This window comes from Epinephelus moara, chromosome 24 (assembly GCF_006386435.1).
Source record: "Epinephelus moara isolate mb chromosome 24, YSFRI_EMoa_1.0, whole genome shotgun sequence".
In the NCBI taxonomy this organism is placed as follows: domain Eukaryota; kingdom Metazoa; phylum Chordata; class Actinopteri; order Perciformes; family Serranidae; genus Epinephelus; species Epinephelus moara.
In genome coordinates this window covers 17,880,501-17,986,447 of record NC_065529.1, presented here as the reverse complement: position 1 = coordinate 17,986,447, position 105,947 = coordinate 17,880,501, and the positions used below count along the sequence as shown (strand labels likewise).

Below are 105,947 nucleotides of genomic sequence, written 5' to 3'. Positions count from 1 at the left end.
GTCAATAATCCTTGGATCAGTGCATTTTCCTGTTTTTTTGGGGGACAGTGTCTTTTCAGTTTTTTGGAAAATCTACCTTCTCCATTCCTTACTTATATAGTGATAATAATATGTCTTTAGATTTCTCACTAAGTTGATTTGTCATAACATAAAAACAAATTGTTCTTTGCAGGGTGGAGACATCTTCAATCTACCTGGTGATTTCAAACAGTAAAACACTGAATAAAGCAGTTTTACATTTAAAAAAAAAAAAAAAATCTGTGTTTTACAGACACTGTTTGGTTAAACACGAAAGGGGCTGCTAACTTAAGTGGCTGATGCAAAAATGCAATCAAGGGCCATGTTTAGTTTGTCCGTTCTGGCCTACTGTAGAAACATGGAGGTACAACATGATGGACTCTGGAGGAGGACCCGCTCCCTATGTCGATATAAACAGCCCATTCTAAGGTATAACAGAAACATGATCATTCTTATTTTCAGGTGATTTTACAATAAAGAAAACATATTTATTATATTCCATGTCTGCCAATATCTCTCTCTAAATTCAACACACTGGACCTTTAACACCTGTTTGTGCCAACACCTCAGCTTCATCTGTTACAGCTGTAAAGTCCCCAATAACTGGATAGCCACATTTCCCTCTGATCCCATTCTTCTTATCATTCCCCTTAACTTGTCTATTTCTGTCTCTTTTCCCACTGAATTATAACATTTCATCCAAATGTGTACAATTTGAACTGTTTTCCTTACATTAGCCTGCATTCTGTATATTCAATAAAATTTTGGAAATTATGTAATCTTCTTTTTATCACTTTAAGGACTTTATTTTACATCCTTTCTGCTTTTCACACTCCTGTGTTCATGGTAACATTTCTTTTTTATGCCTTCCTTTCTTTCTTAAATTCTTAAAATTGCTTCCCAAATAAAATCATGTAATTCTACATTTTGATTAACTTTTTGCATCTCCTAAACACTAATTTCCCCAATTTTCTCCAAATCCATTCTATATGATTCTTCTGTATCATAGTCTTCTAAACTTGATCCTGTTTTGCTGCTTTAGTTAGAATAGGATAGTGGTCACTTCCTGGTCATATATATATGTATACATATATATATATATATATATATATATTACAATTTCCTGCTAATACTTCTGACACTGAAGTAAGATTAATTGCAAATTCCTATTATTATTTCTTGTGTCATTTCCATCATTTAAACATACTAAATTTTTCACATCAGTTCTTCAATCACTGCCCCAGTTGCCCTGTAATGTATGATTAAAATCTCCACAGCAAATAACCTTCCCCAATGAGCAAGTTCATCTCATATTTATAATAAAAGTCTTGTACAAAGACTGTGAAACTGTACTATTTGATACTGCAATTTTTAGCCCATACTTCAATTTTATACACTCCAGATCTGTCTTTTTCCCAAACCATGATGTATTCCAAGTATTATATATCCTCCCCCACTGCCCTCTACATGTTGCACTGGGCTGATCTCCACAGTTACATTTACCCTGCACATTATGCTCACACTCTCTACCTTTATAATCTCCTCCACCCTTGCTACATGTTGGATTTCCCAGAGATCAGATGTCCATATCTCCATATTTGGTGGACTGAGGTCTGACTGGAAAGCCCATAGGCTACATCCGAGCTTTGCTTTTTTTTCTAGTCGCACAAAATTCTTAACATAACGAGTTTTTTGTTTTTTCTTCAGCCGTAAGGTTATTGCTCCTTACTGCCTTTAAAAACGGTGCAAGTCGATGGATACAAACTTTAAGCATGGTTTGTCCAGGCTTTGTAGGTTTCATTTAGTTTCCAGGTTTGTCACAAGCGCTGTGGAACATTTTGGTCCTGCAGGAAAATTACTGGTATATTCCCCCTACTGACGTCACGTCAGTTTCATTTTACCGTAAAATTATGATGACCTTTTTCCTTGATGTGTAAAACAACCTGCAGTGTCACTCGATCGAATCCTTCGACAATGGAGCCACCTTATATGACTTCTGATTTACATTTAATCCCTACTAAATCCACTTAAGCTGTTTGTCTTGTTAGAAATTGTCCTCATCTCTGATTGCAGCGCCTGCCAAATTCACGGTAATTACGGTAGTAACCGGAAATGCCGTAAGAATCGCAGCTGATATAAGGACGTGGTTGTTCCGGTGAAAAGTGGATTTGCTGCTGGAAGACAGGCGGTCATAGAGTAGATTTTATCATGTTTTAATCAACTAATGTATATATTTTTGATGACTAGGTGATTTAATGGAACAATACAATGAGACCTAGGTGTTTTTCTTGTGAAAACTCGGCACTGTAACGCCTCCTGCTGCTGCCTAGCTCTCTATCGACTGAAGAAACAATGCAGGCCTAGCTAGCATCTAACGTTAGCTAGCGGAAGCTAATCGGATAACGCTTGTCCAGCGGACTGCAGTGGGATTTAAACCTTGGACGAAGCCGTTTTTCGACGCTGTAATAACGTCCAATCCGGTATGTCACAGCTGATTTATCGTCCAGTGTTGCTTTTCACGCAGTATGTGTCGTTTACGTTAACTTTATGGTTGTCAGATAAAGCACTAATCCTTAAACGCCATATTTTCATGAAGTTAACGCGTTAGCATATTAGCATGAGCGAGTTAAGTAACGTTGCCTTGTTGATTCGGACCTGAAATCTGGCTTTGTCACGGGATAAAAGTGTCGATGGCCAATAAAATTACGACCAAACGTGCAATTAATATAATTTTGTGTATTTATGTAAACAGTAGCGATAACAGCTTGACTCCCACTGAGGTGCAGGTGTCTTCAGTCACCCTGACAGCTCCTATTTGTTAGGTACACAGATCATTAGCGTTGTCGGTTGCATCAAAACCTATATTGACTTTGTTTTCTCCTAACTGGGAAGTTAAACAGCTTATCCGGGAATCGGACCCAACAGATACTGGTCCACCAGCTTGTCACTGCAGTTAAACGCTGCCTGAGCCGACCTGTCAGTGTATGTAATTTCCAGAGTTGAGTCATCATGGCATATACGTTTGTTTATGGTGGTTGTTTTCTGTGGCTTGCATGATTGACTTTGAACTATCTATTTTCCACTGAAACAAGAGGGGTCACCCAAAATGCAAACTGGCTTTATTAGAAGCAAAGACTATCAATATGAAAACAGCATGATCTTGTGAGAAAGTGCCAGTGCATAACTCACGTGGAAGTCAATGTGCTTCCATGTAATCCCCTCACGTTTGCATTTATAAATAAAAAAGTACACGTGATCCACTTCAGGAAATACTGTTTTGTCCCAGGACACATCTGTATAACATTGTTTTGTCTGCAGCAACTTTTCCTAACTCTGTCTTTCAGTTTCTTACAATAATGTGCAGTCTGGGTCCAGCCCTTCTGATAATACCTTACAGTTTCTTAAAAAGTGTTGACAGAATACAGACTGCACACTTGTGGCATTCACAATATGTTGTAAGAGTATATCTCAGTCTTGTTTTCATTGATGTCAAGGTTATTGGAATTTACACACAGTTGCCAGTTTATTAGGGACACCTAACTAAACCTGTTGCAGTCAACAACACTGTAAACCTTAGAGATGTACCGATACCACTTTTTCCTTCCCGATACCGATTCTGATCCCTGAACCTTAGGTATCTGCCAATACCGAGTACCAATCCGATACCAGCGTGTAAAATAAAAATGGATGAGATATAAATTGTTGTATGTCTCAACTCCTAAAACTTTATGTAAAATATTAAAAAGTAAATACATAATAGTAGAATGAATGCCATAAAACTTTTTTTAATTATTATTATCCAGTGTTGACATCAAGACACAGTTTAAAGTGCAGCCACACAATTTGGTAAAAAAGACATTTTAAAGGCTACAGTAGAATGCTTTTTAAACTCTGCTCCGTTTCCGTTTCGTTTGCCTGTAGCGTGCGTAATGACGTGAGGCATTACTTGGTATTGGATTGGTCATAGGCTGTACTCACCGATACCCGATACCGCATTTTAGGCAGTATCGGAGGCATTTCCGATACTGGTATCGGTACAACTCTAGTAAACCTTACCGAATGAAAGTTATAAATGTTCCTGCAGCTAACTATTTTCATGATCAATCAATCTGATGATTATCTGTTGGTTTAATTTGTTAATTATTAGTTTAGTTTTTTGAAATGTCAAGAAGTGGTGCCCATCACAGTTTCTCAGAGCCAAGGTGACATCTTGAAATTACTTATTTTGTCCAACCAACAGCCCAGAATCCAAATTATATTAATTTCACTATCAAATATGACAAGGAACAGTACAAAAAATCTCAAGTTTGAACTGAAATCAAAGAACGTTTAGTGTTTTCCCTTTAAAAATGACTGAAACAATTAACTAATAATCAATACTTTATTATTGGTTGATGGCGGCGCGCATAGTCCCAGCGACCTGGAGCTCTCCCTTTTATATTTTAAAAATATAGATATGAATGTGTGTGTATGTGACTGTGACAGTGATGTGATGAGTGAGTGTGTAACATTTATATGGTGCTATATGGATTTCTCCAACAAGGTTTGACAATAAAGGATCTATATCTATACAGTTGCTGATCCAATCAGTGGAGTAATCAATCAGTTAAAACGTTTATTCATAATTTTAAGAATTTATTAAAATAATTTAGGGTCTCTGTTTTGTATCTCTTTCTAATTCTCATTCATCTCTTTTCAGCTATGAGCTCTCAGCTACAGGTCTTCTCTCCTCCTTCCATCTCCTCCAGTGCCTTTTGCCGGGTTAAGAAGGTGAAGGTGGAGAGCAATGTCTGGGATGTGTCCACCACTGAAGCTTACAGCTCCATAGCAGGCCAGTCGGCATACACCTTTACCCCAGCCATGGCTGTGCCGCCCTTTGCCCCATCTCTGGTCTTCCCCCCTGCAGCACCCGGCTCCAGAGGTCAAGTGGTTGTGCGGGCAGCTGATAGCACTGGTAGTCTTCCCCGTGGATCCAGCCGGCGTGTAACAGAGCAGGCGACATCTTCCTCTTATGCTCATACTGAGACATCCTCTGAAACAAGGGGGCACAGGCACGGGCAGAAGAGAAAGATTGAGGAATCCAATGAAGGCAGTGGGAGTGGATGTGGCAGTGTCCAAATACTGGAGGAGCTCTCAGCCCCTGCAGCAACTTACTCCACCCGTACGGGTGGTGGTGGAGGAGGTACAGGCCAGTCTATACCCCACTCAGCTCCAACCACAAAGAGCAGCAGCTCCAACGGGGAAGGGGATTATCAGTTGGTGCAACACGAGATCCTCTGCTCCGTGTCCTGCAGCTATGAAGTGCTGGAGTTTTTAGGAAGAGGCACGTTTGGACAAGTAGCCAAGTGCTGGAAGAGGGGCACCAATGAGATTGTGGCCATCAAGATCCTGAAAAACCATCCTTCGTATGCTCGTCAGGGCCAGATTGAGGTAATCAAACATTATTTTGTCAATTAAACATTTGGGTATCCTGCTTTGATAACAGTTACATGCACAGTATTTGCTGGTTTCATTTGACAACACTGGCACAGAGCTTCTCGCTGCATTAATACTGCAATGTGGCTGTATGTAAAATTTATGTAGACCCTGCCAATTTACTGGTCAACCTCGAAAAATGGTTAACAAAATCAGTGCTTCCAAAGCCATGCAATGATCCAACAAGCACTGCTTAAGAAGTCTAAGCAGCTCAACATCACATCTTTATTAGCACTGCATCTCCTTCTGTCAGAGGCTCCCTTAGTGCTGGAAATGATCAGTTACACTATTAAACTATGGTCATTGTATTGTTTATCTGGGTTCAACTTGCTTCACAGATGTTATTATTAGAGGTCAACCAATATAAATAAAATAATAATACTAATAATATGTGATGAGTGAACCTGAAGAAGCCACAGGCGAAACGCGTTGTTCGCTCTCAATAAATTCACAGTAAAGTCTATTCAGTGTGCGGTCGTCTATTTTTGATATGTTACTTAAGATGTTCCTGCTATCGACCAGCACCTGATCCCCTATATCGGCTGTGCAGAGGGAGTTTTCTTTACTAAAATAATAATACTATTTTAATAAGTAATAATAGGAAAAGGCTAACAGCTGATTAGGTCTAGACTAGGCCAAAACTTGATATGGCTTTACCATGTATGAATACTAAGAGAGCTTTGCATTTGAAACAGGGGCTTTTATGTGTAACAGATACATGAGGAGGTGGCATTCAGCTTAATGGGATAACTTCATCATTCAGTCAGTCTTCACTCAGTTGCCGACTTTTGCATTTATAGGGCTGGCCCAGCTGTTGCAGTCCAGCAGAAAAAAAATATCATGTAAATATATCTTAACATGAAGAACAACACACTTAAGTAAATTAAAAAATAAAATTGGAATGCAACTGATGTGAAGTGACTCCCTGCCTGTGGTACGCTTAAGGGGCACCATTATCAATCATATTGGAGCAAACTGGTTAAATGAAACCTGCAGCCACTGGCCTAAACACAAGAGCATTATTCTGCAATTCCTTGCACTTTCATTTTCATTTTACATATGAAACAAGACTTAACAACTCTTTGACAGGTTACATGGTGTTATTTGTTTCTCTTTGATAGGTGGGTATCCTGAACCGGCTGAGTGCAGAGAACGCAGATGAGTACAACTTTGTGCGTTCATACGAATGCTTCCAACACAAAGGTCACACGTGCCTGGTGTTTGAGATGCTGGAGCAGAACCTCTATGACTTTCTCAAGCACAGCAAGTTCAGCCCACTCCCCCTACGGCACATCAGGCCCATCCTACAGCAGGTTGGAAAATGTTGTGGCAGACATTCATAGAACCTTTTTAAATCAATTGTATTATTACTTTTATTTTGTTATTGCTGCTATAAACCTTTAGTATTGCAGCTGGATGAATATTTGTGCATTTGCATCTTTAGGTGGCTACGGCGTTGATGAAACTGAAAAGTCTGGGTCTGATTCATGCCGACCTGAAGCCAGAGAACATCATGCTGGTCGACCCCCTTAGGCAGCCCTACAGGGTGAAGGTCATTGATTTTGGCTCAGCAAGTCATGTGTCCAAAGCTGTCTGCTCAACCTATCTACAGTCTCGCTACTACAGGTCAGTGACAAGAAATACAGCTGCGTTCTTTAAACTCAGTACACCTTTTCTTTTAATTGTATGAGGATGAGTGGTGACAAATGAGTCATGATACTATGACACAACTTTGTAGCTCAGTTCTGTTTCATTTATACTATTTCTGTGACCTTCTCTTTACTGTCCAGGGCTCCCGAGATCATTTTGGGTTTGCCATTCTGTGAGGCCATTGACATGTGGTCTCTAGGCTGTGTGATCGCTGAGCTGTTTCTGGGTTGGCCTCTCTATCCTGGAGCCTCTGAGTATGACCAGGTTAGTACTAATGGCAGTGTTTCCCAGGCTTTTTCTGGGAATGGAAAAAATGTGCAAGTGCCTGAGAGAGGCTAACCTATGAGATAAAACAGAAGCCACAAGTTGTTAGTTGATAGCATGTCGTGAAGCACTGTAGGTGCTCTGCAGAATCTTAAATTCAGAGCAGCTGGTTTTGTTATTAGCCAAGAGATACCAAGTGCAGCAGAAGAACAAGCACAACTACAAATTGTAAGGGTATTGCAACTAGACAGATTTCATATCCCCGGAACTTACTGTTTTGTCTCTGATTCTTAAACTTAAATGTTTGTTTTTCTGTCTCCAGATCCGTTACATTTCTCAGACGCAAGGCCTGCCTGCGGAGTACTTGCTAAGCGCCGGCACTAAGACCAGTCGCTTCTTCAATCGAGGACCTGACTCTAGCTATCCGCTCTGGAGGCTTAAGGTTAATATTTATTCTTATTAATCCTGCCGAATATTAGGGGTGGGAATCTTTACTCACGATTTGATTCAGGTACGATTTATAGGGCCATGATGCGATTATAAAACAATTATTGATGCATCTTTTTTATTTTTATACACAGTTTATTTTTTCTCACTGTGGGACTACTTGCTAGTTTCTCTGCTCTCTGTGTTTCTCTGCGTGGCTCCACTCCGTCCGCACACACACATGGTCAGAGCAGAGCACAGGGAGAGAGGAGAAATGGGTGAAGTGTATGTTAAGGCCTAGACGCACCAAACTGACATCAAAGAACTAGCTGCCACAAAAGCAGAATGTTCTGCCGCCTCACGTCACCCATGTCTCAGCCATAAAGTTGCACTTGAAAACATCACAAAGACTACAACCGATGGCCAGACAGCACATAACGTTTTGCGTCTGCGTAAGAGGAAATAACCCATCCATACCAGCAGATGACAGTATATCAGTCTGTATTTGTCATTCATTTCAACTGGACACTAGTTAGCCAGTTAGCACAGTAACAACGCAATCCAATGTTGAAAGAACAAAGCATATTTTATAAAGCGCCAGTAAACAATAACACGCTGTTTGTTTACTTTCCTCACTTCCATTTCTCTTCTTTTGCACTGAGCTGAACTGCCAATCAGAGTGATTTCATTCACTAACAGGCTCCTCCTTATCTGACGTAGATTTAACACTCTGAACCAGCTGCAAAAAAACAAAACGAGGGCCGATGGTGTGTGACACACCACAAAGACTAGGGCGACAGGCGCTCACCAGCAGCCTGACATTGACCAACGACTGACCAGTCAGCTTGGGGTGTCAGGGCCTTTACTTGAATTAACAACAACTCGTTAACGTTACATGCAATAATGTGGCCCTTATATTTTAATAATATAACATTAGTAATCATTCGAAAGAACTAATGGAACGTAAAGATGACGCAGTGTCGCACATGTTTACAGGCAATGTGTACATTACATCATAATGTCAAGAACTGGGTTTAAAATTTTGGATTATTTAATTTTCTGCACAGAGTATTGCAGTGCATTTAAGAACTGATTTTTTTCCCCAACCCCTTCTGGCAATCTGTACATTAAGTAGGCTGTAAGGGATTATTAGGAATATCAGAAAGTGGCAAACTATGTTGAAATATAAAGAAGTCTTGATGCTCCCTCTGATGTTTGTTTTGAATTGTACTTATGTCATTTAATGTTTATGAGAAATAGTTTTGGCACACAATGATAAACAGAAATGGTTTTTATTTTCCAGACACCAGCAGAGCACGAGCTGGAGATGGGTATCAAGTCTAAGGAGGCCAGGAAGTATATCTTCAACTGTCTGGATGACATGATGCAGGTACATGGCTTTCTTACATAACACCTAATTGAGTTTCTGTGCTTCACAAAAAGTTTTTTCTCTACACACAAACACCATACACATAACCCCTCATATTTTTTGTTTGACCCATTTGGGTGTTTTTTTGCATTCCAGGTCAACCTGTCTTCTCATTTGGAGGGGACAGACATGCTGGCAGAGAAGGCTGATAGGCGAGAGTTTATAGACCTGTTGAAGCGGATGCTCCGTCTTGACGCAGACAAAAGGATCACACCTACAAAAACTCTGGGTCACCCCTTTGTCACAATGAGCCACCTCATGGATTATCCGCACAGCTCACAGTAAGTGTGTGATGTGAAGATGTTCTTTGCAGCATGTACATGTTGGTTTAAGCGAGACTTAATTTAAATGTAATTGCTAAAACACTATGTCTGTGTCCTCTGCAGTGTGAAGTCCTGCTTCCAGAACATGGAGATCTGTAAGCGTCGGAGTTCCTACGATAGTGGCAAATCCCTGTACTCTACCAATGCAGTCCCCAGTGCTGCAGCGGGCAACCTCACTGTTACCTTCAGTAGCCAACTCAACCAGCATAACCAGGTATGACCCATATCTTCACCACTAATTCTTACACATATGTAGGGACCTGTTGCTCTTCTAGTGTAAATCAATGGTGTTTTTAATTTCTCCAACAGGTGCCTTCTGCGGGGGGAGCGGTGCCTTTGCTGAACTACCAGCCAGCTCTGTACCAGCAGGCGACTATCAACATTCCCGGGCTGGCTCAACAGAGCGTCCCGATTCCAACGCGTCCTGCTGGGCTGTGTAGCCAGACAGAACCCTTCCAGCAGACTCTCATCGTCTGCCCACCCTCCACTATTCAAGGTAAAGGATAAAGTTGCCATCACACTGAAAAACAACACAAGAGGCTGCAGCATTGTGGAAGGCTTATCAAATGCCAAGAAACTTCACTTTGGTTTATTCCCATTTGATCACCAAGAAGGGTGTTCAGTGTGTCCTCCACTTTGATTGGTGCTGGGCTGTTTTTGCCAACATGTTGATTATTGTTAATTACTACATCACTTCAGTTGAGGGCATGCCAGTGCAGATAGCCATCAAAAACCTGAATAAGATGCTTCGTATCTTTAAGGGATACCTGTTGTACATGTAAAGTACTATATTAGATTTTTTTTTTATCAGGATTTAGGTGTTAATTATTGATGTGCTCGTGTGGAATTGTTTTTCAGGGCTACAGCCATCCAGTAAGAGTTCCAGTTTCCCCGTGAGGATGGAGAACTCTGTACCCATAGTACCTCAAAACCAGTCTGCGCAGTCGTTGCAGATCCAGCCAAGTATGCTCACACAGGTAAGAGTTTGTAAGGTGTGTGTTTTGTTAAATTACAGATGTCTGTGTGGGGCTAATCTTTTTGAAAATGATTTTATAAAATCAAGTTGTGATGTGATTTTTACTGTGGTCTTTTGAGAAGGGACACAGTGCTTGTATTATTTCTTGCACACTTTCTGGCTGAGAGAAAGAGATACAGGCAGATTGAAAAAAGTGTATATACTTACCTGTTGAGTAATTTTTCACTTTAATTCCGTTTACTTTTCTGGTTCAATGCAGTGAATAGAACTGCACTTAAGACTGGAGCCTCTGCTAACCATGAGAAGCAGAGTGACCTCATCTAAATGGGTCCACAGTGGTTAGAACATGCACCAAGTAAACCTGCATGATTTGCACATTTGCTGTAGCATAAAGGGTTAATTTCCATGTGGGAAGGGGTTTGTAGATTTGCAACATTAAACACTTAAATGAAGTTGGAAAGTTAATTCACCTGATGTGACTTTCATTTCAGCGGTTCCATACAGATTTTCTTGACGCAGAGCACATGAGCACATAAGCACATGTTTTTGTCATCTGTTATTCAGAAAGCTAAACTGAGGGTTACAGAAAAAAATCTGGCAGCATCCATGAATGATATCATGTCATTAGCGCCAAGCTGAGAGCAATGGTGCCCAGTTTTGCTCAATCATGGACACACTGAGTGCATCCAAAAAGGCCCCCCTCTCTTCCTGCTGCCAGCAGAGCGAGCCAGAATTTAGCAGAGAGCAGGTTGAGACGTATTCTTCAATAAAAAGGTTTGCTTTCAGTGGAGATGTTGTCCATTTAAATGCATTTGTACCACTGACTCTTGTTTTGTGGTTTGTGTTGCTGCTGATTCTCGCCTTGGATTTGCTTCCAGGACTGATTGGACTGCCACTCAGGGCCAGGCCTCTCTTATTCCCAATCTCCTATCTGGGATGGAGGCCAGATGTTTAATGTGGGAGACTCATCTGACTCAAAAAGCTACTTAATTGCCATTTGCTAAAAGTAGGAATAATTGCTGCACACTGCAGAGGTCAGGTGTCCAGATGGCCAGTGGTACCAGTGTTCATCTCTTCAGACTCAGCCTTGAAGGACGTTACTTTTCACCGTGCCCTAACGCTACCCTCCCCTATCCTCCCTCCCTCCTCCAGGGTTCCTGCACACCCCTGATGGTGGCCACCCTGCACCCATCCTCAGCAGGCATAGCCCCCCAGTATTCTCTGCCCCTCGGGCTGGGCACCGGGGTGGGTCGGCCCACCCTCCTGGAGCACACAGCCACAGTGCTGGTAAAGCAACAAGGACATCCCTGAAGAGATACATGCACATGCACCCTCCACTAACAATGCCATCTCTCTCCTGCCCCACTCCGCCTTTTCCTTTTCATTTGTATGCAATTTTCCCTCTCCCTCTGTGCCACACGCTGTGTGGGGCTAGTCTGTATTTATACATCATATCCCTTCATTTTGCCTTTTCACACACAGACGTGTCATGGTTGTCAGAATCATGGTTGCCCGGTGCATATTTTTGTAGGAAAATCAAACCATTTTTTGGACTGGAATCACCATTATTCGTCTTGGTATTATTATTATTATTATTTTAATTCCAATCAGAATTGACAAAATATACAATCTCTTTCCACTCCAAAGGACACCCCCTCCCCACACCGTTCACACACTCTTTCATTCCCTCCCCCACACTCTTTCCCCATAGGTGTGCTGAGGGCATGGAGCGCATGTGTTGCTGAGTTGGTCTGCGCTTTGCTTGCAGCTTCTCTTGTCCTGTCCTTCCTTGGTTTCAGCAAAGGAGGTTGCAGCTACAAAGCCCACTAAAAATCCCTACTCAACAGCCCGACTCTCTGACACACATCTTTTGTTTCAGCCCCAGAACATGTGGCATGCCTTTACCCCAGACAGCTTATCAGCAGACTGTTTGGCATCAGTGAACTAAACTAATCTCTTTCTTCAGTATTTCTTCTTTAACAGGCACCATGGTCCTGTGTATAATTGTCTTTATACCTGATCTGACTGTTTACAGTGCTTCATTGTTTGTGCTTTGCATGATATCATCTCGTGCATTTGTTGCAGGGCAATGCTATAATAAGAGAATGGCTTGGGAAAGGTTGCTCGCTTATCTATCTTTGTGCTTTTGCCTGTGGAACAGATTGGCCAATTGGTTTGCCTCTTTGTCCTCATTCTTTGGATTTATTTCTCAGCATGGCTCAGTTTGTCTGGCCCATTCCAGCAATCATACCAATTGTGTTGACTCATTAATATCTCATCCTTGATATTACATGTATGGAACTGAGTGTCTGTTGTTTTTCTCAGCAGGCCTGGCCCACTGGCACCCAGCAGATCCTCATACCGTCATCATGGCAGCAGGTCCCAGGTGTGGCTATCCATAGCTCTGCCCACCAGTCAAACGTAACTGAATCACCCATGGAAACGCTTCACTCAGATGCTTCCACGCAGCAGGGACACAGCTGGAGGTGGGTCAACCAACGATCATCAAGCCTGAACGGTCTGATTAGTGTTTCACAAATGTCAACTAGTGTGTTATATTTTACATTTATTCGAGAGAATTCTGTCATAGTTTTTATCTATCTCTCTGCTCCGGAGATTGCCGTGGCAGAAGGCATTATGTTTTCCGGTTGTCTGTCCATTCTGTTCTTGTGAACGCAGTATCTAAAGAATGCTTTGAGGGAATTTTTTTTTTTTTTTTTTTCAAATTTGGCAAATCGTCCACTTTGACACATGGATGAACTGATTACATTTTGATGGTCAAAAGTCAAGGTCACTGTTACCTCATCTGTCTTATTTTCTTGAACATGTTAGCTCAAGAAGGCCTTGAGGGAATTTTATTTATTTTTTTCAAATTTGGCACAAACGTCCACTTGGATTCAAGAATGAACTAATTAGCTCCACTGATTGTATAGATGTTCTGTGCTGCCCAGGGGAAGATGTGCGTGAATCATTCATGTTTTTATAGACATGGATGTAAACTATAACTGCAACTTGACTGGTCATGGAGGCATACAAACCACAGGGTGGTAATTTTAGTTTCGAAATGTCTCAAGACACAAATTTGATTTTAAAAAAAAATATATATATATATATACATTTCCAACACATTGTCAGAAAAGCTAAGCATTCTTTGAGGATAGGTTTCATGTTCACATTTTACCATTGTTGTCCACCACTAACTCGGTTAATCTTCAACCCTCTTAGGGGCTCAACCCAAGCCAGGACCCAGCAGGAGAGGAAGAAAGTGAAAGCCAGACGTGGAGAAAACAGAAACAGGTTTGTTGCGCCGTGCAGTTTTTGTCTCTGATTCATGATTAGATTATTGAGTTGTCATCCTCAGGGTTTAAGCTGTCACTTATGTAATGCTTATCACTCAGAAATATAAAATGGAAACTCCCCCTGCCAATGGTACTCTTTCGTAACTGGGTAAAGCTTCCCACAACTACCAGGTTGTGCAATGGTTGACACGCTTCCTTTGTGCTGTAAATGGAGCCTTCATTTTCCAAGGAGATCGTACCCAGTGGTAAACAGAATCGCATAGTGAAAGCAAAGCTTACAGGAAACCAATTAATGCCAACGGTGTCATTATTCTGTAGCTGTTACATTGTGCAATGCACATTTACTTCATAATTACCAGCTCAGTGGCCTAGTGGTAGAGTGTCCGCCCTGAGACTGGGAGGTTGTGGGTTTGATCCCCGGCCGGGTCATACCAAAGACTATTTAAAAAAACAAAAAAAAAACAAATGGGACCCATTGCCTCCCACTCAGCATCAGGGGTTGGAATTGGGGGGTTAGATCACCACATGATTCCCGAGCGCGGCATCCCTCAGGGGATGGGTCAAATGGGGAGAACAAATTTCACACACTCAGGTGTGTGACAATCAGTGGAACTTTAATCTTTAATCTTTAATGACAAGTTAAAGCAAATAATATGTTCATTTTCACTTTAAGTATTTATTAGTTAACCGTTAAAACAACTCAGTATTTTATGCAGATAATACAGATTTTTGTGGTTGACTGTAGAGTTATATTTTATCCGGAGGATAGTTCTTCTTCGTGCATTGCAACTTTTTGAGTTTTTTTCCTGTTCAGTAGATTTAAATGATACAAGACTTCTGCGCATGACTTCAGATTCTGTTTTTTGTCTGTTATCACAGCAGAAATTATGTTTGCTTGTTTTCTGGGTGAGAAGGCTCAACATTTTCTATTGTTTCTCTGTTTAGGGGTATATCTGCTGCGTCACTGCTCAGCAGCAGCGGTGTGACCCCACCTAACGCCACATTGTCGCAGCCAATCGTCATCTCTGACACACCCAGCCCAGCGGTCAGCATCATCACTATTCACAGTGACACTGACACAGAGGACGAGCGCAAATTCCATCCTGCCAGGTGAGGACAAAATACTCCCATGTTTGCTTAGCGTCTCATTTGCATCCTATGTCTTTTATTTTAGATGCAACAGTGCTAGTCCATTATTTGTAGCTCAGAAACTATCCTACATCCTGGTACTGTCCTACACTACCATGACGATTTTCTACTATGGGATTGATGGAAAAACAGGGCTTGTTTGACTCAGTAGATCAGACCAAGGCTTTATTCATTTAGATTGAATTACTCTGATCTACTTTTCTTATTTTCTTGTGAAATAACACTGTTTCTCTGTTTATGTAGCGTCGGCTTGAGCCAGCGCACTAATGTTATCAGCTGTGTGACGGTGCACGACTCAGACTCCTCTACAGCCAGCCCCCTGACTCCTCTGCCCCGCACACTTAACCCAACTAGCACCATGTCATCACGCCATGCCAAGTCTCTGGCAGTGGTAGCACCTTCAGTCAAAACCCAGGGCTCTGAGAGAGGAGCAGTTTCACGTGGACGCCTGGAAACTGGTGAGAGTCACTCATCTACTGTTTGTCTGTGTGTTATCAGAAAATAATTTTATCTCAGTCGTGAAAGCAATATGATTCAATAACACTTACTACCTTTTTAATTCACAGTGAACTACATGAAGCCTAAGAGATCATCCAACCGGCAGCCCTGCAGCTCAGGGGAGAGCATGGAGCGTCACGGACTGGTGCCAAGCCAGTCACACCCTTTAAACCTCAGCCAGGTGAGACTTCTTTTGTGCAGATGGATTGACAAGCTTTGAGGTTGCCATAATCACTTTTATGTTTAATAACCATTAAATTGACGTGACAGGTTGACAAAGAATTGTATTCATATGCCAGACAGGAGGTAGACAGAAGGTGATTATGGGAAAGGGTGTATATTCTTCAGTATCTTAATCAAAGTGACAAACACTGCTGCTGAGGTGAGTCACGTACCAACTGTGGTTCACAGTTACAGGATTCCTATGGTCATAACATTTCTTGAGAATGTATGAAATTAGAAAGAACATTTTTCAGGCCTGGAAATGGTTTTGAATTTACAAATTGTTTTGGCTATATTTAAAATAGGTTCATAAAAATCCTAATTTTAATACTAATTTAAAATCTAGTGTGTGACCATTGAAACGTCACTAGTATCGCATGATACACATAGACCAGACCAGTGTCATGACATCGCCAGATCAATCAAATACAGGTATCATGATCCGAACACCTACATGTAAAGATGCTCAGATGAGCAATATTCGGCCAGCATGTTGGGTCATTTATTGACTTGGACGGGGGATGCCTGAAGGGGCGTGATGGCATTAACCTTAATTTATCAAGGTATCACAAACACTCGGGTTCAGGCAAGGTCACACAACAATCATTAGACATGTCCATAAAATAAAATGTTTAACAAGAAATAAATACATACAAACTGTCAAAATTGTAATCCAAACACATGTTAAATTGCATTGACATCTACAGGATCTCTAGTTTCTGTCCCCCTAAAAGGGGCATGGTCTTAACGTTTTGCTGAGGACCCATATGCGCGGGTCTGGTTTATGGGCGGATGCAGCTCGTTGACAGTGGGACTGTCTAACAAGCGAGCAAAGTCAGCAGTTAGAAAAGCAGGCAGGCAGAAAAACCTACAAATACCAGAATGCACAGCGCCACACTGGACCAATAAATGCGCCTGCTGGTAGATGACGTAATACAAACTCACCCATTTGACACAGTGGCGGCTGGCTGGTAAGAAAACATCTTGTATTACAGTTAAATGGTGAGGTAAAGTACCTGTCTGAAAATGTTCAGTTTCTTTTTATCTAGGCACTGGTTAGATGGAGTGAAGTTTACCACAGGTCATTTACAAGTACTACCCACACTGTTTTGCTACACCGCTGGTTGAAAATGGGTAAAGTATCCCTTTAAATAAAGTAATGTAACTGGGGTGAAATATTATGAAAAAGGTTTGAAAACATCATTGTAAAGAACGTGTGAACTCTGAAGTTAGATCAGCTGTGAAAGGTTAGGCAGTCAGCAAGTTAAAGTGAAGCACTTGGTGTTGCAGCAGGGGTAAACATCTGTATCCAAACTGCAGGTTCATCGGTCAAAAAACAGCTTTTTTGCTGTTTGACAAGAGGAACAGACTGAAACATTAATGTCAACAGACGCACACAGAGGAACAACGTCATACTTTGCAAAAGACATCTCCCAAAGAATGATGTCAGTCATTTTATGTTTACACCTGTAGGACACTGAACCAGGACTTTTTATTTCCCTTTTAAAACACAAACATTTTTGGCATGGATTCTTAAAATGTGCTCACAAAAGAGTTCCAAAGTTTCTGAGTTGAAAAACAGACTTGTGTTCTTTGAGTCAAAGAGTTAAAGTGCTCTCTGCTGGACAAACAGTGTAATGGCAATACTGAAAAAAACAAAGTTTTGTTACATATCTGCCAGTATGTGTGCCAATACCAGTATATCTCTATCTGATGAGATAATACTGGCTTATAAGCTCGCAAAAAAACAATTATATAAATATCTATTTGTAACTATATCTCTATATAACATATTGCCATCCAGTTTATGGTCACTAAACTGAGATTTGAGACCAACTCAGCAACAAACCCACAAAGTCTTATTTTGAATTTCAGTGTAGATGCCAAATTTTCCTCAGACACCATATACTGTAAAAAGAGGCTTTGAATGTAGAAGATTGCTCAGCCCTCTTCTTGATGCCTCTCTTCAGTCGCTCACTGAGTGTTGTTTCTTTTTAGGTTCAGCCGGTGGTGTCTTCATCTCAGGAGCGCTCCCACAGTGACTCATCGTTGCGTCGCCAGCCAACCTTCCCTCCGGCCGTCTCCTCTCACTACAACTTCCCCGAGGTGTCCGCCCTGGCCCCAGCCTCGGCCCCTGGCCCCAGCCTGTACGCCTACCCGGCCTCCACCGCCCTCTCCTCAGCTTCTCAGGCCATGGAGCAGCTGCTAGGCCGTGGTCACGCCAGCCACGGACACTCCCCCTCCGCCTATGCAGCAACGTACACCTCATCCTCCTCCTCCAGGAGAGACTCGGCCAGTCGTAAGGACTCTGTCAGTAGTCTGCTGCATGGCCTCCCCGCTGCCTACCAGCATCAGTTCGCCACTGGTTCTCCCTACGTTAGTGTGACGCCCCGGGCTGAGGCTTACACTGCCTACCAGCTGAGCCCCAGGCGCCTCACACAGTACCCATACCTATAGGGAGTCACTCACACACACACACACACACACACTTTGAACAAAGAAAAAAAATCTACTTCCCCACATACTATCACAAAGGGACATTTAAACTGTATCTCTAATAGAATAACTGTTGGTCACTTATTTGTTTGCTGCTTCTGATTCAAGGCGGCGTTTCACCTCTGACACATTTACATGCTCTTTTGGGTCGTTTTAGTGTTTTTGAAATGTTCTTTGATATTATTTGATATCATATCGATTTGTTTTCCCTTAACTATATTGTTTATAGCCCGTATTTTATCCCCATCTTATCCAGATGTATAATTAAGGCATTGTGGTAAATGTATTTTACTCCTGTTATTCACGAGGTTTCTGTGTGAAGAAAGATTATCCTCCTGTCACAAGCTGCGACGACACTTTAGGCGAGCTTTTAGACGCCTGACTCACGAGGCTATTGAAGAGCTGGCTGACAAAGAGTTACGAGTCATTAGTTTCTCATGAGCCTTGTTATAAAGTTTTCACACTAATCCACCGAGGCCCTGTATTTTTAGCTAACATAATAATGACTGTACCTTACCCATGTCTGTTTACTCACAATTATGTCTTTTACTATGTTTTAAATTATGTTTTGTCTGAGCGAGCGAGGAAGAGGAAGGCCCATGAAGATGTGGAATAAGAGAAAAGATGTGATGAAAACTGTGATGGATACATGTTAATTTAAGTGCACATGTGATAGTCTGTTAATGTAGTGACCGTGTTTAGGCAGGATTTATCATGTCCTTATGCAATAGAAACTTTTTTTTTTTTTTTTGAGAACTGCATCATCTGAGTGCTGAATGTATTTATGAAGTACAGAGGAGCGGAAACACCATCCTAAAGAATGACGTGAAAAGCTTTTGTTTAAAGTAACAAAAAAAAGAGATATTATCCTTCTTCCCTACTTTACTCTTTTTAAAATGTTAAAAAATCCAGTTTCACATGGACCGAAAAATAATCTATATCTGTGAATCCTGATTGTGTAGGACCTGCTCGTTATTAAAACAGATTTATGGCCAGTTTTTACTGTTTTATATACTGTAGAAGAAAAACAGGTCCTGTTTTATCCCCGTGACACTTTGGAAATGCTCGCCACGAAGTTGTAACAAACTACCCACACTGCTGTACAATAACAAGGGCTGGGTATCATCTAAAAAATTTCGATACCAGTATCCATAAAGTGATACCAATACTAATCAAGTACTTCATTTGATACGTTTTTTCTACATCTACTCTGATACATGTGAATGGATGAGCATTCAGTTTAACACTTAAATTCCTATCAAACTTTCTGGCGGCATCTCGGCACGCTGAACTGTCAACTGACAAGTACACCTCTTTCGACTTCACCACACCCCAGACTGTAGGGGTTTTAGCTGCTGTGGTAGTGGGCCAATCACGTCACATGAAGTCAAAGACTGCCATGATTAGCTGCGAGCAAAATCACACAAAGAGTCTGTATTTGTGACCCGAGCACAAAAAGGATCAAATGCAGGTATCCTTTGGCAGCAGAGGTTTCGCTACTATTTGATACTGGGTTATTTTGGGTGATACCTTTTAGAGGTATCAAGTACTGTTACCCAGCCATAACAATGACTGATGAAAATAGGAGGATGGCTGTAACCATCCCCCCCCCCGAAAATGTGCAAAAGTGGCCACTTCGGCTTCAGTCTTGTCTTTGTTGGAATCCATTGTTTTCACATATGGATGAATTACCACAGTGTGGACACGTCAGTCACACTGTTGGCATTGAACACAGCTGATCTGTTCCTGCCACCGTCTTTTAGTTAAAGGAGGTGAATCTCGGGATGGTTTCTGTGGGTACTGGAAGCTTTTTAGTAAATCCTTCCCTGTTGTGTTTGCATCGGTTTTGTGTTGTAATGTCTGAATATTTAACTGTATTTCATCTTAACATAGTATAGTTAAGAGGCTATTTGGTAGAACTAATTCAGGGAAAAAAAAAAAGGTTTCAGCTCAAATAACCCACTGTCACTGTTTTCAATAAAAAATAACTACAAATCCAGAATGGTGTTTCATTATGCCTCACTTCCTGTCTGCCAACATTATTAATGAACGCACTCTGTCATTATGCTGAACTGATCAATAGTGCTGTATGATGTTTGAATCGTGTCACTCTTCCTGTCCAGCGGCTGACATGAGCGCAAACAATAAAGTTAGATAACAGGCTTGTCAGGGCTTTAACAGGGTAGATAAACTTCACCAGCAGCATAGTTTGCCTCTGCATGCAAAACAAATCTTTCCAGGGAACTGAGCATGGGAGGGGTTGCCTTTATGATTCATAATTACTTCAACTTTAATAACCATATTCCCACATAAACCTTCATCTGCACAAATCCACATCTAAACCACTGACCTTTATACTCACCTGCAATGATAAATAAGAAAAATATGATTTGTCCAAAAATCAGTCTAAAATTTGTAATATAGTATAAATAAGATAAAGCGTGTTAGTTTGAACATGTTTTCAGCAGATGTTTCCTTGTGATGTTTACATTAAATTAAGTTGTAAAATCTTGAATTGATTTATTATACTGCAGGGAAAGCATTGATGCATTTGTGAAAAACCTTCAATGCTAGGAAAATCAAACAGAGACACTCATATGGTAAATGGGAGAAAACAACAAAAAAAAAAGTCTTATTTGTGAGTGTCAAACATATTGACATATAGTACTATATTTAACATTTATCATTCAATTTTTAATGATTATATTAAGCCAACTATAGGAACATAAAAATACAGAAAGTCAATTAACCCTGTAAAACCCACTGTTGCAAATTTACAACATCACTTTTAACAATTCTAAAAAAAGGCCTGCAAATGTTTTTTTTTCTCAAGACCACATTTACATAGTTAATGGGTCCTATTGTTTGTCCTCACAATGCTATTGGATAGAAGAAGTGTTTATAGGTCTGGTCATCTGGCCATGAACTCACTCTACCTGCAAACTTCCCGTTGAGCTCATCTCCTTTTTTTGCATGACTGGATTTGTCAGGATTAAAGTAAGTAAAATTCCTTAAATATTTTTTTTTTGTTTATTACAATGTCTAGAACATGTACATATTTAGTTATTTTGGAAAACATTCATCAAATTTGATTTATAGCTTGTTATGTCTATGTTGTAATTCTACAACGTTGGGTCAGTGTGGTAGTCAAAATAGCCTGTGCTCCTTACACATTACATAAGGTCACTGCACTTCTCACATGGTCACAAATTGAAAAAAAAAGTAGTAGAAATTTAAAGTATTAGATGATTCATTGTAACGAAGCTCTAAATGTGCTTTTCTGTTAAATTTTTACTTAGTTTAGCTTAGACCATAATTAAACACATGAATAAATTGTATGGGGTATTTGAAACTCCAACATCTATAGCAGTATTTGAAACTCCCTGTATCTTTGTAGTTTTTTGTTTGTTTTTTAACTTCTAAATGATCCTGAGCTATTTTTCTCAGTGTTGCCCAAGCAGCAGTTTGTAGCATTAGGAGATAGAAAAACAGGTTCTGAATGTTCTGGATTTGTTGGGGGGATGCCTGTTGCATTGTTCAGGGACAGGTGCGAATGGTCTTGAATGTGAACCTGTAAGTGCTCTGGGGGGATGCATGTGTTCCTTTAGTGATTCAGTAACATCTAAAGAACTGCTTTGCCCATCGCTACACCAAAGTGTAACAACATCAGCTGGTTCAAACTAACTGATGAACAGAGGCTAATACAAAAGTGGTAAAGTGAGCTCAGCAGTGTGACATCATGTGGTATATAATATATATTTAAACAAGAGTTTAAACTGGAGAAGGATCTGTGGCATGAAAACAAAAAAGGCTGTTTGTAACTTTAGAGTAAATAACACCAGAAGTCCTGAAGTCAGTGAAGATGTGACGGGCTGGACAGAAACCAGAGGATCTGTAACCTCTGTGATGGTGATGACGATGATGATGATGGTGTGGGACATGAGTTTCATATTCAGTTTGAATGTCAGAATGAAGCTTAATGACTTCCAGAGAAAGGTATTAGCCAAAGTATTATTTGAACCGTCCATCTAAAGTCATCTGTTAACTGGGTGTTTTGTCTAAAGAACGTTCTTCCTCTGTTTGAGTAACATTGGTTGTACTTTGGCCACGCCGTGTGCCATCCTTCTGTTATTGTATGTAATGTGATATGGTCTTGAAAATGAAAATAAGAAACTGAATGTATTTGCCATCATCCAAAGGTTTTTATCACCTTAATTGGGATCAGTGGACCAACAGTATCTCTTTAGCCCATGAATTTAACGATCCAATGCCTGTTGCATTGTTCAGGGACAGGTGCGAATGGTCTTGAATGTGAACCTGTAAGTGCTCTGGGGGGATGCATGTGTTCCTTTTAGTATGATAAGCAGAGAGCATAATAGGCCAGCCAGACAGTATTGTTTGAATGTAGTAAACCACATTGAAAGTGACGGAGGAAAAAGTTTTGTAAATATATTTTTTTCCAATATTTTTATTTATAAATGCTTATTCATAAAACTATGATTGTTGTGTGATTATTACTCATGATATATACTGTTATGGGGCTAAGTAAGCAATCAACCCTGCAAATGAATACTTAAATGTTCTGTATATCTGTTCAGACAAAGTGAGTACAAACACAGAAGTTCTGCTCCCAACTATGCCCAACGTTGCAAATTTACAACATTTCCCTAAAATGTAAAAAATTTGAAAACTCTTTGATTTCTACATCAGAGGCCTCCTAAAACAATATCTGAGAGGTCAAAAAAAATTTGCTTATTTTTTTCTATATCTGGGTCTTACAGGGTTAATAGCAGCTTTAATGGGGTAAGGAAATCATGCAAATTGTGTACTACATTGACTACACACATACGCACAATAGTTTTGTTTAAAAAATTGTAGTGCAATTATTAATTAGAATAATTTTAAAAAGTAGTGTATTGTTTGAGAAAACATGAAAATGTCCTTGTATGACACTATATATTAATATATAATATATAAGGTTTTGTGAAATTCACTCATTACTGTTTATCATGTTTTATTTGACGTATTTTTACAAAATATGATTTATTACTTGTTAAAACAATAACGATAATAATGGCTTGATTTTTTTATAGCACCTTTCAAGGGATCCAAAAGACCATCAAGGCGGAACAAATAAATAACACACATACACACACACACACACACATGTACAAATGTAAAAGACATCTCTTTTTCCCTCTCAAGTTCTCATCAACACGCTGCAGAAATACTGATTTAAATTACCTTTTTGTTCGGCTGCACCGTCTACAACTACAACTACAACTACAACTTAAAGCAGTTTAAACAGCAGACGTTGTCTTGCATTGATGTTGTTGTGTTCTTTTACGAACCTGATAATATAAATGTAAAGGTTTATATTCATAATTTCTCTCTGACACAGCTGGAGTGAATGAAGAGATAAAAAGTACTTCAACCAAGTGACAGAAACACTGGACACCACTGAGATACTTTTGAACAAATTTATTGAAATGCTGCCCATCTTTGGTTACTGACACATTTATTCTTCATGTCCCAAACAGTGGCACTTTCCTCACAAAGAATGCTTGTGAACTAACTTAACATGGAAATTAGTCAAATAACATTCAGTTACAGTTTTATTTATGTTAACAAATAAATCTGAGTAACTTGTGGTGAAGAATTTAGGAGGACTTTAAGGATAAGAATCCTTCATGTCAGTGATACATGCTGATGTTCTTTCAAACGCAGGTGGGCAAAGTGACACAAACTAGTGAACAAATATATACATATATAAATAATTTGAGGATAATTTACAATACATTATATAATATACAACAAAACACAACATTCCCTATTACCACTGAATTGTGCGCTTTAAATAAGAATGAGCTCCTCACAGTTAAACACACTTAAGCAGAGTATTAAATTCAGCTTTGGGAAACAAATGAGGATTGACTGAATATTGATATTTCACAGTTAGTCGTAAAAAAACCCAAACTAATTTACAAAAAAAAAAATCAGTTTGTCAACTTCAAGTCAGTGCAGTCCATTTTAAATCCAATTCTAAGCTCAGCACAAAAAGAACAAAGCCTTCGCTCCTCACAACACACAGGCAGTGTCTGTCCGTAACAAGAGTGCTCCTGCAAAGTGCACGGAATCCTGTGCTGTGAACGCACCGCCACATTTACCAGGTCTGTCAGGTCACACATGGATGAGAAATTCATATGTCGCTGCCATTTCTTCTGCTGTTCAACTGTCAGCAGCCGTTCATGTCTCATTCATGCAGCGGCACACAGCTAAACATTTTTTGCAGCGCTGACATGAAACCGGTGTGTCTTGAAGTGCGTCTACAGAGAGAGAAGGAGGTGTTCAGATATCAGGCTTGCATGAAATGACATTGCAGCCACAAGTTGCTGTTATAGGAGTGTAATCTATTAGAATAAACTGAGAATGCACTTACAGTGTTGGCTTGATGAGTTGGGTCTTTGTGTTGTTTAAATCCTCCACCTTTTCTTGCTCCATCTCTTGCTGCTCCTTCGTAATCTGGTCCCAGATCTCCGTGTTGACCCACAGGGCTGCAGGCAGGGCCAGGCTGGCTCGGGTGCAGGTGATCCAGCGGCACAGAGGGCAGGAGACGCTGCGGATCACCCCCTCCTGCTTGGACATTTTCTCCAGGCAGGGGGCACAGAAGGTGTGGTTGCAGTGGAGGACCCGAGGGACCCAGTGGCCGCGGGAGAACTCGTGGCAGCACACGACACATTCAAGCTCTTCATTTATGAACATGCTGGCTGACGGTGTGGAGGACGTGGCAGAGACTGGAAGCAGAGTGTGTATCTTCAAACCACCTGCAGCACATGACAAAGAGAAATCAGTAAAAATGGACTTCACATCAAATATTCAGCATCAGAAACACAAAAATACTCAAAACTTAGTCCAATACAAAAGCATCTGGCAGCCCTGTAAGAACAACACTTACTTTCAGGATTGGTGAGGTCAACTTCTTTACTACTGGAGGTAAAGAGTCTGTTGAGCTGACTGGGGTTTGCTGTGACTGTTTGCTTGGCTCAGGTGCTTTTAAAGCAGTCCCTGCAGACGTGACTGATCTTGTCATGTGCAGATTCCAATCCTTCCAAAGAAGCGCTTGAAGGATAATAGCCTTCTGTGGAATTCCGACTAACATGCGTGCGTATAACTTAACTCCCGTTTGCTTTCTTATCAAAAAGACTATGACCTTTGTAGGAACTCTTGATTTGATTAGAATGACATTTTTATTTGAGGAGAATAAAACTTTGATCACATTATATGACACCTTGCTAAATGTTTATGAACATTTCAAAGTATGGTTTGTCAAAGACGCAGACTGGAGGAAGGTTTTCTAAAATGCCCTGCCATGCAGGGTAATTTATTTGCATTTACTATGAAAACATACAATGTCACACAAGATTAACTGAAGCATGGAAATTTGGGCATTTGCTGTATAATCACACAAACGCACTCCCATCATCATCATCATCATCATCATCATCATCATGTTTGTCTTTTTTTTTTTTTTTTTTAAAGATGGTACCAAGAAAAGAGCAATAGAAAGGCAAATATTCTGCTTCCAGACCATTTTTCTGTTGAAACATTAGATACACAGTAGAGCCATCTTTACTAAATGCAATGCACAACAGTAAATTATCAGCAATTGTGTGAGCCTGGGCCATGGCCTGTCTGTGTGTGTACGTGTGTGTGTTTGCCTGCACTGCCCCGCTTAGCAGACACTAAAAATTTCCTTGGCAGACAAGCCGAGGCCGTTTCTATAAATAAAGAGAACAAAAACACAAAGAAAAATATCAAAAAGAAAAAAATAATATACAGAAATAAAACGTTGGTTCTCTTCATGTGTCTCTTTACTTGGACCTATATAGAGTGGTGCTATACTGGTCAGCTAAGCCAATTTCAAAAAGGTACTGGTCTCTATTTACGTCTGTGCAGACACTGGGTTCACTGCTTGGCTCATGGGTTGACAGGAGAGAACGTCTGGACTCACATCAGACTCTGACCACAGATCAGTGGCTCTTTCACAGACTGACACGCCGAGTTTGATGCTTTTTATCTATACATAAAGAGAAATGCAGATATAAATACACTTGTCAATACTGTTGTAGGAAGGCTTCTTTCTGCACTACTTGCTCATCACATGTAAGCTTTGGTGCAGGAAATAGACCCTACTGATAAGATACACAAGTACTTACAAGGGTGATGCTCTACTTGCTGCGTACTGTTTTGGGACTTTTTTCGTTCTTTGCTTACATGTAGTTTGGCAGTTGTATCTCTGTCACTGACTGCTAACAAGCCTACCGACCTTTCACAGATCATAAATCTTCCCGTTGGTCAACATGAACCGTGAGGCAGTTCCGCTGAAGTTCCATCTGTGCTTAAAGTGTGCGGACATATTCTTGGCACATATAAAACCTCAACATTTATCAGCGAGCCAGTCATTGACAGGGGTAGTTGAGGACAGGGATATTGTTACACAGTGGCGCTGAGATCTTTACGTGATGCGTGTAAAATATCCAGATATACAGCTGTTGTGTAATGAAATTGAAGGTAGAGAAACCGGTTCTTGAACTGCACTTGCATGTCACTGAAATCTGATACCTTGACGCTACTCCAAGGAAAGGATGGAAACTGGCTCCAGTGCCACAACTGCCTGCAATGCAAATCAAGGTTAAATTAGTTTGGAAATGCCACACAACTGGTCTTTGTGGCACTCCTTTCCTCTAGAGTTTGGAAACATTTGGCGATGCGACAGCTTCATGTCACATGCTGAAGAGTCTGTATGATCTGATGTATAATCAGGAAACACCGCAGCAGAAACACTTGTTGTAGAGGTGACGGGCAGGTGGGCACCTGCTCTGAGAATTTCCTACTTAACTGAATAAGCTCCTACCTGTGATTGTTTACCTTGCAGGACAACAACGGTGCGTTTCAGCATCTGTCTGTTGTGACCTGCCTCCAAACTGTGTCCTCAGTTCTGCACTCTTCCACAACCCATGAGCCAAGTTTGTTTCTAACTGCTGACATAAACCACAGAGCACAGAGTGGATCACAACCGTTTTAATAAGCCCCTCCAATCCCCCGGCCCAACTGCCACTCCCGTCCACTCCCCCACCTCCTACTCCTCCTCTCAATCCTTCCTGGGTGGGTTGGCTTTGAGTTTCTGTCTTCCAAAGTCCATGGTGGTGGTGGTGGTGGTGGTTGTGGTGGTCGTGGAGGGGTTTAACCCAGGACTGAACATCCCTCCCCCACGTAGTGTGTTTGTAGAATGTCGAGTCCACTAGCTGGCTCACCTGCAGGGGGGAGCGCCGCCCTACAACACCGACTCCTCTCACTCCTGGGCTATGCTCCTCAGCACGTACTTGACTGTGTAGGCAAACGCCGCAAAGCCTACGATCACAAACAGGTTGGCTAAAGCCCCACCTAGAAGTCCATGGTTGCGATTGGCCTGCTGCAGGCCAGGGGCGGGGTTGGCGCCCCCGAGGGGGACAGGACCGCCATTGAGGGCGGGGAGACCGTAGTGGGCGTGTTGAGGGTCACCGTCAGGAACCACGTCGGGTAAGGGGAGGGGCTGAGTGCGAGCGCTTAACTCCTCCTGGGCCTTCTGTTTCTGCTTCATTTCCTGGTGGTAGAAATGGGAGAATATTAGGCCGACAAAAAAGAAAGACAAGAGAAAACAACAAGACGTTCACCTCGTACGTACATCGACTACATCAGGAAACAGCTCACAGAACACTTTATCCTTGAGGTTGAAGGCCAGGCTTTGGGCTGACAGCTGTCTTTTCTGGAAAAAAAAAAAAAGTACATCAAACATTTAAGACACGACAGGCGATTCATCACTATATGCTGCATTTATGGTCATTTGTTTGCACTCACTGTGTAGTCAGAGGTCTCAATGCTGCCGAGGGTGGGACCTTTCTCCACCATGAAGCTTAGGAGACCTGTGAGGATGGTGGAGACGGACCACGCAGGGTTCCATGTGTCTGGATGGAAGTCTGTGATGGACAAACATAATCTGTGGAGGACACAGGGAAAGTTACAAAAAGAGAGCAAAGCGGCCGACAAGTTCTAAAACAAGAAACCAAAGTAGCTTTCTCTTTAAATCCTGAGTTGTCATTCACATCAACAATAATAAAACTACAATCTTACCTTGTATTACACTTAAATCTTCCATTTGGTGTTATCATATAGATACTTGGTGGTTTAAAAGGAAATTCCCGAGGAAATATGAGTTTTCCGTGATAATATCCCCCTAAGAATGACGAAAATAACAGAAAACACAGCTCAATCACTCACACATCTCGTCACTGACAAACCACAGAGATCAGCATGATGGAACTTGTCAAAGAATATCCCAATTAACAGGGGCTACTTGAAGAGCATGTGTCGCTTAACTGTCTGTGGGTTTTACCTTCATATGGAGTTTTCTCAGGACCTCTGACTACATAGTGCCTAGAGAAGACAGGAAATATTTCTGTTACTGACAGCTACATTTTCAACAACAATTTGAACAAAAATAACAGTACGTTTGGTTAAAGTTCCATCCTCTAGACCAGCATGTGCTAGCAATGGCCTAAAATTCAACTCTACAGACTGTTTCACTTCAGTGTCTCTTCTTTCAATTCTTTTCTACTCTTCCATTAAACATAAAAAGGAGCCTCCTGGTTGTCTGGTTAACATATGATATAGCTGCAACATTACAAGAACAATGATATATACTTTTAGGGCACAAGTAATCTGTCTGCAGTCTATCTGTAATGCATGGACAATGGATGAAAAATAGTTTTCTGTGCTACAAAGTTGAAACAGAAACAGTCGCAGAGGTGTAATTATATGCAGTTCACAGGCTATTGTCATTGATTTTATTCTCGTGGCATCACTGGCCAAATTCAAGACCGATGTAAATTCTCTGGCAACTTATCTTATATCAGCCATTAAAGTATTGTCATCTCTTTTTAGGATTGTTTTGTCTGTTTTATTGGCTTTGTTTGATTTCCTAGCAATGACTGATTTGCTTCCTTATTTCTAAAATCTGATCACGATATGAGCGCATGAATCACAAAACCTACATCCTTATTACAAAGAGAGAAAACACCCGAACATGACTAAGCCCTCCTTCCAAAGATATTATGGGATAAAATGTGACTAATAGGGAGGGAAAATGGATTAAGGTCCAAAAGTAAGATGCCTATGATGTTATATTTTTTCCAGATATCAAAAATAGACATGACGTCACATTTTGCCTTGAGTTCAAAGCCATGACTTAGGTGTGCTGCCATACCTTGAACACTCTGGGTATGTCACACCTTTTGAAAGCAGGAAACCAGGTAGAAAGTCAAGTGATGAATGGTCACAGGGACACATAATGACTCTGATTGATTAACACGCGTGACTGAAGATTATGTCAGATTCTTAGAAAATAAATTCTTACTGAAGGCTTTCCCCTGAATGAGGAAATCTTCAAATATGTTCATCACCTAACTAAATATATTATTAATAATATTAATATATTATCACTATATTTGGTGGATACGCCTCTGGTGGTATCTGGTTATGTAGGTTTGGGATACAAAGTCCAGGTTTTTCAGATACCTTCTTTAAGATATGTGCAGCTATGAAAATGTTCCATTAAAAAAACTAATGCCAGATTAAACACTAATGCCAACAGAGACAACGCCCTAGTTACTCTGAAAGTTTGGATGACAACACAGCTTCACAGTTATTTTGAAACGTGATTAGATGAAACCAAAACCTGTGGTAACTTGTGTAAAGTAAACTTTAAAAAAAAAGAGCTTAAACTTAATGTCGCACAAACGCAAAAGCTCGCAAGACCCTGATCACTGTAGTTCCTCTTATGACCAAAAAACAAATGAAAGGGTAAAGTACAGTGTTTGATGCATTGAAAATGTTTTTTGGTCGACTTACATTTTATTTTTTATGAGAATCTAACCTGTTTTTATCATTTTAAATATTCAAATATTATTATATAGACAATTTCTCTGTTAAAAAAGAGCCCTAGTGACTCAGTGATTAAGTATCAGACCTAGTGATTGTTTTATCTCTACTGATAACATAAAACAGTCCAAATTGGTGCACTGAAATGCAACTTATTGGCTTGGTGATGGTGATTTCTTAGTGAGGGCCTTTCCGGGATGGAGATCTTACCATTCTAGGATGTTGGAGGGGAGAGGTTCTGCACAGATGTAAGGCACAGGGTCTTTCTTTATCCTGAGGTAATCCTGCTTAAGTCGCTGAGTGGCTGTGGTTGGAGCTCTCTTATTCCCGTTGTTGTTCATCTGAGGATTTAAAGGATATGCAGAAGGGAGATAACCAAAATTGATCTTGACTGGATGTCTTGACATGTACTGTTGATACACAGAGGCACCAGTATCTGGCTATATCCTTCATAGAGCTGTAACTTCACTGTAACTTTTGCTCTGTTGTATTCCACTTTGACTGTATCTTACAGTTTCTTTCATTGTTTTAAAATCCCATTTAAATATGCCTTTCCAACATTGCCTTGTGTTTCTTTTTGCTTTGTAATTATTTCTTTTTAAATCTCGTGTAAACTTTGAATTGCCTTGGTGAATGGTGGTATACATACAAACTTGCCAGGCTTCCTCCAGTAAAAAGTACAATATTTCATTAAAAAAATAGTGGTGTGAACGTATTAAAGCTGAAAACAGAAATACTGTAAGTACTAGTATTTTGACACCATACTGTTACATGTATGGGCAGCATGACTTTGATTTAAATGGACTTTAAAGTGCCTTTCCACCTCAGCCCACTGACCTCAAGATAACTTCTGTATCAGCCAGCTGCACCACTGCCTGCTGCCCCACTGTCATGTGGCTCACGGCTGACAATATAACGCTACTGAGCTGTACATGAACTGTAACAGTGTTGAAATGATGTCAGCGTCACTTCCTAATAAAACAGGCTACTTAGCGTTAACGCAATTTATGTTAGCTCAGGCTAATCCGCTGCCTGACAAGCTAGGCTACTGTTAAATCTGTAGCTAGCCGAGCAGATCGATACGTTAGCTCGATATCTCACACTTAATACTAAACCACCGCCTGTTAACACAAAGCAGAGACCACCTTGAAACTGCACAATGATATATTGTGTGACTGCCGGCTTTTATTAACCACACATATCACTATTGTCCGCCCAGCCAGGCTAACTTGATGAAGCTAGCAGGTACAGCTGGTGAGAAGCCCTGCCTCTGTGTACTGTTAACGTTAGCTAACTTAGGCCGAAGCTATGTTTAGCTACCTAGCGTTAGCAACGGCTAACACGAACTGTTATGTTACTAACGAGAGCGGACCCCCACATCTCTCGTATTTACAAACCAGAGGGCGTGTAGGACAGACATACCTCTCCAGAGACTCCACTGAAAACAGGTCTTCGTGGCTGGACACGAAATAAGGCTGTTGTTTCTGTTGTCAAACCCCAAACCGATAAGACGATGACACCAACGTAGCTTTAGCTTTCGCCAGCAGGAGGAAATGACGCTTCCTGTTTCCTTCTTCATTTGTGTTACAGCGGTTGGAAAAATGACACAGAGAGCGCGTTACTGTCACCAGCTGACCTGGAATATTATGCCTAAATATAATCTTTCAGAAAGTACAGTAATATTTAATAAATACTGTTACCCTAGGACACAACTATTTATCATCGTAATACCCATACTTAAATTTGTAGTGTATTATATTAATCACTAAGATTATCACTAAGCTTTTTGCTATAGCCAAAGTTTTTTTTTTTATGAAAACAGATTGAAATGCACAAAAACATTTTATTTTATTTCACTTTTTATTTTATTTCTGCCACCGGTTTCAACACAGTTTAAAAGACATTTCATCAGGCATTTGCAGTTGACAAAATAAAATTATACAAAACACTAAGGAGGCACTTGGTTTTGTTCTAAAGTTTTAAACACATTTGCCATTTCCTGGGTCCAGACTTTTGAATTCAGCCACTCTACTGAGTTGAGTTGACTAATGAATATGGAAACAGTTTAACAAGTTGACAATTATGTCTGATATCACGCAACATTTACCTTAACAGGCAGGGATGATCTAACAAATGTAGTGTTACATTATAGCAAATGTAGGATCCTGTGCAAAGGAACTGTTTAAACTACATTTTGATATGACCAAGGTCTAACATCTTGACCTCGACTAAACATATTTACAATTGAGGACCTGATATAAAATAGCTTTGACTAGAGCCTACAGGTTTTGACAATTTGCTCACACCTGCAGCACTCACTCCTCAAAATCAAAATGTCTTTTTGAATGCCATGTAGCTGCCTCCCCCTTGACTCCAAAAGAGTGATCAGAGCGGGTGATCAGTTGTCACTGTGGCTTCTTGCAGCGGCTGAACTGTACGCTCCTCCTCCTCAACTTCTCGGGCTGGAGAGACGCGAGGATAGAAAATTCGCGAAAGACATCAACACTGGAGATGTCACCTGCAACAGGGGATACTAAAGTCAAGGAGAGGGTTTGTCCCACTGTGTGGCCCCGTGGAGACTGCAGTGACCAATCTGCTGGTTTTTGCTTACCTTTAACATATAGTGAGTAACATACAAGGCATTTTTAATGACATGACAGACATAAAGGCAATAAGTCAGCAAATACTGCAATCTCCAATAACCCACATTTTCACCATTGACGAAGAAAGAGCAAAAGAATCTCCACATGAAAGAGCAAAGCCCCCAAAGCATGGAGTGAAGTTCACCAGTCTACCTCAGTGGTACATTAACACCTATTCCTTTAGGTACTATGAGTGACTCATTCGTCTGTACAGCATCTTTTGTTTATATGAGTAAATGCTTTGTAGACACTCAAGCTGTATTTTCTGCACATTTTTAAAAGATTACCCTTCTAACCGTGTGTCTCGGTTAGTAGAAAATCAGGAACTTACAGGGAAAGCGCGGTGAGCATCCTGTCCATTTTTCCTCTCTCTCAAGTCACTACCAAGTGACATCTGGGTTCATGTGCTTAATACACTTATACTATACAATACTTACCCACTCTCTGTGACCTACTATACATTCGATGTTTGAATGTTGTGGGAGAATAAACTAAATTCTGCAAATTATTTTCAGGAAGTTACAATATGTGACTGTAATATTTCACAATAAATTACATTATCATCACCTCACAGGCTTTTACTGTGATATTAAACCAAATTCAGAATACTGAGAAATCCATCCAGGTAAATATAGTAATTTTACAGAAGCATACTGCTAAATCACAATAATATATTTAGTTTAACTGTGAGATTACAGTTAAATATAATGATTTTACAGGAGCATACTGCTAAATCACAGTAATCAAATGTACATAAACTGTGAAGTTAAAGTAATTTGCAGCAATGTACTGTTAAATCACAGTAACGTAATGGGCTTTAACTGTGAGGTTACAGTTAAATATAGTGATTTTACAGGAGCATACTGCTAAATCACAGTAATATCAGGCATAATTACTGTGAGATCACAATATACAGCTGTCATTTCACAACAATTTACTGTAAAAATGACAGCAATTTACCATGAAAGTAATGCAACTAGTAGGCAGTATGGTAATTTACTGTAAATGTACAGTGAAATATTTTACAGTGTACATATTTCCAAATGTACGTGAATGCTGCATTATAGCCGGGTCTCAAGACACAATACTCCTCTGCAGAAGATTTCTGAATGGCTCCCCAGGAGACAAAAAAAGATCCCCAACATCAAGACAGCTCCAAATATTTCCCCAGAGAGTGTGCGTGCAACAGAAACCCACAGCCACCAGAGCAGAGAGAATCACAGTTATCACACTAGTCCCCTATGAGACGGCCCAGGATGCTTCACTCACTCTATCCCGAACATCCTTGGGTTTAACTCTCCTGCTGCCCGTGGTAACCCCTGTGGTAACAGAAGCAATGATATGTCAGTCAGTGTTTATTTCTTCATGTGGACATGTGCTGTTTGCCTGAAGTGTGAATGAAAGAATTAGACGTTTGTGGCATGTGAGAACATTTTGTAACTTGTGAGATCACATGAATGTTTTAAATGCTGGAGACACTGAATTATTCAAGGCATGGTGTTGCGGCTGCAGGCTAGAAAACTGAGACACTGTTTGAAACACATAAGGCCCTAAACACAAAGGTGATCCTTAAATAGCGTGTTGACATTGACCTGGCAGGCTGAAGATGTACAAGTGTACACCTCCTTTGAATTTGTTATCCTGAAGGAAACTATAGTATTGCATTGAATAAGCCAAGTGCTACCCAAAAGTTTGTTATAGACCAAAAGACACACCAGACCAGATTGTAAAAAATAGCACTCTCCCAACATCTGACAATGTTTCCACATAAAAATATGTCTTCAAATTAAAATATTATCATTAGATCTTTGAAAGCAACAATGTTACGCAGACATTTTCAAATACATTGCTGCAATGTTGAGAGAGTGCTATGCATAAGAGATGAGACAGGAAACAGAAATGAGGGCAACAAGCAGGAAGCAGGGTTAGTTCATCAAGAGTTTCTCAGTTTTATTGTATGTATTTTGTTTTCTTTTTTTTCCCCTCAGTGCTTCTAAAGACAAGGAAGAAAGTATTCCAAAGATATCCAAATGTCAGTGAACAGAAGAACGCCTCCGAGTAGCGCAGAGCTGTGGTACAGTTCTGCCTGACAGGTTGTTGTTTTTTTGTTGGAAGAGAATAAAAAGACAAACATAAACCAGATCAGACAGTCAGGATCCGTGATTGAATGCTGAGAGGCAGGAAGTTGACGTCGAGTTAAAATACACAAGTGTACTATTTACAGCATGTTTGCTTCGAACAGCACCTTTAACCACTCCTATGTCAATACACACAATGGACACAACATTTAATACTTCCGCTATAGAGCGAGGGCCCTTAACAATTTGGTCACAGTAGCTTCACATCACCCTCTAGACTGGTTCTACTTGCAGTACATTGAACTATTGCAGAATATCACCTGCCATATCAAAATCTCTCGGCTCTGTCACATTTCTGTAACCTCTTTTCAACATGTGAGTACACCAACAGTGTTTCTACCACTCTGTCACTTCACAAAGCATGGTAAGACTATGCTGTATCTACTCTGAACAGTTTCAGTTTAAAAAACAAACAAAAACAACGTGATATCATACAACAATGTCAGACACCTTCCCTTTAAAAAGTCTTTGGCAGAGGAAAATAAACCACGACATTAAAAAAAAAAAATTAAAACCACCTTTTGTAACCTTTTGTGGAAACAAACAAACAAGACAGGAATGAGGAAGTCACCACAGATTTGGTCTGTGGATGGAAGAATGGCACAGAGGTGCAACAAAGTAAGAAATTTCTGACACCAGAGGGTCATGGTGGTACATGCTTATTCCACAGGACTGCACTGCACGACGTGATCAAACCATTGGAAAATATTTTATCATGCTCAGAATGCAAACGATGTTGAACTTCCCAAAAATAAATTCTGGCAAAGCATGCAGAGATGACTGCAAGCATTGACCAGCAACGGAAGCCAGATATACAAGTCCTTTGACCCCACAAGTGTGTAAACTGTCATAAAGAAATGTGCGCCTTTATCTCACCACAGATATGTAATATGGATGAGTATTTACAACAAAGTGGAGGTGTCATGAGTCACCTTTGTTCTGTAGAAGGAAGTGAACTGAGGAGTTTTTTAAAGGGGTAGTTCACCTCCAAAATCAAATATACAGTACATATATAGTGCTATTTATCAGTCTAGATTGTTTTGGTGTGAGTTGCAGGGTAGAGATGTCTGCCTTCTCTCAAAGATAATGGAACTAGGTTGCACTCAGCTTGTGGTGCTCAAAGTGCAAAAAAATAATAAATAAATAAATAAAAATGAAAAAATACAAAAAAAGGAAAAACTCAACAGCAATGTCTCTTTCCAGAAAACATGGCCTGATTACTGAAGATAATCCACAGACCTTGTTGTGAGCAGTTTCATGTTGGAACTATTTTCTCTCTACCAAACTACACCCGCCAACCATATCACAGTGCAGAAGGAAGTGTGCATCTACACATGGACGAGAGGCTCTTGCTCAAGGGTCAAGATGTAAACATTAACGACATTCTCCTCGGCCGAGCTGTAGCACTAGCTAGCTCAGGTGAGCTAGCAGTAGATGCACGCTTTCTTCTGGGAGGTAATACAAATGTGGATGTAGTTCAGTAGAAAGAAAATAGTTCCTGTATGAAACTACACACAACAAGGTCTGTGGATCATCTTGAGTAAACCAGTAAGGATTTCTGGAAAGAGACATTGCTGTTGAGTTTTTTAGAAATATATATTTTTTACTCCTTTAAGCACCGCAAGCTGAGTTCCATCTAGTTCTATTATATTCAAGAGAAGGCAGACATTTCTACAACTGATATCTCAAACACTCAGTAACTCACACCAAAACAATCTAGATGAATAAACAGCACTACAGGTAAGAGGAAAAATATGTATTTTTGATTTTGGGGTGGATTGTCCCTTGAAGTGTGAGATGTAAATCCAGTTTTATACACCCCCCACTTCTTGCTGCTCTGGTTTGTCGACACATCTCCCTCTCAACCTCACATATTAAACAACAAATGACTGCAATGAATGGTGCATTGTAACTTGAATTTTCATAGATAAGCTAGTGAAATCTCTTTCAGTGGTGTTTGAATACCAATGATCATAGCAATGTAAGGCGGTTCCAAAGGGAAAATGAAAGCACAATGTCTTTTATGAGTTCCAAAGACTTCCTGTCATAAATTCCAAGTAATGCTTTCAGATTAAAATGACAATCATCAACGGGAATGCAGACATAAACTGCATCCAAGAATGCATTGCACTGGTCCTCTGGGGAGATAAACATCAATAAAAATGACAGAGATTAATCAGACAATAGATAGATAGACAATAATGTGACGAGACAAGGACAATGTAAAAACTAACTGAATGAAAAATGTAAAAAATTATAATACTGTAGATGGGAAAAGTGCACAGTTTCTTTTTTTTTCCTTTACATAATGTATCATAATATCATATTATTTAACTCTGTCTCTCAGTATTCTTAGACACATGCATTCATTTACTCTCCTGTCCACTCACTCACTCACTCACTCACTCACTCACTCACTCACTCACTCACTCACTCATCATGTCACAAAGTATCTTACAAAGCAGGCAAGGGTCTCTTCTCCACAAGCCCTTCAGTATTTTTGTCACAGTTTTACATTAAATGTCCCTTCCTGACCCCTCTGTATACACAGTAAACTACCCTGCCCACCTCTACTGTAGCTTGTCAGTTACTCTTTTTCTTTAAGTAATGGAACAAATACCTTTTTATTCACCTCATGCCACAGCACATAGTTTAAAGATTACCCATATAACTTCTAAATACGCATATTTACATCTCCGATAAAGAAGAGATGGGTAAGTTGGATGTCACACAGATGGTCTGGATAGATATAAAGTGTAGGGGGGTTAATGCAGCGAGAGTCTTCAGAGGTAAGAGCTGTTAGGCAACAGTAAACCCACACCCTCACTCAAGAGGTTATACCATGTTATGATAAGTTAGGGGATAACCCTGTTAGTGAAACACCAAAAAGCAGATGTCGTTTACTGTGTGTGACATGTAGCTAGCATAGCGTGGGTGGTGCCGCGGAACAGCGAGCAGAAACATAGTGGTGATGCAGAAAAATGGAGGTGGTGACTGTATTGTCAGTAGAGTTAAAAAGGTCCATCAGGGGTCTCCCTATGACACAACGCACCCCGATATTGCGCAAGTGGTACGCTCCTCTCTCCTCAGACACCCCCAAGAAGTTGCTCGTAAACCTAGATCTCTGTAAGTAACCGACTTGAGATCAGTGTCTAGGGGCAACTTCGTCCGCACAATTATTTTAGGTTCCCATTCAGGAGGAATATACAGTATATATAGTTTATATATATAGAGAGAGAGAGCACGAGCTTTGCTCCTGGATACAGAAGTGACCACTAGCACTCGTCTATGGTGAGGCAGATGAATTCCTGGATGCACTTCCTATACTGTTGGTCAGTGGGGCTGCTGCTGGGGTATTGACCTGGTTGACCCAAGGGAGCCTCCGCCTCTCGCATCTCCTCGTTCATCCGCGCTAGACGCAATCTGGAGGAGAGTAGAAAAGGACAGGAGCAGAGGGAGACGAGGGATAGAGGAAGAGGGGACACACATGGATGTAGAAATTAGAAATGGGATAATAAGAGGATGAAAGGTAGGTGAGAAAAGAATAGGATGTAAAAAAAATTGAGATGTTGACGACAGAAATGTGAGGTGGTAAGGAGCGGCGAGGGAGATGAACCAGAGTGGACAGAGGAGGAGGAGCGGAGGGAGGAAGAAAGGGAAAGAGAGAGTAAAGACAACAATGAGAGATACAGTTCAGACAATTTACCATCTGCAGGTAAAGTTAAAGGTAAAATTAGTAAGTCGTCTTTGAGCAAAGATTATTTTGTTTATCATTTTTAGTGCATTCAAAGCACTCTAATGCTTTCCTGTGTTATTGCTAATCTCTATAAATAGATATCTGCACATGTATGTAGACTCTGTAGGCAACGGGATACTTGTTTCGAATTGCAAGTGTTCTGGTTTCCACCTGTAGTGCGAGTATTGGCAAATCATGCTCGGACAGGCTTTGGTTGCTTGCAGGTAAACGGTCCGGGAAGAGAGCAGAAGTGGAACGCGTTGGGTGAAATGCAATCTTGGAACGTGATTTAGCTTTTTATTTGCTTTTTTCTGATTCATCTTTGTTTATGTGCAGATATCTGGTTATAGAGACCAGCTCAAATGTTGTTTGGACCAATTCTTGCGTCTAAAGTCGGTAACTGAGCTGTAAACAATGGCCGGTGCATGGGTTTAATCCTACAAAGACACTTGGCCCAAATTTACTACATTAAATTAAACAGATTGCAAAATATTTAGTTGAGTTACAGGGCGGCTTGTTACTTGTTGAAGGAAAGGATCACTTTTGCTTAGTCAAGGAGTTACTTCAACGTTCTATTCGCAATCGTAAATGTTTACCAATGTAAAAATGTTTATGAGGAACTTGCTCATAAGGGCTTAAAAAGTTTGTTTGGTTTAGGATGAATTAGGATCACTCACAGGGTGACGATGTCAGCGTTGGCAGCCTGAACAGCGATGCTTAGGGGGTCGTGACCCTGTTCATCCACCTCCGTCTGCGATGCTCCTCTCTTCAGGAACAGACACACCTGACTGTAGAAAACAAGATGCAGACACAGAGAGAGTAGGTTATTAAAAGAGATGCTGAAAACTATGCCAGATGATGAGAGGTGACATATGCAAATATTGTTTGATGGGAGCGTGAACATGTGTGAATTCAACAGCAGGAAAATCAGGACAGCAGACAAACTGACAGGTGTGGACAGATGCCTAGAAATGCAAATCACTAATTAATTAATGCAATTATGAATCAATCTTTTTCATAACTTGTTTGTCTTTCTACTCCATGCTTTTGTCTCCACTTGCAGATATGGTTTCATGGGTAATTTGAGCTGTCTCAAACATGTTTTGAAATCATTGCTCATGGTGCTGTGTGAGTCAGTCTGTCAGCGAGCCAAGACTACACGAAAGTAAGTAGGTCATTCAGCAAAAGCCGCACTAAGAACTTTTGTGTTTTTTTTAACAATGCTGTGTTGAGTAGATTTTCATTGCTAAAGTTTTATTCTATGCTTCTTTATGAAACCAAGGAAGACATAGGATTACCTGTGAAAAATTTGGCTCAGACAGTGAATGTTACCTCAAACACTTGAGTGATTTCACTGCATTTTCATTTTCATTACATTCTGAACTGTGAACCAGGAGTCACAAAAAGGCAGAAGTGGAAGCAGACAACTCACAACAACTTCCTCCCACTTTGCAGGCGTTCCTTACCCAGTGTGTCCCAGGTAGGTGGCGTGGTGCAGCGGGCCTCTTCCTCTCATGTCCCTCTGGTTCACATCGGCTCCGTTCTGTAGCAGGAACTCACATGCTATTAGAGAACCCTGGCAGAGACAGACAGAGAGAGACCGTTTTTTATATTGGTTTATTTGCTCTGAGAAGTCCTATTGTTGATATTTTAATATTTTTGAAGCCAGTTTTTTTAGTACCTCTTGGTTTGTTTGGGATTTAAACAATTTAGTTTTCTCCTCCTCAAGAGGAGGGAGAGTCATACAACACATACTGTAGCAGCAGAAAATAATGTTCAGGGAGGAGACTCCTCCCTTGTTTTTATTGTTAACGGCACTGGGTGTTTATGGCTGTGTTTACGCTTACATAACATCCTTGTCTGACTTCCTCAGCAAATTAAATGTTCTTAATCTTTAACCTGGACACTCGCGATAATTATCCATTAAAAATAAAAATGGCAATAAAGTCATATAAAAGATTCAGTAATTCCCTCTAACCCATTTATGCGGTTACACCCTCACTTCAAGCTAAATCTAAATGATCTGACAGGCTTAACAGTCTCTCACCCCCATCACAGCGTGAATGAGTGGTGTCTTCCCCTCCTCCTCCTCACTTGCAGCGTGTACGTCTGCACCATGCGCCAGCGCTTCTGCCATCAGTGGCAGGTTGTGTAGACGGGAGGATCGGTGGAGGAGTGCCCCTGGGTGGAGTTCCCTCGGGTCTTCGGGGTCTGAGGGTACTTCCTGTTCAATCTCCACCTCACCACTGGAAGACTCCTCTGACTCCTCCTCTGAAGTTGTGAAAGGTAACAGGACGATAGCAATGATGGGAAGAAAGAGGAATGATGTAAACAGGAATGTGGTTTAATTTGGGGGATGATACCAGTGTTCTTTATGTTAACTGCACAGCTCCTGTGCTTACAAGATTCCTGTCAGTACACAAGACCAATTTTATACAATATCAAAAACAAATTGCTAATTCTTGACAATTCATAACAACAAACATTAAACCTTATTTCAAGATTCTTACATTATTACATTCTTACATACAATTTCAACGTAACAGCGTGAGTAATTGACATACAAATCATCATCTGGGGGTATATTCCCTTGAGCCAACTTTTTTTTAGGTGTGACAGCACCTAAATTTTTTTTTTTAAAGTTTTTGAATAAAAACAAAATAAATGACACATACAAACACAAGTAAATGTAGCTAAATGTAATCACATCACTCCTACACTGCACAGTGATTGGAGGATAAGGGAACTTTGCAATTCTGCTGTGTAACTGACATCGGTATTCTTTAACACAAAAACAGGTAATGCAACATGATGATATTCTTGCATCACCACACATACCTTCTTCTGTGACGCTGTCCACCACTGAGCCAAAAACTAGAATGTCTGTGCTGCCATCAGTACTTCCTCCCAGGCCGCTGTCACTGCTAAGACCTGCCGGGCCAAGCATCGCCAAGCCATGGACACGTTAATCATTACACAGCACATACTTTAATTACTCACACACACACATCACCATCACTGGTAGGATTTCACACTTAGTCGAAAACATGTCAGAAATTTGTGAGATGTTTTTGTCACAGCAAGAAAGTCTTACCCGCATCTTACTTTAAATCTACAATAACCTTGCAAGTGTATCGTGCCTGTTTGTACTGAGTGTGTAGTGGACTTACTGCGGGGACCAGAGCCAGTGTCGAAGTATGAAAACAGTGAATCCAGCTCGTCTGGACAGAACAGGGAGTCCCGGCGAAACTTTGCTGCGGCTGCTGCCAAAGACAAAACATCACAAGATTTCAGTCTGGCCCTTAGAGTGTTAAGTAGACTTTCTACATACACATATCTCTGGGCTATTCAGGCTATATCGTACTGCTACAGAGAAGTTAATTCTCCGCACTGACCTGCTGAGAGGTTTGCAGGTGAAGCGCTGCCCGGCTCGTAGCGATGGTATTTCCTGCGGGCTTTGTTGGGGGCCCGAACAGAGCTGTTGTGTCGCTGACACTTTTTCACCGTCCAGGGCCGGGACTTCCTTTCCCCCTCCACCAAAGCCTCACTCCCACTCATCTTCTTCAGGAAGCGTTTCTCTACATACTTAGACTTGATCCAAGCCTCTTTCTCCTGTCTGGAAGTATATGATCACAAACTGACAAGTTATAAATAATTGGAGACACGACATATACACATAGTTGGGTGTAGCTTGGATTGAGTAAGGTATAGACACTATACAGATAAAACTTAAAGCTAATTGACTTCAGAGTGGCCAAAAGTTTCAAACATTTAAAGGTACACTGTCAGTTTTCAGCCAGCTTTGTGTCTCCGCAGTGTGGGAACTCCCTGCCAGTGCCATGAGCAGAAATTCGTTGCATGATTTGTCATTGTGCTTTAACTATGCTACCTAATGTGCCAGCCAGTGGATTTTGGCTGGAAAATGAGGAATTCCCAGTGCTGCTGGCACAGTGGTTGCCTTTACACTGTTTATCTGCACACATTTCCCACATCGCTGAGACACAGACCTAGTTAAAAATCAGCAAAGCATCCCTTAAATGTATAACAGGATTTATTCCCTTGCTAAATGCTCCTCCTGGAGTAAAAGACTGACCTTGAACTGGACGGTCCAGGTTTTTTCGCTCCCTGCTCCTCGCAGGCTCCCTCATAAATATGATTGATCACAGTGTTCCCCAACTCACACATCAGCTAACATGAGAGAAGAAAGAACGAGAACAGAGATGGAAGACAGGGGCAGACAGGGAAACTTTTTTTAAAAGAGTAGTTAAAATTGTTTAAGCAATGCACTAGAGGAATAATAAATGTAATTCTGGTGGGAAATAAAAGCACAGCACAGAGAGATGAAGCTGTAGGCAAATGTGTCAGGGAGACGCACCTTGAGTAATTCTGGCTCCCATGAGTCTAACGTCAGTGAGCGCACTTTAGAGCAATGGACGCCTAAACTCCTGAAAGAAGCAAGAAGAAAAAGAGAGTCTATAAAGAAAGTGAAGTGTAAGGAGAGTCTATATCTGCATTTTTACTTTTGCCCCGTTTAACACAACTGCCTGAGGAGGCAAACTTTTTCTATGTCTCTACACTTCAACACTCTGAAAGTCTCAAGAGTGAAGCTAAAAACAGCCTTTCTCTAATTACTTAATCATCCACAGTGGTTTTAGTTTGATCAGTCTCACACACCCATGTTTTAAATTCATCTAGCAGCTGTATCTTGTCTATTTACAATAGATGACTTGATGTAATGATAGGTCTAACTGTGTTTGACATACACCAGCATACCAGAGGAGCCACTGAGAATAAGATGTGATGCTTTACTCATGTGAGTTATATTAAAAAAACAAGTACAAAAACAGGACAAATGTCACGAAGGCATACCGTGACAAGTGCGGATGTGCTGAGCTGGCTTATTTGCTGCAACACTCTTGCTATAGATCAATCTAAACTGACAACCAGTTCTGCTGTTGTGTTATTCTTTAAGCTTCCAAATGAACTCTCTCGTACTGTTAAGGGCAGTTTACCTGTGGATCCCCGAGCACTCGATGCAGAGCAGCACCCCAAGGTTAATGGAGGCCCAGCAGGGAGCCGCTTGGCCGCAGTCACAGCACAGCTCGTTCCCTGGCAGGCTCTGTACCCTCTGGAGGAGGCTTTCCCCACCTCCCCGAACTCCCTTATCGGCCCTCTCCCCCCTCTCTCTGGGCTCGCTGGCAGAGTCGATGCTGCTGGTGGAGGGCGAGGCTGTCCGGTCCAAACGCTGCAGAGACAGGTGGACAGGTCTGAGATTATGAGGTGACCCTGGGCCGATTAGTAATAAAAAGAAAATAACACTTGTGTGCTATTATGCGCTGTATGTGTATGCGTGTGTGCACGCATACCTCAATGTAATAATTGTCGGCGATGTCTTTGTAAGCGGAGGCGATGCTTGCCTGGACCGCCTGGATCCAAGCCTGCCGCAGCTTCTCAGACTCGGCCTGCAGCATACAGCTCCTACAGGTTTGTAGAGGTCAGTTATATCATACCTGCCCACAACTGTCTAATGCCATTAGTCAATAATTCAACAACTAATTAGCACAGTGAGAATCTAAAAGACCACAAAACAGGAAAGCTTTTTTAGAGGGGTTTAGTTTGGATAAAACTTTATTCCATCAGGACACACACACTTACTTAGTGGGTGAAACCACCTCGAAGCAGAACCTCCTCTCATTATCTTCACACGGTTTGACAGAACACAGCCTCAGGTCCTCCACCACAACTGTTAAAGAGTCCTGTCATCGGCAGAGAGGAATGTCACAGCAATTCTATCCGATTTACGCTTCAAGCTACAGAAGCCTGGCTTCATCATAACTGGCATTAAAAACGAGTCAGTGCACGTGCCAATTCTTCTCTGCTAATATGCAAATTACTAAGAATTATACCAATAAATTTAAACTGTCTGACACTGCTTTGCATAGACAAGCTTCGGTGATGAAACGTGTATGTCAAATCGTACCTTGAGTTTCTTTTGGTAGACCAGCTGGCTGTTCTGTATAGAAAACCACCGCCTAGAGGAGGGGAGAAGGTACGAGGTTAGACAGTTTCTGTGAGACAGAGACAAGATCGTTAAAACGTATGCATGCTGGAATAGGTCCTGCAAAGAAAGAACACTGTAGTGATCAATAAATATATTGAATATTGTCTGACTCTAAGGCAAAGGCTAATATAGAGCTGCGCCCTAATAGGTGACCAAACATCAGTCGACCAGAAAGGTCATTAGTCGGCAAGATTTCACTGGTTGCTTAGTGGCAGAAAAAACCCCCCAAACAAACGTGAAACTCTATTAGGAGCTGCGCTTTGTCATAATAAATCACAGTTAATAACATGTCGGGCAGGAAATCCAGAGTGTGAGATCATCTTGAGAAGGTGAAGGACGAACCCAAGGTGATATGTAAACTCATCTTCATTTGTCAACTACAAACATGACGAATCATCTCAAACATGTTAGTGGCTACATGTCCATTAGCCACTTAGCACAATCATTACTGCTTTGCAGACAGCGTCATTAACAGGCGGCTCGCTCAGTGTGTGACGTGCACTTGTAGATAAAATATAGGCCTATATTAATGAAGGTTCATTAGTACGGTTTTGTATTTCTCTGTAATGTAGCACAGTGTCAACAATGTTACTGATACTATTCTTTCTCACACCTTGAACTCAAACCATTGTGTTGCCCCGCCCAAAATATATAATTCAATAATTTAATTGATATCGTAAACATGGGTATGACTAGTCAACTAATGGCCCTAAATGACGACTACTAGTCAACTAGGAAAATTCTTAGTCGGGGGCAGCCCTAGGCATTCTTCATTCGTCCAAACCACTTTTTAAGGTAGAAAGTCATCCAACACAAAAATCAGGGAGTACAAAGTTTAAAAATTAATTAAGGTTCCTGTCATTTGGGCCCTGCGACTTTGGTGAAAAATATTAAAATGCTGTTTTTTCTAAATCAACAGGCCAACCTTTTCCTTACAATACATGCCATTTTACATTACCCTCTTTTAACAGTTTTGTATGAGTATTGATTATCTCATTAACTTTAATCAGATTGTCTCTTAAATTTTAAGTTGACTCTCTCTTATCCCTTCTCTTTTACCTGTTCCAGGTCTTGAACGCGTTGCTGGCCCTCTTGAAGAGGTAGCCCTCCATGACCACACCATTGGGTGCATCCACATTGAATTCCAGCTTGGGGTCATCATATGAAAAGTCCTGTTGGCAGAAACACACGGGCACAAAATCAGTCTCAGTCTGGCTTCCTCCATTCTGCATTATTTAATTAATGAACTGCCGAAAACCAGTGTCTTAAGAAGGCCAAGATTTCATGATTTAGTTGATCCTGCTCTGCAAAAACACCACTAGTGTCATCATCAACAACAACGGACACCGTCGTTTCAACTCAAACGAAAGCCAGTTTAATTATGGCTCACTTTTTTGTCTTAAAACATTTCTAACATGCTCATATGTACATTGAAGAGTTAGTGATGGCCATGATCATCCTTCCTGTCCAGACTAGCTGCAAAGAGTTTCCTCTCCTAAAATATTCCAACATAAGTAATGGAGGGCAGAATCCACCATCCTTGTTCTGTGTTAAAATGCATGTTAAAGTTAATCTGAAGCTAATACAAGGCTGAAGGCACTGCATAAATACTAGGTCAGGTGACAGTGTTGAGCAACAAGTGTAAAAGTTCACCTAATCACAACAAGAGGAAACAGAGATAGTGCCTTATCAGCACCACATACAGTAGCTGTGTTGACACACTGCTACTGTCGAACAGTTCCTTTGTTATGTACCTTGTCTATAAATGTCTACCCTCTACACCGTCTGTTCATTACTACTTAAATGTCAAATTGGTACCCATCAGCTAAGAGATTCTCTAATTTCTAATCTGTTTTGTCTACACAGAGTTGGATTTCTCTGGAAAGCCAAATGCCACCTGCTCAGCGAGGTGAAAAACACAAGGACACAGATTTAAATGAGAGCTGAGGCTGAGGTTAGGTTTCACTATTGTTAAGGAGGCCTTTGGTTTGGGGCAAGGTAACACTGGGCATATGACAAGCTGTGCACATAGGCAGACTACACACACACACACACACACACACTAACTCAGTGCTCTCTTCTCTTGAAAAGATCATTGAATAATTCCGTGTGTTCTTCTTTAGAAAACCCCACTGACTGTATAATTGCACACTGCTGTCGTCATGTACTTTCGGTGCCCTTTTGAGTTTGTTAAAAACATCAAAGCCTCTTTTTTGATTATCCCAGATGACACAAAAATAAAAAAAAAGCACTTTTTCTCATTCAGTATTGCTCGAAAGGAAAATTGATCATCTTCGCTGCTTTGTATTGATGAATGTGAGTGGCTCAGAGTCACATAGAGAGCGACAACATGTGACAGTGGTGGACCAGAATATAACTGCTCTATGTATTATACCCAAAATCTGGTGTAATTTTCCCAGGTTTATGGGGAAACATTCAGAAATACATGGTGTGACACAAACAGTCTGTCTCCCTGCCAGCAGCTGAGGCACTCAGAGCTCAGAGGTGTTTCATCCAAAGGAACAACCTGGTTTGACACACTCACAAACACACGCGCACACGCACTAGATTCAAAAGGGGCATGTGCACGTACACACAAAGATACAAACATGCATTCAAGCATCACAGCTTGCTCACACACACTGAAATAGACCACTAGATGGAAAATTCATTTTGTCAACTTTGAGACAAAATAACAGAAAGAAGATTTTGTCTTTGTCAAATTTCATCTAAAGTAAGAAAGAAGTGATGTTCCTCACCAGTGTATAGTCCAACCTGCCAAATATCTTCATCTTAACCACACTGACATCCAACAGCATCTCTAACTCAGTAACAACAGATTGAAGACAATAAATAAATAAATAAATAAATAATGCAAGATGGCTGTCAGAGAGAAAACAGCATCTCTAAAATATCCCACAGGTTAAGAAACACACGCGCATCCCACGCGAGTCCAGATAAGAGACTGTCCGCCAACAGCAGCGCGCTCGTGCCGTTCCTTTACTCAACGCCACCTGCCGACTGCCCCTCGGCCGCATGGACTCTGGCGCGAGCGCTTATTAGCATACAGCTGTCACGGCGTCCTCGTGCCCCGCTGACCCCGTCGCGGCTGCCGGAGATCAAACATTTCATCCTCTACAGCGGGGGCCCGCGTAATGCGCCTCCTCCTCGCCCCACACCGCGATTTAAGGGCTCCCCTCGAGCTGTTCTGGAGCCCCGGGTTTCACCCACAGTTTCTGAGGAGTCAGCTTTCCATCTGTCTGCGGCTCTCTACACTGTTCCTGCTTAATCGAGCTGACATTATTGCTCCCCAAACACCAGCCCGGAGCCCCCGCTTCCCACCTTAAATCAGCCGGGACTATAGGATCGCAGCACACAAGTGTCCGGCGGCACAGGAGGCTGCATAACGGCCTGTAGGCCTGTATCCCAACCTGGGACACAAACATGTATTCATACTGCACAACTGATAATTCTTAAAGATCTCAAAATACCTGTGAGACTGTGTCAGAAATGTTTATTCAATTAGGCCTGTATGGACATTTTTAGGTATCGCTGTAGCTATGTATGTTAAGATGTGTATGTTCGTTTGTCCACTGGGTGAACATCATACTAAACACAGCTGTGAAATCATGCAATGCATTTAGAATTTTTTCCTATACGTTTTCCCACTTTGTTTACTGGTTTTCACATTTAAGAAAACATAGGCTATATACAAAAGTACAGGAAAATATTTTTTTCACCCCCTAGGGACAACCAGACAGATGGAATCTAGTATGAGATAATTATGTGCCCCCATAATAAATAAACAGTAATAGACACAGTGTGTGTGTGTGGATGTGCACACCCGCCTGCCATTTAGAGTAAAATTCTATAGAATATTTTGAAAATGAACAGTAAGCAATGCAATTTGACCGTACCTTAGGGAGAGGATTGTCCTCACACTGACAACCAAAAATGGCTGTAAGAGGATTTGGATCAATTGTTCCTCTGTGTATTTTGGAAAGGTCTTAAAAATGGAGAGCGTATGAGCTAGTGTTGCAGGTGAACTACATATATTACAGGAATCATCAACTGAGAGGTACATCTTTGAGATTCTTTAGACAGATGAAGTCTGTGTACCACCTTGAATTGAACTGATTGGGAGTACATTCTTCAGAATATATCTGACCACTCATTTGACAGTACATGAGGGGAAGACCAAGGGAGATGACATGCACCAAATTGAACTGGGGATATTGTGATGGTATGTTTGGATGTCTAGACCATAGGAATGTGCCTACAGCTGCCATGTTTTAACACAAATGTATTCACAGCCCTTATTCAATACTATAAAACACTCATACACATATGTATACATGCATGCTATAACTGGTTTGGTTGGATCACTTGAACTGACACAAAGTGATAAACTGCATCATAACGTCTAAACACTTTGGTTTATAAAATATTTACTCTCCCTCTCACTGCAGTTTTCAACAACACTTGCATAGTTTTGTGGATGTTTTTGTCCCTCTCTCTCTGTTTACCTCCCTCTGACTTAAAAAGTTGTACAGCCAAATGCTGTAACAATGGAGGAGGAGAGAACTGAGGCGACAATCCCCCTGGGAGCCACAATGAAGTCCTGCACACATAAAAGAGTGCTGTGAAAGAATGGAGAGAGGAGAAAGGGGGGAGCATGTGAGATATAAAGAGGGGGAGGTGGCAGTCGAGGCAGATTTACCAAAAACAGTGAAAGTAAAGGCGTGAGGTAAAGAGCAACACAAAAAGGAGAGGGAGAGAAGTGAAAGGACAGAGATGGGATGATTAAAATAACTCCTCACGTCTGCAAAGATCAGCTTCACGTTCAGGAGAATGTCATGGATGTCCTCATGTTTCAGTTTTTCTAATCTATATCTTTAGTGTTTACATATCACATCCCTCGTCATCTCTCTGTTATCCATCATCCTCCCCTGAAAAACAACTTTGCCCTAAGTGACATCCAACTACATTCATAATGAAGCTGGATCTTATTCTCGTCTGAGTATGACTACTGCAGTTACTTAATGGTCTATTAATAAAGGATGTGTACCATCTATAATTCACAAACGCTGCTGTCTCCTGGCTTTGCTTCCTGCACCACCGCATTTGCATACTACAGGGGCAGCTTTAAAAAAAGAAGGGGAGAAAATCTGAAGTGGATCATGGCAACGTTTTCTCCTTGATCGTTTGATGCTGCCTGCTTTTTCCCTTCTCTTTCTTTCCTCAGGCTTTTTAGTGATTTTTTTTTTTTACGGATGCAATTACAATGTAAGAATATCTTTCTGTCTGACTTTCTAATGCATCATCACTGATTGGCTCAAATAATCGTCCAGCCTAGATCTGTGGGCCTGGTTTCACATCATCACCATGCTGATGACTCAGCATTTCCACAGAGAGTCATCAGCATGGTGTTTAGTCAGTGGAATTTGTAATATTAAAAGATGAAGATGATGTTCGACCTCCATTCTGAATTGTGACAACCATTTGCAAAATGCATAAAAAGAGGCAATGGAAGGAGCTAAAGTGAGAGTTTTTGTGTCATCAACTAAAAACACTTTAAAACAAAGTTCATTTAAGTAACAAACAACGTGGCTATTAATCAGAGGCTTCAATCTGCTCATGTAATTTCCAAAAATCCCAAATCTTACACTGAATAGAGATAACTAACTTTAATTTCTTTACATCAAGGACAGTTATAATTCAGAAGTCACTACAGAGATACCCTCTGCCATCTTATTCTCTTTCATCCCTGTTTGGATCTAAAGCTGATCTCTTCCTTTGTTTCATCGTTCTTCTCTCTTTATCTGTCCTCGACTCTTTGTCTTTCATTCAACCAACTACTGCGTGCCATAAAGCCATCTGTTGACTTTGGCTGGAGCTGGCAGTGCACGCAGAGGGAAGTGGGTTGAGGTTGGCATCGTGCACACCATCAGAGCCAGCTGTGATCAGATCATATTACTGCTGCCTCTGCATGCTCATTTCATTAGATTCAAAGAACATTTCTATTCATGTACTGACTGAAACAAGGGTTTGGATTTGACCACACCAAATATAACTTAATATGTGGGGCATTATCTTTCATTTTAAATATCTAATTTCTAATATAATAAGCACCATTTACTTTAAGAAATGCACAGAAAATGTGAAGTGCTACAGTAAAATCTCCACACAAAGCATAACGGTCAGCCTGTAATGGAGGTATCTTGTTTTCCCCAAGTTTCTCCAGGTACTCCGGCTTCCTCCCACAGTCCAAAGACATGCAGGTTAACTGGTGACTCTAAATTGGCCGTAGCTGTGAATGTGAGTGTGAATGGTTGTATGTCTCTGTGTGTCAGTCCTGTGATAGTCTGGCGACCTGTCCAGGGTGTACCCTCCCTCTCGCCCATTGTCAGCTGGGATAGGCTGCATCCCAAACGTGACCCCTAACAGGATAAGTGGTTATGGAAAATGAATGAGTGAATGAGTGCCTAGTTTGGCTTCGTTCCACAAGCAGTGATTGACGTGATTGACAGCCGTATGAGGAACTCTTTGGCTCTGACTGGTTGTTTTCAGTGCACCATGGTCTGATTCTTGCCAATGCCATTAGAAGCAGCAGGAAGAGGAAGAGGGACATGATTTTTTTTACAGACTATCTGTCTTATGTACTTCTTTGAAAATATAGTGACGGCTTTAGCAAATATGCCATTATTTTCAAAGAAGTTAGCAACTGCATCTGTAAGGTGTTCATCAGTGAGTGATTGTCACAGTCAGATGTGACTATTTATTTATTTTGCAAATTATATTTTGATCATTAACATGTGTAAGATATTTTCACTTAAATGCAAATGTGCATTTATTCATTTATTGTATATACATTATTATTATTTGCTGACTAAGTTTTTTATTTGTGTTGATTTCTTATTAGCTCTTGGAGGGAGAACTTGTCCAGGGCACTGAATGTCCTACGTCCTGCCCTGCCTGGATTATTCCTGACTGTATAGTTGCAATTGTACTGCAAAACAGACACACTGCATGCCGGAGTGTGATATATTGATTAGTTGATCAGCATTAAATGAGATCAGGAGGAAAGAACAGAAGGGGATTTAAAAGTCTAGACAGAAAGTAGAGGAGATAAAAATGTCATCCATCACAAGAACTACTGCAACTTAAAATACGATTAAGAAAATCTACAATCGATTCAGTTTCAGAGAGAACAAAACAGATAGTAATGGAAAATATTGCTTGAGCACACGTCACAGCTAGGAAACTATTTTTAAGCTTCTACTTTGACAATTCTATCTTCTTCACAGGCTTGCTGACATGTTGACAAATCCTCGGGGTTAATTCTTCAGATGAAGCAAATTGGAACAGCACAAACTAGCAGCAGGATATTTGGGAGAGCTGTACTCTTCAAAGAGAAGCAGAAGAGAGGGAGGGGGAGAAGCTATGTTTGTGTTTGTATGTGCATTTCTGAGAAACAAAGGAATGTGTGTGTTTGCCTTCATGGACGTGTGCATGTAAAGGATGGAGAAAAACAGAAAAATGAAGGAGGAAGCTGAGAGATCTAGACCAAGAGAACAAAGACATCAAACGAGAGACAAAAATACGCTTGCAGGGTTTGTACCATGAAAGTCCCTCAGATGGATATCGTAGGCAGGGTGGGAAAAAGTGGCAATGTCAGGGGAGCCGAGGTCATGACGTGATGAAACACACGAGTTTCAGTGAGGTCAACAGACACACACGAGGTTACTCAATGGAAAACAAACCCAAACAAAAGCATCTGACCAACGTGCACAAACATGTTGATAGTGCCTCGTGAACACACAACCCGCGGATACACACGGAAATACAGTGGAAGCATATAGATACACAACAGCACAAAGCAGCATTCACGGACAATGTTTTGATGCTTCCAGGCAACATACCACCCCTGCACACACACACATTCATGCTATAACAGAGGAAGGGATTGCTTCATATACACACACACACACACACACACACACACACACACACAAACACACACTGTCTGTACTACAGCTTCAAACGGCCTCTTGATACCTGCATGTCATGACCATAAAACTGCTCTTAATACAACAGTCACTCAATTCGTTCTACACTGCTAAAGAATCAACCCTGCTGCGTGTTTGCAGATATTGTGATCTCGGTAAACAACCGAGCTCAGATACTAATTTCATGGACAACATCTGAAAATCCAATCCTCTTAAAAGAAACCCAACATTACTGCCAACACAGGCCAGGTAAACAACCCAGGCCAGATGTTCCAAAACACAGTCAGCCATAAGGGGGGAAAAGCAGGCTTCTTTCTGGGGTCCATCTGCTTGGGGTGGAGGTTTAAAACAAAAATATACATTATATTTATTGTTATGCTTAATGTAGCCTGTTTCATGTAGAAAACCAGCAACTGCTAGAAAAAAACAAAAAAAAACTGCAGGCACCTGAACACAGGACCAGAGAAATGTGCATGTGTTTATATGAATAAAACAGAATTGGGGAGGGCCCATTTACTCAACCTTTTCAGGGGCCCAGCCATTTCTGCAGGCATCACTGCTCCTGGAATGTTACACAATGCAACACTCACATTTTCAAACCTTTTAAACCTGACAGTATTTTCATATCTGAATGTTTTGCATTGCAGTGCAGAGCATGTAATGTGCAGGTCATGGACAAGCTGTTTTCATGTTGTGTTCATTAGTATGTGTCTGTACATGCAGTAGTATGAGTTCACTTGTGGTAGTTCCACTGGCATAAAGTAATTACCACGGGCTCAAGTGCACACTATTGTGTTGCAACGAAGTGCATGCTAGTTACTAATTATAAGGCGTACACACCGCTGCCAACTCTTAATAAAAAAAAGACAAAGGAATCTAATTTAGGGAGCTTTGCTACGTTTGCCTCCTGTTCGTCTCTCTCTCGTCCTTTCTTACTGCTGCTTTTATGTTTAACAGGCATGACTGTACGCTGGAGTTGCAGATGTGCTCAGCTTGTCAGTCCTGACAGATTTTGCATCTAAACTAGCTACTGGATTGTATCATCTTGTAACATACTCAAATAGAAACTACCATCATCAACATACATCTTACCCACCAATCGCAATACCTGTATATGACAAAAATTTCAAAGAATATAAGAAATGATTCATTTAATTGAATTGTTTTTTTATAGTTTTATAGTTCTTTTACATAAAATCATGACAGAGATGGGTATGCACTTTTTAGGGCATGTAGCCTATAGCAAATGGCACCATTTTAAATTTAATGTGAGTTCTTCTTTGAACACAGGTTCACAGGTGTAGTTCTGAGGTGGCAGTCTGAATCATTTGCAAGTGTCCCAACTCCACCCCACGGGCCCCTGTGCAATCACTCTGCCTGCACTGTCTTACATTTACGCCCCAAGGTAGCTCCCTCTTTGCACAGTAAGTGGTAAGTGGAGTTATATGAAAGTAAGCGTGCAGAGAATGTTGTTTACCAGGAGAAGCACACAGGTTTTTAACCGTTATGTGTAGTGTGGCACTGTGCCATTTCTGTGGCAACATGCACATTTTTATTGCATGCAAGTGTGTGCAGATTGCCGTCTAAATTGTGTATGGGCCTGATGGTGCACAAATAAAGTCACTCGAGTATGACTAACATTATATGGAGGTTTGGAGCTGTGAGTTATTCCTCCGACATGCTACACAAAGGCGACATGTTAATAGGGCAGTTAACAGTGTAGCAGCCCCTCAGTGTCAAGTCAAGTCACCACATTAGGGTTCCGAAAAATATGAACTCACCTGCATCAGTGTCTGGAGGAAGAACGTGGTCAGGCAGGAGGCAGGTGAGGTGAGATAAAGAGAGATAAAAGGTGTTAATGCAAGATCACCACTGCTTGAATTCCCTACATGAAGCCAAATATGTTAGACTGTTGTGTGTAATCCAGACGGTCTTTGTACATAAGTAGTGATTAGCTATTAGTTCAGAGTCCTCTCCTAAAACACACAGGAAGTAGTTCTTCTTCATCCTGTTAGAGACAGAGCCATTTTTAGCTAGACATGAGGCATGTTCACCTTGTTGTGTAAGTATAAAATAATAAAATTAAAGTCAGTAAGTATCACTCAGTGAGGAGGAAGTGTTGCAGTAAGGCCACTAGGTCAGGCACAGAGCTGCGTACTGTGTCTGGCAGGATGCCTCCATTTGGCAACTAAATCAATCAGAGGGAAGGGCCAAGTTCGGCAGAAAAACAGCCATGTTTTTGGCATCTCTTCAGGTAACAGATGGAAGAATTTTTGTGCATCTGTGCATGACTGACTGTTGAGCAGGGTGAGGGTTTGAAAGGATTGTTTTCATTCAGCCGAGGGAGCCATAAAATAAATATATCAAACTTGTCTTTGTGGGAGCTGCTTTCCAACTTGAAACTCTTAATTTGAAAGAAGAAAAAAAGCTACATTCACTCATGAACTTGTTCTAATTAAAGCTTTTTTGTGCCTCTGTGGTAAAAAAAAAAGAAAGAAAAAGGAATAGACAGCAGCTCAAGTCACGCAACCGACAGAGTAAAAATAATTCAACACTTCCACGGAAAGCTTTTTGTCCCAAACATTCAAGGCATCTGATGCTAACACAAGATATGTGTTTGTTGTGACAAGAACCATTTTAGATTCCAGACTGACAGAGATAAATACGTTTATAACTCCATCTTTTTTGTTGAGCTTCTTCTACTGAATCAGGAGGAAGCCATCACACTAAGTGAGGGTGAAAAATGTTGATATGACTTTTGTGAGAAAAATCCAGTTCAGCAACCTCTTTGGAAGCATAACATCACTGTGACACCTAGTCTTATAATACTACAAACATTACATTTTATAAAAACAACAAACTGATATTCAGTGACTATAAAAGCACAACCTGTGATTCAAGGCAAGGTCAGCAGAGTTTATACCTGTAAGCATTAATCATGTCCAGTATCGAGAGACTACATTAACCTGGTTTTGAAAAGAATAAATGCAGAAGAACAAAAACTTGCTGTAGCTCAACAAATTCTTGTCGACGGGTTTTGCAAATTAATGAATGCTTGCTCTAGTTTTTTGTAATGCATTCATCAAAACTACAAAAATGCACAAAGTTTTAAAGGGACAGTTCACCCAAAAATCAAAAATACATATTTTTCCTCTTACCTGTAGTGCTATCTATCAGTCTAGATAGTTTTGGTGTGAGTTGAGTTTATAGTGAATGTTAGAGATATCGGCCATAGACATGTCTGCCTTCTCTCCAATATAATGGAACTAGATGCACTTTGCTTGTGGTGCTCAAAGAGCCAAAAAAGCACACTTGAAAAACTCAACAGCATGCTACACGCTTCCTTCTGCACTGTAATACGGGTGATGGGTGTAGTCCGGTACAAAGAAATTAGTTCCTATATAAAACTGTTCACAACAAGGTATGTGGATTATTTTGACTCACTGGGAGAGAAAAGTTGCTGTTGAGTTTTTCATGTATTCAAGCCCAGTGCAATCGAGTTTCATTATAGTCGAGAGAAGGCAGATACGTCTATGGCCGATATCTCCAACCCTCAGCAGCTCACACAAAAACAATCTAGATTGATTTATAGCACTACAGGTCAGAGGAAAATATGTATTTTTGATTTTGGGGGTGAACTGTCCCTTTAAGGCAGTGTGTGCAAGAAGTTGAAAGTTGTGCTGTTGTCTCACTCTCTGCTGGATGAGGGCGTGTTTGTGCTCCAGCTCTCTCTTCTCCATTGCGGAGTCGATGACCAGCTGATCCAGCTGCATGGAACATGTAACAGCAGAATCAGTAAGAGAGTCCATGAAACACACAGACATACATTCTGACACATTAAAACTGTTAATCAACCTCGTCACCATGACATTGTCTTCAGTGTTACCTTGTAATTTTTATATTGCAGTCTTAAAATAACAAATGTATTTACTGTATTTCTGTACATTCAAGGCCTAAATGTTTCTAAATGACTAGATAGATGGGGACAGTCCTAAGATATAGACATTTTTATTTTTCTGCGACTAAACAAACCTCTATAAACAACCAAAACCTAAAATATAAATGCAACATCAAGTCACAGTTTCTGCTGTGAGACATCATACGCATTTAATAAAACAAAAATCTAACACTCCACTACCACAGACAAGACCTGAACAGTTAAATCGACAATGAAAACCAGACCGTGCTGATCAATGTTAATAAGGGGATGCAAATACAGACACAAAAGTAATGTAACAGTGCACATGTATTTTCACCCTGTGTGAGATTTCAATTCATTAGTTTCATTTTACCTGTGCAGCCAGCTTTTTCATGTAGGGGTCAATCTCATCCAAGATGTTAAAACCTTGCTGGAACAGAGTGTACTGGGCGCGCATGAAGGACAGCATCTGCAGGAGACACACAGACACAATGATGGCTGTAATGTAGCTGTGTTACTAATGCTTCTCACATCACAGGGACTCCACATGTACATGTTTAACACACATATTCAAAACATAAATAATAATGCCAGTCAGAAATTTAGAGCTGATATATTTGGGCTACTCACTGCATCCAGGATTTCAAACTTCTTCTTGGCCTGAAGCACATTAATCTGAAACAGAAGCAAAATATAGAACATAAGCTGTCTAAATTTAGTTATTTTTCAAAACCATAGTTGCAAGTGTCTCCTTTTTTATGCAACAAAGAGTACTGAGAGTGTGTGTCTAAATGGGATAAGCAGCTGTTGAGTGCCAGTGCCACCTACTGGACAACACTGGTAATACAGTCTGGAGTTCGCGTGTGTGTGTGTAAGTGTGTGTACGTGTGTTTTACCTGTAGTACATAGTCCAGTGCCAAGTGCCTGAAGGCTTTGCGGCTGAGGATGAGAGCCTGTGTGGCCTCTTCAGCCTCATGCACCTTGTTCCTGGGTGCCTGGGCGTTTTTCACCTGGGCCAGTTCCATGTCCTCACGCACCCGGTCAAACTGCTTCTTAGTGTCCTTGAATTTACGGACATCCCTGAGGGAGGTGCAGTAAAAGAGAGACAGAAAGTCTATGTCTGTGCCATATCAAAAGAGCAGATGGGTGTGTTTGCAGGAAATTCATGATTCATGTTATTACAGGCCAGAACTGTCATTTAATGCCTAAGATGTTCATTGTCATCACTGCAATGGTCTTTACTCATTATGTCTAAATCCAAACATGTTTTACATCTTTCTTCATAACAGAAGCTATATTGTGATAACACACTTACTCTTTAATGAAGGTGTGAAGCTGCTGCTTGATGGACCTCTGAGCCTGGTCAAACAATATCTGTGCATAGAGTAGATAACACAGGTGTGGAACATGAGCATTTAATATTGTAGGATGAGCTCCAGTCAGTGCACCACAGTTAGAGAATTGGCTGAAGAAGTGTGATGTCTGGATTTACTCTGCAGACCTGTAGGTGCTTACATCCCACCACAAGATGGCAACATGAGCCCTCTCACTTCATCACTGTACCAGAATATGCCACAGGCAGAGGAGGGGGAAGGAAACACAGATGAGGACATACACACATGTGCACTCACTCAGCTGCTGCCTCGACAGATTTTTAGCCTTAAAGGATCCCAGATTACGCTTCCTGTTAACTGTGGGATTTCCACCACTTCTTCTCTTCCTACTTCTTCTTTCCCTCATCTCACGCTCCTTCAGCTCTCCTCCCCTTCCTCTCCTATGTTTTTCCCGCTATTTCTTGTGCATGGTGAGCAAAGATGAGGATTTCTCTTCCATTTCTATATTTGTGACCACACTCCAAATACAGTGAACAAAGAATGGCTGCCCATCCATCGTTGTTAAGGAAATATGTATGTCTCGCGAGAATACTTGAGTCAACGCTTCAATGCCCACGCAACACACACACACACACACACACACACACACAAATGCACCAGTGCCCTTGGATTAGACTGTGATTGTTTCATACCCACATACACAAACTGTATGTATACAATCACTGTAGCCTGTGGATTAAACTTTCTATAGCAATCTCTAGTTAATAAACATACACACTGAGGATTACAGGCTTAGTGTGTGTGTGTGTGTGTGTGTGTGTGTGTGTGTGTGTGTCAATCCATATGATGTTCTGCAGAGCCTGGTAACTTTACAGGCTGGTGCTCTTGTCTCTTGCTTTACTCATTTTCACCGGTGTACACTCTACTTAATGTGGGAGTATGTAACTCACCTGCTGCTCCTCTTTAAATGTTTCGTTTTAGAAGGCTGCCACACTCCTTTTCTAAAATTCCTATCTATTCTTTGCCGTGCAATATGTTATCAATATAAGGAGGCCAAAGTTATAATATAGTTCACATTTAACAGTTCACAACTCATGCAACCCCACGGTTATATCAGCAAAGATCCATTTCTTCTATCCTCTATTACTCATGTCAACACCTGACAAAAATATGCCCTCTGATTGGTAAAGGTTTGTACCCTTGGATGTTTCCCCTAAAGAACCATGGCACAAATCAAAAAGTAAAGTAAGATAAATAAAGACACTGTTCAATTTGTACACTTCAACTAATGAATAACAATTAAATGCTAAGATAGCATAACGTAGATTCTTTTAGTTAGTTGATTAAAGGTTCTGTATGTGACATTCAGAGCATTAATATAGCAGCAAAACACTATTTGCAATGTAAAGATATAGTGGAGTAATGGCATCTTAAGCAGAGAATGAAATCATGCTCCCTCAGTGTGTGTTGTAATCCAAGCTTCTCTGTGGTTTTGTTTTGATGAGAATGTCCAGCCGCATGTGTATGTTAATGCATGTGTGTATCCTACTGGCTAGCTCATCGCTGCAGCTTTGCACTGCCCTGCCCCTGTTACCGCTGCTATCAGGATGGTGTCCCCCTAGCGCCCACGCTCCGGTTTCCCCCTGGTTAACATCGTTTGTCGTTGTTTACTGCTGTTTATGGTGTTAGCATTTTTTGCTGCTAACTTCTAGCTCAGCCCCCTTCATGTTGAGAAATGTATACAGATTATTCATACACTCTGAATTTTGCACAGAGCCCCTTAAACTGAACATTCATTCATTCATTACCTATGTAAAATTCAACATAAAAAAAAGAATCAATTTTCCAATCATAATAAAAACTATATAAATATTTACTTGGGTTTAAATGAAGCAGCAATTTCCATAAAGTGTTACCCTTTTATGTATTTGTAAGTATGTTAAAAACACCTGTTTCATCACCCATCACATTTATTAAAGATGGCCAACAGCAATGGACACTCCCTGCTCTTTAACAAATTCCCAGTTGGTTTCACTATAACGATGCTAAATGTGTCTAAATAATGAAGACAGTGTGTGCAGTGTAAAATGAAAGTTTGGTACTTTCCAGGGTGGTACAACCTATCTGCCAGTGCCAAAGAAAAGAATTAAATCCAAGAAAAAACATTTAAATCAATTCCATCAGATTGATTTTGGATCCACATTTAAACTCATCCAAATGTTCCACCCAAACCTGCTCTGGATTATGGTGCCCTGGGTGTGACCCAACCCAAACTACAGCATGTCTACACTCCATTTCCCAGCACTCTTTTCCCCAAACATCTCAGCTGCTGCTGTAGAAGTCCCATCAGCCATCTCTCCTGTATCTATTCTGCACAAGAACTGCAGAGATGCAAACTGGTGTGTTCATTTTGCAAGAAAAATTCCACCACAGGAGAGAAATTTGCCCTGAATTTAACTGAGCACATTACAATATCACACTAATCCACTGTGATATCATTTTGAGTCTGTTGAATTTAAGGGTAGGAATTATGTATGTTTAAAAGAACACACATTTTCTTATTGTGTGATTTACTAGGAGATTCATTTTCTTGTTTGAATGGCTCCTTTTGTGTCTGACAAGAGCAGAGAAGGTGCAGAAACAGGCATCAGTGGGTGGTCGATCAAAGACAGATTTCCTTTCGCTGTGTCTTTCCCTCCCCTCCCTCCATCCATTCATTCATACTGTCTGCCAGACGAGCTATTAGTGTAATTCCTGGGTGTTATAGAGGAGGAGTGGGACGCCTGTGGTGAAGGGTAAGTGAGTGGGGGGATGGATGGAGAGGTGGTAGGGGTGGATGAACAGAGAAAAAGAAACAGGTGGTGGAAAAAAACAACACAGAAAGTAGCTTATCAGCATGGCCAAAAGCTGTTTAATGGTAGTGGGAGTTAAACAGGCTTGACTTAGGTGGAGTGAAACAGAGTCAGTGAAGTGTGGGGGCATTAATGTAAAATATAGAAAAAAAAAGAACAGGGTGCCAGGTGTGCATGTGGCTTTTAAGGCCCTGTCACACCAAGGTGACGGTTTGCCGTTGGTCAATGTTGGGCTTTTGGGGAGTGTCTGTTGCCCTAGTCAATGTGGTGTGTCCCGCACCGCTGGCCCTCGTTTGCCTCCGGAAGCTTTGTTTTGGCCGATTTAGCATGCTCAGAGCCGGCAGAGCCTGTCAGTGAATGAAATCACTCACTCACTCTGGCAGTTCAGAAGTGAGGAAAGTAGCTAAAGTCAAGAGGGAGTGAGACCAAAACAAACTTGTTACATAAGGTAAGATTATTTTTCTTTAGCCATTGAGCTCCTTAGCAGAAACATTTTGTGATGGATTGTTTTATTGCTCACTGGTGCACGATAAATATGCTCTGTTCTTTCAACATTAGATTGTGTTGTTAATATGCTAACTGGCTAACTAGTGGTCTTCTGGTTTCCCTTTTTCAATCACAAATGCTAGTTGGCTGTAGTCGTTGCGGTGTGTTCATGTGCAACTTTTTGGCCGACACACTGGCAACGATGCAACAGTCATCTTTCGTTGCCACTAGTTTTCTAAAGTTGGTTTGGTGTATCTGGGCCTTTAAAAGGAATGGGAGATGAAACTCTGAATGTTTTAATTTATATTATGCCTGAAATACACCTATGATTAATAAAGGGAGTGAAAACAACCCCTTTGCCCCTTGGGTCTAACTTTGCGTGCAGATTATGAGCTGTTTAACTAGCCAAAGTGCATTAGATATGCACTAAATGCACTTGTGCTATGCACTTTAGATTATGCGCTATAAATCGTTTAAATAGGGCCTTTAGAGTGTGACAGGCAGTATGACAAAATATTGTTGCATATTAATGTATTTAGATAATGTAGCAGAAGCAGCAGGCAGTGCAATTATAAAAGCAACAAGGGGAAGGTTAGAGTCTCTGACAAGGTCAAAGCACAATACAGAGGTGAAAACGGGAAGATTTGCTGATAAGCGTCCTTAAATAAACCCACAGCACAACAGCCTGTAGAAGTCACAGTCAAGCAGAAAAATGGAACACAGCAACTTTTTATAATCAGCGAAAACAACCAAAAAAAAAAACAGATTCCAACCAGCGTTAATATAAGAGGGTTAAAAAACCTGATTATCTAAGTCATGCTGTATATGAAGGATATAGGTCTTCTAAGTCTTCATGTCAAACATAGAAAATTTTAACTCAAAACTTCAACTGAAATTTGTGAGGAGACCAAAATGAAGTCTTGCCACTAAAAATGGTTCATGAAAAATGTGTATGAAAGGGAAAACTTGATTGTTGTGTACTGCAGCTGCCTCTTTTTCTAATCTTTTCTCCTCATTCCTGTCTCCACGTCTTTCCTCCCACAGCTTTCTCTTTTCTCCAGCTCACTTCCCTCTCTCCCTCATGTCCTGTGTCAGTGTTACAAATCCCAGTTTTACCTTTCTCTCTGCCCATTTTGTTCACACACATACAATCATGCACAGACATGGACAGGCAAATACCACTATACAGCGTGACAAAAAGACACCTTAGCATCTCGCTGTAAATGTTTATGACTTTCAACTATTTAACATGCCATAATTGCTCTCTTTAACTATAGAACTGCCTTCATTCCTCACAAACCTGTCGGGGATTCCCAGAAAAGGACATTTCTTAATCACACTTAGTCATGAGGAGAGAGTCATTTGAATAAAACCTGTATATGTGTGTGTGTGTATGAGTGTGAATGTTTGTGCCTTAAAGCTGCTGTACACATCTGGTGAAGCATGTGGTTTGAATCAGAAACACGCATGTGGACTGGCCTGTGTGAACAGATTCACCGTCACAGAGTGAGGTCACAGTTAAATTCAGTGTAAGTGTGTGTGTGTGTGTGTATGTGTTGTGCAACACTGGACCCAAGAGGGACTGGATGTCTGAAAGAAGTTAACGTGCCGAGAGGACCTAAGCGTGTCGGAACAACACTCTACTTCAACCTCTCGCCTGTGGCTAAAACTAGTGTGTGTGTGTGTGTGTGTGTGTGTGTGTGTGTGTCCTACCATGTGGTAGTTGACGATCTCCTGGAGGCTTTCTCCACACTTTTCAAGGCATTCCTGAAATGTTGACGACACATGCACACGTAATGTAAGCACACAGGTTTCCATATGAACATAAACTTCTTTTTCACAACAAAAATAATATTAAATCCCTAAAAACACTCTAAACTATCGACAAAACATGATCCAGACCTGTTTTTTGTATAAAATAAGCCTAACATTGAATGGTTATTGACTGTAAAACAATTATGTCTGTACTGCTTCACCCAAAGCTACCAGGGCGACACCCGTACCAACAGGAAATCGAGTCCAAATGTTTTCCTCGAAGAAAACCATAAAGAAGGTTTCAGATGTCTCCGCTTCAAGCCATGTAAACTATCAGCATAAACATCTCCTGTCTGCATGTGGTCACATCTGTCATGTTTAAAACAGCTGGATGACTCTATGTCTGGACAATACTGTTTATATTGCTCTACTGTTATTATTCATGTGGGGAATCACAGGAATGCACTCATAAAGATAGATGAGTGGTCGATTGTTGAGACTCTGAGTCTCACACATTCCTCAGTGAATTTACAGATTTTAAGGTCAGTTTTAAGGACAGAGTGACCTCCGCTCACCGATATCGTCTCCTCTTTCTTGCACTGCTGTGACAGGTCCTTGATGCCATTGACAAAGAGCTTGTTGGCGCTGACGTAGGCCCTGCCAGCCTCGATCATGCCACTGCACAGCTTCACCAGCTAGTGGGGAGGGAGAAACATAAAAATGCTCACTTTCAATACAAAACATAACCAGTCTATTTAAAGAGTCACATGTTTTACACAGTGTGATGCTAAGGTATTAATAGTTACAGTGATGACGTGAATCAAAAGAACTGTTGGTCACATGCAGAATCCAGGAGGATGCTCAAATTTAGAATAATCCTCACGTCTGAATCAAGGCCAGTGCAGCCATTACTGAAGCTGGTGTGTCTGCTATCCAAATGAGAATTTAGTATTTGCTAAGCATTATGATAGAAGTGCAAATTCAAAATAAGCAAATGAATAAGATGACCAGGGGCACATGGCCTTGAAATCTCTGTATCTCCCATCATTATGACAGCAGACCTAAAACTCTGACAACAGCTGTGTCTGCAATTATTCCCTCCCTTTACTCACTTACAACTCCCTCCATAGTAAACTCTGAAAAGTGAGCAGGAAATTGAGATTTCCAACACTTCAATAAATCATTCAACAGAAATAAAGCAATAAACCTTGAAATCACTGTTTAATATGCCAGAATGCCTCATCTGCAGGAAAAAGCTTGCAGATTCACTGCTGCTGCAAATCTACAACTAAGAAAGGTAAATGAAAAAACACAAGCAATGCATGACGTCATGTGATGTCATTTCTGTGCATGTTCTTTGTCCCTGAAAAGCTTGTATGTAAGTTAATTTTACTTTAAAACAAAGCTAAAGAAATAAATTTAATAATTTAGCAAACTTCAAGGTTTATTAATTGTTTATTTTAAGATCAATATCATCTGCAAATCTGCACACAGACTGCACATGACCTGATGATAAACAAATGATGGTAAAAAGTTAAAGAACTATCTCACTGCTGGAAAAACGGTCTTTTCATTTAACTGGCCTATTTATGCAGTAGAAGACACACATCCTTTTGAAACTGGTGTTATATGACCATAGAAAACAGAGGAAAAAGGCTGTTATATCTGCTTTTGCTAAAGAGGTAGAAGACCTACAACTACCAGAATGCACTGCACTGCACCAGGCCAATAAACACTCCTGCTGGTGGGTGACATAATGCGAGCTTGGCTGTTTTTCCACAGGAAACAACATAGCGGCCAGCTGGTAACAAACAATCTCTAATTACAGTGACATGGTAGGCTTAAATATCTTCCTTAAAACATTTGAGACAGGAAATAGGCAATGCAGTATAATTTTTTCTTAGTTTGAAAGAGCAAGAGGGAGGGGTGGGTCTTGATCTGCTTCTATACTCTTGGTTGCCATGGTGGCAGGCATACAAAAATGAGGAAGTACATCTGTAGCTTGAGGAGCAGCCCTAGAGCGAGCTCAAATACGCTGAAATTGATTTGCATCGTCCATTGGATTTAAGCTTAGAGATGAGCAAGGTGGTCTTTGGTGCTGGTAAGATCAAGGGAAGTTTACCACAGTTCATTTACACTTACTTACTTCCCACATTGTTATGATACAAAGCTAGTTGAAAATTGACAAAGTATCCCTTTAATGGATCATCAAACTTATTACAACTCATCCTGAGGGGAACATTAATGTCTGGGACAAATTTTACCATCCAATAGTTTTTGATACATTTAAGTCTCATTCAAATTCAGTGTGATTTGTCACATGGGAGCCATGAATGTCTGCACAAAATTTAGGATAAAACTTTGACTACTGGTGGCGCTAGAAGAAAAGTCAGAGGATCATCAAAGTCAGTAGGATTATTCATCTGGGCACCATGAATATACATATATATAAATTTCATGACAATCCATGTAATAATTGTTTACAAATTTCATGTGAAACCACAAATGTCAACCTCATGCTGGCACTAGAGGAAATGGAAAGTATCAAAGTCAGTGGTGCCCTCTGGGGACCATGAATGTCAGTATGAACTTCACAAAGGAATCCATCTAACAGTTGAGATATTTTAGTCTGGACTAAAGTGGTGGATGACCGACCAACAGACGGACATTGGTCTCCCTATAACCATGTCGTTTGCATGACAAAAAAATCAAATATAAAGAATAAAGCAGAAATAAAAATGGTTTGGGCTGATGTCTAGCGTCACCGCAGCCATTTGAGAGCAAAAACCTAATTGTAAACATATTAATATATAATAACATATTACCAGGTGCAGACAGTTCACAGCGATGGTATGTACTCTTTTAAACACCACATGAACTGGCAACCGCTGCACTTTCCCACTTTACGGGTTATATGATAAGCTGCAGAGTGGTACACTGTCATTACCACTGCACTGATGCAGCTGTGTGTACAACAGGATCAGAACATGTGTGCGTTGGTGAGGGGTTATTCAGAAGAGAGCGCAGCAGTAAACCTTTAATTATCTCATTTGGTGCAGGAGTTCCCAAGGTTGTCGCTATGTGAGTGTGGTTTTCTGGGTAGCTGACAGGCCAGAGATGAGAACCTAGAGAGTGAGGCCTGATAACTGCACAATCTACAACGGTATGACTGAAAAATAAATGTTGAAATGTATATGTGAGCATTGCTGAACTGAGCTGCAAGCTTAAAATGTATGATTTGCAAAACACACACTGTATAGATGTAGGTATCTGATGTGCATCACACAGTATACGTTCACATGTACATCAGTGGCACTGTTATGAATCCAAAAGACTAGGCAGCATGATTTCTGCCCTGCTGTTGCTCCCAGGCTGGTCTGACAACATATCTGTCAACAAATTGGCCGATACGGGGCAGTCTGATCTCATCATGTGCTGTACAGAGCCCTCAGGGTCTGAGCATGGCCATTAGAGGCCCAGTATATGTGTCAGGATTTGTTGATAAATGGGCTGGAAGAACCACAGGGGTCCACTCGAAGTCAAACTGACACATCTGGTACCACATGACAGACATTGCCCTGTTAATTGACCGAAACAGTTACAGTGTAATGCAAAGGTCCCGCTGGTCAATGAGGTGTGGGATGGGCATTTCAAATTTTGGGGCAAATTATTAAATAGTCTACAGCAGTGATAGTTGATAGATAGTGTACGCTAACAAGGACTGAAAGCACTACAATGAGCAGCATTGTAATGCTGGTCAGAACGGTTAACATCACTGCAGGCAGGTTCAGCTGTCATCAATCACATGAAGGTTCTCCTCTAAGAGCCTTCAGTGCTGCCAGAGCGTCCTCAGGCAGCCTCAGAGCAACCTAACAGAGCAGCGTGAGGACCCCTGCTGAACAGAACAAATCACCATGATGGAAACCCCCTCCTCCGACCCTGGTCATCTTTTACTGGTGTTCAAATGGAGCTCAAAGTTCATTGCAGGGTCCTGACCTGTTGGAGGCAGGAATAATCTCTGGATGTGTGTGCGTGCTTTTATGCGTGACGGGGTGGGGGCATGGACATTTGTTTGAAATGTCAAAGTGTCGCCTGTTGGTTCGCTAATTTAAGAGATAGGGGTTGCAACAATGTGGACCTATTAATAAACCCGAGATGGACCGCAGTAACAACAAAAAGTCACAATCATCTAAATAACCAATTTGTCACTTTACAAAAGAGACGAATCTGTTTTTACAATCTACCGGCTGCACAAGATGGACCTTAAGTACGTTTGTAAGTGACCTTTATCTGAACATATTATTGATGCGAAGGTAGAAATTGTTTCGATCATGACGAGAGTCCACAGGAGAAAGAAAAAACCTACAAAACAAACCAAATCAAAGGGAGATAGAAGAAGAAAGAAGATGCGGTCACCACTTAACTACATTTACACTATCTCATCCTCTAAACGCTCTCTGAGCTGCAGCTCTATTAGTTTATCTAAGAGGCATTATCTCAACCCATAGACTCCCTGGAGACAGTTAGCCATCAATTCTTGCTATTCTTACATACTTGAAGCCATTGACGTAATAACATTTGACAATGATGCAAGTAAGAAATTCATTCCCATTGTACAGCTTGCCATTAACTAATTATACTATCATTTTTGATTGTGTTTTTTTAATGTGAGTGCAGCTAATCCATATCACGTCTTTCACCTTTTACCAACCACTCTAACAGACTGCTATGAGAAGTTACATGACTGTGAACATCAATACCACTGAGTAAGACACCCTTTTGAGAAAATAATCCAGCTACAATGCACCGCAGAGGACTAGAACCTTGAAAATATCTTTCCTCAACAGCGGTGGGCGGTAAATAAGCTTAAATAGCTTAATTTCATATCTCACAAACAGCATTTATGATGAGCTGCTGTTAAATTGCTTGTAGCATTTTCTCTGGTTAAAAAGGACAAACAAAGACATTACATTCTCAGATAACAGAGGCCTGCTCTGCTTTCATACTACAGAATATAAACCTGTCCCTGTGACATTAATCAGTGTTTGCTCAGTGCGCTCATCGTGCACCAGCTCCAACCCGTGTGTGTGTGTGTGTGTGTGTGTGTGTGTGTGTGTGTAAATGTGTGTTATTTGGCAGCGCATGAGCCTATTAAATGTAATAACTCAAGTCTGCAGTGTTTCCTGGTTTAAATAGCCTTGACATTTAGATAAGAGAGCGGGAGAAATTACAGAGAGCATAACAGACAGACAGACAGACAGACAGACAGACACACACACACACACACACACACAGACAAAGGGCTCTACGATCAGTTTGTCTAAAGAAAATACTGTTTATAGACATCAACATCCGACATCTGGTCTCATTTTTCATTCGCTGTGAATCAAACCCAGAACATCCTCTTTAAGTGTTCTGACAATGTGCAATATGTTTTTGTTTTAACCACAATTTAACACCAGCTTAAAGCAACATACACATGCAGTGTATATCGCTCAAATCTGACATCGTAATGAGCAGCATAGTCTATAGATATAACATAAATTTGTGTTGTTTATACCTTGTCGAGCTTTGCTTCAATCTCCACCACGTCTGTCTCCACATCATCAATGCCAGCCCTGCAGAGAGAACACAAAGCCACACGATTAATCAGATCTGCTCCTCAGTTATGCCAGAGTTTGTGCAAACCAGACAGAGTGCCGTTTCTGCGAAGAGGAACCACACGTTAAGCTGAAAACCATTACAGTCACAGTCAGGACAAGATTCAAACTCTTGTTTGGGAGAGACTCTTGGATTAGTGGTACGCCACAATGTCACAGTGCCTAGTAACAAATAACCATCTCTGTGACATCTTAAAAAAGCTGACAAACGATGCAAAGGGAACAAAAGGGAGTCAGAGATGAAAGCACAGTTGAAAGAGGAAAGTAAAAGTACCAAACTGACAGTGTGAAAGTATATTGTGTTCAAACAACTACCAGGCTGTCTAAGCATTTACAGTATCTGTATTTTACCCCCACTGAAAATCAAGCAGCAATCAGTCACCACACATCACAGACTCACAGACTCAAACATTAATCCTAATGACTAGATCGACAAAGGCATCACTCTGGAAGATTAGTGGCCACGGCCTGAGCTGCAAAATCAATGAATGACATCATGCAGAGACAGAGAACACTCCTTAAGTATCCATAAGGTGAGCTGTTAAAAGAGGCAGCTGCAACACTAAAGGTTTTATACACTGGGTACCAGCAACTTTACATTGAATAAACAACATGAACAATTGTGCAATAAAGCACTCCAAATTTAAGTATTAATTTATTTGTGTTTCTTTTTCTCTGATCAACAGAAAATATAAAGATAATTAAATTAAATGGGACTGGAAGGCCCTGAGCAGGCTGTGTGTGTGTGTGTGTGTGTGTGTGTGTGTGTGTGTGTATAAGGTGGTTTGGGTTGGCAAAAGCCTTGACCATCCTTCCCCTAGGGGTCTTCTTCCATTAGCATGCAAGACACACACGCACAGACACAGACACACAGACACAGAGAGACACACACACACACACAAACAATATTCCACATCATTCATACATGAATGCTATTATTCAATGTTTAAAGTCAGCTCTGCAGTGTAGTGTCAGCTATTCAGCAAGCAGCATTCACACTAGGGTTGTAAATCACTGGTTTCATCACGATACGATATCATATCAATTCTTTGGACAATGATACAATATTTACCAAGCATGTTTACATTGCATAAATTAGCCTAGCGGCTAGCAGACTTAACTCCATTTATATCTTAACAAATTACGTGTATCATTTACTCTCCTTTGGTTTAAGTCACTGCATTTCCCGACAGAGCAGCAGGTTTGAATTTCAGCCTGCATCCACATTTATTCAGCCTAACACTGTTGAAACAGAACAGCTAATGTTGCTGTAGTGAGATGTTAGCAGAATGAAATGCCTGTCCAGGCAGGTAATGTTACATCGTGTTTTATCTTATAACGGCATTGGTTATGTTCAGCATTATTTCCACACTGCTGATTTATTCCCAAGTAAATAAAGTTATCCTCGTCATCTTTCTCTTGGCTCCTTGCCATCTGCCTGCCGCTGTTTGATGGTGAGGCAGACTTTCAAAATAGAAGCGTATCCTAAAGATGACGTTATGGATCAATGTTTTCACTTTGCATCGATGATATTTGATTGTTGATCATTGATTCGATGTAACGAACCAGATTGATGGATCGTTACACCTTTAATTCACCCCCACAGTTTCTTAAGACATGACAAATCCTTTGCAAATGTGGACCAATTCTACAAAAACATCTTGACATGGTTTTTCTAATGGAATAATTCCACAATCATAAAAGTGTTGTTTTTTTTGTTAATAAAAACAAGATTTCACTTGATAAATATCTACCACAGTCTTACGTACAGACCGCATTTGCATATTGTACACAATTTCTTTCTCTCTCTCTCTCTCTCACACACACACACACACACCTGACAGGGTCAGTTGTTATGGCGACTCTACACTTGCACCACAGAGGCTGCAATTAACCTACTCTGTCAAATTGTACTTCTGATTCTTCTGCAACATGTACCTATACACACCAAAAAAGCACATAAAGCTGAAACAGAATGCTGTCGAAGAAAATCAAACAGGATAAAGAGGTGTAGGGCTGCCACTTTTTTGTAGGCCAACCTGGAAGTTTACATCAACACAAAGCCAACAGGATTTTTCCAGTGAATTTTGGAATATTGCAGAAAATAAGCTCTGTGGCAAACAAATGTTTTGACACTTACAGGTTTTGTTCAGTGAGCTAATCTTCAGAGATGAATTTTGAAATGTAAATGCAATCGCTAGAAGTAAAAACTTAACGTTAGGCTACAAACAATCTACACTACAGTTGCATGACATTAACACTGCCACCACAACGAGGCTGTAAAGCTGTGTTCATTGTGATGACGTTCTTTTGTCTCTTTAGTCACTTGTTAGCAACTGCCTTTTTCTAAGACACCTAAAGGCTTAAAGATTCATTAGTGGCATATTTACTGATGTATTATATGTCGCAGAACAAAACATGAAGGTCTCTCAAGCTTGAGTGAACCACAGACCTTATTTCAGACATCTATCCAAAAACCCAATGACTTTGAGATGAGTGCTAAAATGCTAACTCATTTCCTGGTTTTAGGAGTCTTCCTGAAGCGCTCTATAAACAAATAAATATGAACTTATTTTTCTATTCATCTCCAGTCCTCAGAATCAGCTGGAGCTTATTGGAGACAATCTAGCCAAGGATCAGCGTCACGCCCTGCATGTGCTAGAACACGTCTACCGTGACCTCGAAACCCTGGGAGGTGATGATCTCATCACACAATCTCAACCCCACCCTCATCTTTAACTCTTTAACTCTATGAAAACACACTGACAGCTGATGTTACACATCATAGCACAGATGCTGTGCAGAGTTGGAGGAAAAACATGTAAACAATTAAGCAACCTGCTCAGCTAGTTTATTTAAGAAGGTCAGGACTCGGCCTGTTTCTGCTTCAGAGAAAAAGGCCACATCTGAGGGGGGGCGGAGATGTCAGTCTGCAGCTTTAGCACCTGCTCCGGAGAACAACATTCCAAGAATTCCTTTCTGCTCCTGTGCTTTTTTTGCAATGTGTGGAGATCTTCAGCTTATTCTTGACTTGTGTTTGTCCTGCACTTGTCTTCATCTTTTCTCATCCAGAACGCACACTGTTTATACAGACTGCACTACTCTCTACCACAACATGACACTGACACAGCAGGCGGGCATGTGTGTGGTCTGCACAGAAGGCTGATTTATATTGTTTCAAAGAGGAAAAAGAAAGAGCTGGAAATCACAGTTGAGAGACCCTTCATTAAGCCGTCTGAGTCATTTGTTGCACTTGAGTATTGTTGTTGGGGCACGCAGTGTAATCCATCAAACTGGCTTAGACGTAGTTTTTGCTCTTTAGCTGCATGTCAATTAGAAAATACAACACTGCACATCCAAGCTCCACTCCCAACAGCATCATGTTCCCCATTAAGTCACAGTGAAACCAAACACACTCAATGTCAAACAGCTGTTCAATCTAGAGGATAAGCTCATTACAAGCGTGTCGTGTCTCAGGCGGCATACGCTGCCAATAAACAGTGACTGACATTTGATGATGAGGATACACAGAGTGACATTCAATACAGAAGCAGCTGATGCACTATTGATCCAAGTTTTTAAATTCAGCAAAGGATTCAGAAAATGACTGGTGCTTTGCATTGCAGGTTGGATGCATGCAGTGTTTTTCCCAGCATGTTTGTGCATGTAAATGCATTGGGATTTATGAGCTTTGAAAATCAATACACTGAGAATGCTATCAGCTCTGGCAAGGTTAAATACCAAAGAAACAGCACTACAGGAGCAGATTAGTTTGTTTTAAAGAGTGTGTAAGGTTAAGTGCACAATTGTATTTGCTCTCACGTGGCAGAGATCTGATCTTTTCAGAGTAGTGTGGATACAGAAGTCTGATTTTTTTCCAACCAAGTCTGGGCCACATTGATATTTGGCCCTAAATCCGATAACTGATCACCAGCCACACGACCACTCGCAGAAAGGTCATATTAAAATTGTTTTTTCCATACATCCATGTTTTTTCTGCGTCATACTTCACTATACAGGTGCAGATCGCTCAACATACAGTGTCAGAGTAGTCCAGTGAAACTACAGAAGGCCGCCACCAGCCAATACAGCCTGACTGCTAGACTTTTTCTGATGGGGCAGCTTGCCTCCATGCCGTGACTGTGTTGTTATGAGTAATATTGAACTGTAGGTCTGGACATCATAAGGTTTGGAGGAACTGTCAACTACCAGCAACAGCTGCTAATAAAGCTAGTGACCTGTAAGCCCATTTTTATGACAGCCTGTTGACCTGTGACCATTTTTCTGCAAAATGCTACACACTCTCCCAAACAGAGGCACATGGCTAATTGTTATGCAGGATAATACCATGGCGATCATTCGGGAGATGAAGCTTGTGCTGCTGTCACAAATGTGACATTTTTTGGTGTTGTTCCGATGCATTTTGGGTGACGTTATTGGTTGCATGTGAGACGTTTCAGGGCAGAGATCCATTCATACTGATGTCAGATATGGGTCACTTCAGGTCCAGGCAGAAAGATCAGTTCTGGTCGGAGTAGAGCATTAAGCCCTTTACTGTGAACATAGCCTAAGATTGGCAATGCATGTTTGTCCTTATTTGTCCCTTTCAATACCCCCTACAGTGCTAAGTATCTCAGCTATTAATGTGTTCCCATAACTAAGTGCACCAGAGAGTTATGAGATTAAAGTGAAATGGAGTAAAATTGACTCCCAAGGAGGATTATGGGTAATGCTGCAAGACATGAAGGCTGCATGAAGGAGATACTGTATATGTGTGTGTTTTAAAATCTGGTCTCAATGACACTAGCTTCCTGTGTATGTTCAGTGTGTGTGTTTAAGCGCTGGAGGAAAAGCCCAAAGCCTCTCCACTGACGATGATGATGAGGAGGATGATGCAGCCCTGTCAGGAGGAGGGAGGGGGATGGGCTCATACTCGCTGCCAGTGATAGCATACTGTACATGGTCTGACATCACTAGTAAGACATCACTGGTAAGGGCGGGGGAGGGGATCCTCACGTGCACAAGCTCCACGTGCACTCCCATCAGCCCCAACAACCATCCACCCAAGTGCACAGAGTCTATTCTTGTCCCCCACGCCGTGTGTACTCTAGCATGAAGCTTGCGTGGCTATCCTCTCGCATCTCTTCACACGAGAGCGAAACGCACACAAACACTGCACGGCAAGGCCGCCAGCCCAGAGACATATCTGAGCCCCCCATGTCTTCCAGACTCGATGTGTCACATGGCATCACATCCACATCAGCATCACTTCAAAGACCAGGGGGACAGCGGCAGAGAGAACAACAAGTCCTCTGAAACCAGACAAGCCCCGGACCCCAATGGCTAAAATACTCACATGCAACCAGACATTAACAAAGATATTCACTGGAAATGACATGATACATGTCTGTTAGACATAATGTGCCTTGAGTAAAACAAACATGTGACTATGTAGAGTGAGATACAAGATGTTTAACAAGGGGACAGGAGCCACTGTGAGCACACTGGGAATTCAGAGCTGAAAGTGAAAATGCAAAGTGTACGTGCGCATGTGTGCTTTGGATAAATCTTAATTTACCATCAACCTCCTCTGTGGTGCTTCCTAATCTGCGCCACTGACCTAAAACGCATGTGTGTGTATTTGTGTGACAGATGTGCATTTTGTGTATTTTACTAATATCATAAGGACAGTTTATTGTATCCTCAGCAGTTTCTCATGTGATTCCTGCAACTTTTATTCTACATTATTTGCGGGCTGACTCAGCAAATCAGATTGTGATAGGCGATGACCTCATTTTCTCCTGACATCAGGTGGATGAAAAGCAAATCCACTCATCTAATGTGTAGTCTACACACACATACACACACACACACACACACACACACACACACACACACACTCAATAGTGAATAAACAAATGAATGAAATGTAGGATATGACAGACTGAGCATACACACAAACCCACAGACAGACAACAGAAATAAACAAATGAATCAGATGCACAAGATGACAGGCCACACACACACAAAACACACACAAACACACATACACACTGACCCAGAAACCTACTAAATACATGGCTTTCATCAGAAGACTCTACTCGGCCACTATGACCCAAAACTACATTAAAACACTTAATCTGCCAAGTTCAGTTCCACTCACATGAACAGGTACTTTTACTTTGTGCTAAACAAAGAGGATAAATAAGTCATGGTGCTCTTTGGCTGCTGTGTGAACAATTGTTTGCCGACAGCTGGAACATTTATCTAAAACAACTTTTTCATGCCTCGAAGAAGATGAACGGCAGTGAGAAGAAGACCGTGAATAAAGTTACTTTAGAGCATCTTCATGCATGTTTTAATTAGCGTCTTAAATGCACGCATGCATGCCTAATGGTGCCCGGCCCCTCATGGGCCTATGAGACACTGTTATCCTCGGCATCAGTGAGGATAGACATGTCAGGCATGGCACATAGTAATGGTGGCTGAAGATATATGCAAATTTTTCAACCGTCTGATGTGAAGGCGTGTTGTAGCAGTAAGCAATGAGCAGCTTTCTGGAAATATTGGGTGCTCGCATGATTTTAACATCATTGTTATAAAATGTCTTTAAATGGTCAGACATTTAACCCAGTGGATAAACCAAAAATGAATATTTCTGTTTGGTTATTTAAACCCATTAAAAGTTTTTTAATAGGTTTTCCAGAAAACCTATTACATGATATATCACAATAAAAGTATATTTACCATGATAGAGATTTTTATCTATATCACCCCGCAAAAATTACAAAAAGGAGTTTCCAAATCAGTTAGATTGCTCCTTTAATTTACTTTTCAATACTAAAATTTAGCACATTTTTTTTAACCCGTATCATCTACCCCATAGCATGTAGCACCATAAGACATTAAAACCTAATAGCCATGTGTAATTAATCCAGGTTCCACAATTTAAACCCAATGGTGGCTGAAAATAATTGTCTCCTTGACACACAAATGGTCGATTCCTGTTCAGTCTAATTTCTGGTAAAATGTTGAAACTTTGAAGAAAACACAAGTTCTGTTCATGAAGTATCTTTATAGTCCTTTGTGCTTTGTAGCTTAGATATTTGGGCTCACTCGTGACTTACTGTAGTGTTTGTATTGTCAGAAGACAGTAAAAACAGGGGAGGGTCTTTGTTGTTGTTATTAAGCTGCCTGTACTGTAAGTACACACAGAAATTCAAAGTGTCTCATTTATAATGTATACACGCTTTCATCATACTCCACCCACAACTTCAGACTGCACACACAGACATGCACACGCACATCAAAATATCCCCTTCCCAGAATTCCAAGTAGCGAGCTCCATGGCAACCATTCATTGACCCCAATCACCATGGCAACAGGCATCAGCATTACTCACGCTTTTTTTACTGACCAATTTCCTCTTTGTCTGTCTGATGTGTCTGTCCCTGTACATCTCCCTTACAATCTCAGCGGCTCCCTCTTTTTTCCAAAAACGCAAATTTCCCAGTTTTCTTACAATGCTTCTTTCCCTGAGAGAGAAAATCAGTCAAATCACAACAACCTGCTGATACTATCTTTATCAAGGACGGGCCCGTGCGTTACAGTGGAGAGCAAGTGTCTGTGGTGTGGCTTGTGGCGCATCTGCAGTGCCCGCCGCCACAGGCAAAGTGCCCTTGAGTAGCATACTGATGCCTAAAGCTACTAAGGCTCTGTGCTCGGTCCTGCTCGCTGCGAAAAATCAATCTTAACATGTCAGTCTTTCTCTTATTCGGGCCAGACATCTTTGTCAAAGTAAACAATTGTTATTATTTTTTAATGAAGTGACTTTCTTTGATTGTAATGATGTGATCTGCATTATTCTCCCATGTTTCTACATACCATCACTCGTTGCAAGAACAAAGGTCAAATTACAGTGAAAACATAAAATCAGCTGAATGTGTTTGCCGATTGCTGAATTGCAGATTTTAAGATAAAACCACTGATCGCATGCCTTGTTGTCTTTGTCTGACTGTGAGCAGGCGCAGGTGGTTTTGGGGTGGGGACAGTAACGGCAGCCCATCCTTCATCTCTTTGTTCTTACATCCTAAACCACACTCACCCAGTCCCTATATTAACAAACCAATTTTGGTAATCTGGAGCAAATGTTCGCAGATTTTGCATCTATTTATTGCATTGTGAAAGGGTTCTCTGTAGTGGAATACCAGTCCTAGTCATCATGCTGTCAAATCGTCTCGATGCTTTGCTCTAATTTTTGTCCATGACAGCCTTCTCCCCCCAGAAATCATCTATTCCCCCTGCTCTCTTTGTTTCATTTGTGCACGCCTCCGTCTGTCCATCTGACAATCTCTCTGTCTGCCTGCTGTCTGTCTGTCTGCCTCCTTCATTAGCTGCTGGCATGAGGCTGAGGACTCTGTGTTTGATACAAAAGGACAAACAGAAAGAGAATTACAAATGCAAAGGTGAAAATATTAATCCAAAAAGCTCCATTTTCGTGGCAGGCAGTATTCAAACATTTGAAGCAGATGTCTATTTGACAAAATGCAACTCTATTCACGTCTCAATACCACCATCAGCACATGCACGTGCACAGACTCTATCAAAAGAGCCCTCAGTAAATGATCCTCTTACAAAAAACACACACACTTGCCTAAACAGACTGCCTTTTCACACCAATAACAGGCCAAGCCAAACACTAGTATCTTATGTGTGACCAACAAAGACGCCTTCACTGCTTCCCCTTAACCCCCCCTCCCAACACACAACAAACATCACACTCATTCCCTGAAAAAACATTTGACTGCGCCGATGGCTGATGAGACAAAGAGACCAAACATGATGCTGAAAAAAAAAGGCGACCATTACTTGTGTCCTCGAACTGCAGTATAATGGTATTAAACAAAACTGGGCCACAGTTATGTGCTGAGTCAGCGCATTCAGGCATATTTGGTTGAACTATTGCTTTAGGGTAAAATTATACTTAAAGAAATAGTTCCACATTTTAGGGAATACGCTCATTTGTTTTCTTGTTGAGGGTCAGAAGAAAAGATTGATACAAGTCTCTGTCTGTATGGTAAATACAATCCAGCAGCCAGTTAGCTTAGCTTAGCATTGAAACTTGGAGCTAGGGGAAACAGCTGGTCTGGCTCCGTCTACAGGTAACAAAATCCACCAACCAACACCTGTGAAGCTCACTAATTACCCAGGAGACCAGAGGAGACTCATAAAACCACAAAGTGTTGTTTTTATTATTGGTTTTTAAACCAACAAGATGCAATGTCTTAATTAGTGAGCTTTACAGTTGTTGGTTGAGGTGTTACTTTTGCACAGTGCCAAGCTTTACCCCTTGTTCCCAGTCTTTATACTATACTGTAAGCTAAACTTAAAAAAAAAAACTCTGAGTATTGTGTCCAGCACCCAAAGAGACTGCTGGGCAACAACAATAAAAAAACCTGTGCAAAAATAGGCTGCACACGCACCAACCTCAAAAAACACAAAAGATCTTAATCATGCATTGCCATATTCTATATCAAAAGATATAATGCCATTATAAATAGTTGATATGCCTTTTTGTTTCTCACAAAACAGGATATTCCCTAAAAAGATGCGTGTTCTATCTGTGTTGCAACAAAACATTGTACATACAATATGTAAGGTAAAGTAATTGCAATTATTTTGGCCAAAATAATCATGACATAAAATGTTAATACCATCCCATGCCTAAGGGCTGCAATGAACAATTACAAGTGATTAATCTGCCGGCTACATTTTTCAATTAACAGATTATCATAATTTCCTAGAGCCCAAGGTGATATATTCAAATTGCTTGTTTTGTACGAACAACAGTCAAAAAACTCAATAAGATATTTCATTTAAGACTGAAAAAAGTCACATTTAAGAGTCATAACCAGCATGTTTTTGGTTGATAAATGACTTAAACAATTCATTAATTGACAAAAATGCTTGGTTATGTCTGTGGTGATTGACCCATTGTTTCAGAACTAGTTCACAGAAAGGACATCCCATGGTTCATTTCAAGTTAAACTACAGTAAGCTTCAGGTGTAAGCAGGGACTACAGTGTATTATTGCTGCCCTGGGCTTTAGTGTAAGTTACTCTAACAAGAAAGGTGATTATTTTGAATTCTAAAGAGGACAGGGCAGTCCATACTGGTGGATTCTTGCTTCAGTCTGTGGGGCATCTGCAGGGATATCTGATTGAGTTACAGTTTTATAGTATGCAGGATCTCATGAGCAGCAGAGGATAATGGACAATGGTGGCTGCACATTTGTCTGTGCTGTATCTATATAATTGAACAAAGCACTACCACAAACACACCATAAGTCAGTTTCTGCTTCCCAGCAGCTGTCAGACCACCTGCTTGCTGGCCTCACTAAAGCAGACCATTAGCCTAAATGTGATCTGTCTTTGTTGTCATTACTCATGAGCAGAATTTTTGTACACCACTCTCTATAAACACAATGCATTTATAAATATTTCTGGTCAAGCGGTCTGGGATGTGGGAACATCATTATTTCATTCCAGAGTACATTCCATCAACAGGCCAACAGGAAGTGTGCTGGAAGCTTCGGAGTGCGAAGTGGACAGAAATTATTTCTCTCTAATGTATTGTAACCGCAACTCAAGCCAGGTGGAATTGCTTTCTCCTGGAAAATACAACATATTTCTCTCCTCGCTTGCCAAGGGAGAAAGGCTGAGAGTAAAACAGGGAAAAACTCAGCGACCGTTTTCCACAGGAAGCCACTCTGCTGACTTGGAGAAATGCAGCTTGAGTTACATCATCATCAAGTGACCATGTCTGTGCTGTTGCCAGAAAGTCTTGAACCTGTGTGAGTGAAAGAGGCTCATAAAATTAAAAATCCACCAAACTCTAAAGTTACACATATTCACATATATATATGTAGGCATGCACAAACACACACACACAGCTGTCTCCCTCCATCCTGCTGATCCTATGTTCACTCATGCTGTGAATTTAAGTGGCACTAAACTTTGGCACATTTTCAGCTTAAATCATTCTGATTACCATAACAAAAAAATCCCTCCTAATGTTTTTCATAGTGGAGTGTGTTGGGCTCATTTCCACTGCATCCTCACAGTAGGAGGCACTCACAGCACTGAGCTCCAATATTATGGCTCTGTTTGGTGGTCAGTTAAAAGTGATCTAGATTTGGCCATTATTTACTTCTTTAACCACGAGATGAAATGGAAAATGCCTTCTTAACTTATTTAGATCAGACATTTTCTGCAGCTATTTGACAATATATGCCAAAAAAACAACCCAAAAAATCAACTTCTTCATGTTCTTGTTTCAAAATCCAATCATGTTTTCTTCCTGTAAAACAAAATAGGACATGTGCTTACATAAGCTAGTACCAACCAGTTTCAGCCAATAATATTACCTTAACCCATCAATCAATCCGCAACTTTTAGCCGCACAGAGCTAAAGTCGCAGTAAGTTCACCTGCTTGCAACAGAATGTTAAATAGGTACACCTTTGTTTCTCCAAAGCACCCTGGCTACGGGCCGCAAGCTAAAATTTATTCACTTTGAGGAAAGATATCTGTGACAGCTCCAGATTATGTGCAAGACATTTTAGATTGAACTGCTTCAGCAATTATGTTGTGCTTTGTTTCTCTCTTCCTGACAGATATTACTATCCTGTTGGCATTACACTGTCGGGGCCTTACTGTTAAGACACATTCACTTTTCAACAATCAAACGTTTCTTTTCATCTCCAAAACCACAAAGTGCTCCAGGAATGAGTCCTAAAACCTGGGGATGAGTTAATGTTGTAGCACTCACGCCTCTTTTGTCTTGAAGTCAATGGGTTTTTTGAAATGGATTTTTGTTTCGATGCCTAAAAGAAGGTTTTGGGCTAGCACAAGCTTAAGACACTTTCACATTTGGCTATACGACAGGAAATACGTCTGTAAATACCCCACTTGTGAATTTAGGAGCTTCCATGTGTCTTAAAAAAAAAAGCAGTGATGAACAAGAGGCTAAATAAGACTACAGAATGTCGTCACACACGTCACACAGAGCTTATTTCTGCAATTTTCTACAATCCAGTGGAAAAATTTGTCCCGTTTGAAGAGAGGACCACAATAGGTCCACCTCTCTCCCCTCTATCTTCCTGATCTAACAGTATTGGAGGTGCTACTGGAACCACTGGATGGCCCCAGCTCTGAGCCAACAGTCTTCTGTAGCTATGACTGCCCATTTTTCAGAAGTCCATTCAAATGTGAAGGATTTGATTAAATCCCTCTTGTAACTGTACAGCGATCAAATATTCTGTTTCACTGCAAAATATGTCACAGTACAGAAGCTAAAGATGCGACTTGATGGCCTCAAACCTCTGGTACTTTATCCAGGTAAGCTATACGCAGAGGTGTAGTGGTTGGTATATGCAGGTATACGGCGGTGTACCCATCATTTTTTCTGGCTGTTTACAGTATACCCACCTATTTGCCAAAAATCCATTGGAATATGTAGGAAAATATACTCACTTTCTCCTCAGAACATCTACCCACGAGTACACCCACCTCATCCAGTGCCACTACATCACCAGTTATACAGAAGCACACTTTTTGAACAGCATGTGCATCCTAACAAGTTTTAAATTTGACAAAAGCCAACTCTGGTCCACACAGTGGTATGCCCTTTGTCCCAGGGGAGGAGAGCTGTGGCCTGGGTGGAGTTGGGAGTTTTGGTGTTGAACCATTTAGGGCTCCAGGGGCACGTTTGATCATGCTACACTCACACTCTGAGGAATGCGCACTCACAGACTCACTCCCCCACATTGTGTAAATGACGGGCCTCATCTTCTCAAATTAGGGGGTTAAAGAAATAGTTGGAAGATGAAGGGACTGACAGACAGTCCATCTGCAAATCTGATCAAGCACAGGAATGTCAAAATCACTTGATGCAACATGACAGCAACACTCCCTGTGAATTAAGACTGTCTTTTTTTTATTTGAGAAGAGAGACTGAAACGGCACAGAAGAGCTCCTACGACAGACTGGAAGCAGCAGGAAGCCAAAAAGGACGGCATGAAAAAAGGGAGTGCGAGCTCATCCCATACTCCAACCTCTTTAACCTCCGTTGACCTCCCGGTGGGGTGTAAGCAGCAGACGACACACACACAGATGCAGCTTGCATGAGAAACGCAGGGGAGGAAGAAGACCCCCTATGGTGTGTAAGCACTTTGTTCCCAGGACTCTTTTGCTTCCGTCCTCTTTGCATCCGTCCAACTAACAGCCAACTGATTGTGCGGGATGACAGACGCGCAGTAGAGTGTAGAGAAGGAAGATTATCTTCTCTAGAGTCCAGAGGACGTGTGGGACAGACAGCAAGGACTTGTTTAGGATCTTAGGTCTTGTGTTAACACCAGAGCTAAACATTTAGATTACATCTGTGTATTAGTCGGGGAAGGAATGAATGTATATGTCTCAGCTAGACGGTTTTCCTCAGACAGACACAAGAGGCTATATGTAGTGGATACAGTAGCTGCCCATTGGCTATTGTACACACAGAAAAAAAGAAAAAATTGAGCTGGGCTCTACAAAGGATCAGTATCAGTGTACAGTTGCACAGTATGTCTTTTGATTGTTGTTGAGCCATGAATTGAAGCTACTGTGCCTTTTTGAATTTGTATCCAGCTGCCTCTTCACATCGAGGAATCAGTTCCCCCATTTATGAAGGGACAATGTTCAATCTCGTTATTACCTTTCTGTTGCTTAAATGTAATAGTACTTCCTGAAAGCTCTGTTTTACAGTGTAACACACACTTGATGTTGTCACCATACACGGATGACTCTACATTGCAAGAACACAAGAGATGATATGATGCTGCAATGCCAATGACTAACCCAGCTATCACAACCCCCACACGCCTGCAGCTGAGAGCCAGCAAGAGAAACTAAATCAGAATGAAAGAGCAAGTTATCCTTCAGGATATTTCAGCCCTTTCCCTCCATCAAAACAGGCTTTTAAGGACACAGTAGTATATAAAGATAGCAGCGTCAGGTATTCTTCACTGGAAACAACAGTAGTCAGCTGCAAACTTGGCCAGCGATGATACAAATAAGCAAGAATTTGGACTCAAGCCACCTTGGCAGAGCACCTGTCAAAACTTGTGTTACCAAATATACAGGAAATAGAAAGTCTACCTCATACTCCAGTCAAAAGAAAATCCAATTCACCACCATAGCTACCTGACTGGCTTTTAAAATACTGATACATGACTAAGAGAACATGATACAGATATTATCCGACTGATACAGACTGGTTTACAGGTAAAGTTCATCTGCATTCCTCCGGATTTTCTGAGGACAAGGAGACACTGTTCCTAATAACGCAGAGCAGAGCATTACTTCTTTCTTAAAGAATGTCTGGCACAGATAAGGCCTGCCTTTTGTTTCAGCCCTGAAACACACGCACACACTTATACATAAGCCAATGCAAACATATACACTGGTGGTGGGAATAAAAATCATTGCGATTCTCTTATGAAAGATTATGTCTCGATGCAGATACGTCAGTAATTGTAAATTTAAAACCCAATTCTCCACGTTAATTAAATAATTAATCACGGATCATTACAAATAAGCTATGTTTTAAAGTAGCAAGTAGTCACACAGTGAGAAAAAATACATCATATATAGTAGAGCAAATTTTGACACATCAAGATGCATCGATAATAGTTTTATTATGTAATTTTAGCCCTCTAAATTGGTACAGGATCGTGAAGTGCCTTGAGATTCCCATCCCTGATATATATATTGAGTAAACACCGTTTAACAAATGCCCGGCTTAGACACATACAAATACACAAACAGGGACACCTGGCTGAATGTCAGAGTGAAAAAAACCTGATCCCATGTGGTGACAGCAGGACATCTGATATGTCCACACAGAGGTCTGTTTAACTTTAATGTTGTTTGGAAGTTGTTAACAAAATGCTGTCTTGTACACCTGGCAATAAATCAATATTGAAGTTCATCATCCCTGTATATAATTATCAAAATAGTAGTAGTGTCTAAATATTGCATTTCATATTTCTTATGTCTAAATGAAAGATGAGTTGTTTCTTCTATTTCTGTTTGTGCCATTTTGACTGAATTTGAGTGTAGACAGAAAATGTTGGAGAAAAGCAGAACAAGATGTGACGTACTGTACATCTGGACACTCACAAGTTAGTTATCTTAAAGGTAGGATCTGGAGGATTTTCAAAAAAACAAAATATATATAACATATACATATACAAATGAAATCCTGCTTAATCATCACCTATGGGCTTCTACTCATGTGTGGTGGTGACTCTGTTTGCAGAGCTCCTGCCCTTTAACTGTATTTTGATGTTTCTGTGAGCTTGGACCGCTTCTGGGCGGAGATTTCCCCAGCCAATGAGAGAGCGCAGGTGCCGTGCCCGAGCGTGCACCAGCGCAAGCCTTGCCTGAACCTCTTCTGTGAAGCCTTCTTCCGTACCTCCGGGCTCCGTACACCCGGGAGAGTTGAGCCTGATAGGAGGGGCCAAATTTGAATGTGTGTTTACAAACAGCAACTGGAAAATCCTCCAGACCCTACCTTTAATTCTCACAAGCTAAAATATTGAATGACTTGTTTCAAATTTGGGGATTTTTTCAAGTGCAACACTAAAATATGTTGGATTAATTGGGGTGAACACTAGTTAAACCTCTCCTATGGGATTTTAAAGGTTCTGTATACCACATGATAATAGTGGAGTAATGGCGTCCTGAGCAGAAAATGAAGTCACGCTGCCTTTCTGTGTGTTGCGATGAGAGCTTCTGTTCTTTGCTGTGGTTAACGGTCCACCGCATGTGCATGTTAGTGCATGTGTATCCCATGTGTGGCTGGCTAATCGCTGCTGCACTGCACTGTGCTCATACAGCGGTTATCGCTGATGTTTGGATGGCTACATTGTGGAAGCTAAAGTACCTAGCCTTCGCTTCCCCCTCAGGTAATGTTATTTCTGTCAGCACTGTTGCCATTGTTAGCACTGTTCATCCTGTTAGCAGCGTTGCCTGCTAGCACCTGGCTCAGCATCCTCCATGTTTAGAGCCATGTGCAGACAACCTGAATCGGTCTGTGAATCATAGATGAGCTCTGAATGTCATATAGAGATTAATTAAGTCGGCCTACCGCTTGATGTTTCTGTGATGTCACAACAATGCCAGTATTATTTGAATCTATATATTGCCTACTATTTTTGTCTTGATCCTACTTGGAAGTGACATTTGTGAGAGTACAATAAATGTACTGTAATTAGCACATACACAGGATGAAATTGCTGTATATTTGATGTTATGACTGCTTGATTTAATTACATTTCCAAATGTTTGGATCAATGGCACTGTAAATTGCAGTTTTTCTCTTTGAAGACACAACTATCAACCAAACATCCTCCAAGCTTGAGTTTTATGTTTGTCACTCTGAGTAGGTCACAGCTTAGTATGGAAACAGTATGTGTTAATATTTGATTATGTCCCTCTCACCACACTAACCTACAGTAACAGAGCTAAAGATATATGTTCTAAGTTAAGGCATCTATTTATGGCTCTGTGTGTGATGTGAGAGAGAAGAGATGTGCTTTGAACCAGCTGTGTACCAGAAGAAAGAAGTGAGCTTTGCACAACAGCCTTCTTCCCTCCTGTTATCTTTGGCAGCAATGACCGAACATCAGCAGAATAAGCCTCCTGCTGACACCACAGTCAGATCTGCCAAAGAGGAAACAACCACCTATTTACACTTTCATCCATCTAAGAATGGCGCATCAGGGCCAGAAACCAGGGAAGAGGCGCATTCTGGCTGTCTGGTTGGCATTAAGCAATCATCTGATCATGTACATCTCACTCACGCAATGCGATCAGGTCTCGGCCAAAAAGCAACCTGAGGTCTGGTTTTAGTTTTCTGGGTTTAACTGTGGTTCATTGATATAATGCACTCACATATACAGGACTTCTTGTGATATTTATTCTCCTGTAGAGCCTGGTTACTCAATGTAATGTAAGGCTTTATGCATGTGAGTGTCCAACAAATGGTAGAAAGCACCATTTACCCCTGCTAACATTTTCTTCCTTAATTAATTCAAAGTGACATCACTTAAAATTGGAGGGGTGCACTGGGAGCCACGCATTTTCAGGTTTTCCCTGGTGAGACATTTTTATGAACATGTGGGTGAGACAAAGGAAGTCAACAGGATAATTAATATTCACTGTGGCTCAGCAGCTTTCTCCCACAGCTTAAAGGTCCCACAGGTGTAAATGTGTTTATCTATATGTGTGTTATCACTCTTAACAGACTGGCGACCTTTCACCCAATGCATGCTGGGATAGACGCCAGCCTCCTGTAACTACTGTATTTAATGCAATGCTGGTGTTTAGAAAACGCATTAATGGATACTTTATTCATGGCAAAGGTGAGCTCATATTAAAGGTTGATGTAATCAGTTTAATTGTATAAAATTGGAATTTGACCAGCTGGAGCTGCTCCAGGCATGTAAACGTACGCCGCTGTTTGGCTGCAATGATGTCTAATTATAAAAGTCAACTTTCAGCCTTGCCATTTGAATACTACAGCTTGAATACCTTTCAGAAAACACAGATGACCTTAGATCCAAAGTCTTCAGGGAGTCCTAGTTTTATCACAGGTGACACTTCCGAATGTCAATATACCAAGAGTACCACACAATACCTAAATTACTGTGAACACACACACACACACACACACACACACACACACATACAAAGTGATCCACTGATTTTGTCAGCAACATAAAAATTGACCATAATCTTAAAATCATAAACAACATGTCAGCACATTTTTATAAGTCACACAGACCCCAATATTCACACATATTCATACACACACACGGCCCCTTATTTTGAGTGTATGTGTGTGATGTAAGAACGGAAATGGAATCCGCTGAACAGGCCACGTAGACAATCTGTGACACACTCACAGACCAGATGAATTTACTTAGGGATAACATTTAAACATCTAATGAACACTGGGGCTGTACAGCTAATTCCATCGCCTCTTGTATCTGAGATTGCCCAGTGTCTGTTGGCCCAATTTGGCAATTCACTCACTCCAAAGTACTGCCTGTATCCCCGAATGTTGTATTAAAGATAACCTATGCAGGATTTATCTAAATAACGCCGACAGACTCATACAAAAGTAATCCCTCTCAGTCATCTCTTATAACCCACTAGAAGTGTGCGGCGGTGAATTTATCTGCAGAGACTGCCCTCTGCCTGTATTTTCTTCTTATTTTGCTGTGTTTGGGATGTTCCTGGACACAGTGTGCAGGTGAGGTCTGGACTTTATAAAAAGGTAGCATCCAGGTGCCAGACCATAGCCAGCATGCATCCAAGTGGAAGCTCTGAAAACTGCAGACACAGCGCTATGTCAAAACTCGTTACAAAATGAGAGTGAATCTGGGGTTGGCTTTCAGTTTTGCCTGCAAACTGACAATTCCTGCATAGTATACCTTTAAAGATTTACTTAACAGTTGGGGACAATGGCCATATTTTAATTTCTGACACTGAACTTGACACACTTTCTCAGTTAGATTCCCATGATGGCTATCAAGCATTCACATGTTACAACATGTTATAATTGTATTTACATATTAACTAATGATTACTTGGACATGTGGCACTGCTGTGACAAGAGAACAGAGAGGCTGGATGGAAAGTGGAGGGAAGGCTCAGGGGTTGTGTAAGAATGAAGAGACAGGTTTACATTAACACAAGGGGTGGTCTTACGCAAGACCCCTGCACACTGAGACAGCTAGAGAAACAAAGCATGCAGGACAGAGAGCCAACGTCTGGAGCATCTATGCAGTTACAGTCACAGTGCATGTGTGTATGTATGAGTGTGTACACTGCACACATCGTACTGTGTGTCATGGGGGGAGGGTGTTGTTTTTTTTAAGGAACAAGTATTTTCATGTTCCTTTTTTTAAACAGTACTATGTTTTCCTTGAGTGTATTTTGAGACAATAATTTACTTTTTATTTCAATACATTTTCCACTTATACCTTCTATAGTGTGCTGTAAATGTGGGCATTAAGTGTGAGGGTCAGAGCGCACAAGGAACCCTGCAGATTCCAAGTTGCCAGCTGCCTGGAAGAAAACCAAACAAAAGCACCACCTGTCTTTTGACCATGATGCAATGATGACAGAGCAAAACCCAGAACAAAAAGCAGCTTCCAGCAACAATCCCTCATCACATCTAGCCACACTTTTTATACTACAATCATCTTTAGAGGGATTTCCTTCAAAGAGCTACAAAAATGTTAATGACTGGAAAACTAATAGATCAACAAACTTCATATATTGGTGTGCACTCCATAACAAATTCTAGGTTTCATTAGAATTTAACTGTATTGAATTACTCGGATGTGAATTGAGCAAGCTCTATAGTTCCCCTATAATCAGTACCATATTACACAATCCTCTCCAGGAGCCTTCCTTTGCATTCACGCTTACATGTCAGTTCTCTTCTAGGAAACTGAAGAGTTAGCCAAAGAGGCATTATTGTTAAAAAAAGACATTTGAAATGCATTTAAAACCTACACACACACACACACACACACACACACACACACACACAAAAGTTCATGGAGGACAGTGCTGTTTACTTCATGGACCTGAAGTTGGCTGACTCGAGTTTGGCTTCACAAAAGTCAGTACAATGAACACTGACAGTTGCTACAGTGCCTTCACTGCAACTATATGATGCAAACCCTTTCAAAACTGTGTAAAAAATATGTGTGAAAATGGAGCTTTGCAGCTATGTTTTATTATCCAAAGTACAGCCCAAGTTGTAGTCACCATGAAACCTTTAGTCATGCTTCTTTCATATACAGTCGAGCCTTAATCTCCCTTCTCTCTGGCCAAAATCTCTCTTACAGAACCTCCCTGTTCAGCTAGCTACATCTGTCTACTCTATAGTGACATATGCACACACACACACAGACACACACACACACACACACACACACACACACGCACACCCACAGTAGACACACTGTAATTCCCACCATGATTCTACACCCACACGCTATGGTATATTGAGCATGGTCATCCTTCCTTCCTGCTGCAGGACATATTGTCCATTATCGACCAGTGACTTCGCTTCAGCTGTTCTGATTTTTTTTCCACTTGTATGCAATGGGCAATCCATCCAACAAATGGAAGGAGGCACTCCCCATGCGAAAGAGTGCATGTGTGCGTGTGTGTTTGACTTTGTGGGGGCGGGAATGATGGATCCAAGAAAGTGCGGGACTGCTGACACGGCAGATGGGAATGTTTTCATTTGGTTGCAAGGAATTCCACAGAGATCTGAGGCGAGGATGCGGGCTGAATAATGTAACAACAGGGAATGTGAAGGGAGTCCATCAGTTTTTTAAGAGAAAGATCAGTGTTCCTGTCTCTCCTTGTGTCTCTATAGGAGATTGGCCCGTCAATCAAAGTTGTGGTTTCAGATCTGCAGGGGTGTTTGGATTCAGTGGGGATCAGGGCTGGTGGGCTGCCAAAGGCACAGTGAGCCTGTGTCAACAACCTGCGAGGGGACGGTCGATGATGAACGGAGCTGAGGAGCAACTGAGAAGATAAAACAAATGAAAAAAGCTTAAACAAAATAAATGTTAATAAATGTTGGACTTTACCAAAGACACCGGAAGTTAAAGTCAGTGGTCCAATAATCTCACGCAATCCTGTTGAGCTTCCTCCACACAACATCACATACCACCCGGGGTGACAGGAACGTGGGTGGAGGAAGAGAAAGAGATGAGTGAAAGGGTTGAAGATGAGTAAACAGGAAGAAGAAACAACAAGCTGAAAATAATAATGTAAAGGAAAACTACACTGCACAAGCAAAACTAGAACAAAGGCAGAGAAAGCTGGGCCAAATCTGAACCAGCTGCTCAACTGGATCCCAGATGTGAGAGAGTGAGAGTCAATACACACACCATCTCTCCTAGTGTGCACGAGACGGCAATGAGCCAGAGTGAACCACATGACTATTTCATTTGTCACCTCGGGGAAGCTGTGTCTGAGCAGAGCCCGCCATTTGACAGGACAGCTGTCCACTTCCTCTTCTGGACTCTCCTCTTTCTTTTCCCAGCAATGTGTGTTTTTATTCATGCTTCACTGCCAGGATGTGTGTCCAACCCGCAGCGTAACTTGTGACGCATTCACTGTACTAATGTACGAAATATCAGGCAGGTTACCAGGACTACAGTAACGATGGAGACTATTAATCCTTAGTCCACTCCCTGTCTTCCATTCTCTTTCCTTGCACCTCATCTGAGTCCATCCATGCAGTCAATCCATCTCCTGCTTTCCATCAATTATCTCCCCTACTCTGGCAGACATCTATCATCCCTCCAGCCAAAACGCCTCCTCTTCCTGCATCCTTCTAACAACAATCAGTTAGAAAACAGACATGCAGACAGACAGACAGACAGACAGACACAGGTAATCCACTGAAACCCAATCCGCCTTGCTGCTGCAGCCCTGACATTGATTCCCATCCACATCCGCATTACCAAAAATGGGTGGAAAAAGAAGAGAGAAAGGAGGAGGCGGAGGAGAAAGAATCTTAAAAGGTGGAGAACAGGACATATTACCTGCAGGATAGATGTCAAGAGGAAGCCAAATGTGTACAATGAAAGAGAGAATCACTGAGAGTAGGAGTATGAGGGATGACAGATGTTGACAAAAGGCCTCTAACTCTTTATCTTTTTCTGTCTCTCCTCTGCCAGTCGGTTAAACCAGTTGGGTTGTTTTCCGAAGGCGAGCAAGGCACCGCATAATACCAACATTGTGTGTGGACGACAAACATCCACTTGCGGCTAAACGTCTCTTTTTACAGGAACATTAGTCATACCAACGTCAGAGGCAGGGATTTCTTTGACCAACGTGATCTTGAATGATAAACAGATAAACAACTGAAGAATGTGTGTGTATGTGTGTGTGAGAGTGAGAGAGAAAAGACAGTCTTGTGGAACTGGCTTGTCCCGATACATTTCTAAGTTTTGACGTGAGCCACTCGAACAGGATGTAAACAGCGAGGACTGAAGTTGATACTTCATGTTAGAGTTTAGTTTTAAAATGGTCAAGAAATGCTTCAGGATGAGAAATGATTTACTCATCCCTCAACTCTACTGTATAAAGAAGCGCAAAATTGTGTATGAAAAATCCAAAACAAACAAAAAGCCACCCTGAAGTTGAAAGCTCTGTTTCTACAGACAAAAACCTCACTGTTTTGAGACTCTTTTTATGCATAAAGCCATTTGGAGACACCGCGTCCTCCTCTAGGACCTATTGATTTTGCAGCAGAGGAACCCATAGGCTGATTGACCCCTCTCACCCTGCAGAATATAACCGTATAGCTATATGACACTATTACCATATGCTGCATACCAACATGTGCTCTGTATGTGCGAACACACACATGCCGCTTCATGTTTAACAGCTTTAAGCATGTGTGCACACATGTACTAATGTCTTGAGAGGGTTTATCCATGCATGCCTAAATGTGTGTCAGTCAGCACAGAGGCATTCCACATATTACACACCGGCTGGTCCTGCTTGTTTCCTCCAGTGTGATTTAACGACTTCCTGGGGTGTGAACTCTCCATGGCAAGTTTTGGGGTGCACATTTCATTTTTTCGGATGAGGGGGGGAAACATCTTCAAGAAACTCAAGCAAGTCCAGTTGCCTACGATATAGCACTTAGAATTACCATGACCTAAATGACTGAGAATCTTCACCGACATGCTTTAATGTTCAATTTATTTTCCTCACACTGGCCCTCATTTATGAAACAAATGTATGACAGAAAACTGGGCGTACGGTCATTTCCCAGCAAAACTCATCAATTAGCAATGTGGATGTGAGCAGATGCTACGATTAAATCTCATGTCTGGTCTCAGTGCGTGTACGCAAGTTTGAGTCATCATGAGCTGGCCATGCAGCAGAGTACATGTGGCTGAGTTGGAGGATGGGTATCAGACCATATTCTGGCTGACATCTAAGTATTTGCAGCCACATATAAATCACTTAAAAATGTACAGTATAGCCGCCACATGCACGCACGCTCTCTGTCACAGCTCGCTGTTGCCTGGCTCTGTGGGACTGGCTCCAGATGACTTAAGGATGAACACCAGTAGAGCCCGGCTCTGATTTATCTAAAACTTTTCTTTGTCGCTGACAAACCAAAGCATGTTAAGATCAATTATAATTAAAACATCATTTAAAGGAAATAAATAAACCGGCAACAGTGTAAATATTTAAATACTAGTAGCCTATGGGTTAATAAATTATTAACGGTGTCAGGCTTGGATAATAATTGTGCATCTGTGTCTCCTCCGCTACCAGTTACGCCCGAAATGGAAGCAGACCCAACATGCACAACCATACGCTCTTCAATTATAACCTTTTATACAATTAGGCTATTATAACGATATCAATATTGTAAAATATATCGGCTAAAATTATGAATATACATAGGCTATAGGTTGGTACATATCATGGATGTATAAAATGAATATTCCAACCTCGGCTGGAGTTCGATTGTCCACTGCAACACTGTTGACTGTAGCAATGATTTCTTTCCACATCACGTATTTCCAACTTACTTGGATGCCGCCTTTCAGGCTGCCAAATACAACCCAGTTGGTTAAATTGGATCTGGGACACCAGCAATTCCATTTCTAGCTCTGAGAAGTTTCTCCTCTTGGCCATATTGTTTCTCTACAAATCTCCAGGATATGTAAATGATGATTATTTTCAGTCATCTCATTTAACAACGCCCGGTCATCCCTATGCTATGTGATCAGTGAGATAAAAATGTTTCATGAATCACATGTAAACCCTATTGGTAGAGGATTTCTGCATTCAGATCTGCGCTGGTTTATACATTAGATTGACAGATGAGGGCCACTGTGTGTGCTGGAACACCTGTATTCACCCTGTCTAAAACACTCTGTTTTAGTGCCTGTCTGTTCAAGCCTTCACCCCAAAAAAGCCCAGTCTGCACTGATCGGTCAGTGTGTCTGGGTCTTCCACATTTCAGGGGCTCTGCACTGGCATTAAGCTGCAAACGGAGAAAACGGCACTTTCTGCTGTGAAAAATCACCAATAAAAGCTCTGAAACACAACCAGCCATTCTAGCACGATAAGGATCTGAATCTGGGAGACATTAACAACATCAGCAACCATGATTACAGGTTTCCCTGATGTTAGCATGTAGCTACATGTAGCAGTATATGTACCGTAAACACTAACAGTAGCATGTCTGGAGCAGATGAACATATAAAGCTGATGTCAGCTTATCTCGCAAAGAGAAGAAAAACATAAACAATGAAAACAGAGTATTTAGAATGAGGCCTGAGGTTTTTGCTAATTACTTTTATATACATTCACCTCATTATTTGAAATTTTGGCCACATTTAAAATCCAACATTGTAACATTACATATGAAAGAACATAGGAAAAAGCATAATAGGTCCCCTTTAAACCCTGCCTGGCTATACCAAGTCAGTCTCCTTGTTTGTCAAAGCATGGTTTTAAAGCTGGAAAAGCCTTGAAATATGCAGTTTAGTGAAGACAAAAGAAGTGTTTAAACTGGGCAGGACACCCAAGGATAGACAAACGTTTCCCACTGAGAAAATATTATGTAGTGCCAAAATGAAGAAAAGCAAGCCCAGGAACAAGATGCAGGCAATTTACTTAATAGTTTTGATTCGAGTTTCAACAGGCCTTGGCAGGATTTTGACAAACTCCCCACCGAATCCTGATCTCAGTGGGAGTGAATGACTGCAGTGAGAGCTGTGAGAAGGTTCAATTTGTGCCACATTTTTCTCTCTTGTAACTCATGACAGGAATCAAATGTGGTCAGGGATAGGACCTCTACATCGGCCACAAACCTATCTGACCTTGTTTCATATAAGGTTATTTCAAAATAATACCCAGAATCCCTTTCACAATGTCTAATGTCCCCGATTTGTGCCAGAGTGACTGGTGAGCTATGTAAAGCACAAAAACTGAAGCTCTCTCTTCAGAGTGCATGCTCCTGCTGATGATGGTAATGTCTTTATTGAAGAAGTCATTACATTAATTGGGAGTTTTAATTAATTGCCTTTTACCCTTTAGTCTACCTAAATATCAATCATTGTTCTATAACTGTAAAATGGAGCACGGAGGTAGAGGCATTACAGATGTGACCATAAAATGACCGCTTGTTGAACCTCTCTGCTGAAATGCAACTGTTTAGAAATAGCTTAGCAACCAAAACTGGGCATCTGCTCTTTATTTGGTTTATGGAAGTTTATATAATGAGTACGTATTTATTTATAATACTGTCCATAATATAGTGGCTGACCAGCTTTACCCCACAGCATTGAATCATTACTGCTTCTTTATTTCCCTGTTTCATAAATGGATCATTAACTGGTCAAAATGCTGGCTTTCTTCCTGACATGTGCAGCTTTAGCCTCAAATTTTTAGCATTATATTATGTATAAAGTGTCCATATCCGAGAGCCTTTACTATGATTCTTGATTTAAAATGATGCAGCTGGGGACAGAGTTTTTAACTATCTGACGGAGTTGGTGTTGTTTAGTTCTCCGATTTTATCAGACGCCTGTTGGTCATTGCTTTGGCCGACAAAATCCATGGTCGCCAGCTTGAAAAGAGAAACCTGTTTTTATTTATTTCTGTGTGAGGAATTGGGCCTGCAGGGAGCAATACACAAAAAAATGTCTTTGTTTGTATCCATGATTTGTTCTTATTATTCTCATTTTATTAGTACCCAGTGTTTTCTTATTGTATGGTCTGATTGACAATAAAGTTCACTTTGACTTTGGCTTTATTTTATCTCTTCTTTCAAGTAGAAGAAAATTTTACGAGTGGTAGAGAGCACTCTCATCAGGACAAGATAAACATCTGGCTTGCATAGTTCACAAATTGTTTGTCCAATGCAAGGAACAAATTTAAAATTTAGGTAACATAAAAAACTGCATAAATAGCATATGATCAAATTTAGATTATAATATGTTCACGAGTAATTACACTGATAGGATTATTACATTTGTGGGCTGATGACACAGTATTGAGCTGAAAGATGGCACACGCTCTGCTACGACAGCTCAGACTGTACTCCATCTCACCCCACTGCCCTCTGGGCACAGGTACAGAGCACTTAGGTGCGGTTACAATACGTCACTGTGTGCTGTTGTACAGTATACTTGATGTTGTGCATATTGTTACTGCATGATGTGTGTTTGCTGTTGTCTGATAAGGTACAGTGCTGGGAAAAAGAATTTCCCCTTGGGGACAATAAAGTCTAAGTCTATGGGTCCATTGATTCCAATTAAGACTATAAAAACATTTAAAAGATATTACATGCGTTCAACTTACGAATGACTACATACTAGAGCTGGGCATCATTTCAAAAATTACAATACCAGTACCAGCACCCTTAAAGCAATACCAATACCAACTGAGTACTTTGTTTGATACCCATAATGTGACTGGAGTGGTGTGTAGTATACGGTAAAACCTCAATTAATAGCTCTGGCTTCAATTTGCTTTAATCAATGAACTCAACTGGCACACATTTGGGACAGGCTTTTAATTCATTTCACATAAAACTCTTGCTCAGCAAAGATGAAAATTAATAACACATTGTTTTTTTTAAAACAAATATGAATATTACTTTTATAAAAAAAAAAATCACTACTGCTGAAGCTCTTCTTCTTACAGCCTTTTTTTTGGTGGCATCTCCAATTCTTGGTCATGTGATGTGAGAGTACTGGGCGTTACCAGTGCCAATAGGTAACTTGAGATCAGATGAGAATCATCATTTAGCACACCTGAGTAAGAACAGATTTGGACGTTTAAGAACGTTTGCTTATTTTCCCCCTAGCAGAAATTGAAGAGAAAATTAAGAGAATGTTGCTGCATGAGGCCCATTATTTCAAAAATTACTCAACTCAAGAGGTGAATTTGCATCCATTATCACTGTAAACTGTGTATGCTCTGGTTAGGTGTAGCAACAGCAACAAAGGGGGGCTTAGCTGTCATCAAAGCCATCAAGACCTTGAATGCACGTTTGTACATACAATCACTTTAAATCCACAACAAACACCCTTGCTGTCCTTGTTTTTAATCTTGAAAAATCTGAGCAAAATCTAAACTGCACTGGTTCAAGCATCCCTCTGTGAAGCATTACCATGAGGGCAGGTCTAAAAATAACCCAGGCTAGATTAGGTTAAAGGTCAGATTCATACTATGGATAAACCTGTAAAGCCATGGCTAATGGTACCTGAACTGAAAAACATTAATATTCCCCCCAACAAGCACAGAAATCCTGAGTGCAACAGATCGACGGCTCACAAGTCCTTTGAACTGCAATCAGACATAAACTGTGTCAAACTAGTTCCTGCAGTTCTACATCATCCTGCACACTGCTGCTGCTGCTGCTGCTGCTGAATGGGAAGGGGGATTGTACTGAGGTTCTCAGGGTAAGAGGCTGATAGTGTGTGAGCTTTAATAGGGTGTGTAGCCTATCCAGTTGATTTAATCAGAGAGTGTGGTTACTGATAATCCTATTTCATATATGGGTCCCGCACTAAGTCCGCCGGCAACACGTGCAGCAGACTGGCAGGGAAGCTGCTGCACTGTGGATTCTGTGGAAGTGTCCACGTGCTGGACTGATGTTCCCATGAACATGTCAAACCACTGTATGCCTGGCAAGCAGGCAGAGACAGGAATATGAAAATATGATTAGCCTACATGCCCACATGTATGCAAAAATGCACGTGCAACACAAATGCAGACCAGATAAGGACAATGAAATCGTCATATAGGCTCAGATCACTGCACGTGTAACCATCACCGCATACTAAAGATTTGGTACTAACTGTACCGTCTCTGGGCTCCAAAAACAAGGATCAGTATCAGCACTGGTAACAAAAATAGCCTTTATTTTTTTTCAAAAGCACAGCTGAAAATGGGAAGTGGGTGGAGGGGTTCTGGTAAGAGAGATCCCTGTTAAGGCTTCTTGATGTGCTGTAGGCCTAATTCAATCAATCACCAGTGACAGCAGGGACCGCAGTGACACACCTGCTCTTATGGGAGGCTTTACAGTCAGACAGAGCTTAAAGATTTCTTCTTAGATCCACATGTGGGTTATTGATCTTATGTTGACATCTGAATTGGGCTTCTGTATGAATAATCACGTTGGATTAAGCCATTAGAGCCTGATCTCAGGTCAGAGGAATTCCAGATTTGTAAGGAGAGAAGCAATCAAGATCTGTGAACTGCACACAAGATGTTTCAAACAAACAGATCAGTAGCCACACAAGATGCTGTGTGAGCAGATCTGCAGCTTGCAAGCTCTGGGGCTGCCAAAAACATTAAATTACTTCTTGAAAAATGATGACTGGCTCCAAGATTTTTGTATTTGACAAACATCTGCAGACAGCTACTGAACTTCTTGAGGTCACATGTGGTGCCACATGGCGCTCATTTACAGAAGCAGTGTGCTCATTTTATCTGACATCATCTGGGGGCATCAATTTGATGCACACAGGCTTTCAAATCAGTAAGGGTGGGGCTAACCTCTTTGTTCAGCTGGTCCACTGTCTTTCAACAGTGAATTTTCTTTGTTGAGGAGAGAAAGAGTACCACAAATCTGTATATTAGAGGGTTAGAGAAGACATAGATGCTGGAGCTCTAAACCTAGTAACCCCTATCCTCCTGTCCGCCAGCACCACATCTCCACTACCACAACTCCTTTGAACTAACCACAATTTTTCATGCTTCTGACATGAAAGACATGTTTCCTGCAGTTCACAGCCGGAGCGTTCCACCAAGGCCTCTACCTTTACACACACAGTGGGAACTAAAATATTTATGTGAACTGATGGGGGATGTCAGATATTTTTACCAGCCCTGACGCTCTGCATTGTCTTTTTGTGACACTTGTAGGTTACGAGAGTTTAAAAGGTCAATTGGTGGTTAAATGGTTGCTTCCCTGGGGTCGGGGAGGAGAGTTACTGATGTCATCACCAACATCATTAGGAGTTTACCAAAAAACAATCACTGTTTCGATGGTCCTCGATCTACTGAAGCTCAACCTGTCAGAGCTTTTCTCCCATAATAAAAGAGTGTGTTATTAGCAATGTGTATCTTTAATATATAAATATAAAGCACAGCATTGCTTTTTCAATTACTAACTGAATACTTATGGGAATACTTCACCCCCCAACTGACCATTTGGATATCAGTCACTCACCCTGTGTTACAATGAATTCATGCAGAAAACTTTGTTTTTCTCCCAAGGCTCCACGGTGAATGAAGAATCCAAAACCAGAAAACTCTTGATGAGTTGAAGTCATTGGTGAGCACATTTAACAACAGCAAAACTACATGAAAATATCTGTTTACAAACTCTCATAACTTGCGGAGTATAATCCAAGTCTCATTTATCAAGTCATATGCTCAGTACTTAGAAAACAGAGAGCCCTCTCCCACGGGCAACTGAATTGAAAGTGAAAGTAAAATAACAGTAATTTTACCTTGCTGAACATGGGAGCTGCTGGTCTACCACTTCTTTGATCAGTTAGTTTGTTTGTGTTATTTTGTGACTTTGGTGTTTTAGAGGGTTAGTTCAAATTCACTAAAGTCACACAGTAACACAAACAAATTACCAGTGGAGGCAGTGGTAGATGGGCAACTCCCCCATTCAGCAAGGTAAAATTACTGTTTTTATCAATGGAGTCTGGCTTTGAAGAGAACATAGATAAGTTTTGCTTTCAGTTCAGTTCCCCATTGGAAAGGACTGTCTGTTTGGCAGTACCAAAGTACTGAGCATTCAGCTGGACAAATGAGACTTGGATTTTACTGCATGTGTTGTGCAAGAGTTCGTAAACAGATGTTCGATGTAGTTTTGCTGTTGTTAAACGCAGACCCCGATGATTTTAATCAATCAAGAATTTTCTTCATTTTTTGATTCTTTGCTCACCGGAGGATAGACTTAGTAGTCTATAAATAAAAAATATTTCCAGATATTTTGTAGGGTTCACAAATTCAGATATAAAATAAAGTACCCAATAATCAAAATCTACAATTTAATAGTCTGGACCACACTGTCAGATACGCCCAGTTATATACTACATGCATTTACACTATATATGCATCACAGGGGCAAAAAATATGTACATGGAGGTGATTTTAGCAATTCTTTACATTAATTTCAGTTGGCTGCTTGTGCAGATTAAAAAAAACACTTTCATCATAAACGTGCTGATGTGTAATACCAGCCATTGAAATATTAAGCCTACATACATCCCCCCAATGTGTTGGACCAAGTTGAGCATAAATAAATTGTTTGACCCTCCTATACCTTCAGAGAAAAGCCTTTTGCTCTGAGGGGCAAATTCCTCAAGATTAGTGTCAAATGCAAGAGATTTGTTTGCCATTTTCTGGTGTTTGCCAGTAAACACTGATGGTTGTTCTGAGATTAAAGGAAAGAGAAATCTCAAGCGGAGCAATTTTGTTAAAGTCATCTTTAGCAAAACAAATAACAGGAGCGATAAAAGCTTTAACTGGATGGAGAAGCTCCTTATATGGAAGGTAAGAGGATAGGGATTCTAAGCCAGCATGGTCGTTTTCTTTCTGTCAGAGCACATCTCCTGCGTACGTGGATGCATTAGGGAGAGTGGTGGGGAATAAGTGTCTTGACATTAGCAACTTAATGTGAGTGGTCTGGAATCTTTCTGAACGTTTTGCCAAGGACTTGATGTTGCAGAATGGATCTATTTCTGGAGAAGGTCAGCAGGTCAGCGTGGCTCCGAAAGAGGTTTTCTCCAAAATAAGTTAAAGACAAACAGACAAGGACAACGCTGGCACTTCATACTTCCATGGCTTCAGTCTGGAACACTTTCCAGGCATCACTGCATTACCAAACATGTAGTTCATCAATGTCAGCCTACTCTGGCAACAGGTAATCTCATTCAGCACTTTAATGCATTTTCTTTTCTACTATAAAATCATCTGCTCTGTTTCAAGGTCACCACTCACTGTTCCATGTATCCTGCAAATATCACTACTGTGCTCTCTCTGCTGGCTTGTGTTTCAGTGTTGACAGAGACAGATGTGAGCCTCTCCTTACATCCTTGACTGAGGCAGAGGCTGGTGGAGAGAGGTGGTTGCCATGCCCGCCGAATCGGCTGGTCACCCTTGGCAACAAAAGGGCTACTTTCCCTCCTCCGTCTAGAGAAGGCAACATGGTGCCTATTTACATATTTCACAGGCTGCTGCCCAACAGGAATTCATTATTTGCAGATAAGCAAAATGATGATGTGTGTAAAAAGGAGGATTATAGGTGATGATGGAACAGGTGGGGTATAAAAACTGCAAAGCTAAGAGGAACCACAGCACCAGACAGATATGTAGAGCATCGAAAAGCACTTAAATCTGCCAATAAATGGAGACATGCTTTTATAATAATGTAGAGAATCACATATAAGAGCGCCATTTTACATAGTACTCACAAATCTCTGACCAAACCCCGTCCGCCAATGACTTAAAATATATTACTCTTTAAGTATCAAGATGTAGACTGTCTAGATTTCCAATAGAATTTATTTCTGACAACTCTTCATGGCTACAGATTTGTGTTAACGTGATGATTATGGAACTTAATAAGCTGGGACTGGAGACGCAACGCAAGCAATAACATCTTGTATTTATGAGTAATAGAGAGCGCAGGGGAAGTGAATGAAAAAATAATCAGTCTGGATCAGTCAACATAATAAGACATACCTAGTCTGTTTACCTTTCCCACAGAATGTGGGGTTTAAGAGCTGCCTCTATCAACAAAAGCACGCTGACTGCACTGACAAGGTTGTGACCTCATATCTGTAATTCCTGCAGGTAACCATGGCAACCACAGGGGAAGTACACACCTAACAGGAGCAAAACAGGTGCTACCCAACAAAGAATAAATCATCAGCAAAACTGACTTCTGAACAGGCAGCGACGCTCAGATACGATCAGATAACTGACAAGATTTAAACATCTCTCTCAGTGTATTGTTAACTTCTGCTGGCTGCACGGTGCGACATGTAGCAACCTGGAGCCTGGAGAGATTATCGGAATATGAATCAATTAGCGAGCAGGTTTGGCAACTTTAGAGTGATATGAAAGTGGTGAGTGTAACACAATCCTATTCAGTCCTGTGGGAAATGATTTACTGTTCATGATGACTGATGACACTGGATTTGACTTAGCTGAATATTTTATGCAGAAAATTAGTCCTTGTAAATGCTGGATGGTTTTTCAGTGCACTACTATAAAGCATCTTTAACAATATTTCATTTTTTTTCTAAATCTCTTGAACTAAGGTCACAGGTTTATTCACAACAAGTTATAACATCAAAAAGGTTGAATATAAGACTGTTGTAGGTTTTGTAGCACATTTTCAACATAACATTTTTTGTGTCCACCCTGCCTATCTGTCTCTTCCCATCACTTTGTGAAGCTTGTTGACTCACTCACTCAACCTGTCTGGATAGCCCGATGCTGTGTACTGTATGTGGGTGGGATAAAAATGACAGAAAGAGGCAGACAGGTGCGGCTGGTTCCCCGGATCTGTAAAGCCCCAGCTGTACGCTCACCGGCCTGAGATACCCAGAGGGGACATCTGCTATTCCATATCCCGTATTTTAATTTTGTTATTAGTCTACATATGACACTGATGCCTTAACGCTGGGGAGACACACCTGAAATAAATGAGGGTTTCTCACCAACACCACCAATAACTACATTTATTACTCTAATAAACTGAACTACTAATGAATTACACATCTTCAGTGTCAAACACCTAATTTCCTGTCTTCTGGTTAATTGTGTGCACCAATTTGTTCCTTCTGTATCATCGTATGGTGGAAATGTCATATTATTTCCTGCTTCAACTGTGCACAATTGTTTCCTCTTCTTTCCACTTTATGGCAGATTGCAACCATTGCTTTGGAGGTTGTATTTGGACTGCAAATACTGATTAATTTCATTATCTGCTGATTATTTTCTGGAAATATTTACACCGATGCTTTACTTTTACTATCCATGACATGTATCAAAACAGAAAGTAAGTGGACCCGCTTGTCACAGTGAAACTCATCTCTGTGTGGGAAAATCATGTAATGACGGCGTCTTTTCAAAGCACCCACTCTCCTCTTCCATTCTTAAATTCTCTGTCCTCTTTTCTCCCAGCTCCCATTTGTCTCACTTAGAGCAGCTGTTGCTAGGCAACAGCTCACACCCACATATGCATATTAATACTTATATCACAACAATGTCGTCAATGTAAGACCTAAATATAAGTTGTACAAGGACCATGTAATACTTGCCTTTAGGATAACTGGGTCTTTAAGGTGATTTACAAAATTAAATCGCAGATAAGTAAGACAATCAATAACACGCTACACCTGGCACTGCTTATCAAAATATCATGTTCAAATCAGTTGGTTTAAGTTTATAATAATGCCCATGTTGAAAACTTGTCTGACCACACTTCTGTTCTGCCATCAAAACAAGACCACAAGCATGAGAACTTCTCTAAACTCGAGCCAAAAACTGACCCAATCTGCCTCCAGAGAATCAGATTACAACCATTTAACAAAGCAACAACTACAGGCAGGTGCACAGGGCTTCGTCTCAGGTTTGGTTACAGAATGAATGAATACAGCAGGTGACCACTGAATAAAAGACAGGGCAGGGAAGAGAAAATGAGTTTAGCATATAAAGCAAAAAGATGTGTGTTATAGATACCCAGACAAAAATTCTTTCATGCTCACCCAATCATGCACACACACATACAGGACTGGCACAAGTTAAGACCTGCAGTGCGAGGGTGTGTGTGAGCTGTTTTAGAACCATGTGTGGGAAGACAGACAGGACCGGCTCTCTGCGCTTCATACTTCTGTTTCTCCAGCATGACACAACGAGGAGGAGAAAGAAACCTGGAGCACTAGTCACTCCAAATTAATGGAAAATGGTCTGCAATGACTGTCTTTAATTAGATGACAGAGTCCGTTTATGGTAATAGTTGTGTCACATGAAATTACTCTCTGAACAAAGCCTTCTTTATTTATTAGGAGTTGTTCTTTTTTTTGGTAGAAAACAATGTGTGTGTTCACATGCACTCAAGTATCCTGAGCCTTGTTCAGCAGAGTGTCCAGGCAGCCAGAAACCAAACCCAAGAAATGCACTGATGATCAGAAACCTGATAATATCATGTACAGGAGGTAACTCATGTTCCATCTTAATCCATACATGATCCAAAACAGGATAAGAGTCCTCATCACCATCGTCATGATCCCAGTATTACGCAATATCACATTTTCCCTACTGCTTGTAAACCCAAGGAAACATCAGCTTCCTTTGTCAGTGTTGGAATTTTCCAAATAACAGCCTTCATAAGACCATGGGAAAGTGAACCAGGCAGAAAATGTCTCTTCCTGTGACCTCCCGTCTCGGCCATCCATCATTGAGGTGGGATTTAAGCAGCAAATTGAACGTCTGTCTCTCTCAGCTCTCTTTCTATCATTTCCACTGTCTGCTCACTCACTCAAATCACAAACTATCTGTGAGTCGTTCAACAAACAGGGTAAGTTGTGTCTGACATAGACGAAAAGGGGAGAGGGAAGCGACAAAAATGACAAACACGGAGAACAGAGAGCAAACAGGCAACAGACACTGACATGGAGAAACAGAACAGAAGACAGAAATATAGACAGAACAAAATATTTGTAGAACGTTCTGCTACTTCTCAGTGAAACACCGAATAAATGACACTATAGCAGCCCATCTCCCTGGCATAGTTAACAGGGCATCCCTGGCCTACATGCTGTCAGGATCTCCTCTGCTAGTTTCTCATCAGCCTGCACAGGAGTGCCAGACTGGCACGTGGACTGAGTGTGGCTACAACCCTCCAGCGGGCAGGCGAGGGGCCGAACAGCTGGATCTGTGCCCAGGATACGAGCTCCAACCCTGCAGAGAGAGCGCATACTCCTCTCCCTGCTGCCTCTTTGCCAGCCAGGCCAAAGCTGCTGCTGCTGCTGCTGCTGCAAGGGCATCTCCTCTCCAGTCTCCCACCACCAGTGGGTGACAGGGCCTCCTCCATGAGCAATGAAAAGACTGCACCCAAACTGTGTGCCATGCTGCAACACTCATTCACACACAGGAGGGTCCCATTTAACACTGTCACTTGTTACAAGGCTACATTAAAGGTGGCCCTTTTTTTATTCAGTGCATACCAGGTTGTTGATTAAAGCAAGCTGAAAATCACTTATCTTTCTTTTTTTACACTACAGCAAAATGGACCCTCACTGTGCGTGGTTACGTTAACGTTACAACCCACATTCAAAAATCAGACACATTACATCCACTGACACCCGCGTGTCTTCCAGCAAAATGCATCACAGTGCAAATAAATGTTTAATAACCTACAAATTATCGCATTTAGAAAAAAATACAGGAAAGGAGATTTAAGATTTGATTTTGAAAAATGTAATAAAAGACCAAAATGAAAGAAAAACGACATCATGCTGTTGGACAGCAGCGAATCAGACATTAATCACCACACTACTGATGCCATCATTAATTCCACATGAGTGCAGAGCGTTTAGTGCCCATCTACAAAAAAAAATCATGCGTAAAAGAAGGTGTGCCATTTTTGCGCACCGCTGTGATGTGCCTGCAAGGAGCAGCTTTACCTGAATCGGGGTGAATCTTTTATACATTCTTCAAAGTCCACCGTCATTTTTGCGTTTTCTCGTGTATTCCCACTTCAGTCTGCCAATGTCATTGCCCGCGGCGGGATGTCGCTTGAACCGTGCGGATGGTAACTGGTGTCCCCTGACGCGCAGCAGTCTGTCGCCCCTCTCCCGGTGGCACCGTGACACAAAATGCGAGCTCAGTGCGCGGCAGGCAGATTACTACTACACTGCTGCCACTGCTGCCGAGAGAGGCGAGAGGCGTAGCTGCACCGTGGAGACTGGAAGAGGAGGAGAGAGCGCCGACTGGATACAACAAGCTGGAACACCTCAGGAGAACAGGAGGAATCATGGGAGGATGAACCAGATGACACTTTAATATAAACTCACTTAAAACAATGACTGTAGCCTACATCCGTATTAAAAGTAGTAACAGACAGTGTAACATAATTAAACTGGCTGAGTAGGCTTACATCCGCCATGTATCCAACTGGAAATGGTGATGTTTTATCCAAGAAATAGTCCATATTAAATTTAAAAACACGCCGGACATGAGTTCAGTATTTTAAAATGTGGTTTTAATATACAGAATAATTGGGTTACTACTTAAAGGTCCAGTGTGTAGGATTTAATGGCATCTAGTGATGAGGTTGCAGATTGCATATAGGAGAATTATGGTGGCCCAAGCAAAAATTAAAATGACCCTCTCTAGAGCCAGTGTTTGGTTTGTCCGTTTTGGGCTACTGTAGAAATATGGTGGACTCTGTGGATGAAGACCTGTCCGTTATGTAGCTAGATATAAACATTATTCTGAGGTAACAAAAACATAACGATTCTTATTCTCAGGTGGTCACAAAGTAATAAAAACATTTCTATGAATATTATATACAATTTCTGCTTATAGTTTTAAACTTTAATGCAATTATTCTGCCAAAACTTGGATGCAATCCAACCAGATGTACAAAATAAAATTTTAAACAATTTATGGATCAAACACAATAAACTTTCAGTTGGCACTTCCAAATGTGGGCTAGTCTACATCACCAATAACATTGTTTTCTTCTCCCTACTTTATGGTCATGAAATATGTATTAGAGTTGTTTTGATTGTGATTTGGATTGCTGCGCATGGGCATGAGTAGAACAAATAAAAACAATTTGCCCATAAAATAGCCCTGAATCAAAAACATTTTGCAGGTCAACAAAACACATCTGACACTTAACATTTTGCATTTTGAGTGTCTAAAATGTAGTAGCCTATAGAGCTTTATGAAAAAAAAGAGAGTTCTGGTTGAATCTCTGATTATTCAA

General features: G+C 41.0%; 4 protein-coding genes across 8 annotated transcripts; 1 reads left to right on the top strand and 3 right to left on the bottom strand.

The window, feature by feature from the left end:
• The first annotated feature begins 2,153 nt into the window (after positions 1–2,153).
• Positions 2,154–18,218, top strand: hipk1b (homeodomain interacting protein kinase 1b). 4 transcript variants are annotated; one of them, XM_050038558.1, is made up of 18 exons: positions 2,154–2,498; positions 4,718–5,448; positions 6,615–6,806; positions 6,938–7,119; positions 7,284–7,407; positions 7,730–7,849; positions 9,137–9,223; positions 9,359–9,543; positions 9,649–9,799; positions 9,895–10,081; positions 10,444–10,562; positions 11,714–11,848; positions 12,890–13,047; positions 13,787–13,858; positions 14,806–14,970; positions 15,253–15,467; positions 15,576–15,688; positions 17,728–18,218. In XM_050038558.1, the coding sequence occupies exons 2-18, from the start codon at positions 4,720–4,722 to the stop codon at positions 18,184–18,186; spliced, it is 3,393 nt and encodes a 1,130-aa protein (XP_049894515.1). In that variant the 5' UTR covers positions 2,154–2,498; positions 4,718–4,719; the 3' UTR covers positions 18,187–18,218. The 4 variants fall into 4 exon arrangements, with proteins under 4 accessions (XP_049894515.1, XP_049894514.1, XP_049894518.1 ...); XM_050038557.1 differs by having other exon boundaries at positions 12,887–13,047; XM_050038561.1 differs by lacking the exon at positions 11,714–11,848.
• A 5,480-nt stretch (positions 18,219–23,698) lies between these two features.
• LOC126386311 (RING finger protein 208-like) lies at positions 23,699–25,448 on the bottom strand. The gene is made up of 3 exons (XM_050038567.1): positions 25,181–25,448; positions 24,665–25,049; positions 23,699–24,551 (listed from the first exon to the last, which is right to left on the bottom strand). The coding sequence occupies exons 2-3, from the start codon at positions 24,985–24,987 to the stop codon at positions 24,479–24,481; spliced, it is 396 nt and encodes a 131-aa protein (XP_049894524.1). The 5' UTR covers positions 24,988–25,049; positions 25,181–25,448; the 3' UTR covers positions 23,699–24,478.
• Positions 25,449–25,570: 122 nt separating this feature from the next.
• On the bottom strand, positions 25,571–31,759 carry ube2j2 (ubiquitin-conjugating enzyme E2, J2 (UBC6 homolog, yeast)). Its single transcript, XM_050038566.1, has 7 exons — positions 31,624–31,759; positions 30,412–30,542; positions 28,658–28,698; positions 28,396–28,498; positions 28,123–28,261; positions 27,950–28,030; positions 25,571–27,868 (listed from the first exon to the last, which is right to left on the bottom strand). The coding sequence occupies exons 2-7, from the start codon at positions 30,540–30,542 to the stop codon at positions 27,578–27,580; spliced, it is 786 nt and encodes a 261-aa protein (XP_049894523.1). The 5' UTR covers positions 31,624–31,759; the 3' UTR covers positions 25,571–27,577.
• A 310-nt stretch (positions 31,760–32,069) lies between these two features.
• LOC126386307 (arf-GAP with coiled-coil, ANK repeat and PH domain-containing protein 3-like) lies at positions 32,070–104,835 on the bottom strand. 2 transcript variants are annotated; one of them, XM_050038562.1, is made up of 25 exons: positions 104,638–104,835; positions 68,694–68,751; positions 63,709–63,828; positions 63,092–63,145; positions 58,022–58,080; positions 57,603–57,786; positions 57,337–57,381; positions 57,080–57,175; positions 56,480–56,554; positions 45,838–45,950; positions 44,698–44,749; positions 44,373–44,473; positions 44,084–44,195; positions 43,730–43,962; positions 43,093–43,162; positions 42,811–42,905; positions 42,113–42,333; positions 41,888–41,980; positions 41,556–41,657; positions 40,765–40,988; positions 40,184–40,293; positions 39,395–39,505; positions 38,343–38,404; positions 34,113–34,162; positions 32,070–32,719 (listed from the first exon to the last, which is right to left on the bottom strand). In XM_050038562.1, the coding sequence occupies exons 1-25, from the start codon at positions 104,682–104,684 to the stop codon at positions 32,651–32,653; spliced, it is 2,556 nt and encodes an 851-aa protein (XP_049894519.1). In that variant the 5' UTR covers positions 104,685–104,835; the 3' UTR covers positions 32,070–32,650. The 2 variants fall into 2 exon arrangements, with proteins under 2 accessions (XP_049894519.1, XP_049894520.1); XM_050038563.1 differs by having other exon boundaries at positions 41,556–41,648.
• Between the last annotated feature and the right edge of the window lie 1,112 nt (positions 104,836–105,947).

What these genes read in the sequence shown, in the direction of transcription:
- hipk1b (XM_050038557.1), top strand. Translation starts at nt 4,720, where the DNA reads ATGAGCTCTCAGCTACAGGTCTTCTCTCCTCCTTCCATCTCCTCCAGT. An exon ending in CTCGTCAGGGCCAGATTGAG is followed by an intron (nt 5,449 to 6,614) that starts GTAATCAAACAT and finishes TCTCTTTGATAG; the next exon opens with GTGGGTATCCTGAACCGGCT. An exon ending in ACGTGGACGCCTGGAAACTG is followed by an intron (nt 15,468 to 15,575) that starts GTGAGAGTCACT and finishes TTTAATTCACAG; the next exon opens with TGAACTACATGAAGCCTAAG.
- LOC126386311 (XM_050038567.1), bottom strand. Translation starts at nt 24,987, where the DNA reads ATGTTCATAAATGAAGAGCTTGAATGTGTCGTGTGCTGCCACGAGTTC. An exon ending in CAACTCATCAAGCCAACACT is followed by an intron (nt 24,552 to 24,664) that starts GTAAGTGCATTC and finishes CTCTCTCTGTAG; the next exon opens with ACGCACTTCAAGACACACCG.
- ube2j2 (XM_050038566.1), bottom strand. Translation starts at nt 30,542, where the DNA reads ATGAACAACAACGGGAATAAGAGAGCTCCAACCACAGCCACTCAGCGA. An exon ending in AGATTTAAGTGTAATACAAG is followed by an intron (nt 28,262 to 28,395) that starts GTAAGATTGTAG and finishes TGTCCTCCACAG; the next exon opens with ATTATGTTTGTCCATCACAG. An exon ending in TGTTTCCTGATGTAGTCGAT is followed by an intron (nt 27,869 to 27,949) that starts GTACGTACGAGG and finishes TTCTACCACCAG; the next exon opens with GAAATGAAGCAGAAACAGAA.
- LOC126386307 (XM_050038562.1), bottom strand. Translation starts at nt 104,684, where the DNA reads ATGACGGTGGACTTTGAAGAATGTATAAAAGATTCACCCCGATTCAG. An exon ending in CTTCACACCTTCATTAAAGA is followed by an intron (nt 57,787 to 58,021) that starts GTAAGTGTGTTA and finishes CACCTCCCTCAG; the next exon opens with GGATGTCCGTAAATTCAAGG. An exon ending in GCGTTCAAGACCTGGAACAG is followed by an intron (nt 44,750 to 45,837) that starts GTAAAAGAGAAG and finishes CCCCTCCTCTAG; the next exon opens with GCGGTGGTTTTCTATACAGA.